General features: G+C 45.7%; 3 protein-coding genes and 1 long non-coding RNA gene across 9 annotated transcripts; 3 read left to right on the top strand and 1 right to left on the bottom strand.

Moving 5' to 3' along the window:
* The first annotated feature begins 19,975 nt into the window (after positions 1-19,975).
* ACSL6 (acyl-CoA synthetase long chain family member 6) lies at positions 19,976-58,806 on the top strand. Of its 2 annotated transcripts, none has more exons than XM_008495468.2 (21): positions 19,976-20,279; positions 31,416-31,636; positions 32,441-32,555; positions 33,800-33,864; positions 34,280-34,381; positions 34,526-34,625; positions 35,050-35,228; positions 35,713-35,745; positions 36,645-36,696; positions 40,692-40,765; positions 43,734-43,811; positions 46,115-46,249; positions 47,356-47,490; positions 49,468-49,563; positions 50,256-50,328; positions 51,358-51,446; positions 52,028-52,144; positions 52,394-52,537; positions 53,391-53,492; positions 54,083-54,154; positions 56,318-58,806. In XM_008495468.2, the coding sequence occupies exons 2-21, from the start codon at positions 31,442-31,444 to the stop codon at positions 56,456-56,458; spliced, it is 2,097 nt and encodes a 698-aa protein (XP_008493690.1). In that variant the 5' UTR covers positions 19,976-20,279; positions 31,416-31,441; the 3' UTR covers positions 56,459-58,806. The 2 variants fall into 2 exon arrangements, with proteins under 2 accessions (XP_008493690.1, XP_008493689.1); XM_008495467.2 differs by lacking the exon at positions 43,734-43,811 and adding an exon at positions 43,603-43,680 and having other exon boundaries at positions 20,096-20,279.
* Positions 58,807-61,816: 3,010 nt separating this feature from the next.
* On the top strand, positions 61,817-70,593 carry MEIKIN (meiotic kinetochore factor). Its single transcript, XM_030459418.1, has 12 exons — positions 61,817-61,979; positions 62,380-62,467; positions 62,682-62,760; positions 63,457-63,517; positions 64,118-64,252; positions 64,667-64,786; positions 64,951-64,990; positions 66,231-66,292; positions 67,028-67,122; positions 67,450-67,605; positions 69,143-69,266; positions 70,404-70,593. The coding sequence occupies exons 1-12, from the start codon at positions 61,817-61,819 to the stop codon at positions 70,448-70,450; spliced, it is 1,170 nt and encodes a 389-aa protein (XP_030315278.1). The 3' UTR covers positions 70,451-70,593.
* A 1,179-nt stretch (positions 70,594-71,772) lies between these two features.
* LOC115599079 lies at positions 71,773-74,276 on the bottom strand. The gene is made up of 4 exons (XR_003988133.1): positions 74,114-74,276; positions 73,090-73,151; positions 72,565-72,684; positions 71,773-71,831 (listed from the first exon to the last, which is right to left on the bottom strand). It is a non-coding gene; the product is annotated as an uncharacterized LOC115599079 (long non-coding RNA).
* Positions 74,277-74,458: 182 nt separating this feature from the next.
* Positions 74,459-139,205, top strand: FNIP1 (folliculin interacting protein 1). Of its 5 annotated transcripts, XM_030459355.1 has the most exons (19): positions 74,468-74,654; positions 102,299-102,425; positions 110,363-110,506; positions 114,670-114,770; positions 115,029-115,103; positions 115,621-115,712; positions 117,900-117,983; positions 119,008-119,079; positions 119,756-119,891; positions 120,437-120,638; positions 121,427-121,512; positions 127,459-127,605; positions 129,515-129,684; positions 130,992-131,528; positions 131,667-132,423; positions 132,790-132,958; positions 134,150-134,347; positions 134,767-134,882; positions 135,934-139,205. In XM_030459355.1, exons 1-19 carry the CDS (start codon positions 74,566-74,568, stop codon positions 136,010-136,012), a joined length of 3,381 nt encoding a protein of 1,126 aa, XP_030315215.1. In that variant the 5' UTR covers positions 74,468-74,565; the 3' UTR covers positions 136,013-139,205. The 5 variants fall into 5 exon arrangements, with proteins under 5 accessions (XP_030315212.1, XP_030315215.1, XP_030315214.1 ...); XM_030459352.1 differs by having other exon boundaries at positions 74,459-74,654; positions 130,992-132,423; XM_030459356.1 differs by lacking the exon at positions 74,468-74,654 and adding an exon at positions 94,571-95,008 and having other exon boundaries at positions 130,992-132,423.
* Positions 139,206-140,168: the final 963 nt, after the last annotated feature.

Here is a 140,168-nt window from a genome sequence, read left to right as displayed (position 1 = left end):
CTTCAAAGTGGAATCATCCTTTCAGGCACTTTTTTCCTATCTAATTTTGACTTTTTTTTTTCTCTTTTTTTCCTCTTTTTTTCTCTTTTCTCTTTTTTTTCTCCTTTTTTTTTTTTTTTTTTTTTTTTTCCAAGTAACATGGAAACCAAAATCCCAGGCAAGGTCAGAGTGGGGTCACAGTGACACCAACATGGTGAGGAACTTGGTGACCTGCACTATATAAATTCATAGGTATTTGACACAAAAGGTCAATTTGATGTTTTCAGTCTTACTAAGCAACATTTTTTGTCCTTTTGTTGGAAACTACTCGAGTGACACCTTCAAGATAAGCTCCCAGTCAGCATGGAAAATGTTGACTTGGTGATTAAACATCAGTGAGTCCTTTGGCAAAGGGAAAAAAGGGGCAGAGCAGGAGGCTTGGAGAGGGAAAAGCTTCATCTTCTGAAAGTGCCTCCTGTGGGAATGTCACATCCCATGGATCAAACCTGTGGGATTCAGCACCATGGGAAAAAAATCCCCTGAGGTGGTGTGGGAGCTGGTGATGCACCCCAGGACACCCCATGAGCACTGCCACCTCCCCAGCCCTCTCTGATTGGGGACATTTTTGTCCCCCAAATTAAACTTATTCTGTCTCTATCTTTTTCATGGCAGTCCCCAGCAAAATCAAAACTATGATCTCATGTAGTTATTCTTCTGGTTTCTGGTTCCAACTTGTTTTGCCCTGGGTTCAGTCAAGTCAAGGGCATTGAGTGATCACTTCCAGCTTTGTGCTCTGGTCAATACGTGCTCAATAATGTCCCTTTTGCTTCAACATCTTCCCCACTGGTTTCAGGTGACTAATGGAAAAGCTTCATGAATAATACTGGAGAAATCACCACAGTTCCACCACTCTTGTTTTGTAGGTGGCCCAAACCATGGGTGAAACCAAAAACAGAAGATGCTGGGAGATGGCCAAGCCCAACGTCACCCCTTGGGGACACTTCCCACCTGGAGGGAGGAGGTTGTGCTGCAGCTCTGGGCTGGCTTCAGGCAGGATTCCCTCCTGCAGAAGCTTTTCCACCATCAGCAGTGGCTGCAAGACCAAAAACGTTGAGGTTGAAGAGCCCAGGGTGAAGTTATGGAGCAAAGAGCCCCAAACCCCATTGCGGTTCCCCAGCAGCTGTAAGAAATCCTGCCTGGAGGTTTAATCACATCCTTGGGAAGTTTCTGACGTTTCCAGATCAGCTGAGAGGGACATCAGTGTTTAGAATTGCTCTGCTATTTTTAAACAAACCAAACATAATCATTTTTCTCTCACCCATTTCAAACAAGGGGAATTTTATTTTTTTTCCCCTCTGTGCCTCCGGGGTTGCTTTTCCCACCGAGCTCTGGAGATGCTGGGACCAGCAGGGCATGCAAGCAGACTGGCTGCAAACCAGCTCAGAGTCTGATCATTCAGCAGAGGGGGGAAAAAAGGTGAGATTTCACACAGCTGGGAGGATTTCAGTCTGCTCTTCCCCTCCTGGGTGCTGAGAAACAGCTTTCTAGATCTCCTCTAATGACCTACTGCATCCCAGCTCTTGGGAACAGAGATGTGGGGTGGGAGATGAGGGTTTTCTTTGGAAGCAACCCCAGTGTCACCTCCAGCAGAAGTGTCAGGCAGCACAGCATCCTTCTGGCTGGCAGCTCCAGCTGCTCCTGCTTCCCTCCTCGGGAAGGGAGAGGGAAATATTTCTGCTCAGGAGAAGTCCTTGAGGTCTCTTGGGTGCTTAGAGGATCATAGCATCACTGAGGTTGGAAAAGGCCTCCAAGGTCACCACATCCAACCCTAATCCAACTGCTATAACCCCTAACAGGGAGTTTGCAAAAGACTAAATGGAAAGTCAAAGCCTTCTCTGGGTTTCTCAGACCTTCTGGGTTTTACAGCTGTCTCACTGATCCTCAGCATCTCGACTCAACATTTGTCTTCCCCCACCCAACCAGCTGCTCAGCTTGGGAGTTTTTCTCCTGCTGGGCTGGGAAAGGCTGGGAAAGCATCCCTGTAATATTGAGAGCATCCCTGCAGACACATGGAGACAGAAATCCTGCCAGGAGCACCTGGGGAGGAAGAGCTAAACCCAGGTTTTACCTGCTCATGTTTTTCCTTTTGTCTCTTAGAAAGTTCAACGAAACCATTCACGGTTTTCCTGCTAACCTAATCCTCATTACTTCATTTCATTTCACTAACCAACTTCCTCCTTTTGGTCCCACAGCTATCATTTCCACTCCTCTCACATTAACCTGCAGCTGGATTGCTGCTTCCTCTTTTAGGAGAATTGTCACCAAAACCAGAGTCACTAAGGACCATCCCGTGGATTCATTCAAGAAACCACCGAAACCCAAGAAATAGGAGAATCTGTAAACATCATTTTGAGGTTTCTCACAACTCCACAGTCACCTCCAGGTCTCTTAGATGTCAATTTAAGCTGAGGATGGCCCTCGAGTTGAGGGTGTCCCTGCTCACTGCAGGGGGGTTGGACTAGATGAGCTTTAGAGGTCCCCTCCAACCCAAACTATTCTGTGATTCCAAGGTTTCAGCTCCCTGAGCTCAGTGACTGCTGAAGTTTTTACCATGGCTTGGGATATAGAACCAGAGCCAGCTCCTTTGTCCTAAAACTGTCCCTACCCTGTCACCCTGACACCTGGCAAGGTAGGAAAATCTCAGACAAATGTTATTTCCCTGGGGTTGGATTTAATGCTCCAGTGTCAGGAGCTGTGAAGTTGGGTAACATTTTTTTTAACATTTTTGTTTTAACTTTGACTTGCTCCCAGATTTATAATCTGTGATCTATAATTTATTTGGTTATGTTATCATATCCTTAAAATATTAAGATATTATTTATTATTTAATTTCTCATCTCTCATCTGTAGATTCCCTTTCCATTACACTCCACAGCAATTACCCTTATGGTTTAAGTGAAATTATCCTTTATTTTCCATCCTTTTTTCCAAGCTGCTGCCTGACCCTTTCATTGGATGCCCTCTGCTCTTCCTGTTTTAAGCACTAACAAATTACCATTTCCATTTCCCTTTTTCCTTGCCTCTCCCCATGGCAAATCTCGGGGTCTCCCTCTCTGCTCCCCCTTCCTGGTGTCCCCTGGGACTTTGTGGTGTCCTCTGGAGATGAAACCATCACACCCATGAACAGAGTTGAAGACACAACCACTACATATGGTTTTTTTTCTTTCTTTTTAGACCCAAATCACTTCCCAACAGTTGAGAATATCTCAGTGGCCTTTCCCACAGCCCTTCCCCCAGTGGATCTGATATTCCTGAGGAATGATCCTGGGCTGAGTAAGACTCCTGGGGAGCCCTTTGCTATTTTTAGCCACCTTCTGTTTCCCATTTGCATGTCTCTGCTTACCAACACTGAAACCTCTGAGCCTTTTGCTCTTGCCCAGCCCTTTTCATCACGGGGAGATCCAACCAGGAGGCTTCAGGGAGGACTTGGCATCCCTCCAGGCTTGGCCACCTTACCTCCACCTCCTTTTCCAGGGAGCAGGAAGCAATGCAGCTCTTTGGTGCTGGTAATTCTGGCTTCAAGCCCTGCTGGTGACACATGTTGTGGTGAGTAATTCCTCCAAAAGAAATGGTTCAGACAATTTTCCCTGGGACTGAGGTGATCCAGACCCCTCCAGGCTTTGATTTGATGGACATCCACGCTCAGCCCTGCATCCAAACGTTCAGGCTGGGATTCATTTCTACTGCATCCATTTTATTAGGCCATACAGTGTATTTTACTCCCTTGTGAGATGGATTCTTTGATTGGAAACACTGAGGAAAGGTTTAATGTCTCACAGCCACTTTTGCTGTCACCTTGGTGAACAGGGAACTTTTGACATGGCACAAATGGGCTCCACACTGATGCTCCTGCAATACTTCTGAAGTGCCTGCCACCTTCAGGCTCAGCCCTGCTGTTCACACCTCGTTTACCTTCCCTTCAGAGCAGGTTTTTCATTCCTAACCTTGCTATTATAAAAATTAGATGACCACGTATCCATTCTACCCCTCAATTAAACCCACATAAACAGCTGGAGATAAATGACACCAAAAGCTCTGGCTGACTGCTTTAAAGAGCTTGTTGCCTGGGACACAGATGGGTGTTTAAAAGATGCTCCACTCCAGGGCAAGCCAAGAGTCTAAAATCATGAATGAATGTGTGAGAGCAAGCACTGAGAAGTCTTAGAAAAAAGCATTCCAGGCTGTGAGCTCTTCCTGCAGCTTTTTGCTGCTGTTTTTCCTGGCCTTGGCCTCATCCCCAGGACCTTGTGTCTGTCTGCATGAGCTTCTGACAGCAGATGGCAGCTTCCTCAAAACCAGAGCCCCAGGAAGGATTCTTGCTCCAGGAGAAAGCAAAGCAGAAAGCTCCAGCTCTGCCCTGCCAGGCTGCACCTCTGGCCAAGCTCACCTGAATGCTCAACCTCACAACTCCCCCATCTCCTCACCTGGCTTGGGAAAGGGAGCATTTCCAGCTGGAAAATGATTGCTTGTTAAATAAGAGGCTCAAGGCTTGCTGGAAGCCCCAGTGTGGGGGGGTTGTGGTGTTTTACAGCCACCCCAGGAGGTTGAACTGATGCCCAGCCCAGGTCTGCAGCAGCTCCTTGCTCACCCCCCTCCTGGCATCCACCCCGAGAAGCAGGGACACTGAAGCCCTTCCACAGGTACTCTAAAGGCTTTGCTGGCTCCTCAGTCCAAAATCTGGGGCAAAATTATTTAAAGTGTTTGAGGTACCCTTGGAAAATTCACTTAGAGTTGAGGGATTCCCACCAGCCGAAGGTGATCAGACAGCAGTGCCCTAAGTGCTCAGGGATTGGCTTTGTGTTTTATTTACTTTACTAAGGAGCCAGAAGCTGAATCACAATCTCTCTATTTCTCCACTATCCAAGTCCAAAAAAGATAAGAGCTTTTTTTTTTTTTTTTCCTAATGAAAGTGCAAAGGCTGCAGCAATGTGTATTTGGATTTATATTCAGGGGTGATGCTTCACTCCCAGGCTGCTGGAGGTGCAGCATCATTTCCTACACCAAAATTAATCCTTACTGAGCACACTAAGTGTGGCTGGAATTGCTCCTGCTTCTCCAACCTTTCAGGTTCAAGCTGTATATCCCCTCATCCAGCAGAGTTCAAGCTAAATATCTCCTGTTTTCCTTACATGATGTCTGGTGTGGAGGGTTACCAGATGAAACAAGTTCTGTCCAACTCTGATATCTTGATTTTTTTTTTTCCCCCTAACAACCACAATACAATCCTTGTTTTCCCATGTCTTAGTGTCACGTAGGAGGAGAGGGAGTGGGATTTGTAATTTCTCATAAAGGTCTTGTTAAGGTTTTGTTTTGTTTTGCAGCTGGAGGCTGTGACCAGGGCAGGCTCGGAGCAGCAGTGGTGCCTGAGCCCTCCTTGTGCAACCCAGTTCAGGGAGTTCATGATGACAAATGGATGGGAACAGAAACCAAAGGAACCAAGTAAAGCCATTACACCATTTCTAATCCTGCTGGGATCCTCAAAATGAAGTATTTTGGTTTTGCAGGCTGGCACAGGCAATCAACTGATTTTTTTTTCCCTGTGAATAGTTAAGCAGAGGTTTTGTCTCCAGCCTTTTCCTTCTGGTCAAGGTTGGCAGCCAGGTCACTGATCCCAGCTGGCAGTCATGCACAGCTTACATTGGATGGGTTCAAGGAGACATATTAAAAATAATGGTAAATGGCTTCAAAATCCAAGAATTAGAGTTTGGGGTGTGGATAAACCCACATTTGTGGTTGCTGGTTGTGGTAGCTGGATTGGGGTCAGACTCCATGATCTTCAAGGTCTTTTCCAACCTGGATGGTTCTGATTTACCAAACTAAATGGCTTTCCTGTTAAAGTTTAACAGATAAAAGGCACTTAATTGGGGCTATTGAAGTGTCAGGTACCTGGAGTCAGACACTGGGACAGCTCTTGGACTGTCAGAGTCCTGGGGTCACCAAGAAGCTTTGATGGCCCTGAATGCCCTCACCTGTGTGCTCAGCCTCACCCACCCCCTTCCCATGGGCCCAGGAGCCTATTTAAGCTCAATCCCAGGAGTGATTCCTATTTTGTGGGGATGCTGTTCTCCATCTCAGGTACTTCCATGCCTGTGCTTGGCCATGGGACCTCCTGATTTGGATTCCAGTCTTGGGGATTGACTTTCTGGCCTTGGCCCTACCTCACCACCACAATTTCCCTTGGCTGATCTCCAGTTGTCACCCTGGGTCCTGTGTTTGGGTACCCCAGGACTTCACCCTGGCTGGGGGGGTCAGCCCTCTGGTTGTGCCTGGCTCCTGGCTGCCTGTACCCTGGGGACAGTCAGCTCGTGTTGTACCCTGACTGTCAGCCCATGCTTGCCAGGGAGGGAAGATAAACCCCAAGAGAAACAGAGCTTAGATAAGAGCTGCTAACAAAGCAAAATGCTCTGCAAGCTAATATGAATATTCCAAAAGCTGAGAATGCTTTAGGCAGTGGTCAGAGGAAGTGCTATTGACTCGAGGGAAGATTTATCTCTGACTTTAGAGAGTTAACCTTGTCCCTTCATCGAGCCAAAATGCCTTCCTCTAAATCTCCAAGGTCAGGGAGGAAGAGTTGGCACCAGGCTGTGTTTCTATAGCTTCAGCAACAATTTGTTCTGTTCTGGTGGCTACCAGCTGCAAAACAGATTTATTGTAACCTCAGCTCTATCATTTCATCCAGACACTTGGATGCCAAGCAGCTCTGATCCCTGGGCTGCCCCTCTGCTCCCCCCGGGATGATGGAAACCTTTGGGTTGGAAAAGACCTGCAAGAAGATGAAATCCAGCTGGTAACCCGAGGCTGCCAAGGCCACGTCTGCACTTCTGGAGGTGTTTTGCCCTCAGTCAGGATCCTACAGCCACCTGCATGAAGTGATCCTTGGGAATTTCAGTGTGGAGCTCAGGATCTCCAGAGGCAGAGGAAGGAAGGGGCTCACGGAGAGGCAGGAGATGGGGAAGGAACAAAGAAACCCAACTTGTAGGGTTGATCAAATTACACATCTAGAGATGTTCTGCCCTCAGTCAGGATCCCACAGCCACCTGCATGAGGTGTCCCTTAGGAATTCCAGCATGGAGCTCAGCATCTCCGGAGGCAGAGGAAGGAAGGGGCTCTCGAAGAGGCAGGCACAGGAGATGGGGAGGGAAAAAAACCAGCTTCTAGGGTTGATCAGACTACACATCTGGAGATGTTCTGCCCTCAGTCAGGATCCCACAGCCACCTGCATGAAGTGATCCTTGGGAATTCCAGCGTGGAGCTCAGCATCTCCGGAGGCAGAGGAAGGAAGAGGCTCACGGAGAGGCAGGAGATGGGGAAGGAACAACCCCAACTTCTAGGGTTGATCGGAGTTCCAGCCACCAGCAGCAAGCCACAGGGAGCACGGGAAGGGGTGGCTGATGAGGTGGGTAATTAACAGGGGCAATTAAACCCTTTAATTACCACCATCGGGGCCGCCGCTGTCCATGGTGCTGGAGGAGGCAGCGAGAGCTCCTTGGAAGCTCCCGGGATGGAAAACCTGGAACGTGGGATGTGACATGGGGACCAGCAGTGCTGGGGGTTAGGTGAGGTTAAAGACAGCTGAGGAGGTTTATAGGGAAAAGGAATGGTCGTTCAGCAAGCACTTCTTTTTTTTTTTTTTTCCCTTCTTTTGCGTGGAGGGTTTAAAAATAGTCCCCGGCATGCTGGGAAAGCATCTTAACCCTTTCCCCAGGTTTTGGGCATGGTGTGTGCTGTAAAGGTGCCTGCTGCAGCTTTAGAAAGTAGAAATTAAGAAACTGGATGAGATCACCAGCCAACCAATTTGCTCTCCCCCCTATTATGACATGCTGGAAGATGCTAAACCAATTACCTCAGCTGCAGGAAAAGCCACGATGAGAGAGTTCACATCCTTGTAGCCCCGGGACAACCCAAGCATGAGGTGGAAAGCCACAGGTTTTGCATATTTCTCTGTTATCAAATTAATGATTTTTACCCCGATGACTCAGCAAACCCTTCTTTTAGACATGGCAAATGGGATGATGGATAGGTGCCTGACCTCCAAAATTCCCTTTCAGAGAGAGGTCAAAAGGTGTGGGGCTTCTGTCTGCACCCAAGCAGCAGCACTGCTGGGGATGATGGGAACTGGTTGACCAGTTCACCTCAAAAAAACCAAAGAAAGGTCAAGGAGAAAGCTTGAGGCCTAAATGCAACCTTCAAATCAAGGTAAATTTAAAATAAATAGAGCACAGAAAGTGAGGAGCTTTGGAGAACACTGAAGGGGAGGGGGGGTTCTTCTCACAATTGATGAGCTGGGAAGGTTGTGGTTTGATATGAGATGAGCTGACTTGGCAATGGGTGGCAGAAAGCACCCAAGAAACACTGAGAGATGATGGAAGCAGTTGGAACATCTTTGTGCTCAACACACAAGAAAAGCTGAAGCAGCATCCTGGGTAGCTCTGATCTGAGCAGATTCTTGTAGATCCCCTCAATAAATGCTGAATTACAGGGAGGGGGAAATGATCATCTTCAAAACAATAAATCTGCAATGAAGTGATGAAGAGAGGCCAAGGTTATCACCAGAAGCAGGCAGAAGGGCAGTGAGAGCTCCTGCTGGAATGTGGGGGAGTGCTGAGTCACTCTGCATTAAGTGCTGCCATAGTAACTATTTACCAGCTGGTTGGGAATGAGGAGAGCCTGGAAAACCCAAAATAAAACCCAGATAAGTTTCAGCTTGAAATGTATCACGGATCTTCTTTAAAGGGCTTGACAGAACAGAACACTTTCTAAGGTGTTTTTTAATATGTATCTCTATATTAGTGTTCCTCAGGGCAAGGAGATTACATTTGACTCCTGAATAGTAAAAAAACCCATAAAATTATTCAAACCAGAAATAAGAAAGTGATGTTTCTCCTCTAAAAGGTTGATGTTATTGCACCTAATTGTGGAAACAAGCAGGAGCCACTTTGGATTTGTTCATTCATCCCTTTAGAGAGGGATAGAAGTTCAGTTTCTTGGCCATCAGCCTCTTCTGGTGACATCCTCTGCTCTGGCTCTTGGGAAGGCCACTGCTGGCCTCTGGTTGCAACTGAAATTTCTTGATGGTTTGAAGTAGATCCTTGCAGGAGGGAGAGCTCTGTGGTGGAGCAGCAATTTGGGGCATTTCTGTGACTCAACATTCCAGGTGGTTTCTTACTGTGGAAAATCTCAGCGTCATCAGAGCAGGTGTCTGTCACCCTGAAGACAAAAATCTCCATTACAGTCACCCCAGGTGTTGGACACTGAGTGAGGGAACTCAGTTCAGGGAGGACACTTGAACTGGGTGGTGTGGAGGTGAAAACAGCTCAGAAAAACCTCAGAAAACAGCTGAGCCTTTTGGTGACCACGTTGGGCCAAGGTTGCCTTGGGCTGTAGCAAGCAGCAAGCTCTCAAAGGTTTTAAAGTTTCAAGAACTAGAAAAAAAGAAAAAAATGTTCATGAGCCCTTCAGAGGGAGGCAGGAAACTTGTGGTGAAACACAGGAAGTTGCTTTTCTTTTGTTTAATCTGCAGAGAGGTTGGAGGAGCTGCTGCAGGAGATGATGAGGTCAGGAGAGCTCTTTGCAGACACTTTGTGGTTCCCCAAACCAAGGCAGTGGAGGCACAGGTGAAATTTCTTGTGTCCATGAGCTTCATCTGGGTTAGGTGGAAAAAAAAAAAGGTGTTTTGAGGACTCTTTGTGCACCTCTACATTCAAACCTGTTGGTTTGAATGTCTTTGGTAGGGAAGGCTGAAGGAGCAGGCTGGACAAAAGCCAAATAGGTTGTGCAGCACTTCAGCTCTAATCTGGTTTTCTCTTTAGGAAACTGGGTTGCAGCAGAGATGCTTTGGCCAAGTCCTGTTTTGTAGCTGGTTTATTTGACTTGAGGACATCAGGTGGAGCTGAAATACCCCGTTGCTGCAGGGTGTGGAGGTGTTGACTGGGAGAACTGGAGTCTGAGGATCCAGGCACAGTGTTTCACTTGCTGGAGGCCTTCATGAGGATTTTCTGCTTTGAGACCATGGCTCTTGGAAGCCCAATGAGCCTTGATTAAAATGGATGTGGCAATTTTCCAGTAGCTTTCAGAGGTGGCAATTTTCTAGCAGCTTTCAGGGGTGGGCAGTGGTGGCTCTGACACCAGTGGGATCAGTTTTAGGCAGCTCTCAGTCCTCTGTATAAAGGAAATATATATATATATGTATTTTTTAAAGTCCTTTTCACAGCCAATCATATGGAAACCACAGTTTGAAAAACTGTTTGCAGTGAAATGGAAATTCATCATTTACAGCAACTTCATTCTCTCTTTCAAGAAGATGAAGAGATTTTATCTGTAAAGCAAATGTGTGTCCTGGGCAGCTGTAACTGCACATGAACTGCTCCAGGCAGTGCTTACAACTTACTGGGACAGGCAGGGATTTTCTTGGGGTGCATTTTGGGCCATGTTCATGAAGAGTTAACCAGCTGCCCACCACAGCTTTGAGCTCTGCCTGCTTCCCAGCTCTGCCATGGCTGGGAAAGGCATCAAAAGCCTCAATAGGCTGAAAAAAAAGACATTTAGTGCCTCTTGCCACCCCTCTCCCTGTCCTGTTTGTCCCCCTGCAGTGGGATTGTGGAGAGATTTTAGATGGGAGCTCCCCCCTTTCAAAGTTTGGGGCTTTTCTTCTTTGTTTGGCTTTTTTTCCTCCTGCAAAGCTTTTTTTCTTGTCCCTGGAGATTCATTTTTTTTGCAACCAATTTTTTCTTTTTTTTTCTTTTCCCCGGGGAAAGGTGGAATTGAAAAAAAAAAAATCTGCTCTCCCTTTTCCTCCCCTCCCCGTGTATTTAGCATTACACACAGAGTTTATTTCCTTTTTTTAAAGTAGCCATGAGCTGTATTTTAAGATCTCCAAGCCTCTACAGCAATGTCCACCTGCCCTGCAGCTCTGCCCATCACCAAGCTCTTGGTCCTTCATCCTCAAGTCTGGGTTTTTAGGACCCTTCCAGCGCAGATCACCTTCCAGGGGCAATTCCATCGGCTAAGGGTGAAAGGAACAGTCATTCCGGAGGGAATTTTCACCCCTTCCCATCCCTGCCCTCTCTCTCCGCGGATGCTCTTGACCCTTCCGAGGGGGCAGGGATGCTCCAGCCCTCCGGAGAAGCCTCTCTCCCACCACCCAGCGGCCTCTCCCCTTTTAGAAGAGAGCTGAATGGGCTCGGCAGGATGGGGAGAGGAGGAGGGCTGCTTAAAATACCGCCCTACGGCGGGGGAGCGCGCCTGGGTGCGCAGGGAGCGCGCAAGGAGCGCGCCGCAGTGCGCGGCCGCACGGAGCGGGCCGCGCCGCAGGGATGCTCACCCCGCTCCTGGGATCGGCGGGCTCCGGCTGGCTGCTGCTGGGTAAGTGCTGCCCCTAAAAAACCCTCCTGGAATTAGGGATTGAAGCCCTTTTCCCTCCCCATCCCGCTCCGTGGTTCCGGGCGGGGTCTCGTTCTCCCATCCCCGCAGGATAATGCCGGCCCCGAATCTGTTCGAAACAACCTCCCAGCTCATCGTCCCCATCCTCCTCGGCTCTGGGGTAAGGGGTATTTGAAGGTTTTTGAAGGGAAAAGGCAGGCGGGAGCGAGCAGGGCTGGGAAGGGGCTGGTGTGGTGCAGGGATGCGCTGGGAAAGCGGGACAATGAGCTGGGAGCGCTGCCAGCCCCGCCGAGCCGGCGTTGCATAATTCCCCTCCCATCCTCCGGCCGGGGGGGTTTGGGCCACCCTTGACCCATCTGTCAGGGTGCTGGGTGGGTGCTGAGGCTGTGAAATGGGGCAGTGGATTTGTGGGGCTGTCCCAGCCGCCAGGGGCTTGGGGGGGAACACACGCTGGGTTCTATTGTTTTGTTGGGAAGGTGAGAATTGGGAGTGTGTCTGGGCTGGGAAATGATTCCGAGTGGGAAAGCAGAGGTGTTCTGAGGTGGGGAAGGGTTTGGCTTGGAAGGAGATGCTGCGTGGATTCAAAGTGGGTCCTTGTACTGGGTGTGAAGTGGCTTCTTTGAAGGAGAGGGAGCACACAAGGTCTGTGCTGCTCCCCCTTCCCTCTGAGCAGGACAGACTCCCAAGGGGAAGAAGTACAAAAGGGAAAATGATGTTAAATGCCAGCATCTTGGCATCACAAGGTAAATATTCTGGGAGGGGGGGAGCAGCAAGAATAGAAAAGCCATTTGTAATTATCTGCTTGGGTTGGAGTATGAAAAGGGCTGTTTTGCCCTGGAAAATAAGTAAATAAAATAAATAAATAAGGGAACCTAATGTTACTGGCCTGGATTTTACTTCTGAAAATATCCTGGTGACTCCCATGAAAAGGCAACGGGCTCAGAGCTGCTGAAATCAGCAGCTTGGATCAGCTGCTTCGGAGCTGTAGCAAAACTCATGCAGTGCAAATCAGGCTTGGAGGGAATGACAGGGGTGAAGCAGAGAGCAGGACCTGGTTGGCAGGCTGCAGGCAAGTGTTTGTCACAGCGTTTGGGGCCTCTGGGACTTCTCTGAGCTCTGCTACTGGATGTCCCAGGTGTGTTTATGACAGCAGGAAGGGGACATTCCCACTGGGAGCAGAACCTCTGTGCCAGCTCCTGCTCTGGGGCCTCCACCCCACAGCGTTGATCCCTGGGCCTCCCATCTGGGGGTGGTTGCTGCATCCAAAAAAAAGTCTCCCTTCTGCACCCAGTGTGTCCCCCGTGGGGTGCAGCTCTGCCTTGTGGCCTCCCTTAGTGCTGTGCTCATTTTGGTTTGGCATGGCCATGCCTTCAGCCACTTTCCTGGTGTCCCCCACCCCACCAGTGCTGCAAAGGAGCCCCCGTGGTGATGCTGATTTACTGACCAAAGGGTTCTTTGGCCTCTACAGCCCAGTGGAGCACTTCTGTTTATTTTAAATTTGTTTTCTGGCATCATCATAAAGGTTTTGACAAGTTGAGAGCAGGTCTGCAGTGCTCACCTCAGCGAAAGAATGGGAGAAGTTGGAAAGCCAGAGCTGAGTGTTGATTCCTGATGTGTGGATGTTCTGATGGATTCAGAGGGGGGGTATAAAACAAACCCAGCAGCCAGACTGCCCTGGGGACTTGTGCTGTGAGCTGGTTTGATTGAAAAAGCACAAGGTTACAGTCTACCTCTTGCTCCTCTCCCCTTCAGGAAAACCAGGGAATAAATGCCAGAGCCTCCTCTGCTCCTTTCTTTCCCTTCAGCTCGTGGGACTGAAACTCTGTCACCCATATGTGGAGGCAATTCTGCCACCCTGGTGTCTCCAGAGATCCCTTCCAACCCTGATAATTCTGCTTCTCTTCTCATCCCTTCCACCTCCAAGTCCTTCTCAGTGTGTTTGCAGAGGGAGCAGGAGGCTCATCCCAGGGTGGTGGCCACAAACTTCTCCATTCCTGCTCTCCACGAGTCCCTGAGGATGCCCTGAAATTCAGGTCTCTGGCTAAGATATTTTTTCCCTCCTGTGTCCTGGGGATGAAGCAGAACCCAAGGGTGCTGAGCCCAGCCCATGGGGTGCTGGCTGCTGCACGAGAGGCAAAGCCTGGGTGATTTGATGAGGGATATTTCATTGCTTTTTATTCTCCAACCCCCTCTTTCTGCTCCATTTGAACAGCTGCTAGATGCCATTGAAAAGGGAAGAATAAATGTCATGTGGATTTCCCTGTGTGCTTGCAGGGAAAGACAGGACAGGGTGGTTTTTCTCCTCTGCTCTGGACTAATCCAGACTCAGCTGATTTGTTTCTTGTCTCCATGCTACTACGGCTGCTAGGAATATATTCAAGTAATGAAAAGTGGAGGAGAAAAGCTTTGCAGACAGATGGTAAACTGAATTAACTGCATCCCATCCCTCCCAGAAACAGGAAAGCTGACTTGGGAGCAAGCCAGGGATTTACGTCTTGGTAGGTGCACAGGCAGCTCTTGCCCTCTTTCTTCTTGGTTTTGCTGGGTTATTTCTTCAGATGAACCAAACTACCCCTTTCACCACCCACTTCTTGATCAGAAAGGACAGCAAAAACATCTCTTAACAGAACTTTTATTTTTAAGTGCTCTGCGTGTGTCCTTTGGGCCTGGATCAATAAGAGAAATGAGTTTTTTCCATCATTGCTATTTCTGCCTCCTGGGCAGCCAAAGCCCTGCAGATCCCTGGCACCTGGGTCCCATCTGTCCCTGCAGGGTTGTGGTTGCCAGAACCTCTCAGGAGGGCAACTCCAGGGCCCTTCTGGAGAAGACATCCATGTCCAAACTCCTTCAGCCTCTTTCCTCCTCTCTCTCCAAACAGGAGAATTCCCAATGCTTCCCAACCCACGTTCCCTCTTACCCTGGCAGCCAAGCAAAGGTGGTGGAGTGGGATGTACTGGAGAGCAAGTGCCTTTTAAATATGGATAAATCTGCTTGAAACGTGGCTGTAAAACCCCTGAAACCCCAGGGGTAGCCCTCAGGCTCCTTCCTGCACTTTTCTGTGAGCCCCACCTGGCTCTCAGGGGGTTTTTCTTCCCAAACTCGATGATTCAGAGTCTTTGCAAATCCTTTTTTTTTTTTTTTTTTTGGAGACTCTGGGGAGCATTGATCCTGCACTCTGTGGTACAGGTGGATGTTTTGCTGGGCTGGGATTGATTGGCCATGGAGTGCATTGATGGCAAATCATTTACTGGGGCAAATCTTCCTCTTGCTGGAAACGTGGTCGTGGATTCTCCAGGGTGACCTGGAATGATGGGGAGGTGTGAGGCCAAGGCAGGGAGAGGACTCTGGAGGTTTTGTCTGATTCTGCTGCTTCCTTACGTTCTGTATGTGGATGAAATGATCAATATTTCCCCTTTGTGCAGGCTGAGTTCAGGGCAGGCTTGGGCAAGGTGGTAGAGCTGGGTTAGTAGAGGTAAATCAAGTTTGGGCTGGATGATCTTGCAGGGCTTTTCCAACCTGAACGTTTCTCCAAACTCAACAAAACCCAAGTATTGCACTTGCTGTCCCAGGAGCTCCCCCCAAAAGCCACAAAAGGTGGTTTTTTGGGGTGATGCCACCACCTGTAGAACAGGGAAAGATGATAAATCCAACCACCCCATCCCAGGTGTTTTCCTTTGTGCCACAGGAAGAAAGTATCAAAAAAATACCCCAAAAAAACCAAATTAAAGTATTGAATTTCTTTAAACATTTCTCCAAGCTCGACAAACCCCAAGTATTGCATTTGCTGTCCCAGGAGCTCCCCCCACAAGCCACAAAAGGTGTTTTTTTGGGGTGATACCACCACCTGTAGAACGGGGAAAGATGATAAATCCAACCACCCCATTCCAGGTGTTTTCCTTTGTGCCACAGGAAGAAAGTGTCAAAAAAAAAAAACCAAACCAAAAAACCCCCAAAACCCAAATCAAAGTATCATTCAGTGGAAATCACCACCTCATTAGGAAACCCCCCAATCAAGGGAGGAAAAATCTTGCCTTTCAGAGCTGTGTGTGGCAAGGCTGCAGCTCACATTTCCATTTGCTGAAGCCTGGGTGATGCTGCTGTGGTGTAGATGCAATCTCAGGAGCACCACGTGGCAGCTGGAACCAGCAGTTTCCACTCCACCACTATGAAATAAGGCTGCAAAACCAGTGCCAACTGGGCCAGCCCTGGGGAGGCCAAGGGGAACCAGAGGTACTTGGGTTTTCTTCTGTGGCTTTGCCTGCTGAGGTCAACTTAGCCCAGGGAGCAGCAAGGTTCAGTCTGATGGGTCAGATGCTGGGTGATGTAGAAAAAAAATTAATTAAAACCACCCAAAAAAAAGCCAGAGAAGGGTCTTTTAGCTGGTGTTGCCTCTGGTGGAGCTGGTTCCCCCTCTAAGCCCACTGTCCAGTGGCCAAACCTGGCACCATCTGGGATGTGCAGCCTGAAGGCTCCCGGGTTTTCCTAAACTGGGATTCAGTTTGGGTTTGGGTTATTTCTTTTCCAAGGGCAAGTGTGAGCTGGTCAGCACAGGAACCAGCCCTGAGATTGTGAAGCTGATTTAATTTAAATTTTTTCTGTTTTTTTTTTCCTTTGGAAAAGACTCTAGAAAAAGAGGAAACCATTCTGGTGTTGGCTTGGTTGGGATGTCCATGAGCTAAGCCAAACCTGTCCTGAGATGACAGAAGATGCTGCAGTTAAATCTTTCCTGGTGATAAGAGTATTTAGGCAGAATACGTGGGAAGAGCATCATTTAGAGCTTGTGTTGAGATTGTGGAGGGAAAAAAAAAATAAATATATTCAAGTCCTTCTTGAAACCTTCAGAGTATTTTACTCCACCTCTCCAGTCCAGCTCGAGTTTAGGTAAAACCATTCTCCAGAATTCCAGGTGACCTCCTTCAGTATAATTTTTTTTTTCCTCTTTTCCTTCTGGTTTTATTCTGCTTGAAAAGAGTTTTGTTGGGGGTTTTTTGGGGGTTTTTTCTTTTTCTTGTGCCGGCTCAGGCTCCTCTCCCCCCACCCCCGGCCCGACAATATCCCGGCAGCTGAGAGGCTGCTGAGGGTGGTGTGATGCTCTGACCTGCCAACAACAATCCAGGGCTGTGTTTCCTTTCGGAGGAGGGAAAAAAAAAAAAAAAAAAAAAAGACATTTGCATATCCTCTATTCACTTGATTTGGTTAAACGCATTTGAAAAGGGAAAAGCTTTGGGTCATTGAGACTGAAGAATGGGGCTGTCTGAGACCCTCCCCCTCCCTGCCTTAACTCTTTAAAACCTCCAGTGGCTTGGAGAGAAATGTCTTAAAACCTCCAGAAAGTGGGGATGGAAAGGTTGGGGTTGTTTGGGGTTTTTTTGGAGGGGAAAAAGGGGGTGGAGATGTGGAAAATCTGAAAGTAAGGAGGCAGCGGGAAGGGGCGAGGTGCCCCCGGACTGGTAACTCGGTCCTGGGAGATTTTGGGGGTGTTTGGAAAATTCTTTATGGGCTGAAACTCCTTGGTGAGGACTTGAAATTATTTGTGGAAAGTAAGAGAGCCAAAGCAAGAGACAGTAGTGCCGGGCAGGGGGTGAAATCGGGAAGAAAACCACAAACAACCCGATTGCTGCTGAAGTTAACAGGATGCAAATAATAATAAAAAGCAACCCAGACAAAGTAAAGCAGCAGCAAAGATCCTGCCACCTAAACTCGAGTGTTTAAAAACATTCAGACAGTGTAGCCACTTGCTGTGACTGTGGGAATAAAGGAAAGTCTCAGGGAAGTGTTTGACATCCAGGGTTTCAGGACACCTCCCATCACTGCCCTTCCATTGCCCATGATGCTAATCCTCCTTTTTTCCTCCTCATTTTCCAGCATCTGCCAGGCTCTCCCTGCCAGGCTGAGGGAACTGGGTGCTAATGTGGGTGGTGGGTGGGATGGGAGCCCCTTGGAGCCTTGGCTGCACCCTCCCTGCTTAGCTAGGAAAGGGAGCTGGGATTTTGGGATGCTGCCTGAAACTCCTCTGGGGGTGACAGCTGGGAAGAGATGAGCAAGCACTAAACTCATCCTGGTGGGTTTATTTTTGGTCCTTTGCTTTGGCATCCCTGTGGTGTAAGGAAATGGAGAGCTGGGGGGAGAGGAGCACTTGCCTGGTAGCCTCAGGTGAGTGGTTCTAATTACTGAATTAATCCTCTTTTTATACAGCAGTGATTCCTTCCTGCTCCTCTTTGGAAGTGGTCACAGATGAATGCTGTGGGATCAATACGAGCAGAATAGCTGACCAAAAGACACAGAAAGGAAAAAAAAAAAAAAAATATATATATATATATACACATATATCTCCTGTTAAAAAGGAATATAAGGGGCTAAAGTTCTTCCATCTCTTACAGGACTTTTTGATTATTTTAATCTGTGGCTCTTTTTTATTTCTCCTCGGGATGGATTGTTCCAGGGATAGGCCTTGAGGGAACACAGAGATCCAGATTTCTGGTCAGAAACTGAAGCTGTTGCCCTGCTTTTATGGGAATGTCCTGCAAGACCAAGCAGCACTTTTTCCTCATTTTCCCTCAGAATTCAGCAGCTCTGTGCAGGAACCTGCAGTTGTGTGGGGTGACAGGAGCCTGAGGAGCAGCTCAGAGCCTGGGGTGGTTTCCTGGTGGCTCAGCATCCTGCTGGCTAGAAGAACCATTCTGCTTCAAATCAATTTCATCTGTATTTCTCCTAAATTTGGAGAAATCCTAAAGAAATCCAATAGGTTCCTCCCTCTTTTGGCTCCCCCTCTTTGATCCTGTGTGTGACTGAGCATTCAAAGCTCTGTGACTTACTGATACAACTTATATATATATTTTTTTTTCTTCCTGGACAGGTGAGGTCTCAGCCAACCCCCATAAAAGTCCTTGAAGTCTTTCCATTGATTTTAGGGGTAGTTGGATCTCACTGGGCTTTACCCTAGCAGCACAAAGGGTGAAATCTTCTTTTCTTTGTACTTGGAGAGTTATCATCATCCTTAGCAACATGGGGCAGAAGTCACTTGGATCCTGGTTGGGAAAGGGCTTTGAGGAGTTTCCTCTTGCCTTGGCCAGATCCTGGATGCTCAGCACCTCCAGGCTCAGCCCCACCAGCCCTCAGAGCTCATACAGCAGCATCTTACCCAGACCTGAACTCACCTCTGGAGTTCAGTGCTGGAGGCTCCTTCTGGAGCAAAGCCCTGTTGCTGGTGAGCTGCTTGGCTTTCCTTGGATTCCTGGCCAGGAGAGGAGGTTGGTTTCTCCTAAACCCCCTCCTGATTGCTCTGCAAATCACCTCCCAGGAAATGGAGGGGCACTGGGGAAGCTTTTATTCTATGTATTACTTAGAATGCACTTATCACCATCTCCCCTTAAGGCAGGAAGCATAAATTCCATTTTCTCCCTTGGTTCTGTCTCATTTTTGAGACAGATTTGGTTGTTGCAGCAATAAAGTCCTTGTGCTGCAGGGATGTCAACAAAAGCAAAGCCAGAGGGAGGGAATAACTGCTCAGGGGAGGTGGAAAAGTCTGGAGCTGTCCTGGAAGAGGAGTTGAACTGAAGCCCCCCACTTCTACTGGGGGTTTAGTGCCTACTGGGGAGGTCAGGGGGTGCCAGAGCTCCCCTTACCAAGAGGAGGTGGGAAGCAAAACCCTTGGAAATAAATACCAGCAGAGGAACTGGGTTGTGATCCCAGCACATCAGGATTCCCATGGAGCATCCACCATCACCAGGGGGTCACAGGCTGAAAGGGTTTCCTGCCCACCAAGTGCCTGGCAAGCTGTGGCTCCTAAGGAACAAAAGGGGAAAGAATTGGGGGTGATGAATATCCCTGAGGTGGCATTCAGCCCCCCAGCGATGCTGATGGATGAACCCCTGCAGGCCATTTAGGCCAGGGGGCCCTGGAGAATGTTCTGGGTTAAGTCTGAGGGCAGAACCCCCTGAGCTGAGCCAGCTGGTGATGTTTGAGAAGCTCACCTGAAATCTCCTTGGACGCCTCCTTACTCACAGAACTCTTGGAGAACTCAGGAGAACTCTTGGAGAACTCACCCTGACTTCACAATATCCCAAGTATAATTCAGGATGGGTCAGTGAGGAGCCAGACCTCTCAAATCTTAAAAGTTAATAATTTTACCACCAGAAATGAATTGCAAAAGGTTTGGGGTTTTTTTCTGTTTGTTTGGGGGTTTTTGTGTGTGTTATTATGAGTGTGAACTGTGTTTGGCTCCAATGCCAGGTTTTATTCCTTTGCTCCTAATACACGTAAGAATGCAAGGGTGGTGTTGGCAATAGTTAATTCTCTTACAGGTTTATTGAGTCAGATAATTTACACTCTCTACCCCGGCTATAAAGTCTCTAATTGAGCAGCCTGGGACTGGCACTGCCGACTTGCTCAGCTTCATTTTCTGACGACTTTTCCCTAAGGAAAACAAAAAAAATAAAAAATTAAAGCCATGGTGTCGTTCGTCTGAAACCCATCGTTTGCAGGAAGGCCTTGCAGATTAAAATCCACAAGCCTGTCAGGAGCTTCAGGGATGTGCCAAACCCAGGGAATATTCCTTGCAGAAGGAGGAGGAGGAGGAGGAGGGAGGGAGGGAGGGATAAAGCTCCCCCCGGTGAGAGCTGGAGCCTCCAGAGCCTCAAGGGTTACACCGGGGCACTGCTGGTGCTGTGCTAATACAGCCTAAGCTGATATTAGCCAAGCTTAACTTCTTTCAGCAGTTTGCAGATGGGAAAAGGGGGTGGGACGCCCTGAAGTCAGCAGTTCTTCAACAAGTCCGGGAGCTGCAGCAGCTCCGGCTGCCGGAGCCCCCGCCAGGAGCTGATGCGGGCGAAGGGAGGGCGAAGAGGGGGTCCCCGAGGCTGGTAAGTCCATGGTTGTTTGGGGTTTTTTAATTTATTTATTATTGGGATGTTGGTAAGGAGCTCCTGGGAGGGGGATTTGGATGAGGGTATTCAGCCAACCCCCCGTTCTGCAGCGCTGGGGTTGTGGGATGCCGAGCACAACAAAGCCGCTAAAATTAAAAAAAAAGGAATAAAAGGAGGGGGGTGGAAGAGCCAGCCGTAGAGACAGACCCCCCCTAGGCGTGCAGAGGAACCCCCCCTAAGGGTCCTGGTGGTCCGGGCTGTGTTTTGGGGGGGCTGCGATGTTGGGGGGGGAAGGGCAAACCTCCAGGAGGAGTTTGTGGCTTTCGCTGTTTCCTGTTGTTTCAGATGTTTCCAACAGTTCTTGTGGTTTGGGGTTTTTTTTTTGGCGTTTTTTTTTTTGTTTTGTTTTTTTATGGTGGGATCTCCAGCCCAGCTCTGGCCGGAGATCCCAGGGTTGGAGGGGTCCGGTCCAGCTCCCAAACTTAGGGGACCCCCCCATCCCCAACACGGGCACCCCTGTGACAGCAGCTCCGGGGACAAGGGGACTTGGGGGGGCTGCAGGGGGTTTGGGGGTGCCCCAAGAAGACTCAGCTGGTTTGGGGTTCATTCCCCATGTCTCGGGGTGGGTTTTCCACGGCAGGAGCTGTGCAGAGGCTGGGAAACTCGTGTGAAACTCGTGTCACTGTTGTTGGCCCCCAGGAGCTTTCTGGGTTAAGGGGTTTTCGACTTCAAGGTCGGCTCCTGGTGATGGACGTCGCTGTCTGTGTCATCTCGGAATGCTTGGCCGCACGTGGCCTTTCCCAAAACTCTGGGGCCATGGAAGCTTTCCTGGCACTCGGTGTCCCGGGTGTTGTGGCTCCTTGGGGATTCCCAACACCTTCAAGCCCCATCCCCATGGGAAGAGCCCAAGAGCTCCTGGGGTGCAAACCCTGACGGGGATGTACCCCGGGTGTCAGGCACACAAGGGGGAATCCTCATTTTTAGGGGAATCTTTATTATTATATTACGAAATGCCCACTCTGGGCACCAAGAGGGAATTCTTGCTGTGTCGGGCATCCCTATCTCTGGTGTGCCCCATCCTTTGGTGTCTGGGTGGAGGGGATCAGGCTGGGTTGGGGAGGTTGCTGGGGGGGTTCCTGGGGTGTCTGGTGGAACCAGCAGAACCCACCCCTAGTTCTGTGCTGGGGGTGAGCATCCCCGGTCTGGTTTTACTGGCTTCACGTGGGAGAGAAGTTCTGTTCCTTTAAAAGCCCTGAGGGGGATGGTTGGGGGGGGGATGTTCTCTGCACAGAAAATACACGGAGATTATTTTGAGAAGCTCTGGCTGTTGGCGGGCACCCTGGTTGGGTGATGACCTGAGGCTGCTGGCCTGATGCCCAGGGCAGGTTCAGGCAGCGGGTAGGGCTGCCTGTCCCCTCTGACCTGCAAGCAGGAGGAAGGATTATGCTTCCCCTCGGCTCTTTTTGGCACTGCCGCTTTCTTAACCCTTCTTTCCTTGCTCCTTTTCCTGCGCTGCCAAGTTGCCAAATCGGCCCCGAGCGGTTTTTTTCAGTTTTTGCCTTCAGTTTGTTTTGGGATGATGCCCGGGGTTGGGGCGGGCTGTCAGGTTGTACCTGCAGAGGGGTTGGGTACAACCCTGCTCTCTCCAGGTGTTCTCACACCTTAGGGGGGTGAGAACCTCAGCTCCATCCCATCTGCATGCACAGGGGCCTTCAGAACAGCTCTGCAGCTTGCAGGGCACTTGACTGGTAATTAACATGGTCTAATTATAGACAGCTTGCTGGGAGTGGAGGGTACAAGTGTTTATTCTGCAAGTATTTATGCTTATTATATTTGTCTTATTTCTTTTTCTTTTCTTGTATTCATTGATTATTTTCTTGGATCTGGGAAAGAAAAAGCCCAGGTACCAGTGTAGGTTGGGAACTGAGCTGTTGGAGAGCAGAGAAAAGGGGAAGGGAAAGGGGGAAGGGGAAGGAAAAGGAGAAAGGGAAAAAGGAAATGGGAAGGAAGGGGGTGCTGGTAGATGGGAGGAAGACCCTGAGCCAACCCTGTGTCCTTGTGGCCAAGAAGGCCAATGGCATCTGGGGACAAAAAGGGACCCCCATGTTCTGGGTATCCCCAGAAACCTGGCCCTGCTGAGAGGTTTGCTCTTGGTAAAGGAAAGAGAGGGAATAAAAAAAGAAACTGGAACAATGAAATGTGGGGCTGGTGGGCTCTGCACCTCTGCATCCCCCAGCAACATCTCCAGGTTCCTGGGGTTCTCAGCTGCCTTCTGCAGACAATATTAAGGTTGGTTTAAATCCAGTTTGAAAGGAATGTCCAGCCTGGGCCTGACAACAAGCCATCCAGCTCTTTACAGAGCACCTTCCTTCACCTTTCTGCTCCACACAGGGCTCTCAGGGATGCAGCTGCCTTTTCCCTCTCCATTCAGGGCTCCTCTTTGTACTCTGCCCCAGATAACTTATTTTTATGCCATTATTTCAGCTGTTTGTTTGCTGCCTGTGGGGTGGCACTCAAGAACCATATAATATATAGGACAACCAACCATCAAAGTAATGCAAAAAAAAAAAAAAAAAATAAAAACCCCAACCCCCCAACAAAACCCTTTCTTCACCAGAACTGAGATTTAAGGGTTGCTTTGCAAAGAGCTTCCAGGGCTCAACCCCAGCCCTGGCAAGAGCAGCAATGTGGGGACAGAAGCCACAGAGAAGCTCTGTCCCAGCAAAGCTGCAGGCAAGAAGCCCAAAGAGCCAGAAAAAAAGACCCCAGCTCTGGATTTTGGGGTTTTCTTCTGGTTCTGGTGTAGCTGGGAGGAACTGCCTGAGCACAGGGATGTGACAGGGGCTGCAAAACCATCCCAGGTGGGTTTGGCCATCTGAGCTTCAGTCCCTGCAGCCACAGGCTTGAGGTTTTTGGCTTGGTGAAGGAAACCTTGGGAGTGTTTGGTCACATGCTGGTGCTGGGTAAGGTTTTGAGGACATTTCAGCAGTTAAAGGAGTTTTTTCATCACTGTTCTTTATGTACTTGATAGAGTCCAGAGATGGGAGAACTCTGAGCTGTTGAGCTTTTTGTTGTTCTTTTTTTTCTTCTTCTTCTTCTAGTAGGAAAATGAAAATACCTGCATGGGCTTCCTCCTGTCCAAGTGGCAGATTGGGACCAGGATCTGTCTCAGCTTCCCTGCACACAGGAGTCCCAGTGACTTCAGAGTCCTGCTGTGCTGAGCTGCTCAGGGCTGTGAGAAAAGGGATTTTTGGGTTGGTTGGCAGCTCTGAGCTGTGCCTCAGCCTCGAGGAGGGTGTGGGACCTCAGGGGGAGGTTTTCCTTGGGCATCAGCAGCTGAAGAGGTGGACTCAAGGCAGAGGGATGAGGATGAGCCAGCAGCAGGGCTCCCAACACAGGGCATTTTCCACCAGGGTGGTGGATTTTGCTCTCCGAAGCATTACAAGGGTAAAAAGTAAGGTCTTTGCACAGCCACTGAATTATTTATTGCATAATTTCTCTTGGCAAGGGCCTGGTATGCTGTAGATACTTTAGATACTTTAAATACATTTTGTTTATGTGCAATTACTGTGCCCTTGCTGTAAAATTGGACTTTCAGGACATTGAGCTCCTTGTTAGTGCTGTTGGTTTGGGTTGGTTTTTTTCTTGTTTTTTTTTTTTCCCCTTTTTAGTGGATGCCTGCAAAGATCTTGTGTCTTGCAAATGCATTTCCTTGCAAATGCCTGTCTGGGCAGTGAGGAGCAGGAGGCCAGTGCTGCTCCTCTGGGTTGCTTGGAGATTCCCATCCTTTGTCTGTGCCCACTGGGCTCTGCCACCAGCTCCAGCCCTGAAAACCACTGGTGGCACAAGTGTCAATCATCAGTTGCCCAAAGCAGGGGGAAATTTATGTATTTATATATATATATATATATACACACACATCCACTCACACACAAGCTTTGAGCACCCTGGGTTAGTGGGAGCTGCCCCTGCCCATGGGTGGTTTTCCAACCCAAACCATTCTGTGATTCTCCATGCAGTGCCATAAGCAGATATCTAATTTTAGGTGTATATAAAATGCTACCAAATCTGTGTATTGGAGATGATTTTTTTTCTGCACCAGGTATTTTTCTGCTTAAAAAAAAATATAATAACAGCATCCCATCACTGGGGGAGATTTATCCCACAGGCTGAACTGCTGGCTTCCGTTTGTCCCTGTCCTTTCCTCAGGGCACCCAGGGGTTGTGTGAAACCCCTGCCAGCTCCTTGCTGTGAACTTTATTCACCTTCTTCTCCTCCAGCAGATCAAAGAGGCTTGACCTGGATAGAAAGCCTTTTTCCATGGGGGATAACTGGGCCGTGGTGAGCGGGGAGGTGAGGTGTGTCTGGGAGGGGGACAGTCCCTGCTGGCTCTGCCAAGCCCCAAGTCTGCTTCCCAGACCCCAAAACCCCCAGTCTGGGGGGCTCTGAGCCCCTGGCTGGCATGACAGCACTTTAAGTAAGGGGTTTAAGGAGCTCTGAGACCTTGTGCTTTGGTAGTCTTGGTGGTGAGCATCCCGTTGGACAGATGGGATGGGTGTGATTCCCAAAGGAAGGGGAGAAGAAGATTTTTCATGGGCAAAACCAAAATAAAAAACTGATAAGCTGCTTTTTGTTGCACTGCTTGCCCAGTGTCAGCTTCCTTGCAGGTGCTGTGTGCCTTTTTCCCCTTGTGCCTTATCTGTGCAATTAGATTTCCCAGAGAAAATAGGAATTCTGCATCTGTCTCTTGCATTGTCTGAGTCCTCATCATTGAATCCCAGACTGGTTTGGGTTGGAAGGGACATTAAAGACCATCCAGTCCCAACCTCCTGCCATGGCCAGGGACATCTCCCACAAGACCAGGCTGCTTCAACCTGGCCTTGAACTTTTCCAGGGATGAATACTGGCATAATAATAAAAAAAAAAATGCAATTTGTTTTTTCCAAAATGGGTTCCTTTTTATTTTTTCCTCTCACTGGGTTATAATAAAACCATAGTCAATGAGGACTAACACCTTTGCTGTCCTTCTGAAAGGAAATAATATGATTTGAGTCTGCAGAGAATGGTGTAATCTAAGTGAAAAGCAGTGATTGTGGTGTTGCACGTGGGAGGTAATGATTTCACTCACAGTGAGGAAGATGCAGCACAGGCCAGGATTTGTTCTGGTCTGGTTTTGGTGGGCAGGGGGTATTTTTACTTATTTTTTTCCAATGAAAACCACAGTTTTGCTGAAAATACACTGTCCCAAAACTGAAAGCAGTGATACCTCATGCAAGTTCATGGCAGTGGGAGAGCCATTAAATGGGGAAATGAGCTATAGCCAAACCTGTTCTTTTATAGGAGCAAAAGCAAGTAAAGTTTAAGAAAGTTTTAAATAGTATTAGCTTTGGCTTGGCCAGTAATCCCCAAAATTGCTGGATCCCAAGTAGCTGCAGCTGATTAATCTCTGCAGAACACAGAAGTTCTCTGTATACTCAGAGAAGTGAGTGTGAGATGGGTCAGGGCTGCAGGGGACGTGGGTGAGGTAATGATGTATTTTGGGGCATGGTTGCAGGGAGATGTTTTTATACCTCAATCCCTCCTGGAGGCCAGGAAGCAGAGAGGAGTCCTGCAAAAGTGTGTGAGCCCAGGATCACTTGTCCTGGGCTTTGTTTTGGGGCTCTTCACTGGGTTTCTGTGCATTGATTCTTTCACAGTGTCTGATAATTTATTGCTTGTATTTTCCCTTTGTTTCTCACCCCCTTTGCTCCTTCTCAAGCAGCCTGTAGGACTTTCTGTCTCACTGCAACCCTTCTGTAAGGTTTTCAGGAGCAATCTGTAGTGATCAATAAGTATATAAAGCCTGGAAAAGTCATAATAATAATCGTAGCCTGCAAGCAATACCCCAAATCCCCCAGCTCTGCACACATGGTTACAGCAGCCTCTGGGCACGTGTTTTCCAGCAGCAGGTTAATCATGGCAATAGCTTTGATTTAAATTAACAAATGGGTTCCCAGGATGCAGCCCAAGTGATGCCAGCTGGTTTGCTGTGTCCCTGTGAATTCTTGTGCTGTCTTACCCTCTGGAAACAGAGACTTTCATGGAGTGGTGATTCACAAGGTGATCCAAACGTCTCAAAGTCATCAGAACCTTGTGTGCAGAGCACTGCCAGCCTGCTTGCCTTCTGCAGGGGGAAGATGGTCCAAACTTTACTGGGTCCTTCCTTGGGCAAAGCTGCTGGCACTGGCCCTGTTTTGGGAAAACAATTAGAAATCTCCAAGCCCTGGGATCTGTGATGCTGAACGTGAGAGAACAAGCAGCTCGGAAAGCTCACGCTGTTTCGCTTGTGCAAAACCCCTCTAAATCTCCCTGTCTGGATTGAGATGTTTTAGCTCCTGTAAATTCTGTTTCCTCAGGGAAATGAGTGAGCAGGCAGTGCTGTAGCCAAGGACACCAAGATATTCCTGCTGGCTGTGGCTCTGCAGGCTCCCAGCCATCCCTGTCAGCTGGCTGCAGTTCCTCCTTCATTGCAGCACAGAGTTAATTCTCTCAGACATACTGAAAAGCTGCTTGTTTGATTTGGGGTTAGTGCTACAAAGTCCAATGTAAATAGCTTTTTTTTTTTTTCTTTTTTTTTTTTTTCTTTTTTGTGCTGGCATATAGGGATGGTAATGAGACACTTCACCCAGTTTCCAACATAAAATAAATCACCTGCCTCTTCCCTGCCCCGCAGTGAATGTGTGGGGGAAGAAAAAAGCATCCAAAAAGTTGTTCTCCTTCCCCAGTGGGCGCTGATGTAATGGTAGGAAGGATGTGATTGCATGGCTGCACAGGACAGGGGACAATTTTAATTGCATTATGCACAGACCAGTAGATTAAGGCTGTTCCCACACTGGTTTGTGTCACTAAAACTCCATCGGCTGCCCGGGTGTTCCAGAAGCACTTCCAGCAAGGGGAAAAAAAAAAAAAAAAAAAGATCAAAACCTAATTGCACAATAAGGCTGTTTAGAACTAGGAAAAGAATTCTCTAAGAGTTGTCCCTGTGGGGATGGCTTATGGGGGGTTACAGCTCAGGGGTGGGACACTGCTTTGGTGATGGGAATGGGTGTCTGAAGGCAAGGGAGGAGCAGCACCCCTGGGGCAGGAGGGTGCTGGGGTGTCTGAACCCTCCCAAACACACCTGGGCCCTTTTCCTGGCCAGCTTCCCAAGGCAGGTGTGCTGCCTCCAGCAGATCAAGTAGGGGCTCATCAGGAATCCAGCTGGGATGCAAAAAAAATCAAGATTAACAGTTGCAGATGAGCTTTGCTGTGCCAAAAATCAAAAGCCATCAGGAAAGGGTGTGTAGTGGGGGGGGGAGGTCAGTGACTGAAGTTACAGGTCTTGGGATGAATAAGAGGATTCAAAGGTGCTGGGAACTTCTCTTGGCTGGGTGAGCTGACTCCAGAGGATGGGATCTGGTTCTTAATGTGTGTGTTTAGGCTTTGTTGAACTTGGATTATTAAGTGAAAGTGGGAAAAGAGAAGCAGAGGAGTTGGTGAAGTTTCTCCTCAGGGATCCAGGCACACTTTTCACTGCACTAAACTGGTTGCTGCTTCCTTCCAAGTGTGTTTTCTGATATTATTTGCCATAACTGACATCTCTATCATCACTGTGGCATCCCCTGAGGTGCCCTGAAGTGGATCACTATGAAAAAGTACTTAACATCCTTTTTTATTTAATGGCAAAGGATCTGAGAGGTTCCTGTGACTGTAGAGCCTGCAAGGATTTTTCAAGTTCCCTGTGGAAAGGGGCCAGCAGCTTTGCCTGGGCTGGGAAAAGTTAATTTCTCTCTTCCAGTCATACTTATTTAATCCAGCTGATGTGATTTATGAATAAAGGATTCAGGCAACTGTTCCAGGGTATAATCTGCTGCCTGACAAAAACTTCAGGTTGGTGAGAAATAATGTCCTGAGTAGGAGTTCAGCAGGATGTGGCACAAAGGAATTATAAATGTTCCAGGAGCATTTGATTGAGAGAAATGTTCTGAGTTTGGGAGCAGATGGGACGAGTGCAATTTAAGTAGCTTTATTTTATTTAAGTTTTATTTTCCTCTCTCTGCAGAGGCAGATGCTGCCAAGCACCCCAGTAATGGCAAAATGTTCCATGCAGACCCAGGGAGAAGCGTGCCCATCACCTTCCTCAAGCCTCCTAGCACTGATCAGTGATTCTGTATCAAAGCAGCAGATTTTGGGGGGCAGATTAGCTCTAGAGACAGCAAAAGAACACTTTTAATTTTTCCCAGCCCAGATACTGCCATAAATGCCACCTGGCACGTGTCAGGGGATTGCACAGTCAGTCAAGGTGTAATCACCCTGTCTTCATCAGCTGCTTTATAACAAGAACTTTTATTCCCTTGCTGCACAGGGTCTGACATCCAACACTTGTTCTTTTTTATTGCAACCCTGACTCTCACAACTCCACCAACTGCTTTGCTGTTCCCAGGAGCACCTTCCCACTCTTCCCCTTTCAGCTTGGCTGCACAAGTGGATACAAAACCCTGCTCAGAGGCTGATGGGGAGGCACCTGGAGAATCCCAGCCTGGTTTGGGTCTGAAGGGAACTTAAAGCTCAGCCAGACCCACTCTCCTGCCATGGGACAACCTCCCCCCAGCCCAGGTTGCTCCAAGCCCCATCCAACCTGTCTTGAAACAGGGATGGAGCAGCCACAGCTTCTCTGGGCAACCTGGGGCAGGGTCTTACCACCCTCATAGTGAAGAATTGATTTTCTTCCTTATATCTAACCTAAACCTCCCCTGTTTCAGCTTAAAACCATTCCCCTTGTCCCACCACTCCATCCCCAGCTTTCCTGGAGCCCTTTGAGATTTGTTGTCCAGATTCCAGTGTAACCAGCAGCCCTGGCACACTGGGTGGCTGCCTTGGGTTGGACAGGCTGTGTTTTTTGGAGCAGACAGTTTTAAGTGGGACTTTTGCACAAACAGCTAATTCATCAGGAGGTGAATAGCTCCTTCTCCAAGCTCTCCTGCTTTTTGTAGTTTCCTAGTAAAAGTGGGGTTAGCAAGCTGCTTTTTTTTTAATTGCTTAATGGGGAGAAGTCAGTGCCCTGTCTCAGTTTATCCTGACATCACTGTAGTTGTGCAGTCAATATTTTATCAGGCGTGGAGAATTCTCAGAAGATGCTCCAAGCCCAGGAGAAAATAACCATAACAAAAAGTGACCCTGGGGTTCTGGGTGTCCCCAGAAACCTGGCTGCTACCACTCCCTGCTGCCACCAACATGTTTTGGGCTCACAGGGGGTGAGGTTGTTTACTGTTTGGGTTTGGTTTTTTTTTTTGTGGAGTGGTGGGGGAAATTAAAAACCACCCCTGGAGCCTTGTGCCTCCTGTTCTCAAGGCAGCCCCTGGAGCTCCCTTGACACAAATACCAGGCAAAGAGGGCAGTCCTGACCTTCAGCCTCACCCAGACAGCGTTCCCAGGACAAAAAAAAAAAAAAATAAAATATCTGTTTAGTGTTGGTGTCAGTGGTGACAGCGTGTGGGACATCTTGGTCCCCCCCATGAGTAATTCCCTTGATGGATCCCAGGGAACTGGAGGGAAGCCAGAGAGCGGGAGGGAAGAGGCTGCCCGAGCTCCGGCAGCTGAAAGGCTTTTTCTTGAAGCTTTTGTCTGCTGGTAAAAGTCATAAATAGAGCTGTAGGGGTTTAACAGGAAACCTTGAACTGCTCGGATCCCCCTCCCAGCATCTGCTTGGCGGGGCTGGCAGCTACCAGAGGCTCCTCTGTGGTGGGGAGGCTGTGCTAGGCTGGCAGGGTAAACATGGGTTATTTAAAATGTTCCTTGTGTGCTCAGCACCCAAACACGAGTCCCCTGAGGACGGCCTCACCTGGCACCCAGCTTCCCCAGCTCCCACAGCTGTTGGTGTGTAAGAGGAGGAGGAGGAGAAAGGCCAGGCTGCTGGTTGGGTCCGGTGCCCATGGCCTGCCCACCCTCTGCTCTCCTTGTTGTGGTTCTGCCATAACAGGAAAGAAAATAGGGGGAAAAACAGCAAGGAGCCACCTCAGAGCACCCCAAGGCACCCATCGTGTCCTCTGGTGAGGGTGGGGACCCTGCGGTGGCCTCTGTGCCCAGCCTGATACCCCAGTGCTCCCTTATCCAACCCTGCAGCCCCCTCCAGTTCTTCCAGGAAATTTTTGAAGCCGTGAGATGCAACTTTCCTCGGCTTGAACCACCCATAATTTATACCCTGGTAAGGTCAGGCAGAAAGAGGGGGTTCAGAACACGGCTTTGGCCTCTTCCCCCTGAGCTGAGGGAGCTGCTGGCTGGAGCTGGAGTGTCCTCCATGGGCTGTGGCCACCATGCAGCCCCTGTCCTGTCCAGGGAAGGCAGAAGAAGCTCCCCAGGGTCCCATGGAAGCTGAATTCCAGGGCTTGTCCCAGCATCCTGCCTGCTACAGGGAGCTTTCAGCTGCACAAGATGTGTTTGTGTCTGCTCCTGCTCACTCTTGGCAGGGATCAGAGAGAGTCCCAGACTGGCTTGGGTCAAGAAAGGACCTTAAAAATCCAATCCCACCCCCTGCCCTGCCATGGGACAACCTCCCACCAGCCCAGGTTGCTCCGAGCCCCATCCAACCTGTCCTGGGACACTTCCAGTGAACTTAAAGCTCATCCAGACCCACTCCCCTGCCACGGGACACCTCACACCAGCTCAGGTTGCTCTGAGCCCCATCCAGCCTGTCCTGGAACAGGGATGGAGCAGCCACAGCTTCTCTGGGCAACCTGGGCCAGGGTCTCACCACCCTCATAGTGAAGAATTGAATTTCTTCCTTATATTTAACCTAAACCTCCCCCATTTCAGCTTAAAACCATTCCCCTTGTCCCACCGCTCCATCCTCAAAGTCCCTCCCCAGCTTTCCTGGAGCCCTTTGAGATTTGTTGTCCAGATTCCAGTGTAACCAGCAGCCCTGGCACACTGGGTTGGATGGGCTGTGTGTTTTGGAGCAGCCCGTTCCAGGCTCCCACCAGGATGCATCCTCCTCTTCCCTGTCTCTTCCCCAGCCATCAGGCGAAGGGAGTTGGCATCGGGCATCCCTTCTCCATGGCTGCCTGAGGCAAACCACAGCCCCAGGCTGCCCTGACCGTGTCCTTCTGCCTCTTGCAGAGTTTGCTGTTTCTTTGGTGGAGAAGATGCAGGCTCAGGAACTCCTGCGGAGCCTGCGGCTCCCCGAGCTGGATGACCTCAGCCAGTTTTTCCGGAACCTCCCGGCCACCGCGCTGGTGGGCATCGGTGCCTTCGCCGCCGTCATCGCCTACTGGTTCTCCAGCCGGCCCCGGGCTGTGAAGCCACCCTGTGACCTACAGATGCAGTCAGAGGAGGTGGAGGTGAGGCTTGGGGACATGCTGGGCTTTTCACCCCCCAGCAGGGGATGTCAGGAGGTGGGGTTCTTGGCTTTTGAGGGCTCCTCCACCTCGTCTGCCATGTAGCGCGCTGCACCGGGGATCACTTCGTTCCTTAATTCAACTTCTTCTGTAAACTAGAATAAAGCTCATAAATTAATTCTCTAAGATTTTCAGTAGCATGTTGGTCTGAGCTTTGCTTCGCCATCCACCACTGAGAATTCTCCCAGACCACTGAAAGGCAAAAGCTGTTATGATCAAATCAGCCTGTGCTTCGTGTATGCCCGTTACTGGGTTTGCTGCTGCAAACTTTGAGCTAATAAGAAAAAGTAGACCCAAATCCCTGCTTAGAGGCTGAGGAGTTGTTCATTGTCATGCCTGCAAAAGGTTTTAAAGTTTAATGATGCTGCTCTGTTTTAAAGAGCAGAAATATCCTGAAAATTGTTTCCACTTCTTAAGTTAATATCGGAAAGTGTGATGATGACTTTTGAAGTCTTTTATGATGTCCCCTCTAGAACATTATTGTCCTTAATTGCTGCTCAGATCTCTTTGGGAAGTATCAACCATCTCCTGTGGCCATGAGCCAGGCTGAGTGCTTCTCTCCGGGCAGGTGGTTCTCCCATGTTCTTGGGGCACAGAGATGGACGTCCCACTTCTGCTGCCCCGTTGGGGAGCAACACGGTGGTGGCTGCAGAGGCTTCTCCAACATTTTGGGAATGCATTGCTTCCTGGCCTGGGGTCTCCCCACCTCTCACCTTGTGTCACATCATGTCACCTTGTGTCATGCAGGGCCTGGCTGGGGCACGGAGGTCAGTGATTGGGGACAGCCCACAGCTGCTGACACACTACTATGATGACGCCAGGACCATGTATGAGGTCTTCAGGAGGGGATTCAGCATCTCTGGTGAGACATTTATCATGAGCTTTTTATTTGTAGCTGTGCATTATTTTGCCCTTAATGCCACTGAGTTTGACTCTGCACCTCTTGGTCCCACGAGATCTTTTTGCTGCCACCAGCAGCCAGCTCAGTGCCCTGAGTTGTGCAGCCTCAGCAAAGCTCATCATATGTTATCCACTTCCAGAACATTGATGAATCCATTAAGCAGGGCAAAGATCTGTGGAACCCAGCAGAGTTCCTCCTCCCCTGCAGACGTTGATGCTCGTTCCTCCTTGGTGCTGCTTTTTCACCCCCAACTTCCCATCTTACTTTTCTCTCCTCAGCAGGGCAGGGCCAGGAGCTCTGCCAAGAGCCCTCAGGGAAGCTGAGTGGGGTGTATCACTCCGTGGCCCTCACCCCACGATTGATGGTACCACCAAAGAGCTCTTGCTTGTCTTGAGACATCATTTCCCACTCCAAAATGCCACGATGACTCTTCCTTGCTTTGTCATAACTATTCCTGTCCCCACTGCTTCCAGCTTCTTGTTGGAACACACCAGTTTCACTGTCAGGTTATTTTTGGTGCCACCAAAGCAGAACTGCAACTATTCCACCCCATGGGACAGGGGTAAATAAATGATAAGTGCATGGAGGGATGGTTCTTGTGCAGGTAAGTAGAGTTAGCAAATGAACTGCACTGCTCCAATATTCCTCCTGTTGTATTGTCTCACCCTCCTCCTCTTCTGGAGGAGGCTGTGCCAAAAATAGTGTTTTTTCCTTTGAAGTGTTTAAATCAAAAGGCAGTGAGAGCTGTGGGAGTTGGTGTTTGGGATGAAAGCCCTCGACAGACACCGACGCTCACGCTGTGCCTGCAGAGAAGCGCCTTGAAATTAAAGTTCTTGGAGCAGCTCCAGGAATGAAGAATTTCTTCCTAATGTCTCACCTAAATCTCCCCTCTTCCAGTTTAAAGCCATTGCCTGTTGTCCTACCACTCCATGCCCTTGTCCAAAGTCCCTTCCCAGCTCTCCTGGAGCCCCTTCAGGCACTGGAAGGTGCTTGAAGGTCCCCCTGGAACCATCTCCAGGCTAAACAACCCCAACTCTCTCAGCCTGTACTCAAAGTCACAGCTTTGTGGCCCTGTTCAGTGCTGGGTTGCCAGTTGGATTTGATGATCTTAAAGGCCTTTCCAACCAACCCAACCCAACCCAACCCAACCCTGTGATTCCTGGCACTTCCCCTGTAACTCTGTCACCTCTGCTTGTGTCTTCCAGAAAACGGCCCCTGCCTGGGGTTCAGAAAGCCCAAGCAGCCCTACCAGTGGTTGTCCTACAAGGAGGTGAGCTGGATGTGACCCCCCCTCTCGGACTCCCCTCACCCTGCCTGGCACAAGAGGGGGTGTTAAGGTGCCTCAACATGCAGATTCTGGAGCAGGAGGTTGCCAATGTACCATGCCAGGGCTCTCTGTTCTCTGGCTGGGCACCTCCTGGTGATTATTGGTGTGTTGGCTTTCTGGGACCAGATCAAGCCCATCAGGCCACTCTTGGCAGTGGCACCAACATGTTTCAAGCCATGGGATGTTGCCAACCAGAGGTCACCTGTTAGTCAGCTCCCCTTGGCTTGTGATAACACAAGAAATTGGGCAATCATCTGAGCGCCTCCTTGCACAAGCCAAGTTTTCTCTTAGTTTGGGATTGCTTACCACTCTTTTAAATGTGTTGTTTTTTTGGGTTTTTTGATTCTCCACATTCCAGGTGGCTGAAAGAGCAGAAGCTCTGGGTTCAGGGCTGCTTCAGCAGGGCTGCAAGCCATCCACCAAGCAGTTCATTGGGGTCTTTGCACAAAACCGGCCAGAGGTGAGATTTTTAAGCTCAACCCGATGCTCTGTTAATAAATATTCCTGACTCGTGAGCTTGCTGCATGCTTGAAGCTTGTTCTCAAGCGTGTTAAATCAGCTCCCACAACCCCCTTCTCATCCATGCTTTGATGTCCTCCTGCAGTGGATCATTTCTGAGCTGGCTTGCTACACCTACTCCATGGTGGTTGTTCCTCTCTACGACACCTTGGGGCCTGGAGCCATCCGCTACATCGTCAACACAGGTGACACCAAAATCTTCTCAGAAACCAGGCTTATTGCTTAGAATGGGTCATTTTCTTCTCTTTTCCAGAAGATGGGTGCTTTTACTCATTGAGTGTTGTAGAGAGGTTTCTGGGGAGCCTGATCAGTGGTGGATGGGGCTGCTCCAGCTGTGGGAGTTATTCTACCCGCTCCTGTCTCGCTTCATGTTTTGCCTCCTTGATTTTATTTAAGCCCATGGGTTGAGCAATTTTAGGAATAGCTGTAGATGTCAGCTACATCTTCAGCATTGGTTTAGGTTGGCTAAAGTGGCAGTAAGCTTTTAAGAGCAACGTATGCTGGATTCTGGGGTTCCTGATGTTAGCTTGAACTATCAGAACTGATACCGTATTAGCAACGAGCCAGTCTTGCTAATTAAAATAACAACTCCTGCTGCTTTTCTTCCAGCTGACATTTCCACAGTCATTTGTGACAAACCTGAAAAAGCCAGAACGCTCCTGGACCACGTGGAGAGGAGAGAGATACCAGGTCTGAGCTCCATCATCCTGATGGACCCCTTTGAGAAGGAGCTGATGGAGAGAGGGAAGCGCTGCGGGGTTCACATCCAGACCATGCAGGAGGTGGAGGTGAGTTTGTTCCCTCCTCTCTTCTAAAGGAACCTTGTAGTTTTGGTAAAAAAGAGAGTAAAATATACAGGGACTTGTGCATTGAGTGTCTGGAGAGCACAAAAGAGCAGCTTGTGGCTGATGGTGTTGCTGCTCAGTGCAGTTGCCTCTTGAGTTATTCCCTGGTGATGGGAACCAACACTTCAAACTTTCCCTCCCAGCTGCTATTTAAGCCTGGGAGGGGGGTTGCTGTTTGAGACACTCTCCTCCTACATGGAAGCCTTGTAGGAGACAGCCTGGATCCAGCTCAGCCAACCCAAGCACTGCTTGAAACCCACGGATGGCATTCCAGTTGATGGAAGAAACTTGGGATAGAAAAGAAGACCTAAGTGTTAGCCCTGAATTTCTCTGCTTGCCTTCAGCAGATCATTAGCAAGTGGGTTGCAGCACAGGATTTAAAGTGGGAATAATCTTTTTTTGCTGTCTTTGCTTTCTTCTCTTCCAGGAGTGTGGCCGTGAGAGTCGCCACGTGCCTGTGGTGAGTTTTGCTTTTCCCATCTTCAGTTCCAGCTGACTTTCTTCTACTTGTTTCACTGACAAGGGAGGGAAGGTTTGCTGGGGGCAGTGGAGGAGCCCAGGGACTCCAGACCTTCCACTGGAGATGTGCAGTTTTTTCTTCCTGCACTAAGATAGTTCATCCTTGCTGAATATATGAATGGGATGGTAATTAAGTCCCATTAAGCCACATTAATTCCACTGCCTTACCCAGGTGGCAAGGGGGAGGGTTGTGTTTGCACCCTTGGCTTCCCAGGGGGGGTTGCTGTAGTTCAGGAACACTGCTTGGCAGTATTTCTCCGGGACAGTTTTTGGAAAAAGGCACTGATATTTTTCACTGGCTGCTCATACTCGTGCAAAACTTCCAAAAGGAGCTTCTGATTCTTCAGATTTATACATTAGTGACCCAAAATAGCACACACATGCAGCTTGACTGAGAATAGAGAGGCTGCTGGGAATGGGGGCAATCAACAGCCTGGGGAAGGTGTCCCCTCCTGTGGATAACCACACATTCCCAGAATTGATCTGAAAACCAGGAAATAATGTCAAGTTTCCCCATGCACCCACAGGTCTACATGGTGTCTTTAAAAACTCCTAACTGTCAGGCACAAAAATCCCACCAAAATCTCCTTGTGCTCAAGCATGTCCTTAGCAGAGCTGGAACTAAACAAGGGATGAACACAGCTTCCAGCCACTGGAAGCAGCCTGATAAACAGAGTTTTAGGATGGTCTTTTATATTTGCTCAGGGGAATGAAAGCTTTTTGTGGCAGAGCTGAAATACAATTGGTTTGATCTGGAAGTTTATACAGAGACAACAATCTGTCACTGACCCTTCTGCATCTGACTGATGGGGTTTTCTTGTTCTCTTTGTGTGTTTCTAGCCCCCTCGGCCAGAAGATCTCTCAATTGTCTGCTTCACCAGTGGCACTACAGGTAAAAGAAGAGGCATTTTAATCTTGAAATGCTACAATAGATTATCAAATCAATAATTCATACCACCTCAATACATGCAAGCATGCTGGTACAGCCACAAAATTTCTGTTTAATTTTTTATATTTAAGAATATTTATGTACTTACAGTTCTGTAGATCTGCAAATTTAAAATAATGGGGTGTTTGTTTTCCATTTGAATTCTCTGACCTGCACTTTGCCAGTACCATTTCTGCAGTTGTCTGGAAATCTGCCCACCTTTTTGCTGCCCACTTTGCAGTTATGAAGCATGTGGTTGCTTGATGGATATTTATCTCCTGCAGATGTAAAAAAAAGAAATGTAGATCAGTGCTTTCCATCCTCTGTATCCCAAGCCCCACATCCTCAGCCCCACCAGTGTCCTCAGCATGGCCATGTCTTCTGCAGTGTCCCAGCTTGCTTGGTGTTGCCCAGTTCCTTGGTTTGGGCAGATGTGCTGGGGAGGAGCATGCTCCAGGAACTGCTGGGGTGGCTCCTCCATGGTCCCCAGTGCTCTCAGGATTGTCTCAGTCCTATCCCAAGCACCTTCCATTTGGCCTCCACTGGTGTAAGGAGGCAGAAGATGTTGATTGACACCCAGAAAAGGAGCTGTGGGTGCTCCTCAGGCTGACCAAGAGGACACCTTCCTCTTCCACCTCCTGGAGAAGACTTGTGCTGCAGATCAGGTAGGCAACTGCTTTATCAGAATCTCTTGAAAGGCTTTGGTTGTTTTATCCTTGTTCTTAGTTGGGAGCTCTCTGCCCTGCTGAGCTCCCTCAGGCACATGGTGCAAGGAGCCTGTGGCTCTGCTCCATCTCAGCAGTGGGAATTCCTGAAGGGAAAAGGTGAAGCCCAGTGCAGGCCATGGAGGTCACAGCCTGGAGCACATTATTTTTTTTTTTCAAGTCACATTTGTGTTGATATTTTTTAATTTCCAAATAGAGGAATAGAGCTTTTTGTATTTTCTTTTTTTGTTTGTTTTTTTTTACCTGGAAATGCCACCACAGGCCAGTTTCTGATGTTATGCTTGTGCTTGTCTTAGGAGCATGCCTGAAGTCACAGAAATAGGAAAACCAGGGAGCTCTTTTGCTTTCTCCCACCCAAACCCAAGACTGCAAATTCTGCAGATCACCTGCAAGCTAAATTTGGGCCCATTTTCCACATTATGTTTTGTTACTAAAGGTTTTGCTTTTTGTACAACCCACCTCAGGATATTTTTTTTTAATGATCAGGTTTAGAATTCTCTTCCAGTGGAAATGTTTGCAAGGGCTTTTTCAGTCTTGAAGAGCTCTGAAGATTTTTGTAGTGTGTGAAACCAATCCTCACTATAGGGTTTGTAACCTGAAAACTGTAGGATTGGAAACTGTTTTAGCTGTTAAAGAAAAGCCACAACCCAGAAGCAAAGCAGACTTTAACATTTTCTTTTCTTTCCTAGGATCCAATGTCCAGATTCCTCCCCAGGCTGAAGGCAGAGACTTTCAGTGTTGTAGCAAGGAACCATCAGCACTCATAAAAGGGCCAAGGGCACACGGGTGTCCCCAAACTGTCAGGATGCAGTTTGTCATGCTGGCTACTCCAGAGAAGCAAATTGTCATTTCCCCAAGGATTTCCCCCCAGAATTGCTTCCCAGTGGTTCCTGGCAGCCTGACAGTGCACATCCCTGACTGCTGGAGGCTCTGGGGGATGAAGAGGGAAGAACCTACACCCCAAAATGCTGACAGATCACCCCCCCCAAGCTACTGCTGGAGCTGATACTTGGAAGATCCATTGGGCAACATGGAAAAGGGTTTTTTTGTTGTTGTTGCTTATGAGAAGTGTCAGAGCAGCTTGGCACCAAGATGAGGAGAAACCATTAATGGGTACCTGGGCTTGTCTAAGGCTCAGCCCAATCCCAAACACCCTTCATTTGGCCTCTACTGGTGAAGGGAGGCAGATGATGGGAGCTGTGGGAGCTCAGCCAGAGCTCCACAACCAGGATTGGACAGCACACTCACAAGATTTGGGTTTAGGAAGAGTTTCAGACTTCAGAGGAGATCTGGCATTGGTTGTTTGAGGAGGAAAGCAGTGGCACTGCCAACCTTTTGTCTCCCAGAGTGCTGATTCTGGGAAAGGGCTGGTAGCAACAGGCACCCCTTCTGCTGGGTTAGCTCTTGGAACAGAAGAACTAAAGAAGGTTTGATTTTACAGGAATCCCCTGTGGCTTCCCCACAGCAGCATGATTTCTTCTGGAAGGCTATCCTGGCTCTAATGTTGCTGCTCTGCTTTGGCACTGGTACCACCTCAGCCTCTCTGAGATGCTGGGGGGCAAAGGAGCTGAGCTGGTCCTGCTGCTGCCAGCTTGTTGGGGTGGTTGGAGCCAGAGGAATTTGCAGTAAGCCTGGCACTGGAGTTAAGTGAGTCTTGAGATCTCAAAGCACCTGAGAAATCATCCAAGAAAACATCTGAAGAGCTGTGTCAAGGTGGAGGAGGCAGATCTGCTGTTGGTATAGAGGGAGGATGCAGGTTTTTTATTTCCAAACCAGTAGGGAGCACCATGTCCTCTCCACTGGTTTGTCACCTGCTGACATGGAGGAACTTGTGCAGGAACTCCAGGGGCTGAGCATGCAGCTTGGACTGGAGACAACTGAAATCACAACAGCAAGATCTGGGGTGTTGGCATCTTTTTATGGAGTTCATGGAGTTCTCTGGAGGTCTGCATCCATGTCTGCACCCAGCTGTGAAAATAAGTGTCTCAAAACAAAACCTGCCTGGAGGACACGTTGGGACAGGAGCAGTTGAGGTTTTCAAAGATTCCAGCCCTAACTTTGGACACGTTGGGATAGGAGCAGTTGAGGTTTTCAAAGGTTCCAGTCCTAAATTCCAGCCCTAACTTAATCTCTGAGCTTTGGATGAGGACCAAGACAGCCTCCTGTGCACTGAGTTCACCTCCAAACGTTTGGGATGGAATTGCTCCAAGGCACCTGCAACACCAAACACGGATTTTGAGTAAAATCCAGTCCAGATGTTCTGCTTTGGTGCAATAAACGTGTGCAATAACTCCTGCTTTTTTTTTTTTTTGGCCTTTGATTTCAGTATTTGAGGGGCTGGGTAGGAAGCAATGTTGGTGAAACCTGCCTGGTGCAGGGCTTGGCACTGTGGCTCCTGGAGTGAGTTTCTGGCTGCTTTCTGATTTTTGTGAGGCTGTTGCATCTATCCTGAGCTGGAACAGCATCACAAAGCTCCTGGGGGGACATCCCTGTGGGTAAAGCTCCCCCAAACTGCTTCCAGACAGGGTGATGGGCTGTGCTGCAGTGGTGTGATGGAATTCCAGCAATCTCCTTAAAAACAGGCTGGGGAGAGAGGCTGGCTGTGTGTAATATTTATTTGAGCTGAGCTTCACCTTTTTTGGGGGATTAAACCCTTGGAGGGTGATGGAAAGGGTTTGTGACAGGAGGACAGGCAGAGTCCTGTGGGTTCTTTGGAGGGGATGAAATTTTGGGCTGGGCTGGGTCTGAAATCCCAAATTTTGGTGGATGGACAGATACAAGTCCAAAAATTGTATCACAGTCTGGAGGGGGCTTCTCAGCTTGGAAAAGAGGGTGAAAAGGCAAATAGCAATAGTGTGGGGTTGCCCAGGGCTGGGTGATATGGTGGTGTCACCAGGACACCTCTGCCCTGCTGCTGACTGTATTAATGACTTCCCTTCATTGCAATCTCATCAACTCTACTTGTAGCCTAATTTTTACCCTGTATTACCCATTTTCTGTGTTGCTCAGGTTATCCAGTGCACAGTATCTCTTTAATTAATTTTTGAGGATTGCAAGAAGTGGTGTTGGTGCATTTCTGTGCAGAAATCACTTCGAAAAGAAGTTTCAAATTAAAAAAGACATCTGAATATTTTAACTTTTTCCTGTTTGTTTTTCTCTTTTTTTTTTTTAAGAAGGCAGAAATATATTACCCACTTGCTCATCTTGTAAAATCTCTCTTCTCTTTCCCTCCAGGAAACCCCAAAGGTGCTATGCTGACTCATGGGAACGTGGTTGCTGATTTCTCAGGCTTTCTGAAAGTGACAGAGGTGAATACCCAGCTTTCAAAAATGTTGCCATGCACAGAGTGTGGGGGTTGAGCTGTGTCCTTGCACCAGTTGGAAATGTGCTCCTGCAGATAAGACATTTCTCTTACTCAGAGGGCCAAATCCCATGGAAATGGGAGCAAGTCTCAGCTCCCAGCACTTGAGGCCATTAAATCCCCTTCCCAGCATTGGCTCCCTAAGGCACAAGGTGCTTCTGAGGAGCAGTGGTGGCTCCTGGAAATCCATTCACTCCTTCCAAAGAATCAGGAGAGCAAACAAAAAGAGATCAGGGGCCTCTTCCAGGGATGCCCAACCCAGTGTCCTCAGAATATCTGACTGCTCTCTGCATGTAGTCTGTAAATTGGTGAATGCATACATTTGTCCAAAATCAATACAGTTAATTTCCTTGACATTACATAAAATAGAAGCTGAGATATGCTTTATTTTTTTTAAAAAGCAGAGCACTGGCCAGTTACCTGTGTAATGTGTTTTATTTTATGTGTGAACTTGTGTTTAGAAACCAACCTCAGAAGCGGAATTGCTTAAGGCGACATAGCCAGGATTTTATCCAGCTTCCACCTAACTGACACAAAGAATCTTTTTGTTTGGTAGCAAACAGAAAGCATAGAATGTTCTGTGATAGGATAAAGCAAGGGGATGCATTTTTGTTGCCTTACACCCCTTTGCTGCCCTGCTCGTTGGTGCTGAACGTGCTGCAAGTCTCGTTATCTTAATCCTGGAACTTTCTGAGACTTCCAGGCTGCTGTTGTAAAAGACCCTTGGATGGGTGATGTGAGGAAGCCTCCTGACCTCAGGTGCTCCAGCATGAGCAGGTTTGTGGTTCCAGTGGTTTGCAGTGTGAGATGCCAGGGCAGCAGCAGCCCTGATTTTCTGCCGGGTCTTGGGGACAGCGAGATGCTCCCTGGAAGCTGCTGCGTAGAGATGTCTGAGTCTCCGAGGGCAGGAATGTTTATTTTGGAAGAGAACCAGTTGAGAGGGAGCTGGGAGAACGTGGCATCTGCCAGGACTGGCCTGCAGAAAGAGATTTAGTGCTTGCTGCAGGCAATGGGACCTTTAGGTTAATCTTGAAGGTATCGGATTGAGACGTACGCCTGGTGCGAGGGGCTGTGAATTTAATGGCTTCAGTCAGCAGAGTATTTTTGGCAGGCTTGTGAATGCCTGCAGCTGATCCACAGGTCTAGGGCAATGAAAATTAGTGAAGTGCAAAGTAATTTAAAGTAGTGGCAGCGAGCAAGATAAAAATACCTAAAGCTAGGGAGTCCTGCTCACATCCTGGTGTGCTGGGTTTGCTTAGTTCAATGGTTTTTGTCAATGGAACTTTTTCTTTTCTTTTAAGTGAACCTAGAGCTTAATTGTAAGGTTGTTCTCAAACCCCAAGGAGCTGTTTTCATTTTTACTTTTAACTGGGCAGCTGTGCCAGGTGTGTGATACTCTTCCATGTCAGTACTTTGGTCCAACTGAAAACCAAATCACTTCTTGTCTGGGGACTCCGAGCAGGGCAAGCACAGAACTAGTGATGTTAGTTTGATATTGCTGTGCTTGCAGAAAATGAAGCCAATCTGAAATCCTATATAAATAGCTCTGCTGACCCCAATAGCTTAATTCAGGCTGACACCTAAATTAATATGAAATGGGATGTTGAAAACACCCCTGTGGTCAATCCTGTTTGACTTCACCAGGTGATGGTTGGGAGGGCAGACCCAAATCTGGCTTGGCTGGAGTTAACTCCAGCAAATACTCCCTGAGGAAGAAATTCCTGTGCTTCCATCCACCACCATGTCTCAGGTCACGGAATATCCATTCTGTCACAGCAGTGGAGATGCACAGTGGGTATAAACTGTGAGCTAATGGATTTTCCTGCCCGTTTGCCACTAACCACTGCCCTTGGTGCAAGGGATTGAGCAATCGAGCTTTCCGTTTTCCTAATCCATAATTTTATGGCAAGCCTTACCCTTTGAAATGCAGGCAGAAAGGCCACATTCCCTCTGGGAATGGGTCAGGAAAGGTTCTTGGGGCTTTTGTTTATCCCAGCCTGCGAGACAGAATGAAAACCTTGGCAAACCGAAGACTTGGGTCACTTTTATTTTTGGCATAATTCATCCAGCCTTCTTTTCCCCCGCTGCACCTGTCTGTGGGGCAGTGGGAAATGCCCTTGAAATCCCATTTTAATCACTTAAAACGATGACAGACACTAACAGGAGGAATTAATGTTTTGCAGCCGAAAGCAAAAGAAATCATTAATTTTCCCCAGCGTTATTCTGATTCCAATCAGCAATTAACCCAAGGAAAAAAATAAAATAAAAATCTCTAGCTTTCACTCTAGTAACACTCTGAGCAACGTGGAAAAATGCTGTGCCTGCAGAGCTCTGCTGGCTCCCAGGAGGTTTGCAGGTTTGCCCCAGGATCCTGGGGGTCTGAGAGCAAATCCCCGGGAGCTCTCGGCTCCTGGCGGTGGGAGAAGGATGCAAATGCAAACCTGGGCTTCTCTGTGGGGCTGAGCCTCCCTTCCCAGCGTGTGTGGCTACAATGTGCCTCCTGCCCTGGAGAGGACCTCCCTGGCCTGGAGAGGACCTCCCTGTTGTCCTCCTCTGTGTCCATCTCCGTGCTCTTTACTCCTCCTCCTCCTAACCCGGCTTCCTTGGCGCTGTGGCTTTAACGCTTTGACCTCGTCCGCCGCTCCCTTCCTCTCTCAAGAGTCTTTTTTTTTCCCCTTTTGCTCCTCTGGTGCCATTTTTTCTTCTTTTATTGTTTTATGACTTTCTTGTTGTCTTCCTGTCAGTGTTTCTTTCCTTTCTGTCTCCCATGCCCTTCACCTGCAGAAAGTGATCTTTCCGAGACAGGACGATGTGCTCATCTCCTTCCTGCCTCTGGCTCACATGTTTGAAAGAGTTATCCAGGTAAGAAACCTGAACTGATGAGGCCTCGTGGGGCTCCTTCTTTTTTCTTCCAGAGTCAGTGGTCTCCTACTTGTGAGGATGTACACATTTCCTATTTGCCTTTAGCACACATGTTTGAGAGAATGGTACAGGTAAGGTCTTGGTGTCAGTGGAAAACCGTCTCTGTTTTTTTTTCCACGCCCCGCCCCGAGATTTATATAAAAAAAATAAAATACTAAATAACCAGTGGTATCTTGTAGCACTAAAAATAAAAAAAAACCACAAAAAACCCAACCAAAAAAAAAGCTTGTACTCCAGAAGTGCCACGTGTGTAACACCAGGACATGGCTGCTGGTCTTGGTGACATGGCTGTGAGTCCAGGAGAGTTTCCCAAGCTCTTCAGCTGATGCTGGTGGCTCCAAGGTTGGAAACCAGCCCTTCCTTAACCAGCACAAGCTTCTACCTGCACAATTTTGGGGGCAAAGCACTCTAGGATCTCAGTTATCATGAGAGTAAAAATAACTTAGTGCCATTTTCTACATCAGCTCAAATCCTTTTTTTTTTTCCCCCTAAATAACCCAATTCTGCAAATAAAACTTGGGGATGCTGAAAATAAGAGGAGAGTGAGAATGGTGGTGTGACACCTGGGATGCTCCTGCCAGGGCAGCTTTTGGTGGCATTAACTGGAAGCCATTGTCCCCTGGAAATGACAACTAGAAGTGCTAACTCCTGCCAGCCCACAGAACTGTCTTTTCACAGCTCTTTTCTGAAAAGCCAGCTGATAATTTGGGCTGCAGTCAGTGTGTTAGGCAAGTCAGAGGAGCTGATTGCATCTGAGATGCCACAGTCTTAAAACTAGAACTAAAGATGTGAAGATTGACTCTGGATTCAGTTGCTGAAAATATATATTTTTTTTTTTTTTGAGTCAGACAAGCATCCAAATATAAGCCTCCCACTTCTCAGTAACATCTCTGCCAGGAATAATATATTCTGCCCTGTTAAATACACTTGCAAATTGGAAATAAAAGTCAGTGAAAGATTCAGAGAGTCCCAGCCCAGCTGATTTTCATGTGTAATTGTATTTTAAAAGGCAATTTGGGCAGTTTGCCACCTCCATTCAGGCAAACTGCTTTGCCAGCAAACAGTGTAATTATTAAGAAGTCATCTGATGAGGGGGGGGAAAAAGAAACACTTAAAAGACCCTGATCCCACAGGATGTTGCTGTATTGAAAGGGGTGAGCCTCCAAAAGATGTTCAGATTTCTCCTCCCTGCTGAAAAAGCTCATAAAATACAAGGATTTTTTCAGAATGGGTAAGAAGTCATTTTCAAAAGCAATCTAAAGAGCAAGCACTGTGTCAGCTGCCCTCATTTTAGCCACCATTATTAGCTCCTGGAACTTGAAACACATTCTTCAAAGCTAAAAATTTCTATTTCTATATTTGTAATTCCCCCAAACTCTAGTGGTTGTTAATAATTCCCAGTGAGCACACGGATTACATATTCCCATTTTTTTTTTAATGCATGGGCAGCATAAAGCACAGATTTGGCAGTGTGGTGTTTGTTAAACCCACATATCATAAATCCATATCAAATTCCTCTGCTTTCACACACTGCAGACAGTCTCTAAGGGGCTGGCAGAGCAGCAGGAGCACTTCAGGACTGCAGATTTTTGGAGTGGCAAAAAAAAAACCCCACAACTTGGGTATCTTTTAAGGGATTTTTTTATTGACTTTGTGGGTTCCTGGCTCCCAGAGCTGCTGCTTCTTGGGGCTGGTGGCAGGCAGCCTGCTCTGCCTGATCCCCCCCATCCAGCTCTGGTCCCACCTGATTCAATTCCAAGTCCAAAACCTTCTGGATCTGTGCTTTCTGAACAAGTCAAACACCTTTGATGGAGTGGGCTTCTGTTTCTGGGATACAGGATCAGGCACCGTCTTGCTAACGTAGTCTCTCTTCTTGTGTTTAAACAAAACTAAAGTATTAACATCTAAAAATCAGCTGCCTCTCAGTATGTTTTTTCTTAATATGTATTTCTTTTATTGACAATAGGTCCTCGTGCTGCTAGGGTAGGTCTGGGCTTCAGAGGAGAAGTTCAGATCCAGAATCTGACCACAACTTTGGACTTCTCCATCCCCGTCCGCAGGGAACGAAGGGAAATCCCTTCTAAAAGCTTTGATTCTTCCTTCTTCCAGAACCAAATTTGGTGGCTGCTGAATTGCCACCAATTGCTGAATGGCCTGTACTGAAAAAAAAAAACCAAACAAAAGTGCCCAGAACTCTCCATGGGTTCCCATTCAGTGCAAAATTGACCATTATGTTTCGAGACGCTTCTGAAGCCCCGGTTTTGCCTTGCTGAGAGGAGGATTTCGGGAAGGGCACTTTTGCAGCTGGGAGGGATGCTCTGCCGTGGGAATTCAAAGCAAGGAGGTTCCATGGGCTCTTTTTTCTCCTCCCCAGTCTGTTGTGTACTGCCACGGAGGGCGGATTGGCTTCTTCCAAGGAGATATTCGTCTCCTCTCTGACGACATGAAAGCCTTGCGCCCAACCATCTTCCCCGTCGTGCCACGGCTGCTCAACAGGATGTATGACAAGGTGAGTTCCATTTTTTTTCTCCTCATAGTCACGAGGTTTATGTATTATTATTATGTGAGGTTTCTAGTGCTTACCTGAAAGAATTCCTTCAGTTACAAGGGATTTCCTGAGCTGCTTGGACCATTTTTGCACATTCTTACCCCGTGTAACTCCTGCAGCTGCTCCAAGCTGTGCCTGCTGTTTGTGTTGGTTGACACAGTGCAGACAAAGCTCTTCCATTTTAATATGAAATCCCTCTGTATTAGCCTCCCCCTGCTCTCCCTGAGGTGACCAGGGACCTTTCCAAAAGTTTTTTTTCATCTCAGAAACACCTCTGGATGTACTAGCTCCAACTTCTTGTGTGTGTGTGCCCGTTGATCAGTCTTGGACCTTGAAGTTCTCTTTCTGGTGGCAATGAGAGCTGAAAATCAGGAACTGCAAAAAGACTGTGAGGATTTGAGCAGTGCAAATGTGAGGTTGGCTTTGTGATGTGGAAATCTCTAAACCTAAGAGATGGTCTCAAAAGGTATTTCAGACAGACATGTCTGGTCATCACGTTAAATCTGTTTGACCAGCTGGGAATATTTATTCCTCAGAAGACTTTATCCTCTAAAGGCTTAAGCCCAAGCAACTGATGTAATTTTTCCCCAAGGTCAAGACTATTGCATCAGGGGTTTTGGTGCCTCATTAGAGGGATGGGCACTGGAGGTTACATTTTGTTTATAGAGATGGAGCTTAGGCAAACGCAGCCCCTATCACCCCAGCACTGCTGCCTGCTCTGCTATTCACCTTGTTCACTCCTGGTTGCTCAGATTGCATGAACCCTAGCATGGAAATCATATGGAAATACCAGTCTAAATACAGTCAAAGCCTACATGACCATCCTTTTTTTTTTTTTCCTCCAAAAGAACAGCATGTTCAGTAGCAAATGGAGCAAAACAATTCACTCCTGGCTTTTTATCCCACTACCAAAAACCCAAGTGTAGTTTTATTTCACCCTGGTGCTGGGGTGGCTCTGCCCTCCCTGGCAAGGGCAGGCTTGTGTCAGTGTGATGGTGAGAGCAGCTGTTGATGTTTTCTCCCTCTCCTGTTCTCTCCCTTCCTGTCACCCCATGCTTGACCCCCAGATCTTCAGCCAGGCGGACACGTCCCTCAAGCGCTGGGTGCTGGAATTTGCTGCCAGGAGGAAGAAGGCAGAAGTTAGGAATGGGATCATCAGGAATGACAGCTTGTGGGATAAGCTTTTCTTTAATAAAATACAGGTAAGGAATTAAAGAAGTGAGTCTAAAGTCAGAGAACTCTATTTTTTCCTAGCAGTGGCCAATTTTCCTTCAAGTCAGCATAGGTGACTCTCCTGATGGTGAGCTGCTACTCACTAGTGAGTGGCAGCCTGGAAAATGGGATAGAAAAAGGAAGTATTTGCAGTTATGTGTGCCACATTTCTTTATACAGATATTTTTAAACCCCAACCTGCTGGGGACATGGGACTGTCACCATCCTACCACAAATGGTTTTTAATTTGGGCAGCATTCTTACTGAGGAATCCCCCTCCTGTGGGGGACAGTTATTGTTTAAAAAACATTTCACTTCTGTTAGGGATAGTTTTCTAGAAGGGGAAGGGGGAAACACAAAGCAGCTTTTGCTACATCCCTCCTTCAGCAGCACCCAGGAATCAGCTCTGCAGGATGCTGCCTGCTTTGCCTGGCTCTCAGGTACAAGCTGTGCCCCTGCAGAGGAGGGATGTGATGAGCAGGCACTTGCCCTCTGCCAGGTGGGGGGATTGTGGCCTCTGATTGCTGCTGTCACCTCCTTTGCTTATTTGGGTCCCTAAAAGTTCTGCCCCATGGAGAAGGGGTAGGGGAAAAGGGTTGAATCCATCCCGGAATGAAAGTCAGGAAGGAGGTCAGGAAAGGAGGAGGATGATCAAAAGAGACCTTGCTCCAAAGTTTTCTGAAAAATCTTTATATTGATACAATTGGATTCAATTGGATTTAGGGCTTTGGCATTTTCAAAACTGTTTTGGTTTTTTTTCCCCTAATGGGAGAAGAATAAGAGGTAGAGAAAAATGCACAAATAAATCCTGATTTAACCACAGGGGAAAGAGATCAGAATGCCCTGCTGTGGGCCATAAAAAACTAAAAAGAAGAAAAGATTAAAGTGGCTTGAAAGTTACTTTCCAGGTCCTGTACTGCTCCAGGGGGCTCTGATTACTTCATTTTTTTAATGGGATAACTTATCTGGAGACTTGCCACTTTATTTTTAACTAAAGAAACTGACTGTGCTTTTCATCTGTGGATTAATTGTCCTCAGTGTGCAAAGAGAGCAGGGTTCAGAGACACAAGAAAGCCAGGCTGCATATTGATTCTGGGGCTGGCAAGACTGGCAGACTCGATCAGAAGTTGTTTGCTTTTGTGCTGGGTTTTCTTTTTACTTTTAGAATAAGAAAAAGGAAATGAAGAGGGGGGGAAAACGTGGTAAAAAGCGACAGAGGAATTGGTGTGATGCCCTCCACAAATATTTGAAGGTCATCTGCCTTAAAAAGGGAACAGTGTGATTTTAGATGGCAAGCTCACTAAAAACAACGAGCTCCAAATAATCTGGAGGAGGAAAGAACCTGGTTTTAGCTTCCAGTTCCCAGATGTGCTTCCACGGGAGTTGAGATGAGCTCATCCTGCTGGGGACACGGGGCTCTCACCATCCTACCTCAGATGGCTTTTAATTTGGGCAGTATTCTTACTGAGGAATTCCCCTGCTGTGGGGAAGAGTTGTTGTTTAGAAAATTAGCTAAGGAAATATTCAGGACCAGTTTAGATTTCCATCTGTTCTGGAGAGGGTATTTTTTTCAAGGTACTGAGTGATGTTTTCATGGCACCGTACAGGACGTGTATGTGTACCTAGATACAGGACGTGTATGTGTTCCTCTAGATTGAGGAATTAGGAAGAAATTCTTTAATTTGAGGGTGCTGAGCCCCCTGGCTCAGGTTGCCCAAGGAATTTGTGGCTTCCCCATCCCTGGAAGTGTCTCAGGTCAGGTTGGACGGGGCTTGGAGCAACCTGGGCTGTGGGAGGTGTCCCTGCCTTTGGTCGGGTGGAACGAGATGATCTTCAAGGTTCTTCAACCCAAACCATTCCATGATTCTGTGATTCTGTGGATGCTGTGTAAAAGCAGTACCCTTGGATGCTGCTGGTTTTGCCATCATTAGTAACCTGTGATGCTTTTTTTGTTTGTTTTTCTCAAGGCAAGTCTTGGTGGCTGCGTTCGCATGATCGTAACCGGCGCTGCCCCGGCTTCTCCGACCGTCCTGGGCTTCCTCCGTGCTGCCCTGGGGTGCCAGGTGGGCTCATTTGGACCTCTTCATTTACTGGCAGCTCAGAAAAACCCTGCTGTTAAGAAAGGAGATGGGTCAGGATCTGAGAACTGCATTTCTGACAGCTTTGGCAGGCAGCTACCCCCCCCTGTAAAAACAAAGACTCATCCCACCTGCCTCTCAGCACTTAATTGAGTATGTGCAATTAAAGGAGCTTCATTAGGTGAGGTTTATTCTATGTAGAAGTAGAGGAGAGAGTCTGCAGGTGGCAATTTCACCCACTGAAGATGTCTGCTGTGTTGTTTGTCATTGATTAGGAAGCAAAAAGTCCTCATTCAAGAGCCTAAAATTAACACGGGGGGAAAAAAAAGAAATTAAAAAGTGTATTTTTAAAATATCCCCCAAAACACCTTCACTAATCAATTTATTTCCTAAAGTAAGATAGTTTTTGACTCAGAAGCCAAGCTCTGAACTTTGATTTTCTCATTATCTTCACCTCTGCAGAGCAATGATAGATTTATAGGGATGTAAATGAAATTATTCTGTGCACAAAGAGGCAGGGAAAGTGTCCCTGTGTTAGTGTGTGCCTGTGTGCTGCAGCTGGCAGGGTCAGCTCACAGGAGTGTGCAGTGCAAGGCAACCCTCAGAGTTGTATTCCATAAAACTGAAACTATTTATACTTAAAAATGTCATTTTAAAGTCATCTGTTTCTGTGTCAGATTTATGAAGGTTATGGCCAAACAGAGTGCACGGCTGGATGCACCTTTACAACCCCAGGGGACTGGACATCAGGTAAGTATTTTCTTCCAGGGTTTCCAAAAAGAAAAGAAATGCACAATTCTTTAGAAAATTCTGGCCTGGAACATTGCAGGGTGTTAGGCAACAGTCACCACCCTGCTCAGACATGATGTTTCTGAAAGCATCCCTGGATTTCCAGAAGAAATACACAGAGTGCAGGTGTTGGGCACGTTTGGCTGGGGAGGTTTGGAGTTGTCCCTTGAGCTGTTACCTGTGAAATTCTGATTGCTGCACTCCTGGCTCTGTGAGTCCTCCCTAGAGGTTGGAGCTGAATTGAGAAGAATGTGTTTTAGAATGAAAGTCTGGAGCAAGAGAAAGATGAATTCATTGATGTACTTGGTGAGCAAAGTGAGGCTTTGAATACAGATCCATTGCTACCCAATACTTTATTTATTTCTAGTACTTCATATACATTTTATGTGTGGCACCAAGCAAGATTCAGAGAATACATTCAAGTACTGTGGTTTAATTTCTTCTCAGGATGATTCATCAGTGTTTATAAAAACATTTGAAATGGTGTCATCCTCATTGAGAGCAGGACTAGCAGGAAATCTGGACATCAGATATTCCTGGGGCTGCTCAGTTAAACATTTATTTGCAACCCACATTTTCCATAGCTGGAGAAGAGGAGATGTTTTCTTCTCCCAGCACCACTGTGTGGTTTTCTTCAAACCCAAACCCAGCCCTTTACAGGTAGTGGTTTGTCCTGGGACTTGCTACCCACTGGGCAAAGCATCACTTTTATAATGAATTCAGCTTCAAAAAGAGTTCAGTCTCTTGCAGGTGAGGGAGATGGGGTCTGGTTTTCAACAGGCTTCAAAATTTATCTATATATAAATAGAAGGTTTGGGTGTTTAGGCTTAATAATGCAAATCCTTAAATGAGGAAATAATTCCTGCACACAGACACAGCTCCTGCAAGACCATCCAGTGTACCTACAACTCTGCAAGCAATTAAAACTATGATGTTGATTATTCTTTGCAGAATAGAGATGACAAGTGACTCAATGACTTTGATTTCCAGGTCATGTAGGAGCCCCTTTGCCCTGTAACTTAATCAGATTGAAGGATGTGGAAGAGCTGAATTATTTTGCTGCCAAAGGAGAAGGAGAGGTAGCAAATCACATTTTTATATCAGAATCTCGCTAGTTAATGCTTAGTTATTACTTGGTTAATTAACTTAAGTAATGAATTACTTAATTACTAAGTAGTTATAGGAACATTTTACCTTTGTAAGGTGCATGGGTGCAGATGTGTCACATCCTACACTCAGGAGAGGGAAATGGCAATTCAGCAGCAGAACAGGAAAGCAGTGATTGTGGCAGAACTTCCATCTAAGGCTGAACTAATTAGCTCAGCTAAGAAGAGCTGAATTGCTGTGATTTCTACATTCTTGTTAGTTCTATTTGTGTATAAATTAAACTCATTTCAATAACTTTGTTGTTTTCAGCTGCTAGCTGAATGCAAACTTCAAGCAAATGGTTTTGCAGTCCCTACCCCATATTTCCACTAGTTTGCAAAAAAACCAACAAAGCCATAGGTAGTTTTATAACACAAGATATTGGAGTTTCATGGAGCACAGCCATTAAGTCAGCCCTGAAAATATTTCAATGATTAGTGCATTACTATTTAGCTTGTTAGTATTTCCAGCAGAATAATAAGATGATTTATCAGCAACTCTGATTCTTTTGCAGATATGTGTGAAAGGACCAAATGTTTTTAAAGGTTATCTGAAAGATGAAGAGAAAACTGCTGAAGCACTGGACCAGGAGGGCTGGCTCCACACTGGAGACATTGGGAAATGGTTACCTGTGAGTACTGGGGAGATGTTTAGTTCTGACATAATTTGTATTATCCCATGGACATTTTCAAGTACTGAACTCAAACCTCCCAGCAGATCTCTCTTTACAAAGCATTAACTTGAAGTTTTGCAGAATTAAGGTGACAGGTCAGTGAAGCAGCTTCTGGCGATTTAGAGAGCTCTGTTAGAAGCCAGCTGCTTCCTGAGTCTCTGTGGTTAAAGGATTTCTCAGGAAATTCTCATTTCTTTCTCCTGACAGAACGGGACACTTAAAATTATTGATCGGAAAAAGCACATTTTTAAACTTGCTCAGGGAGAATACATTGCACCAGAGAAGATAGAAAATATCTACATCCGCAGTGACCCTGTTGCCCAGATCTATGTCCATGGAGACAGCCTGCAGGTAAAAACTTCAGAAAATATTTCTTTATTCTTTGTGAGACAGAGAGCTGGGCAGGAAGAAGGGGGAAGCACGGGAGGATCACACCACGTTACAGCCCTGATGGCCCCCTGGAGCTGAGCTGCCAGGGTGACCCTAAGCAGCTTGGAGGATGTTGTCACCAAAGATTAAGCCTTTAAGTTTGTCTCAGTGTCACCCTTGGTTCTCTAAAGCTCTGCTTTGCCTGCTGCAAGCTTGATGAAGGCAAAGCCACCACTGCTCCACCACCATGACCTACACAGTTTGACCAATCTTGGTATAATTTCAAGTATAATTCCATTGATGTCCAAGCAGAAGACAAACACAGCTAAAGCCATCATTGCTAAATGCAGTAACAGTTGCAGGGAATAACTTTTTAATGAGGTGGAGGGGGTTTTTTTTTTGTATTTTAAATTTTATTTTTAATTTTTCTCACAGAGAGCCATGGCTTTAAACTGGAAAAGGGAAAATTGAGGTTAAATATTAGGAAGAAATTCTTCACTTTGAGGGTGCTGAGCCCCTGGCCCAGGTTTCCCAGGGAAATTGTGGCTGCTCCATCCCTGGAAGTGTCTCAACCCAGGTTGGATGGGGCTTGGAGCAACCTGGGCTGGGGGGAGCTGGAACTGTGGGAGCTTTAAGGTCCTTTCACAGCCAAACCAGTCTGGGATTCTGTGCTGATTTTATCTGAGGAAAAGGCCCAGACACCAAAATACACTTCACTGGGGCATGATAGGAAATTCCTGACATAATTAAACAAGAAGCAGTAAACATGCAGCAAACTCAGCTGGTTTATGTATTCATTTAAATGCCTGCAACTCTTCTTCTCCTTCACCTCCAGGCCTTTCTGGTGGGAATTGTGGTGCCTGATTCTGAAGTTATGCCAGGCTGGGCAAAGAAAAGAGGGTTTGATGGAACATACTCAGAACTCTGTAAAAATAAGGTTTGTTTTTCTGTCTATTTGCTGTACAGACATTTTTTTCCCACTCTAACATGACCTAGTTAGAGTAGGTGGCCATTAATAATGATCTCAGTGACAAGAGTTATTTCCTCACTCAGAATTAAGCAGGGTTGACCTGGATACAGTGATGTGCTGAATGATGGGACAGAGCTCTGCAAATTCCGCCCCCTGGGTGGTCTGGCTTGGAGAAAACAAGAGGAGCTTGGGTTTATTTATGTGTCTTAAATGAGGATTCCAGCTTTATTTACACCTGCTCCCTAATACTGAGTAGCTGGGTTGTGAACTGCTGAATCATGCAGCTGGTGGCTGGGGGAAATGCCTGGCAAATGGGTGAAGGATTGAAGCATCTAAATCATACAGATTGAAGAAAAGAACCTCAGTGGTCATGCTGAGCAAAGAGTGAGCATCACTGCACTTCAGTTTAATGTTTGTTTAATTGGATGTTTGCTCATTATGTGCTCAGGAGGCACCTGAACTCTTCACACAGAAATGTGATATTTTTTTGAGGGGGGAACATTCCTGCCTGGAAAGCTGACTCTGATATAATGAGGGATTTCTGTGTTTTACCCCAGGAACTGAAGCAAGCAATAATGGCAGACATGGTCAGGCTGGGGAAGGAGAGTGGCCTTCATTCCTTTGAGCAGGTAAAATGAACCCATGAATAAATGCTTCACTCTGATCAGGCAGGAGATTTGCCCACTGGTACTGAGCAGGGACTTGGCAGCACTGGTGCTCTTGCTGAGTGTCCTCTTTGCAGCTGCAAGCAGTGTTTTCTGAGAGCTTTTTAGCTAAAGTTGTGTTTGTTCCTGTGCAAACATACAGGTGCTGGGATTCTGCCTTGAAATCTGAGTTAAATTTAATGAAAGTTTTGAGTGCAGAGGTAAAAATCCAATGCAGGGACATTCTGGATAATCTCCAGGCTGACAACTAGGGGTCAGAGATAAGTATCTGGAGGACTCTGATGCTTTTGCCACTGGAAGCACTGCCAAGAAACTGGGTCACTAATTACCATCCTTACAGCTGACCTGGGAAATGCTGCTGGTTTATTTACTCTCAGCCTGGGCACTGATTTTTTTTCTGGTGCATGTGTAAATATTTCCACACCAGAGCTACAGAAGGAGAGATCTGAAATCAGCCATGGGTTACACAGCATTAAAAAACCCAGTAAAAAAGAATCCACCATGATTTAAAATGTCAAATGTTTATTTCTGCTAATATAGCAAACACCTTATTCACTATATATAACTAGCAGGGAGCTTTTTGCTTTTGTTAAGGATGTTTCTGGGTGGCAATTCTAATCAATAATTCACCATATCTGAGTGCAGCAGAAGCACCATTAGACATAACCCTGTTAGTCTTAATTTTTCAGTTACATATGCAAATGAAACAACAGTAAAAAGAAATTAATTTTAAAATTAACATCAGTATAAAACATGGTTTTTAGTGCACACAAATGTCTGTGGTAGTCAGTCTGGTTTGCTCCTGCCATGGTTTTCACAGTGTGAAATATCCTCAACCTATTCTTCCAGCAATTTGCAATTAAAAAACTCGTTAAGGCAGTGAGGAAAGGAGAGCTGTCTGAAAATTAAGAATAAATGTTTCACACTGCAAGAGTAAGGAGGCTGAAAAATTCCATTTCTCTTGCAATATGGAAACTTAAAACCAAACTTAGAGCCAGAAAATGCAAATGTGGGACCACCCCCTGTGTATGGAGGAGCAACCCTGTAGCATCCCACTCCTTGTCTGCATCCTGAGCTGGGATCTCTGGTGTTGAAGTGACAGCTCTGGCTCCATCACCAGCAGCTTCCATGGGGCTGGCTCTGAAAGGCAGGGCAGCAAGCAGGGGGAGCATTAATTAATTAATAGCATGAACAGTGATTTTTGGGAAGGAGGACAAAAGGGGAGGAATTCACCATAATGCTAAGGGGGGGAAAATTGCATCACATATCCACAGGGAATTTAAAAATTGATTCTCAGTCTGTATTCCTGTAACTCCTTGTCTAACATCACTGCAGACCAGTCTGGTTGGGGGAAATCACAAGAGCAGCAGATGGCTGGGGAATTTTGTCTTAAATCTGTGGGTTCTGAGCAGTCACACAGCAGTTTTCTGCTTTCTCCCTCACCAGCACTCCCAGAACTGCACTGGAAGGAAAAGCTCCCTCCCATCTGTGCTGCCAGGCTCCCTGTGGTGCTCAGACAGCCCCCCCAACAAGGGCAGCCTTGGAAAATCCCCATTTGCCTAGGATGAATGATTTTATATCATTTTAATTACCTAGGAACACACCATCAATTCTGCTTTAATGACGACCAGCACATGGCCTCTCTCTGCAAGCCTCTCTCAGGGCCTGCAAAGCTTGGTGATAATTTGGGCAGACTCAATTAGTGGTGCTTATTTTCTTTTTGCAGTTTGGTTAAGGTGATTTTTCTTCTCCTGACTCCCTGCCCCTTTCCCTCCCTTCCCCAGTCTTTCCAAGGATGTGAAGCTCTGCAGTTCCAGCACCACATAGGGTGACATTAGGGTCCCTTGCCCTTGCTGTGTTTGGGCTTCATCCCAAAAAACAGGTTTCTGTGCTCATCCTCTCCTCTGAGAGGATTTCCCAGCTGGCAGGGAGCAGGGAATGAATCATTGAGGGATGGTGGAGGATTTAGTGGCACCTTGGAAAACTTGGACAGCAGAGGAAAATCCTGGGGATCTGGCAGAAGGGTTCCCTGGGCTGCAGGCACAGGCAGAGGTAACAGAGGTGTAGGAAGTTAGTGTGATGCCTGTAGGGTTTTTTTGCTATAAATATATCCCTTTTTTATTTCAGGTCAAGGCCATTTACATTCACTCTGATATGTTCTCAGTACAGAATGGTTTGTTGACGCCAACACTAAAGGCCAAGAGGCCAGAACTAAGAGATTACTTCAAAAAACAAATAGAAGAGCTCTATTCAAGCATCTCCATCTGAAGCCACGGGAAGAATGTTCTGAATAATGGACTTTGTAGCAATATTAGAATAATACTCAAAAGTACAGAGCCAGAATGACACAGCTGAAATGGATAAGCCTCTGAATCTTACATCTGAGCCTTGCATTGTTCTAGGATTTCACCACTAACCATAATTTTCCTTCTTTTTGTCCATCAGGTGTGATACAGTTTATTTTTTACTCTATGTACACAGTAGGGCACTACTCAGAAGTCTGCTAAATGGCCACAAAATAGACAGACCTGTCAGTCTATGACCAACTAAATTATGGGAACTGACCTTATTAATAATAACTACAAGCAGTTCTAATCAAAATAGGGAAAACTTCAGGTGTGTCTGTTGACATTTGATTGTATATAACCTGACACATTAGAAACTAAAGCTGTTGATAATTCAGTAATGTGGTCTACCTCAAACAATCAGTGATTGATGGTGGAAGGGTTTTCCCTGAGCTGACTCTCCCAGCTGGATATTGGTTTATATATTAAGTGATAGTTTTTATACTCTCCAGGACACAAATACCTTGATTGGATTTAATCATTAATGACCTAACTAAAAACCAGAATAGAAGCAGGAAGGAATCTCCTGCTATCCCTACTTAATAGTTGTATTATTATTATATGACACCTGAGGGATTAATAAGATTCCCCGGAGAGGTCGGGAAGCGATAGGATGGAATTCCCTCTCTTTCCTTTCCATCCCAACTCCCTTTACCCATGGCATGCTGATTTTACATGAGGGCTTTCTTCAGCCCAGTCCACTCCTGGACACCTGAACTCCTCCAAGTGAGGAGGCTGTAAAAGCATCTCTGGCTCTCTGGGAGTTCACCTTCAATCCACGCGCTCCCGGTCTCTAATTTATTCCTTGACATGCTGCTAATTCCCCCTAACCCAGCTGGACTAACTCCCTTTTGGGGACAGAGCTGAGGAAATGGAGCATGAGGTGCCCAAGCTGGGATTGTGGATGGCCAGGGCTTAGCAAAGCAAGTTGGGCTGGGAGAAAGGCCAGGCTGTGGAGGGAATCCTTCAGCTGGCTGCTTCCAAGGGGAAGAATTGCTGCTCCAGAAAGCCCGTGGGGATGGATGGGTGAAAGGCTGGGATAGGCAGTGCTGTTGCCAGGTGGCACTGGAGATGGTTGCAGAGAAGCCTGCTGAGAAAACACCTCTGCATCCAGACGTCTGGAATCTCCCTTCCCAGCATCATCACTTCCAGCAGCCTCTCGGGAATGGAAAAGCCAAGGAGTCTGGATGAAACCTGAGGCTTCACAACCAGCTGCAGCCATCAGAAAGGGGACAGATCCCACGTGGAACAGGAACAGGCTCTGGAGCTCTCTCCTGATACAAAGTATGGTAGAAAACAGTGAGAAAACTGTCACGTCGAGTCGCTGGAATACTGGGACTGTCACTGGCTTCCTTCTGCTAAACAGGGTCCTAAATATCTATCTGTATTTTAATAGCTGCTCTTTGTTGCACCAGTGTGTACTAGCATGGAGCTGTGCCTGCTAGATCTTTGCTAGGACAGTGAAAGCACACTTATTTTTCTCTCTTAAACTGGAATCTACTGTAGACTCTTGAAGGTAAAAGTTGAAATTTTTAAGCTAACTCATCTCCCCCCTCCGAAATCCCTCTGCATGTGTCACAACGGAATAAACAGCATTCATGAGTTAGCCTTCCCCAAAGACTGACTGATTGCAGTCATTTCAGGACAAAAGGATACAAAGGAAGCTCTATCAGTGAGCAGCACCACTCACATGAAGAACACAGCCATTGGATTGAGCAAACGGGGAAGGATTTGGCCGACTCCCTTCCCGCACCTCATCCGACTCCAGTGCCCGAAGCGAGGGAGCAATCCCTCTGCTGCCCTCCCATGGGACTGCACATTCCTTCTTCACCAACCTACACAGCAGCAGCATCCCTGGGGAGTCTGTGTCTGCAGGAATTACTGCAGGAAATCTGGCTCTTTAGGTCAAGCCACAAAGGGTTTTCATCCTGGGGGAGCCTCATTCTGTGTCAGCCAGAGGACAGTCACAGCAGGCTTCAGGAATCATCCTGCCTGGTTTAATGCAACAAGACTTTTAAAAGAAATGAAAAAAAATAACACAAGCCATTCTTCTTTCACGGATCTTTTTTCTGCCAGGTGAATTTGATTTAGTTTTCTCCTAAGATCACTTCAGTTTACCAGACTTTTAGACACCTGCACCTCTGTAACAGCATAAAAGATCCCAGCGTGAGTTTATTTATGGCTCGAGTGTTACCTGTGTAAAGCTAAATAATGCATCTTTTGGTATTTGATGCAAAGTGCCAGGTGCACTAGAGCCAGAGATATGAACACTAAAAAAGAAAAAAAAAAATACAGACTTGGCCATATGAAGATGATGGAAAACTTGGGAGAAATTGTGGTGTCAGAGCAGAAGGGTGAATGATTTCACAACCTGTGAAAAGCTGTAGAAATAAACTAAAAGCTCTCATTAATACTCCCTTCTGTAATCGGATTTTCCTCTGCAGGTCTCACTGCAAATGTAACAATTCTGCAAGAGATTAAAATTTTAAAAAGAACCTAAAAAGTGCCTAATGTGTGAGCTAGGCACAAACATCTTTCTCTTCAAATTCCAAGAGAATTCATTTGGCACTGAGCTTCCTTAGACTGAAATATTCCTTGTGATCATCAAGGGAAAAAAAAAACAAACCACAAACAACCCCAGGGCTGCCCAATAACCAGTTTTATTTTTCCTTGAGATATCTTCATTACAAAGTGAATTTCTGATGTTAATCACAAGAAGAGCTGTTGCATCAGTGGCAATGCAAGTTCCCCTTCTCTGCAAAGGGCTCTGCTCCCCGTGGCTTCAGGATGAGTGGTTTTTAACTGACTGCTGTCACCTGGGGAGCTTTCTGCTAGCAAGGAAAAATAAAAACAAACCACTGGAAGGCCACAGAAAGGTTGATGCTGCAGGCTGAGGGACACTCCTCTGGGACATTTTAAATCTGGGAGGTTCTTCCAGGGCCTGGTGCTACGTCTGCAAAATCACTGGAAGACCATCTCCTGTGCTCATCTGTAAAAAAAAAAACCAGAATAAAATTCCTTTATTTTCCAGGAATATTGCTTCGTTATGTATGTTGTATGTTCTTTGCTCAGTGTGTTGCAGTGTTCTGCCCCAGAAATGGTCCAAGACACACACAAGTGTGAGAGAAACCATAGCAGAGTCTTAACCCTGTGTCAGCAGGAAACTCACAGCTTTGTTCTGGCCTGAAGGGCACGTTTGCAGGTTGAAATGGTTGATCCACAGCAGGTGAGAAAGAGACAGTGAGTTCTTTACTGATAAAGTACTATTTTGCAAGCTGTCCTCATTGTTAATGAGTTTATATCATCAGCATCATTAAATCCAGTTTAATTTTTGCCATGAATACAAAATTCTTGCATAGACCAGAAAATAATCTGACTTAATCTTCAGGAATGGTACAAATTAACTCTAGATTTTTTTTTTCTTTCTTTCTTTTCCATGTGTTATAAGCACAAACTGGTGATCTATATGTAAATAAACTGCTACAAGATGAATGTAAAATGGGAAAGAATATACTATTTTTGCATGGTAATCAAATTACTTAAGGACCTCTTGATGCCTTACAGAAAACTTGGAAAAGCATTTTATTTAGAGGCAATTCTATCCAGGCACTTTTTTGTACCTTCAGCTCACTTGGGGTTTGTCTGTCTGTGAGGAAAAAGCAGAATCAGATCCTTGTTTCATCTGGGAAGTAAAATTCTGCAGTTACTTTGCACAGCTTGGTTTCTGCACCATCAATTCTGCTGGCAAATGGTGAAGCTGAGGCTTTTCGTTTTGGAGAAATCTGGATGCTTGGAGTCAGTTTTAGATCCCTGGAATTGTTCCGAAATAAAATGTTTTCTGAAGCATCTCGAGCCCCTTTATAGCCCTTCCTTTCAGCTTTCTGTTTTGTATTTTAGTGAAGTGCAAGCAGCAAAGAAATGAGGCGTTTTCCTAAGTGTTGCCTCTTCTGTTTTCAACTGAAAGGGAAGGGGTTAAAATGTAACATATACATTTGTGTAAAAAAGGAAAATAATTAACTGTAATTAAAGATTTTTTTTTTTTTGGTATATTAGCATGTATATCAAAAGTCATCGATGGAAACTTTTGTAAAAAGAATTAAAAACTCACGTTTCACAAAACTGCTCAGAAGATTTTTCTTGTGGACTGACACACAATAAAAGTTCTTTTCTAAAATCCATTGTCCCTCCAGCACTCTCTCTTCACAAGCAGGATGAAGTCGTTCAGAGTGGGTGCCTGCACTAAAAGTGTTGTAAAAAAAAATAAATTAAATTAAATAACAGCCAAAGGAATATTGAAACTTTTGAGGTTGATTTTAGCAATCTTCCATGGAAAAAATAGTTGCAGAGTTCTCTGAAGACCCAGCAGTCTTTCTGTAATGGTTTAATTTTTTTATTTCAAGCCAATAATAATAATAATATAACCAAATGCATAAGCTTGTTTAATATGAATTGACAATTGGGAATGCATAGTATTTTTCAGACCATTTGTCTAAAAACTGTAATAAAGTTTAAAAGCAATCAGTCTAATTCCAGTTTCTGTGTGCACTTGCATCTCTCTCCCTTCGCTTGGAAATCCGGAGGAATCGCCTCCATTTTTTCATGGTAAGGAAGCAAGGAGACTCCCTGGCTCTGGAAGGGAATGAGAGGTGAGCTCTGATCAATAACAGGATTTCACCCGGCACAATTTGGGTAATTTGGTGTTAAAAACGCTCATTTATTTGCCAAAACCAGCGGGAGGAAGGAACCCGCAGCACCCTGTACACCCCTGGGGGTGGTAAAAACACCTGGATTCACCCGTACACCCCTGAGAACCCTTCACAGGCGGTAAAAACACCCAGATTTGGGATCAGGAGGCGGGTTGTTGGTTGGTTGGGAGGGCAACACCCACCCTGATGCTCCGGGCATCCTCACCCCGGGGACCGCTCCTCACCCATCCCTCCCCATCCCACTCCTCTAGGGCCTCACCCGCCCTTTAAACATTCATTTACCCCCGTCAATCAATAGCCCAAACTCCTCAGCCCAGCCTCCTGAGATAAAAAACCTTTTTCTCATGGAAAAAGCCAAATTCCAGGCCGGGCAACACCCCCCCCCTCCTCTTTCCTCGCCCAGAGCGGCCCCGGGAGGCGCCGCGCATGCGGGCGGGAGGCGCTGACCCGGGGGCGGCGGTTGCGGGGGTTTAAGAGGAGGGGGGTTGGGGGGTTGGGTTGTTGTGCTTTACCTGAACCGAACCCCTCAGTCTGCCTCCTCCGGCGTTAGGAGGAGGAGGAGGGAGGTGCCCGAGATGGAGCGGAGCCGCGGGCAGCGGGTTTGGGGCGCTGGAGCCCCGCGGAAGAGGCACCGCGCGTCCCCGCTGCCCGAGGCGGCCGCTCCGGCCAGCAGAACCGGGGGGACCCAGACCTGCCGAAAGCGGCTGTTCGGGGGGCTCAGCCGCCCCCAGCCCGGCTGTAAGCGTTGGGGTTCTGGTACCGAACCGAACCGAATTGGGCCGGGAGAGAGCGCGGGGGGTGGAGGGTGTGCGGGTGTTGCTGTGCGGGTGTTGCCGGGAGGGGTGTGGAGCGGTTTGGGTGAAGTCAACCATCCAGGGGAAGGGTTTTTTATAACGATAAGGGTCTGGGAAATGTTGTGAGAGTTCTATGGCCATTGTGTCACCCCTGTCACCTAAAATACAAGCTTTGGGGGCAAAAGAAGTGGATTCAGGCTTTAGGGTGTTGGGGATAGTGGTGTGGGGAATTGGTAGGGGTGTGGGAGAGGGGGAAGAGCTGAAAGTGTGCCCTGTCGGACGTGGTGATGAGGATTCTAAGGATTAAACTAAAATCACTGAAACAAGTACTTGTTCTTCCCTAGGCCTGAAGGGCAAATCCCGAGGGAAAACCCTAAAGAAAATTACAGAAAATGTTGAAGTCGGGGGTGTGAGCCCTGAATCTGACCCAAGGTTTGTTAGAACTCACTCAAATACACCTTTACTAACACTAACTAAGTGATTGATATTTTTTTTTATCTCCATGGGTGTCTCGGAGATCCCCAGTCTGAATTCTCAGTAAACTGGTGTGTGTCAGACTACTTATTTATTGTAGTATTTCATAAAGAAATTTCTAGTTGTTGTGCTGCCTCTGTGTATTGAGTTTTGCTCTGTTCTTCAACTGCAGCAATCAAGTAAATGTTAAAGAAGCAACAATCTTGGAAAAAACTGAAGAGAAAACAGAAGAATGCTCTTTACTGCCCAAGGTGAGAATGCTGCCTGCTTGTAACCCATGGAGGGTAAATCAAATAAATGTTAAGTTCTTCTAATCAAGTAGAATTTCCCACATTGTGTGTGCACCCATACCTTTTTCAGGCTGTAGTTTGGTGACAGCTTTCTGTGTCTTTGTCTGGAACAAAAGTTGTTGAAGGTGTTGATGGTATGAGAAAACATCAATAGTGATTGTCCTTCATGAGGAAAGGGAGTAGCAGTTGTGTTCTGTGGGAGGGATCTCCCTAGAGTGTGATTCTGGAAAATTTCTCACTCCTAAAATAAAGTAAGTTTAAAATGAAAATTAAATATTATATTAAACATAATAAAAAATGAAAAGACAGAGGAAGTCATTATTCCACTGCTGTCTTATGGATAACCTCAGTAGAAGTCAGTCTGCTGTCACTCAGAGCCTCATCCAGCAAAGATTTTAGGATTGGGTGTTTATTATGAGTTTTAAAGCTAGAAGTCAGATTGTAGATTTTTTTTAATGAAGTGTGGAAAAAACCAAACCAAAAAAACCCACCCCAACCATGAAAACACTGCAAATTGCACTGTGAATATTGAGTTTAAGTGATAAAGTTCCAGCCAGTAAGTTTTTGAAAATCTACTAAAGTAAGAATATGTTTGATTGTATTTTTTTGTCTCAATCCAGTTTTCTCAAGTTGTTTGTGTTGATTGTTTGATTTTAGGATTCCCTGATAATCAACCCTGAAAGTAAAGAAAACTTGGAAAATGCTGAAATGACTTCAAGTGAGTATAATGGCCATACATTCTGTTGCTGGAAAGATGTTCGAGTCTCTCTAAAACTAAACATGAATTTAATTGTACAAATACATTGCTCTAAAAGGTTCTGGTGTGCTGTTCTTGCAATGGTTCTGACTCCATTATTAGGAAGTCAAGGTTTTGAGACCCCTGGCTGCATTTCTGTGAGTGGTTCCCAGGGGTGGGATGCAGGAGCAGGACCTGAGGCCTCCTGAGAAGCACAGCATCTTCCTTTCCTCATGGACAGAAAAAGTTGTGTCCATGAGTCCTTCAGTCTGCTCCAGCCTGCATTTTAAAAACCTTGTGTCAAAATCCTTGGTCCTTCTGCAGACAAACCTGCCTCAGCATGACCTTATCAAAGGCTGAATTTTTCAAATACTTCTGCTAGCAGAAGTATTGTGAATTTGTGTCAGTTTTTATAGTGTAAATTTGGCCTCGGGATGCCCCTTGGGTTTTGTGTGATTCTGTTATGAACTGGTGTAAGGTGCTGACTTGAAAATATTTAGCTCATCACAGGAGTGAAACTCAAATAAGGAAATCCTGATGGTTTGTACAAGGTAGTACTTCTTTGTTGTTCCTCTTTTTCAGGTACAGGGATGACTCTGCCCACAGGTGTTTCCACCTTTCTCCTGGAGTGTTTGGATGGAGATTCAACTGCAGATTATATCCTGGGTGACAGTGACAGTTGCTCCTCTCCTGAAACATTCAGAGTTGAGGATTCAGGTGAGACTCCCCTTTTCTTGTTTGTTTTGAGCTTCATTTGATGTAGAAAATGTGGGAGGAGGATCTGCAGTAGGAAGAGCAGTGGCTCCTCTTGGTGTGCCTCACCAGCTCAGATATTTTTCTGAGCCCACTTGTGCTTAGCTTGGGGTCTGTGTGTTTGCTCAATCAATTTGAAACCTTCCATCAATTTCAAGTATTTGCTGTGGGCACAAGATGTTTATTTGGCACCACCAACAAATCTTCTTTGAGTAAAATTCCTCCTAAACTTCTCTGTGGCTTTCTGAGCCAAGCCAGTGCTTTCACTTGGCTTTAAACTTCCTGCTTTGCAAATGTGATTGCTCTCAGCTTGGTCACCAATTTCATAACCTAATGAATTTCAGCACAGAATCCTGCATTTTTGTCTTTTATGTCCAGAATGCCCTGGTTTTTGCTCTGAGGACACCAGAAAATACAAGAACTCTACTCTCCTAGACTCCAGCAAAGCAGTGGCCATAGATAAGATATCACCCCTCTCAAATCTTTCAGCAATATTAGGTAATTCTTTTCTGTGATATTTAGGAATATATAAACAAATTCAGTGCAAGGAACCTCTGTAAAATATGTAATGATAATTTAATTTAAAGCATGCCTGCATAATAGGGAACATCTGCCTGTCTGCTTAGCTCTTTCTTCTAAAGTTTAATTGTTTTGTTTTTTAGAACCTGTTCGGGATGGTTTTCAAGACCAGCTCACTGGGAGGTAATTTGCTGCACTTAAGTGTTCAGTTATTTTCTCTTTGAAATGATATTTAAAAGAAAGGCCAGTGTGAGTAAGCCTCTGGGTTCTGCAAACAATTCTGGGGAGTTTCAGCTCCCTGTGTCCTCACTAACTTTGAAATTGGTGAATTAAGTCAGGTAAGAGTTTGCCTTCCAGACTTTTTGGTCTTCCAGCTGTTGATACATCAATATAAGAAAATTCAGTGAAGGATCTCATGGAAAGGGATAGAGGGCATTTAGTGACAGAATCCCTAAATAAATTGCTTTTATCCAGTTGCACTTCCTGACAGATTTCAGGAATAAGATGTGTGTGCCCAGGTGGTCTGGCCAGGATGGAGATTCCTGTGCAGTCTGGAGTATGAGGAGAACCTACAGTCAGGTCCCTTGGTGTTCTGTTCTGGTCCAGGACAAAACTAGGTTCTGGACACATCTTTTATGGTTAGTTTGGGGTTTTTGTTGTGTTTTTTGGTTTGTTTGTTTGTTTTTTAAAGTCACTTGCTATTACAGAGCACTCCTTTGCTTCATAATCTTGCTGACTTCAGCCTTTTTAAATCTTGAGCTAGGTTTTTGCCTGTTGTTTTATTTTTTAAGTTGGAGTACATGTTCACCAGCAAGTGGAGTGGTGTGTCTGATCTGCTGCAGCTTCCTTGCCACCCTCCTATTGTCAAGGTGCCAGGTCTTCTGTTGACAAGTCTGTGCTGTGGTTTTATCACAATGCAGTGTTTTTCTTGCATCTTCTGTACTTGGCCTTGCCACAGTGCCACCTTCAGGTCCTGACATAAAAATCTGAAGAACAGGAGGGGTTTTCTAGGAGCAGTAGCCTTCCTTTTAACCCTTCTGCTGCTGTTTGCAGGCTTAGATGCAGACCTTTCCATCCAGAACTCCTTCATGCCAGTCTTGCAGTGTTGCAGATCTCAATGCAGTTCAGGGGGAATTTTCTCATTAACTTAGTAATTTAGTTGAGTACATTAATAATTGTCTTCTGTGGGTCTTAAACTGCAAGTATCTTCAGATTAAGCTGTGTGACTTGATGATTAAACTGTGAAGTAGCTGTAAAGTGTGATAAAGTAATTCAGTAGTAGTATTTTTAGAAATCCTCTTTATCCTTTTTCAGTCTGTATTTTGCAATGATTTCCTTACACATTGCTTTGGTTTTGGATTCTTTTTTGAACATGAACATCCACTCAGAATAGCTGTTCATTCTTTTCTTCTTCTCCTCCTAGAAAGAGGCCAGCAGATTGCAAAGACAGATCCTCAGCATTAAGTGTTTCAGTTACTCTGGCAGGTAAAACATGACCTGAAGCAGTTGTACTGGTTGTGAGGCAACAGAATATTCTACTCAAATGATGGCAGAGTATCAGGACTGGGCTTCTGTTGGGTCACCAACCTTCTGACACAGGTTAATTGTGGCTAGAAGGGAAAATGTGAACTAAAAATTTTCCTTGTAAGTAATAGTTCTAATTAATGTGTTGGAAGAACAACAACAACAACAAAACCAAACACCAAACCCTCCATTTTTGTTCAGTCAGCTGTGCTGCTCAGTAAAAATGACTATTTCTCTAAACTTACCCAGGAACAGAACTGTTTATGTCTTGTCCCCTTACTTGGGACTCAGTTTGTATCAGCTTCCCAATGCTACTGGGAGTCCCTGTTGTAACTACAGTTCTGAGCTGTGACTGATGAAATCCTGGCTGTGGCCCAGGTACCACATAATTTTCCCCTGCTTAATTTGGCCTGTAATAGCAGCAGAAGTTGCCACTAGCAAAGGCTGCTGTGATTATACAATTCCTCTGCTCCCACATGATGTGTGTCTGGCAGTAAATAGGGAGGTGAGGAGAAGATTAATAAGCACCCTTGTTTCCTCCAGGAAAGGGAGAGGGAGATGAGGATTACATGGAAGGGAGGAAGGGTGTTTACATGGGTGGCTTTGACCAAAAAAATCATGCTGTCAGGCGTGGGTTGGAGAGGAGCTGTGGTCTTTTGTCTCAAAGCTAATTAATTTGTTGGAAATTTATCACAGGGAAAAAAGTCTGTAAAATTACAGCTGCAAGAGAGAGAAGTCCAGCCCTAAAAACTGGTATGAGCTGTTCTTCACCCTTAGGACCGGAGAGAAAGGTGAAAGATCCTTAATAAACCAGTCAGGTTGTAACACAGGTGACTTGCTCCTTTGTACAGGTGGAAAGCTCCACCTAGAAGTGTGGTGGTTCCCTTGCAGGGGGTACCTGTAGATAAGGGCAGAGTGAAGGTGTAGCTTGCCTCTACCTCTGGAGAGCAGCAGGAGTCCTGGGTGCCCCTTGTAAGCTCCTTGTTTTTCAGACTGACTCTGCCAAGGGTACCCAATGAGCTGGGCAGAGCTCAGGTGTGACAGTGGGACTGTTATTGATGCTTCCCATGTGTAGAGAGGCATTTAATAACCTAGAATGGAACTGTTTCACCCTTCAGCCTGACAATCAAGTTACTAAGGGAAAAGAAAAAAGATGTAATCCTTCAGAAGAAGATCCTTCTTCATTCCTTCAGTCTGATGGCCCAGGAAACACTTCAGCCAAACCAGCCAAGTTGACAGCAGAGGTGCTGCCATTCAGAAGGACAGATGCTGTGGTGAGTATTCCCCCTGGGCTAAATGTGGTTAAAATGAGAGTTTTGCAACCTGCCAGAAGATAGGAGTAAATATGAGAAGTGGTGGGATGTGTTTTATCCCCTAGTTGGAAAGGGGGACCTGAAATGTGCAGTGTAATAAACTGGTTCTTTAATTTTGGAAAGCATAAGACTGAAAAAGGGTGAGTGACAGGAATTCAGTTGTTAAACCCTAAGAACTATCAGTAATTGTAAATAGAATTATTGCCTATAGTATTGTGTGCTAGGGGAATACTGTAAGACTAACAAGAAACAGCAAAGAATTGGAAATGGACACTGAATTCTGCTTTTGTTCAGCCAACAAGTTCTGCCATGCTGATCATGGAGGAAAATAAAGCTGGAAGAAATTTGGGTTATGCTCAGCCTGCAGAGCTAGATGTGAGTGTCTGTCCTGATCCTTTTTAAAAACCAAACAAATTCTGGCACAGTTCACTTCTTGCTGTATTTATGCTGCAATACAAATTGCTTAACAAATCACATTTTAAATTCAATCAGGTGGACAGCTAGGAAACTGTAACAAAACCCCTAGGTATCTGGTTTGTAATTTTACAACATCTTCTGGTATAAAACCAGCACCTAATAACCTTGCTTGCATTACCACTTTGGTACAAACACACTTGATATTTAAAGGGCAGTCTGAATTCCTTGTCAGGAAAGGTAATGTCATAGTACCACTTCTCTCTGCAGGAACAGAGGTGACATCTCTGTCACCTTTCTTGCCACAGCACCCAACTGAATCAGCAAACTGAACAATTTTTTATAAAAAGCAAAACTTAAAATTGAAAACCTGCTTAATTTTGCACCAGGTTATTTGGAAAGTGCACTGGGCTTTCCTGGTGTTGTAGAACTCAAAATATTTATTGTTGCAGGCTTATTTTGAGTTTGTGGGTGCTGGGTTAATAAATAGAAAAGATCAGGATTGTTGGAGGCTGAAGACAGAAATTATTGGAGTCCTAAATTATAAATTTTGAACCAGAGAACACCTTTTGCATGAGCCAGCAAGTGTTGGCCAATTGGAATTGTTGTCTGTTGTTTATTTGGGCAGTTACTGCTGCATGTTTTGTGGTTTGATGGAGCTTGTCACCAGTGTGCAAAGCCTCACCTGGGGAAGACCTGTTCCTGAACACCACAGCTCCACATGGAAATTCAGAAGAAATTGTTCCTGCATCTCTGAACACAGAGAAAGAAATTACTTCTCAGAAGTTCAGAAATGATATTTTTCAGGTTCTAATTTTAAAAGTCTTTTTAATCAGGTTTTGGCATACTAGTAATGTAATGTATATTACATTAGTAATAGTAATGTAATATATAGATAAGCCTTACACTGTTACAAACAACTGAAGAAAGAAGTTTTCCATCACCCTTTTGGATAGCAGATTAAGTGTAGACAAGTAGCCTTAAATGTTTTCTACTGACATCCCTTGAAATCAGATTTGCTTGGTAGAAAGCTAGAAGAATATTCAGTGGAAATACTTGAGTGAAACTTCATTAATCTTTCCAGCCTCTGTACAGGAGAAGAGAGATCTGTTCCATTGTCAGGACCTCTCCAGGCAGGAGGACTTCCAGGCCTCGCCAAAATCCAGTGAAGAGAAGGAGTTTCCCCTTCCCTGCAGGAGTGCCTGAAGGTAAAGGAATGTGGGTAACTCTGGGAATACTGCACCTCTTCACACTGCTCCTGAACACAACTTGGAGCTTCACTGCTGCTATTGAGACTCCCTAGGAAAGTTTCCAGCTTGTTCAGTAAATTATTTTCCTGTGCCTTATTTCAGGGGGGAATAGGGCTGACTGCAGCTTCCAGCCATAGGGGTGATTTGTCTCTTGCTCAGCTCTTCAGCCTCTGGTTTTTTTTTTTTCCTCCTTGAAAGTAGTTCCAAGTAACAGGGTGTGTTTTTCTTTGAAGATTCAGTTTCTCTCTCAAGGTTTCTGTTCTTTTTGCCTGAGACCCTTAGCACAGGGGAAGCTGCTTGCTTCATTTCCTCGATTTTTGGCACCCAGAAATGAGAAATGTGTACAAAACTCTCACCACTTCCACAGAGGGAAATTCCCCTCCCTTTCCCATCTCTCTTGAAGTTCCTCAGGGTGCCACTGGATGGCATGTATCTTCCTGAGTTTAAAATAGTACTGTACAGGAAACGTCTGCAAGTTCTCTTGGCAATTTCTGCTGTACTAATGGAGCACAAAGTTAAACACAAAAGCTTTCAAAAATACTGGATATACACAGATTTTTCAGTGGAACTGCAGTCTCCTAGGTCTGGATATTTTATTTTATTACTGGTTGAGTCCATAGAGCACCTGGAATGCTGGGAAGTCCTTTTAAGTGTGTGTTGATAACAATCACCTGATGCTTCTGTACAGATCAAAGAACAAGGGTGATGAGGATGTGAAGTCCTGTGCCCAAGAGAGCTGTGGTGATAAAGAACATAGGTTCTACTTGGGAGGCAGGTGGATCTCAGAAATCAGCAAGTGGTCTTGTCAGAACAAAAGTTTGGGGTTGTTTCTGCTTTTCTAGAGGAGCCTAGTGGGGTTTTTTATACTGGATGTCTTCACCTCTGCTCAAGGAGTCTTTCTGATGATGCTCTTTTCTGTTTGGAGTGTACATACACTCAGCACTTGTGCTTACAAGCAATTCAGATTCCTAAAAAAAAAAAAATACAGCATAGAAATCTGAGCATCTGAACAGCTTGTCAGCTCAAAGAGCTTTCTCTTACACGTGAGAATGTGCCACTTTACTGATAGTATTTAACTTCCCATTTTTTCCCCAGATGTTATTACGAGAAGCAAAAGCTGCATCTGCTGTAAACACAAGTGAGAGTCAAGAGAAGGAATAAGTCTTGCTGCTGTGGCAGGGAGATGAGACAGAACCACTGTCCAGTCACTGATGGTTGTATTTTTTTGGCAGATACATTGTTTGAAAATTAGTAAAATATTTTTCATTAAGCTTGTGAATATTTACTCAAGTACTTCATATTAAATTATTTTGTACAAGCAACTGGATCTTACCTGCCATTGTTCTGTTGAGGCCTCATAAAGATGATTCTTCAGTTCATAGAGATGTTCAGAAAGTCTGACTCAAGAACAGCTGACCATATTGAGTTGATGGAATTATTTTCTGCTCTTGTTGTGCTGAGGTTTCTGGATTTACTTGGGTTAAGAAGTGCTAACACTGCTTAAAAAGGTGTCTGCACGTCCAGAAAATGGGTCTGTGAAGCATTCCTGTGCTCTCAGAAGTCAGTAGCATGCTGCCATTAAACTACCTGACCCCTTGGGTTTGTGAAACTGTGGAGGTTCTGCTGTATTTCACTCATTTTAGTGTCATCTGTCTCAGTCCCTGTTTCTCCTACTGGCTTCAGGCTTGTGCAGAGGAACTCTGTGCCTCACATGGATAGAAGGGTGGAAAAAAAAACCCTTTAATAGCAGAAGTGTCCCAAGAGCTGGATATTGGCATTCTGGATTTTCAGGTTACTGCTCACACTATGGGGCATGTATCTTAGATTCCCAGTGCTTCCAGTTTGGTTTGTGGTTATTAATCCTTAAGTGTTGTTTTTCAGCTTGACAAGAGCACAGTTCTTCTCCACTTGCATTCACTGTGGGATAAAGTGGTTTGTTCTAACTACAACACCCCTTACTCACACTTGTAAACATAAAGGAAATTTTGCAGGGGTTTAAAATGATAGTATGGCTTTCCAGACCTCTTCAAGTCTGAGTTTGTCAGTATTATCAGGCAGAATATTCATGCTCTGTATTTCCAAAAAAGAGCACATTCAGGAGATGTATAAATTCCACAACTTTAATTAGTTTGACTACTTTTGAAAATGCTGCTGAAAGTTGAGCCCCTGAACCTTCTCACATTGCTCTAGGGTAGAAGAAAGTGTAAATAAATGCTTGATTAGTCTAGCATATATCTATGTATAAACATACTGTATGGCTCCAGGTTAAAAAGAATGTCACCAAGTTATTTTTTCCTTTAAATTTCAGTAAAGTGATTTTTCCTGACAACTTCTTGGAGTCCTCTTGGCTGTGCTTCTAATTATCAATATCCTTGTTCTTGCAAATACAAGAATCTAGAGTCCCTAGGAGACAGAGGTGAGCTCCTTGATGTGGTTTTAAGCCAAAATTGAAAGTTCCTTACCTAGTAAGTTGTGATTATGATGGTTGTTCAGTCAGAAAGGTGTCTGGGTGTTCTAGGAGTCCTAGGAAAAAGCATGTGTTTTCCTCAAACCATTTTGCAATTTCTGTACAAGAAGCAGATCAATACTGACAAACTAACTGGAGAGCAGAAGAGGAGAAAATCTGGTGAGTAACTGTGGAGTTGGTTGTAGCAGCCTGAAAATTGCCAGGTGCTCTTTCTCTTGAGGTGATGAAGCTACATAGGAGGACAGAAATATGAACCACACTCTCTCTTGTCCTTCCCTTCAGTTAGGAAAGCCCTGCTTCCTATTTTCATCTTTTGTTTGACTCTTGGAGAAAGCATAATTAATTACCAGACCAGCTCTCTGCCCCAGGGAAGGAAATATTCCTCGTTTTGAGGCTGCAACAATCTCCTCTTGTTCTGCTTTTCTCAAAGGGAAGGCATTTTCCCCATGTTTTGGTTTTAAGCTGCAGAATGACCACATGAAATTACATTCAGAGTGGAAACTGCCTCTTCCTTATTAGTGGCTAAAGGTTATGGGTCACAGGCAGTTAATGGGTTGTAGAGGAAAGCTTATTTGTGCAGGGATTCAGAAGAAGAATCTGTTCAGTGTCACATCCCTGACATGATGAAGTCTTCATGGCTGGGACAGAACTGCTCACAGTTCCCATGGAAGAACCTCAGTAACACTTTAATCACTGGGGGGTTGTGCATTGCAGACTCCTGTTATTAAATGTCTTGTACATACATCTCCAGGAGGGTTTTCATTAACACTGCTGGGTTATTTTTCTTACCTGAAGTGTGCTTCTCACACACACTTAAAGAGCTTGGAGATGATGGAAAATGTTTGCTTCTTGCACTTGCTGTTGGAGTAGTAGACAGTACATGCAGGTGTTTCTGGTTTGGCTTAATCTCTAAACAGAAAAGAGCAGTTTGAGGTCCAAGGCAACTTGTACTGAATTGAGTTGAAATTACATTTTTTTGGATAGGTAAAATTGCCTACAGGGAGCTTTTTATAGGAAAATGGGGGATTAAACTTTTATTTATCCCTTTTTCTCTCGTTCTCCCTCCTCTGCTCCCTTGATTAAGGTATGTCAATCAAGCTGCTCTGAATCACTTTTTAATTTTGGAGTTTTGGAGCAAGTTAACACTTACTTTCAAAGGGACTCTGTCAGCTTGAATGCACTTGAGATTAGCTAAATCCACAGCACTGGAAATTGTGAAACTGCTGAGAACTGAGTTGTATATCCTGGCCAAAATGTTATTTCCTTGTGTTTGCTGTGGGCTTTATACATTTGAGACTCTATTTACATGCTCACCATGAAGTTAGGAGGTTTTCACATAAAGATCAGGCACCTCAGTCTGTGGCAGGCACGTGTACCTTGCAGACAGAACAAAGAGGAGAAGATGCATCAGAACATTCCTATTTTCTGTTAGGTTTATTTTCTAGGAGATGAAAAAGTTAAGTTCCTACAGATGGCCTATTGTGAGGAATCTCTATATGGATACGTTACACATGCACTGAATTACACCTTTAAAAAATAATCTGTTTGATTTAATCTTGCATCATACACTGTTTTAGTTTAATTCTATTTTCTAGGGAGAGCAGATGAGTCAGTTCTGTCAGTTCTTAGTTAAACTTTAGTGTTGTATCTGAACAGAGAGACAGACTGTTAACTGTAACCAGTGTTTCCATTTCATGGAAATATCTACTAATAAAGAGTTCTGCAAAAATGCACAGATTCTTTTGATTTTATAATATCTCTCACTTTTTTTCTCTTTTTTTTCTCTTTTTTTCTCTTTTTTTTCTCTTTTTTTTCTCTTTTTTTTCTCTTTTTTTCTCTTTTTTTTCTCTTTTTTTTCTCTTTTTTTTCTCTTTTTTTTTTTTTTTTTTTTTTTTTTTTTTTTATTTTTTTTTATTTTTATTTTTTTTAATTTTTTTTATTATTATATATTTGTTTTGGCCTCTTCTGCTAGAGGTCCCAAATAGTATTTTGCAGATGGATGTGTTTTGGGGTTTTTTTTTTTTTTTGCACTGCTGGCTTCCTTTGCATCCAGAAACACTTTCCCACCTCATAGATTTTAACCCTAAGGGTTCTAAATTGTAGTAGATTCCAGTATTGGTTCTATTGCTGCTGTGAGAGAATCCCTGCAGGAGCAGGGGAGGGAAAAAAAGGGGAAAGGAGTGAAAAAAAAAACCGTGAAGGGTGCAGCATGAAGCAACAAGAAGGGGGTTGAGGGGCAGGTTTTGGGTTTGAGGGGTAGATTTTGGGTTTGAGGGGCAGGTTTTGGGTTTGATGCCCAGATCTCGGGTTTAATACCCAGACCTTGGCCTCTTTTTACCTTTCTGTTGCTTCTGCCTTCACCTTCCCTCCGAGAAAGCAAACAAACCGGGGGGGCTTCATCACAGCCCCGGGGGGAAACGCCTCGCCCCTTCCCCTACCCGGGTCCCCTCAGAGAGCCGTGAGGAAGAGGCGGGTCCCCCCCTCACACCCCCGGGCTTGTGGGGGGCGATTGCCGAGACCCCGCGGCTGCTGCTCCCCTCAGCCTGCTCGGAGGCGGCCCCGGGTCCCTCCCGCCCCTCATCCCACGTCCCGCCCCGCATATCCCGCCCCTCATCCCGCATATCCCGCCCCTCGCTCCGCCCCGCTGGCAGCGGCGGGTGACTAATGTCTGTCATATGACTGTGACACCGAATGGAGTCGGGCGGGCAGAACTAACCGCGGCCAAGGGACGGGGCTGCGCGGAGCCCAACGCCTCAGCGGCGACGGCGGCAGCGTCGTCGTCGTCCCAAGATGCCGCCCACCCTCTTCCAGAAGCTCTTCAACAAAAAGCACGGGCTCATCTCTCCGGCCAGGGACGCCAGGGACGATTGTGTCTTCAGGTAAGCGCCACGGGGCCGCTCTCCTCCCCTCACCCAAACTTCGCCGCCGAGTTCCCTGCAACCCGCTCTGCCCCGGCCGAGAAGGCTGGGGGGGGGGTGCGCAGCCTCCTTCCTCCTCAGCCTCCTTCCTCCTCAGACGCCGGGGTCCCTCCCGAGCCCCGCGGTCTCTGAGGTGCCCCGGCCCGGGCCCCTCAAGGCGGGCGCTGGGCAAGAGTTCCCCCCCCCCCCCTACTCCCCGGGGCCGCCACGTTGGGGCCGCCGCGCTGCCTCCCCTCACGGCTGCTTCTCCCCAGGGCCGGGTCGTGGCTGCTTCCCCTCAGGGCGGGCCCCTCACAGCCCCTCCGCCGCCTTCTTGTCGGCTTCTCTGGGTGGCGATCGGCGGCGGCTCCTTCTCCCCCCTTCGGAGCGGCTGAGGGGCCCCGGGCCCCCTCTGTGGGGATGCTGAGGAGGAGGAGGTGGGGGGTGAGGGGGGGAAGGCTCCATTGCCGCTTGAGGCGGGCAAGGCGGCCGAGGATCTCCGAGGAGAAACGTGGAGAAAAAAAAAAAAAAGAGAAGAAAACGTGAAGTTTTGGTTGTCGCCCAGAGAGGTGTTGGGTTTTCTCGCGAAATTTGTCACGCTCGAAACCGCAGCAGAGCTGGATCCACCGAGGGGTGCCGAGCAGGAGGCGGGGGGAAGCACTTCTCGGCGGGGCTGTGGTGGTGGCTTTGGGTCGGGTCATGGTGCGGTTTCCCTCAGAGGTTCTGCGCCGGGGCCTAGGAGGCACCCGGGGCCTCCTCGGGTGTTGAGCTCGCTTGGGAACAGGTAGTTTGTTTGTGGTTGTAGTGATGGTGTTGGGAAGGGCTGTCTGTGGTCCCAGTCCCGGTGGTGTGGGGAGATGCCCTGCGAAATCATTTTGGAGCGAGGAGGTTGTGACTGGGATGCGGATCCAAAGCGCTTCATTCGCAGGAGTTGCGCGCTCCTTGAAACACTTGTAACCGTGTGGTGGTGGTGGTGAAGCTCTCCTCCCATCTGCTGCCTGTAAATTTATTGCCTACAAATGATCAGCCCTTTGGGTCGCTTGGTAAAGAGAGCTCTTTGACTGATGGGCTTGGTGTCATGTGGTGGGATGTTCCTGCAGTGAGGCAGCTGAGGTGGTTAATAGTTTATCTGCAGCAATTTAAGGATCACGGGGCTCACAGAGGATTGATGGGGTTGTTTGTGTCCTTAGAGAGCCGGGACAGACTCCTGGACACTACCTGAAATCCAAGGCTTTAAAGCACTCACCTTTTCAAAACACTGCTCACAGCTTCTCACATGCTTCTCTGCTGTTTTCTGCAACCTTTCTCATAAAGGTTTCCCTTCATGAGAAAGAAAACATCCTAATGATGTTTTGTGTCATCTTATTTTCTAAATCGCCTTGGTCCTGGGGTCAGCCCCCCCTGGGTGGGGAAGGGGCACTGGGGTCACACTCTGTGCTCTTCCTTCCCCTCCTCAGTTTTTTTTAGTGCTATTTCACTTTGTGATGGTGAACTGACAACGTTTGCAGAGTGTTTTTGGGGGACCCACGGGTATGAAATAGCAGGAGGAGGCTGATGGACCTTCTGAATAAGGCTCTGGGAGGTGGGAGACTCAGCCCTTGCTCTGGGGAGCAAAGTATTATGTTTTGAAGACTGATGCAGATGCCCTCTAGAAATGCTGCCTGGTGTCTGCTCTCATTTTGCACATGGGTTTAAGTCTTTAGTCCTCACTTTGTTTGGTCTTACCAGTTATTGGTAAAACTTCTGGATACTACACAAAAATACAGACCATTACTTATTACATCTGAGTCTTTAGAGACTGGAAACAAGAACAGTCTAAAAATCTCTTGAAAACAGCAGCTTCACCAGTTCTAGTGGGGCAAGGTTGTGTTTCTGGATTGATGTATTTATTAACTGGTTCTATTCTAAAAGCCAGAACACTTTCCAAATATTCTGAGTGCTCTTATTTCTGCCTATCTTCACCTTGAATGTTTGATCCTCTTTCTGAGGAGACTCAGTAGAACAGCCATAAGAAATAAATTCTCTTAGCATATTTTGTGAACAATATGTACTTGGAGAGAGAAGCCCAACTGCTCTAGCAGTGAGATCAGGATAGCAGAAGGTTCAAGGATGATTCTGATGCTCATTCTTTCTTTGACTATGAATATGTTGTGCATTTCTCTCAGGCTTACTATGAAAATTTACCAGGATGTGACATAAATTCTACTGAATCTGAACTTTCTCTTTTTCAAGAATAATATTAACGCTTTCCAGGGACGGTTTATTTTATTTAGTTGCTTCTTAGCTTGTTTTGGTTTTGTTGGTCTGTTTTTTTTTTCACCTGCCCAGAATCCTCCTGTGCTGTGGGTGTGTGAAATTTTAAGACCCAGGGTCTAGCCAAACTGGGTAACATCCTTTAGGTTTTACTGGCACTGGAGAGATAACAGTTCTAGTGATGTGACTAGCAAATTAACAACTGCAAAGTGCTTGCTGATGTGAGAGTTTGCCTCTTTAAAACCAATATAATACATAACCAGTTTATTTTACAGAAGAAGCTTTTGGGAAATCACAGTAGGTCCACTACATATTTAGTATTTTAGCTCTTAAGTAGTTGGCAGGCTTGGCCCTTAGACTGAAATCTCTCAGTGCAACTTGACAACATTCACGTGATGAGCAAGAATATTTAAAATTCTAGTGGTAAAATCTGTTTTCAAGAAGCACAGCTACACCTGCAAGTCTTCTGGGGAAGAGACAAACCCTTGATTTCCAAGGTGTAGAGTACCTGCTGCCTCCTGCAAATAATACTCACGTGAGTGGATTTTCCCTGGGGGTAACTTTCACTATAAATAGGAACTCCTGGGCATATTGTAGCATCTGGCACTGGTGGCTGCTGGTGACAGGAGAGCTTAGCCCAGGCTCTTAGAGTTATTAGGAATATGGGATTTCAGAGATGTTGTTTTCTATAATTTTAGAATGGAACTATTCCTGTTGTAAAAATACACAGAGCTGTTCACATGAGTCCTGTGCTGTACATGCCTGAAATGTTTATACACTTTTAAATAGCAGTTCAATAAACCCTTGTCCAGAATTTTCTGATCAATTTCCCCAATAAAATGGAAACAATCTTATAAAAACTTCCTTAAACTAAGCAGCAGCAGCAGCCACACATTGCCACTAAATTACTGGATGGCTGCTCAAAGTATTCCCCTGCACATTTACATTGCTGACTGCCCCAGGTACTGATTTTGAGCCACAATTTCTTTTCTGGTTTTCTGGGGGGCTGCTTCAGTGCTCTGGAGAAGAGGGAGCTGCTGAACCATTGGCAACTCAGCCAGCTTTTTGTTCTTCAAAATGGGCTCAGCAGAACGAGCCCAAAGCTCAGTAAATCACTGAGACTCTTCCAGCTTTCTGTCTTTGTTGTTAAGATCTGTGAGCAGTGTTGCCAAGGGTAAATACAGCTGTAAGGACTGCAGGGGAGTGTGTGGTGTGAAATAGGAACTGGGTTTGGAGCACTAACAACCTGTTGCAGTGGGAGGGGGGGTCCCTTAATACTGAATTCTGGGGCTGGTACATTTTGGGGTTGTGTGGAGGAGGGAAACTCAATGTTTCTTTCCATCTTCTCTGTGAAGTTCAAGCACTTCCCTTGTGTCTCTAGACATCCTTCCCACCAAAGCAGGGGAGAGAGAGGTTATTAATCAGGAGTTCTTTTTACATTGCAGCTCTAGAAGTTTCAGTGTCTCTGTTTCTTTTTGAATCTAGGGAGCTCTAAAGAACCATCTCACCCCGAGGGGCATTCCACCCATGTTTGCAGACGCTGCTTTGCTCTTGTTAAAGCACCTGTTGTAGAGGTACAGCTGGGTGGTAATTGTTCAAGCTTGAAAAGAACCCCTTCCAGTTTCGAGTCTCACAAACGGTGTGGAGTATCTTTGGGCACATTCTGCCTTCAGGGCTTTGCTTTGCTTATCTGGGTATTTCAGAGGACAAGCACAGTTTTCCAAGTGGGAAAGTACAAGAAGAAAATAACTCGAAATGTTCTTTTCTTTATTTATGGAGAAGGCCATTTTTGGTCAGCCTGGAAACCTTCTTTCTTGGGGGTCTTTCTGTAGGATCTGCTGCTCCTTTGAGTCGTTTGCCAGGTTCCTGGGATATGAAAGGCCTAAGGCTGGCTGCAAAGTAGCATTTCCTGAGATCTGTCTAGGCAAGTATCCCCCCCATCAGCCCAGACTATTTTCTGTTCTCCGTGGCACTGACTTTAAATGGTATCCTGAGATTTGTTTCCTTTCACATAATTTTTGGCAGCTGGATTCATCAAGGGAATTGCAATAAACCCAGAGCTGGAAATGGGTAACATGATACAAAGATGCTTTGTGAGCCAGCTCTTCTGCAGAGCTATTGTTCTTGCACAGTAAAAATGCTATATGCTTTTGTTTCCTAATAATTGCTTCTTCAACCAGCAGCTAATTTCTTGAAACGAACTGAGAGGGCTTTGGAGGCATCTCAGGCTGTGGAGCTTGGGACTTTTTACAGTGGAGGCTGGAGCAGGGTGAAGGAGAAACAGGAAATTTGCCTTCACATGGATTTTCCAGTCAAAGTTTTACCCACAGAACTTCTTGGAAAGCTTTCCCATTATTTCTGAAGGTGGCTACACCGGTGACCTAAGTGATGTGGTATTGTTGCAGGGTTGTGGTGTGTGTGTTCCTCCTGTCTCAGAGCAGAGGTGACCACCAAACACTGTGTTGCTTTCTGTGTTTAAGGTATTCACCAGCTGTTCAGAGCATTGTCTGGGGGCTGTAGGATCATCAGCTCTGAGGTTTGAGAGAGAGCTTGAACAACTCAACTGCAAAACACCATCACAGTTTTTCTTAACATTCCACAGCAAACAGGGTATCCCACTCCACTCAGGCAAAGGCTTTTTGGGTGACAGCAGCACAGCCTGGCTGAGCCCAGGGAAGAAAACCTCTTCCCAAGCCCTGTGAGGAGCAGAAGTGGTGAATTTGTGATCCTAACAGTGTTGCAGGAGGCTTCCTGAAGCTGTTCCTCAAGAGCACCCTCAGTGCCTCACGCTGGTCTGGCCCAAGTCTGCTGTTAATGAAATAATGTGGTTTGGGATTTGGTCACTTCTGGACTTCTGCAAGTCTTTCACCAAGAGTTGTAACACTCCTGGCATTTCACCACCTCAAAGCCTATCTTCAGAAAGAGCTTCATTTTGTAATAGCTCCAACTTCTCATCTTTTCCAGTTATCTGATGAATTTAAAAAGCTTTTGTCCCATCATTTTTTAAGACTGTTCAAATGAACATCTGAAATGTTCCCATTTTTTTTTTATTACCCTCATTTCTACTCTTTAATGTCCCTTAAATTTTGGGTTTTGTAAGAAAAAAAAATATTAATCTCTTCTGTAGCATCTCTGGATGAGGTTTGAGCTTTTTGGCTGTATTTGGTAGCTTGAGTGTAGCAAGTTTTAATAAATATTTCACTTTGATTTATGCACCATGTTCTCTATCTCTGTGATGACTTTGGCTTCTAGTTTGAAATACATTGCTGTTTTCTGAAGTACTTCTTTTTGCCAAATTCTGTTTTGCATTTCCTGCCATCTGAGCTTTTATGTACCTCCCAGTGCTTTAACTCAGCTTTCACCTTGGCAAGAGAGACATCCAAATTAATAGGTTCCAGTAAGCATCTCTGGAGCACAGAAAGACTTTTGAGAGTTTTGGCTGCAAGGGGCACTCTCCAAGCCCTCCTTGACACCTTCCCCAGGTGGGCATGTGTTGCTGCTGAAGGATCCAGCATGTCCTTGGAAGTGTAAATCTCTCTGGGTAGGGCAGCTCTGCAAGGTGAACCTTTGCAGTGCCTGAAGGAGCTGCAGATCAGAGGGTTGGTGGTCCAGCCACTGATTATTTACTTGCATCATCATCAGATCCAAAGGAATCAACTTGGGTCAGTACCCCTGTCGTGATAGGTACATGTGAACACAGTGAATGATTTGAAAACTGTTGTGGTGCCTACTTGGAAATTTTTCCTTTGACCTGGTAGGAATGCATCCTGCCCAGCTTCAGCTTCTTCCATAGTCTGTGGAACAGGGAGCACAAACAGTGGAGTGAAAGAGCCCTCTGCTCTTTTTTTTTTTTTTCTTTTTTTCCCTTTGCTCTTTCAGAAGGAGGTAAAGACACACATGTGAAGGGTATGACTTCTATACTAGCATCTCCTCTGGTGGTTGGGATCTTGCTGTGTCTTGAGAACTTGACAGCACAAGGCTGGGCTGCCCTTGGTGGACATCACGAGGTTGGTGCTCAGCATCCTCCCAGCCTGCAGCATCGCTTCCTCCCCCTGGGGTGGCACGGGGTGTCTAAGCATGGCCTGTGGTCTCTTGCCTCATTAAGCTGCCCTTGGAACACTCACTTTCTTGGTTCCCCTTCCAGCTTTTCAGCTCCTTCCTCTCAGCAGAAATCTTTTTGAGAAGAGGCTGGAGAGAGTGAATCACATGGTGGCTTCTTAGCAGTGGGATCACCGCCGGTAAGGCCTTCAGGCCACAGGACTAGTTTGGATCTTGCCAGCTAGTCAGGTGAATCCTTTGATTTCACTTTGAGTTTCTCTTGGATTTCCCATGGGATGTGCCAGACAAGTGAGAGTGGCAATTTTCCCTCTGGAAGGCAGGGATGTCTGTGTGCTGTCCTCTTGACCCAAATAAGCTGAGAGAGCCCCTGTTCCCCTGCTTGTTCTGCTGAGACAGGCCCATCGTCTCTGCTGTGGGACAAAGAGTATGCTGACTTCTTGCTGTGATTTCTCTGGGTCTGAAAATGTAGATGGAGGTATTTGCAAGAGCAAAAATGCTTCTTTATACTTGAGTTACACTGGGAAGTGTTGTAAGAGGGTGTTTCAGTTTTCCCCCTCCATCTCTAGCTGAGGTCATGGGGACGTGAAGATGTGCCAAGAGCGTGGGGTGCCCGTCGGTCCACTGCAAGGTCTATTCTGTTCTGAAATAGTTCTACCACATGTTCTGTAGTGACTGAAGGTGTGCTTACACATCTTGTGCTGTAAACCTTGCTCTCTTGGGTTGATGAGCTCCTCTGGCTGACTGATGCTTTGATTGTCTTTGTGTTTCCAAGGGGGTTTCTCCTTTGCTGCGTGTGCACTTCTGAGTTAGGGTATGCTCGTGGTGACAGCCTGGATGAATTCAGGCTCCTGTTCTGGAATGAACTGGTCTTAGTGTGACTTGGAGCTTGAAGGCTGTGTTGTAATTTTGGCTGAGCACTGGAGGTGACCACTTCAGCAGTGTGTTTTGTTTTACGAGTGGAAAGTAACGCACATGGTGGTTTTATGCTCAGAGGCTGCATTCCCTCCTGTTGCTACATCTGGAGCAGAATGTCTGCAGGATCACATGTTTCTGAGTAACCAGAGGAAAAATGCAGAGCTCAGTTGCACCAGCAAATCTCAGTGTGGTTGTTCTGAGCTTCCAGAACTGGCAGAGAGCAAAATGTGTCTCTGGGGACTTGGAAAGTTTTGCATTTGTGGTATTGATAGAGAACTTTAATCTACAAAATACCTGCTGGAGGGAAAACAAACAAACAAAAACCTATGCCCATTAAAAACAGGAAGTAGTTTTAGTCATCTGTAAATGACTTGCTAATGCCCCAGCTACTCCACCTTCCACTGAGTAGTGGCAGAATTCATGGATGGGAAATGTTCCTTTGAAAAACTCATTTGCACAAAATACACATGTGATTCTGCTGCACCTAAGGAATGTGGCCATAACAATTACATACAAAAGGGGCAGTCCTCTGCAGGATTCATCACTTATTTCTAAAAATTCTTGCCTGACTGTGTTCTGCTGGGTAGAAGTGTGCAGAGTTATTGTGCAGCCTTTGTATCAAAAAAGATTTATTTATTTTTACAGCAAGGCTGTTGCTTGGTGTTTTCAACCGAAGCTTTTAACTGAGGTAATTCTGCACCTTTGCCTAAGAAGTAGAATCTTTTTCTTCTCTGAAACCCATGGCTTCTGTTGATACTGTTATTCAGAATACAAAACACTACAGAGAAACTTGTTCAAACATGTGAATTGCAGCACGAAATACTCCACAGACTAAATACAGATTATTCACAGTGCGTGCAGCCAGGGGTACAGCACATTTGCACAGTTTTCTGTCTTTTCTGAAGAAGTAATTACGTAGCCCTTATCATGTGGTTAAACTTTTGGACTCAAGCAGATGGATTACTTAAGCTCTTTATTTTCAACACTTCCTGATGTGTTTGGGATAGTAATCTAGGTACCTTCCAACTGTTTTTATCTATTATTTACCTTAAAAACTGTGGCTTTGAAGGAAGCCCCCATGTTGTAGAGGTGAAGGACTCTTTGCAGCAGTGCCAGTGTCACTCAGGAGCAAGAAGCTCCCAACACCACTCTGATCATCTGCAGACCTGGGAGGCAGCCTTTGCTGGAAGCTGGGATCTTGGAGCATGGAGATGGTCCATCACACACCCCTGATACTGTTCTGTTCCTCCAGGATGTTTCCACAAGATCCTCAGCAGTGATTTTGGCCTCAAAATGAGTAAAAACCAATCATATTTTGTTTACTACAGGGCCTGCCCGTGCCCTGCATGGTGATGGTATTTGATACTCTTCCAGCTCTGCCTTTGCCTCGTTAGCAGTGTCTTCAAATGTCTCTGCCTTGCTCCAGCCAAAATGTCAGCAAAACATAAAGCTTCTAACAGCACCACAAACCCTCTACCCTTTCAGTTTGAGTGATATACAACTGGAAAGAAACAGGAGCCAAATTGCATTTCTCTGCCATCTGTTTTAGTTGATAAATGAAGAAACTTCGAGTCGAGTTCAGCCCTGACTTAAGGTTCTGGCATTGTGCCTGTTGAAGCCAGAGCAGTATCTTCCTCCCAGTTCCTGTGTCATTTTCCACGTGAAGGGAGAGAAAGTGCCTTGTTTGTTTAAACATTGCCCAGAGAAGCAGCTGCTTTGCCCTCCAGTCTTTTTTTTTTCTTTATTTGAACCTTAGTACCTATGGAAATGGTGGCTCATGCTGTGCAGTGCTGGGTCTCATGCTCTCCTCTTAATAGTTTCTAAACTTTTGGCTTGGCTTCAGTCATGTGTGGTGGGGAATGTGAGATGTCCAAGTGAGCTGAATTTCTGTAGCTTCAGTGAAAATCCTCCTCGTGATGTTGGGTGCCTCCTGCTGAAGCTCTGACTTGGCTACACCTCCTTGTGTTGCTCTTCCCAGTGGGCATATCAGAAGAGACATGGGGACAGCCAGAGGATGGGAATCTTGGGAAAAGCCAGGAGAGATGTGGCTTCATAGTTTGCTCAGGGTACAGCTAGAGTGTGACCACAAGAAAGGTCAGTCCTGGGCTACAGTGAATACCAGAAGATCAAAATCTCCATCTGCAGAATTATTCTGTTTCCCAGCTAGTACTAAAATACACATCGTCTGCTACATGCCCACGTTTCCCTTGCCTCCTGTTACCCTTCCACAGCTCTGTCTTAAGTAAAAAAAAAAAAAAAAAAGCTTCCAAAGGCAGCATCAGCAGTTTGTTTGCCTCATTTGGGGGTAATTATGAAAGAGGAGGGTAGGTCAGAAGGAAGCACGTGCGAGCAGTTAGTGGAGAAATGAACTCTCAAACAGGAATGGGATTGATTCTTGTCCAGTTTTTTGTGCCTCCCCCCCTCCAAAGGCCACTCAGAGAGTTGACTCGATAACTTGTTTACTCCTTTTGGTGGAACTTGATACCAGAAATTGGTAGAAAAATGGTGTTAGTTCAGGTGCTAATGAAAAATAGAGGCAGGTGATAAGCTGTGTGTGCAGGGAACAGAGGCTGCAAAACATGGGGTGAGCTTGTTCTCCTTCTCAGGAGCTTGTTCTGGTTGAATGACATTATCTGAACATCTGAGAAGCTGTTAAGGAAGATGTCTGCCAGAATTTGCTTGTTCCTGCAGGAAAAATAACAGTATTACCCACAAAGAGAGAGTTCAAAGCTTGAAATGTTACAGCAGAGAACTGCCTTGCAGTGCTGTGTTTCTATTTCGAGGCAGCCCAAACTCTGACATACAACTTAAGTAGTCAGACAGAAAAAAGGTGGTTAGGTTTTTGGGTTTTTTTTCAGTACTTAAACATATTCCAGCTGCTTTGACTTACTGGAAATTACTTTGTTAGTAGAAAAGGAAATTGTTCTACTGATAGTATGGAGGGTCAGAAGCTGTGAAAATGAGCATATTTCTTTCTTAACATGTATTCTCTAGTTTTGAGAGATGCTGATCATGAACTTATGAGCCCTTTTTTTCCAAAAGAGAACTAAAAAGTGTAGCATTAAAAAAATAAAGCAACTTAAAGTAATTTTTGTAAGACTGTAACAGAACTGTATCTTTGTACAAACATCAATGTTTATCAGACTTTCAGATAAGCAAAAATATCACTTTGGTGTAAGACTGATTTAATTTATTTGCTTTAAATTTTAGTGGTTTTTTTTTTTTGTAGTATCTTGTGTGGAGTTACCTTCAAGTACACGATTCTGGTTAGTCTGAAAGGATCAGTTTAAAATGTGTCATCAGATTTTGAATTGAAGAGTGCTCACGGAAGTGCTGGAGAGCTCATGTGTTGTGTGAGACTTCTGTTCATATTGGGATCAAAAAGTAAGATACTGGGTATTAAGCTTTCTGGTTGGTTGGTCTTTGGGTTTGGATTTTTGTGTTTGGTGGGGTTGTTTTTTTTCTTTTCATTTAAAGACTGGTCTTTCCTGTTAGTAGCCAACAACACTCAAGATGTTGTTTCTCCACAACACCACACAAGATGAGGTAAAGTTCACTAATGGCAATTGTTATCATCTGTATGGATCAAGAAAAGAGAGGAAAACCATGTACAGGGAACAGGGAGTATGCCAAGAGTTCATTTCTATAGAAAATCTGAAATAATCAGAGAAACTTAGGACTTTTTGCATCTTTGTAAAAGTGCAGAGCATCCTCAGCAGAATTCAGTGGGGTTTGAAGGCTTTCAGTGCTGCAGCCTTGAGCTTTGCTGAACAATATTTGTGCTGCAAGAAAAGAGATCTTATGAGCAAAACAGACCCTGCTCTCAGATCCTTGACTTGTATATCTGTGTATTTCTTTATACACATACATTTTTCTTTCCAAATATCCCCAGGTGCCTTCGTTTAGTGTCATGGCTTGGAGTGTGTGTGCTGCAGTATAAGGGGACAATGATTTATTTTTCCAAAACAGAATTAAAAAGTGCTGTTCCCCACTTAGTTTTGTCCTTTCTGCCTCTCTTTTCTGCAGTTTTCCCCTGGGTGCTGCACCATCCCCTCCTCCTCCTGCCACAAGCAGTAGGGTGCATCCTGTTTGGGGTTACTGCTGTGTCACTTCAAGTGACATGTGCCAGCATGAGAAGGGGAAAGGGAAATGAAGAAGCCAAGTGAGCTATTAGTTTGCCAACAGCTCCTTAAAAAAAAAAATAAATCCAACAAAACAACCCAGTCCCAAACGTCCTGGTGGCATTGACAGTGATTGCTGTCCAGCACATGAGCCTTTTTTTTCCTGTTGATGCAGCAGAATAAATAACTTCATGGGGTGCTGTTACTGGTTCCCAGCAGGATGCTGCAGCACTGGTCTGCTTGGAGGCTTCTTACAGACTGAATAAGGAGGAAGAAAGATGAGGCAAGCAAATGCTTTTGGAGGAGGAAGCAAAGCTGAGTCTGCCACTCAATCAGAATGAGAGGAAACAATAATTGGGTTTTTTTTTTGTTCATGTAAAGCTGTGGGACATAAACTCCAGAAGAAGCAGGAGGTGGTGCTGAGCTGATCAGCTGGTCAGAAACAACTTGGGCTGCTGCAAGCCCAGGAGGGACATTTTAGGAGACCCCTGGGAGGGTCTGCAACTACATTCTCAGCAGATCCCTTGCCACCACCAAAAAGGGTTTTATTGGACATAGTCTAAATACATCTATCTTGATGCAGAACAACCTCTCCCAGTGGAAAAATGTAGGTTTTATCAAGTGTGGCTGTTGATTCTGGGAGGCAGAGCTGGTTTGGGGTGTATGTTCCTGCTCAGTCCCGTGATAAGGGAGGTGTGTGTTGGGAGGGAGTTTCAGTGCTGATACCCAGGGAGGCCATGCTGAGGTGAACTTGCAATTTCTTTATCACAGACCAAGCTTTGAGCAGTAAGAAAAGCTATGGGGACACAGAGAGGCTGTTTGCAGCTGATGCTCAGAGTTTGCTTGTATCTGTCTCATGGAGTTCTGAGTACAACTGGACCAGTTCAGCTGTTTTGCAGTGGAAAACCCCTCTGGATGGGTAGCTGTGGTTGGAAAGCTTGTTTTGTTCAATCATCACAGAACAATGGCCAGCCCTCCACGGTATTTTTAATTCCTGCCATTCTTAAAAACCCAAGACTGGGAGCATGTAGTGAGACTTCCAGAATGGAAGGGGACATGACAAAATCTGAGAGTCCAGGGTTCAGGGTGGCAGTGAGCAGAGCACTCACTCTGTTGCAAACCCAGTGGAGTACTTTGGTAAGATGCTTTGGAGATTGAGCAACTCCTGTAAAATCAGAGGGACCACTGGCTGGCTGCTAAAAGCATGTTTTTTGGGTAGGCAGGACCTCACAGGTTTGGTGCATTTGTTTGTGTGGTGCCAAGGTGCTCCATTATTCTGGCAGGGTGTGTGTTTTTCCTGAATCAAGGTGTATGTCCCTGTGGCTTGCTCAAGCCTCTGGTTTTGATTTGTCCTCATGTCCTTAGGAGTTACATAAAAGTGAAGTCAAGCAATGTCTTTTAGTGTCTGCTCTATATAGATCTACCTGAAATAGTTTCAGGTCACCTTTGCATGCTTAATTTGGAAAACAAGTGAGCAGCATGACTCTTGCCTTGGAGAATTGAGCAGCCTGGGCTCCTCACAGTAGTCTTGGGGCTCTTGCAGTATCTCTGCAAATCAAGATCTCATCCCTGCCACAAAGTAAATAGGGGCCCGTTCAACTTGTAGAGCCAGTAAGGGAGGGATGTTCAGTCCATGGGTTGGAGCCAAGTTAGAAAAGTCTTCCCTCCTGAAAAGCAGTTGTAGGAGAGATCCAATCCACCTACATATTCATTTATGTTATTTGGCAGCTCTGTGAAAGTGTTCTTCCTAATTGCTGTTGGTTCAGTGCCTGGCAGTAGGCTTCCAGTGCAGTGAACAACCAGGTTGGGAGTGCTGAGGGTTAAGTAAGGGGACACAAAAGCTGTGCAGAAAGGTTGCAGAGTTGGGCCAGTCCTGTGAAGGTGGTGGAGGATGCTCAGCTGGCCAGGGACAGCCCCAGGGGTGTCAGTCAGCTGTTGGTTCATGGGCAGCACCTCTCATGAGCACTGCAGGGGTCTGGCTATGGACAGGCCATGCTGGGGTTTCATTCTGTGGGTATTAATTTGGTGCATTTGTTCCTGAAGTCCTCATCTGGCTTTAGTTTCCAGTTGTTCCTGGGTAACAGATGGAGTTTTGGTGAAATCTCAGGGGGTAATAAGACTGAGTCAGCACTCTGCTTAAGCCATGTGCTTTACTGTAAGTATCTAAGAAGTTGCATTGCTCCCAGTGAACCTGCTCATGTGCTTAGCATTAGGCATGTGTTTTAAATAAGTTGCTGATCCAGAGTCTAATTTATTTTATTGGTTTTTTTTTTTCCCTCTGGAGTAAAATCCATGCAAATGAGAAGGGGCAAACTGCAAGCACACAATGCTTCAAATGCTGCAAATCAAAAGTTCCAGGCAATATTCTTTGGGGGGGAAAAAAAGCTTTTGGTATTTAATGTGTTTTAGTGACACTCTGAGCTTAAACGTCACCTTTGTTGGAAAGTTTCTCATTGTCTGTTAATTTCTGTTAATTTTATCTGACTTTCTTGATGAATGACCTGGTAACATAGCAAGGCAGAGTTCAGCACAGTCCTCTGGACATCAGGCTTTAGACTGACAGCAGCATTTTGGGATTATCCCTACGTCAAACCCCGGGTGAACTGAGTACATAGAAATAATTGTCTGCCAGTTTTTCCTGTTTGAGATGCACACAGTTTGTGACATTGGTTTACCATGTGCTGAAATTCTGAAATTTGGATATTTTTAAAAAGCCAGTTGCTATGGCAACCAGACCCCATAACAGAAAAGCTTTTTGGTTATCAGGCAGCTGAGAAATTCAGTTGACAAGCAGGAATAAAGCCATAGCAAAATGGATTGCATTCTTTTTTTTTTCCCCCTTTTTTTTTCCTTTTTTTTTCCCTTTTTTCCACCTTTTTTTCCTTTTTCTTTTTTTTTCCTTTTTTTTTCCTTTTTTTCCCTTTTTTCCTCTTTTTTTTCTTTTTTCCCTTTTTTTCCTCCCCCTTTTTTTCCTTTTTTTTCCTCCCTTTTTTTTTTCCCCCTTCTTTTCCCCCCCTTTTTTTTCTTTTCTTTTTTCCTTTTCCTTTGTTTTTTCCAAAAGCAAACAAACAAACCTCAGGAGAAATCATGGTATCCCAAAGCAGCTTGGACCCGGATTCCCAGGTGGAAGGGCACACCCTGCTCCCAAGGCTTGCAGAGCTTGCCCTGCAAAACCTGGAGCTGGCCTCAGCTCTTCTGATGGAGAATCATCAGGGAGTTGCCAAGCATCCTGCTCCAAAACACTTCATGTGCTGGAGAGAGCCTTTCTTCTTTTTATTTTCTTGTTCATATGGAAAGGTTGAAGGGAGATTTGATAGCTTGGCTTATGGGCAGGGAAACATGAGTTTTGCTTCTCAGAACTGGATGTCCCTTTTGTGCTTTGCTAACACAGAAACTGGCAGAACAGGCATTGCTTTTTCTTTGACGTTAGGGCTTGCAGCCCTGTTTCCTTGTGTCTCATGACTGAGTGAATCAACACCTAATTAAACAGTCACATGAGGGACAGAGTAGAATGCTGCTCAGGCACTGATCACTGTGAATCTTTGGAGAATAACTACTTACATCTGTCTTCCTCCTTTGCCAAGGAACCCTGAACAGCTGCAGCTTTGCCTTTTTTTTTTTTTTCTTTTTTTTTTTTCCCCCTTCATATTTTCAGGGAAAAAAAAAAGATCATGTAAACCTTGTCTAAAGTCGTGGTGTCTACACTGATACAGGAGACCTGGGGTGGGGGGAAGAGAAGACAAAAATCTGGAGAAATTGGAATGATTTGAGTTTGTGCTGGGGGTGCCTTGGCTGAAAGCTTCGAGTCAGAGCCCTCGTGCATCTGCCACTCCTGGAAATTCGGATGAAAATGTGAACTACAGGACAAGGAAGAGCAGAAAGCTCTTCAGGGTGGTTTGGTGTTTTTAGTATTAGCTGTAATTCTTCCACTCACAGCAGGTTATGAAGGGTCTGTAACATTCCCTTTCCATCTCTGGGTGGCAAATCCTTGTGTGGAGATTTATGGGGCTCTCAGTTATCACTGGAGTCACCCATGCAGCCACCTTCATCACTTCCAGGGCCCTGGCCCCCAGCCAAGGAATGCTCAACCCCCCCCCCCACTGCCTGCTCCTGCTCTAGGACTTTCTCCACCGAGGCAATATTGTTTTTCTCCTAACAGCTCACAAAATGAGTGTTTCAGGCTGCTTTAATCCCCCTGAGCAGATGGCTCCCTCCCCCCTGGCACAGTGGTGGGCTCCCAGTTTGCCTGTGGGACACACTGGGCTGTATGCCTGGCTCTATAGCAGGCAGGGGCAGTGGGAGCTCCATGGTGAGATAATATTTCCAGGCTGAAGGTTTCCACCAGGGGTCATCCTGGCTTGCAGACTGCCAGGCCAGTGGGGGTTTGGGGCTGTGCTCAGCCCAGGAGAAAGCAGGATCTGACCCTCTCCTTCCAGGACCTTTGGCACAGCATCATCCACTCTGATGCACAGCTCACAGGGTAAAAAGCATGGCATAAACAAATGCAGCTGTTTACCTTCTGGTCTTTTAGCCTTTAAAAAGTTACCTATTTCTTGAAAGATCAATCTGATTACCCAAAAAAAAAAAAAAAAAAAGCAGCTTATTTTAGGTGTGTTTGCTCAGTATTGGCACAGCAATCACATGGCTTGTCAGGCATAGCTGGAGTACACGAGTAGTTTGGTTATGAACCTTGAAGCTTTGTTGTTTTTTTTAATGTCTCCTGAAGCAATGTATTGAGAATCTCAGTTGTCACTTGTGTAAAAAGAGAAGAACTGGCAGAGTCCCTTAACTGCTGAGGAGAGTGAGAATAAAAGTTGTAAAGACTCTTTAAGTTGAAGATAAAGACAGGGAATTCAGTGTTTGTCTATTACAAAATGAAAATGTCAGAGGTCCTCACCTGGCATATTCTCATTCCATCAGGAGTCACTGAAAGGTTTATTATTACTATTATTATTATTGGAACTGATAGCACCAGTGGAGCTACAGTTACCTCTCCAAGATGTCTTTCTTTTCATGGCAACACTTCTTGCAGTCAACCTTGACTCTGTGCTATCTCCTTTTCTATTTATATTCCTGCCCTCCAACCCAAAAAGCAGGAATTCACCATTAAGTTACCTCCACAATACACTTTGCAGTTGATAGATCTCAGCCTGGGAGCTTGTTTGGGTTCTGTCTAGCACTGTGAAGCAGAGAGGAGTTTCTTGTGTTAGGAATCCTTACACCAGTGGTAGCTCAGATGCTGTGACATAGATTTTTCAGAGTCAAGTGTAATTTGTTGTCTGCTGGAAACTCATGTGTCAGGCAAAAAACCAGATGCTGCATGTCACCAAGTGTCATTTGTCATTCACATTTTGCAGAAGGGATGGGAAAGAGAAGTTAGTTTTAGGTGTGGATATAAAGATTGAAGAATTTCTCTAGACATCTCCAGAATCACACAACATATAGGGAGAAAAAAACCCAAAGTACCTTCCCCCCTGAACCCTTCTACACCAGAGAATTCTGTGGGGCTTCAGAAAATGATTTATTTGCAGCATTTCTCTGCAGCAAAAGCAATTTATACTGCAACTTTTGTCTTGCCAACTTTTCATTAGACGTGCACAATGCTGAACTATTTGCACTTTATTTTTAATAGCTACAGCAAAAGATTATTCTGCTCTGCACACCCCAGAGTGCACAATAAAATAACTGTTTGGCAGGGGGAAAATGCCCTGTTGTCTTGCAGTACCAGTTGGTATTATGGGGGTTTGTTTGGTGCCTTATTTATAGGAGATGGCAATTGGAAATGGGATGCAAAACAAACAGTAATGTTCCAGGAGTTTAACCAGGCATCAGATTTTTCCTTTGATATTTTTATTTTAAGCATCTTTTATCATGACTTGAAAACCAACCACAGCGAAAGGACGGTCAAGCTGCAGAGGTCTCAGCATCCACGTTCTTAAAAGAAAGATAATGTTCCATGTCAGACTCTCCAGGAATGCTCCCAGGCAGATTCATATTTATGCTGATGCTCCTTTACACCCCTTGGAGAGACAGTTTATTCCAGTCATGAGACCTCTTGCTGCTGGTGATAATCCAGTGGATGGAAAGTTTATAAACTTTGCTTCTCTGTCCAGTGATTTTTTTTTTTTTTTTCGATTTGTTTTTCTTTTTTCCTCCATATAGAAAGCACTTTTTTCATTATATAAAAATCTGCTTTCCATTAAAGAAAGTGGGGGCTAGGTTTTGGATAAACCTGCAGAGTGCTCTCAGTGATCTTTCTCATCATTTTTGGCTCTTGCTGACCTTTGGCTGGGCTCATGTTTGCTATCTCTGGTGCGTGCAGGTATGTGTCTGTGTGCTCCAACACAGGGGCTCTGCTTTACTGCTCTCCACTTTTCCTCTCTAGGAGGGAGGAATTCAGTGGAATTATTTTTTTTTTTTCTTCCCAGGGATACAAAAATGCACAGAAATTCCATTTTCTTTAAAAGTTCATCTCAGTGGTAATGCTGCTAGGGCGAGTGTTTTGTAGAGAAATGGTATCCAAGTATTTTGAGTTAGATTTCAAATAAAATCCTAATTAGTTTTCTCTCTTTTTGTCTACTGTGGGTTCCAGCTCCCTCCTACCTTTGTGCATTACTAAGCAATAAACTTTTCTTGGCTTGCTTAGGGGCTCTTTGTTGTGTGTGTTTACAACACGTGTGAGGGAAGCCTTCTTCCAGGAGAAAGGAAAAAAAAATCCTCATTAAGGCAGTGGAGAATGAAAATTTATAATTCCATTAATTTTTTGCTCCACTGTGATTAGAGCTAACTAATGTGTTAGTTTTAAAATGTGTTATTTATACCCAAAAGGTACTTCCTCTCTTCCAGATCAATAAATAGGATATTCCCTGTGCCTGCACCTAGAGAAGAGGATGGTGCATGTTCAGTCTTCACATGCCTGAGTATTTTCTTTGATTTGGGAATGGTGACAGTGTGTTTGAAGCAACACTGAGTATCTGAAGTCAGTATTCCCTGATCTGGCTAAAGCATGACTTGCTCTTTGAGTCCTCTTCTATTTGAAGAGGAATTCCTTCCAGTAGTTTTCCTAGTCAGTTGTTGGATAGAGCCTGGGTCTGCTTTGCACTTGTCTTTAATACTCATCAGGTTACCCCGAGGTGAAATGGAAACCTTAGATGTTACTCCTGTAAATAAATGTTTACATAATACATTGGACTGAACTTCTCACCACTGCATGTCTGAGGAAAAAAAAAAAAGGTCACTTTTGACATCACTAACCTTTAGGGAGTGATGCCTTTGCCACACAGGTAAAAAGAGCACAGCACATTCCTTCCACTAGGTCAGGAAGGTGGGAGAGGTCAAATGTTACTGCTTGACAGCTCCCAAGGTTTGGCATTTTCAGCTTTAAAGGCAATTTTTGGGTTTAAGGGTCCTGTAAACAGCACAGAGCCCTGCTTTGCTCAGGTGAGTGATTCCATTGAGTTCCCTGGCACTCCTCACACAGGAAAAGCAAAGTCTGGAATGGAATCCAGGGTGGGGCCAGGACCTCAGCTCTTCATTTCTAGAGGAGAAATTTCCTATGACACATTCACAGTCACAAAAGATAAGAGGGTTTGGATTTGGAACAAAGTACGTATCTGTGGAGAGGAACAAGGGGATCCTGATGATAAATGGAATTTTGCTGCCTTGATAGCTGAAATAGTGTCAAAACCTGCAGGTTTTCAGTGAAAAATCCTGAAGTAGGAGCTATAATTCCACAGTCTCCTGCCTTCATGTATTGCTTGATCTTTGTCCAAACATAATATAAAATTAATAGTCTGAAAGATTAGCCCCACATATACTCTTGGCAGTGCTTGATGGCTTTTAATGTGCATTGCTTTTGGGATGCTCGGCTCCTTCTTCACTTCCCTGTCCATCTCTCTTGCTCTTCCCCCACAATTTAGAGAGAAAAGTTCTTTAAATATCAAGCTCTCTGCTTTTGTGAGGCACTGGGCAGCCTTCCTACCAGGCAAGGAACCACAGCATGGTGTTTACAGCCATCTCCTCACTCAGGATTTCTTCGTGGGCATCATTCCACGGACACATAGAGGTTTTTTTATTTTTTTTTTTTTTTTTTTTTAATTTTTCACCCCTCCTAAAAGCCCCCTATATATTGCCACCCAGTTGCAAGCTCCTGATGCTTCACTTGCAATATTAACAAGCCCTCCCAGGGCATACAGTGCCTTCTTTGTCCTTAGAGGAGCCGATGGGGAGGGGGAGCAGGACAGGGCTTGTTTCCCTCTGCCGGCAATCCCGGCAAAGGAAGACTCGGCAGCCATCCATCCATCCATCCATCCATCCCCAGCAGTCAAACCCAAATTTTGTTTGTTCCTTTTTTATTTTTAAGGCCTTTCTCCTCTCTCTGGATGGGTGGCAGTGGATGGCGGCCGCAGGTGGCCCTGCTGTGACAGCTGGGTCACATGGTGGCTGTCACCGCTGTCACCGCTCCCTCTCCTCCGACACAAGCATCCCGTGGCTTCCAGGAATGCAGAGGCTTGGGGGGGGGTAAGGGGGGGGTGCTGTGTGTGTGCAGGCTGGAAGGAGGCTGCTTTGCTTTGCCTTCCTCCCCCTGCCACCCCAACTTGTCCCCGAATCCCCCAGGGTGGGTCGGTGGTGCAGGACGCAGCCACAGTTGCCAAGGGACTTGGGTCATGGGACTCAACTCCGACCGCGTTTGCTTAGAAGAGGAGGAGGAGGAGGAGGAGGAGGAGGAAAGATGGGACTGAGATCTGGGCTCCGAAGGCTGCCAGAGCAGCACTGAGCTGCCTTCCCCATGAATTAGCTTCATCTCCACTGCAGCTCATCCGCTGGGAAAGAGACAAAGGAGCAGGGAAGACGGGCGGGAGTGACTGGAGCAGAAATCCACCCGGGCTGTGCAACAAGAATGGAGAGGCAGGATTTGGGTTATGAAACTCCAGGGCAGTGCAAACACAGCCCGGTGCAAAGGCTCTGCAGCCAGCTGCTTGCTTGAAGGTGGTTTTTGTGATCCTGTTGCTAGGATTAAGCCCTTTTTTTTTTTTTCTTTTTTTTTTTTCTTTCTTTTTTTTTGCATTGCATTGCAGCATGGAGAGTCTTTTGTTTGAGTTAAATTCAGACCTCTTGATATGTCACCTGACAGTCTTGTGGTTTTGGATGAATATGGCTCATTGCTATTATTAACCTGAGTTGGCAGCCGGGCACAACAGGAGTTTATAGGGATTTTGAAAAGTGGAACTGCTCGAGGGACAAAGATGCTTCCCAGGTACGGTCAGTGCGCAGTTCTCGAGATTATTTTGATTATTTGAAAGCTTAAGATTTGCACTGTGATGAAAGTATTTCTTTTCCAGAGATGTGAGGCTTTTAGAGATTGAATTTTTTCATGACTCTTCTTACAATTATGTGCTGAATGGCACAAATTTATTTTTTCTCCCCCTCTGAATTGGTTCTACCTGATGGGATTTTGCAAAGTGAAGTGCAGTTTACCTGAATAATGTCCAACTCTGTGTTTGTTGTTAGTGAATTGAACTGAAATCAGCTGTCTCTTGTTTCTCTGTGTTGTTTTTTTTTATTAAAGCAGGTATTTCAAAAGAGCAGGGAGCTTGTGTGTGTGTATGTGCATACGTTTGCATGTATATATCTGCTTAAATCAGCTAAAAGCTGAGCAGGTGCTTTCTGAAATTAGATATGTGAAGTAGTGCCAAAAATATTCCATGAAATTACTAATTGTAAATTCTGAAGCTGTGTAAATTGCAAAGTTCCTCAACATGCTACACACATCTTTAACAAAACCTTCCAACCTACTTATTTTCAATCTCGCATTCCAGATGATGATTAATGTGTTGACTAGACCATACCTAAGGTGTATATATTATGTCTTTTTGCTTGTGGAAAGGCATCTGGCCGGTGTATTGGACTTCAGAATATAAATTAGGTATCTTAATGAGAGACAAGTGACTTGGTAGAAGGGAAAAAAAATGAAAACAAACTAAAGTCAGCTTTATAATAAAGTGAAAGAATTGGACAGAGCCAAGGACCTTGGAAGCCAATTGAAGTTTACGTCCAGATTTATTATCCTGAGTGTGAAATATCTGGCTGGCTGAATATCTGCCTGGTGCACAATACGTGCTTAGTGGAAGCAGCAGAAGTTTCCTGGAGCTCAAGCAGTGCAGTTATTCAAGGTGAGGATTGCTAAGCTGGTAAATGAACAAGACAGATTTATAGATGTGGCGTGGAGCTGACCTCTGCGGTGCTGCAGAGCCTGGGGACGTGTCAACTCCCTCAAGAGATGGGCTGCCTTCAATTTTAGGTTTTTCTTTGGTATTTCCTTGTGGTGCTTGTCCCTGAGATGTTCTCTCAGTTCCTCCAGGCTGCCCAGGGTACAGGTCCTTTGACTTTGGTCCAGCTAAGGTCCTGGTGATGGAGGGCAGCGTTGTTGGTGGCCTCCTTCACCAGCCACCCTCACGGGCTCCCTCCATGGCCTTGGCCAAGCTGCAACAGTTCTGATTCTTTGCAGAATCAGCAGGCACTCAGCACCACAACAGTCACACAACCCTCAAGTGACCTCAGCTCTTGTGAAGACAATTATCTTGCAAAATTTTTGCTAAGTATAGACCCCGTGGTTTCGGTGCTTCGGGGATCTTCTTCCTTCTCACAGCCTCATGGTTGTGTTATGTCACCAGCATTTAAACTGAGAGTGGCAACTTTGCAAATAATCCGTGCAGTCTACATCATCCTTATCACAGGAATCCTGAAGAAGTTCTTTGGAGCTTCAGGTGGTGTTAAAAACTAATTTAACCTGCTCATATGGCTTGAAGAAAAGCTCTGCTAATGGCTGGTCTTCCAAGGCTGGAAGCATCATTAATGTGCCCTTTATGGCTGCTTTCATTGCTTCAGAATGAGTTGTGTTCTTTCAGAAGGCCTCCTACACAGCTGGCTTTGTACAGTAATGGTCAATTAATTGGCAAACTAATGAGTTGCACTAAGAAGGTATTAAAATAGAGAGAAAAACCTCCCCTTGTGTGTTGTATACTCAACTTCTGTTGTGTCTTCTCAAAGCCCCCCCCAGAAATAACCCAGTAACAGATAAGGGAAATATACTGGGTGTTTTGGGCAGGAGAAGGGAATCCCTTGTTGGAAAAAGCATCTCAGTCAGGGTGAGAGGTATATGGGATGATTATAGGACTAGGCAAGGACCATTTGGTTTCTACTTCTGATCACTCTTCCCTGCAGCAAAGCAGGACCCTGAGTGCTGCTGGGTTTATGAACACAGGTGGGTGTGCTTTGGTGGCAGTGCCCATCTCCATGGAACGTGGGGGGATAATTTCCATCTGAAACATCCCAGTGCACCAGGGGCTCATGTTTACCATACAGGTTCTTCAAGTGAGGGACAGTCATTCTGTCCAGTGCTCTTGGTGAAGTTGGCTGGGTCTGAGCACCACTGGAACAACTCTATGACAAGAGAACCATCTGCAGGAGCTGGAGATTGAGGATCCCTGTGCAGGAAAAGGGGAAGACATTTCCTTCCATGCAGAGCCCCACGAGGAGGCCATGGGGCAAGGTGGACCTGTTGTCTGCTCTGCCCTGGCTGTTCCTGTCAGCCTTGTGAAAAAGGTGCTAACATGAAAACCATGCAGAACAGATAAGCTGGCATCAACTATAAATATCATCTGCGTAGATGCATTTAAAAATAGTTGGAAGTGATTCATCACCAGGCAGTTTTTATAACTATGGGTAACATGATGTAGGAAAACAATAGTTTGGATGGTTGGTTCCACTCACTTTTTCTGTGATCAGGCACACTCTGGTTTTGAGAAACTTTGCTTTTTAGCAAACTTGTTTTATAATTCCTACCTGCTTAATGGTTCAGTCAGTTTGCTTCAGCTGCTTTTCTCTAAGGCTTCCAAAATACCTGTGTTAGTATTTCAAAAAGAATGGGATAATGGCTAAGCTGTGTTAGTATGGAATTGTCTTAAAAGGAAAGTCTTGGGCAGGAGGAAAAATGGCATTAAACTAAATCCTTAATGTGATGCAGAAACACTGTTCGTGTTGGAGTGGAGACAGGAATGGACTTGCTTTAGATTACAGGGGAGACTCCTGTATTTTAATTATTGCAGTGGTAACAAAGGGTTTCTGGGTCTGTAGTTTCATCTCTTGAAACTTGCAGAGAGTGGGATATTTCATTGAAATTTAAAGCCATTCAGTTGTCTCTTGGTTACAAATGGCTGTGGCAGTAATGAAGTCCAGGAATTAGACACATGAGAAAATCCATGCTCTGAGTGGATTTGGTGTTCTGGGTTGCCATGCAGCTCACAGAGGAGGTGTCAGGAAACATGTGTTGGGTCTGGAAACATAAACTACAAATAATACTCCTGGTGGATGAATTTAAGCAAGCAGGAAAGCAAAACTGGTCAAAGAAGAGCTGAACAATAGCAGAGATTGAGTGTGAACATGCATTAAAATATCATTTTTCAGGCCTTGGTTTCAGTATTATTAGTTACTAATAATTTCATCATTATTGGTGTGGAAGATTGCTTTTCTGTCCCAAATAATTCCTTTCCCAGTGTGCTTTCTACTTCCATAAGCATCTGTGCCTGAGGTTGGACCAGATGACCTCCAGAGGTCTCTGCCAACCTCAACCAGTCTGTGATTGTGAGAGATTTGATTTTATGGGGTTTGTTTCTGAAATAGCCCATCCAGAATCATAATGGTTTGGGTTGGAAGGGACCTTGAAGTTCATCCAGCCCCTCTGCCACGGGCAGGGACACCTCCCCCAGCCCAGGCTGCTCCAAGCCCCATCCAACCTGGGATGGAACAGGGATGGAGCAGCCATAGCTTCTCTGGGAATCCTGTTCCATGGTCTCACTACCCTGAAATTAAAGAATTTCTTTCTAATGCCCAACCTAAATCTCCTCTCTTTCATTTTGAAGCCATTCCCCCTTGTCCTACCACTCCATCCCTTTGTCCCAAGTCCCTCCCCACCTTTCCTGGAGCCCCTTTAGTGCTCTGAGGTCTCCCTGGAGCCATTTCCAGGCTGAACACCCCCAACTCTCTCAGCTGGCTCCAGGGCAGAGCTCCTCTCAGCCTTCTGAAGCATTTACACATCATTCACTTTCTCCCCCATTCTGTTATTTCTGAACATCTTATTCTAGAGAAGTTACTCTGTGTAGTGGAGGACTGCTCAGAAATCATTTGTTTCTCAGAAGTTCTTCTCTTGCTCCATGCATGAACTGGAGCGTGAGGAAGAATCAAGGAACAGCTCCACAGGTGACAAAAACTGTTGGGGTTTTCTTGGTGGTGCTTCTCAGGTTTGTTTCTTTCTTCTGAGTTTGCTTTCTTTAAACATAATCAGTTTCAAGGAATGATCAAGGAGGTCACAGGGGAAAAAAGTCCTTGTGAAGAGAACCCCGATGCCCTGAACGGTGGGAGATGGAGACTCAGCTTTCATTAGCATCATGAGAACATCTGATTGGATGTCTCCTGGTTTTCCTATGAGAATCTCAAGAAAACATCAGTTAAATGTCAAAGTTAGTTTCCATTTATAAACACAACTAATTTTGTTCAGAAGATCTGGGTCAGTTTTCATCCTCCTGAAGAGCAGCACTGGAGTGGTGCCCTGTTCTGTTTGGGGAATTTGTGCCTTTCTGGGGCTCATCTCTCCACACATCAAACATAATGGGGTGATAACAACAAAATAAAAGCTACTCCCTGTCCTGCTTCCTCCTTGTTGGGGGTGATGGGGTGAGCTTGGGGTGTGTGTGGGGTTCAGTCTGCCCCTGCTGTCTGTCTGTCTGTCCATGTGAACTTTCCCCCAGGTCTCCCAAAGTTTCTGCTGGTTTGGGAAGTGGCCCTGTTACTGCCAGGGAATGTTTTTGCCAGGCTGAAATGTGCTTAAGGACTCTATTATGTAACAGAGATAACGATTCTGTGGAATTATCACAAATTATGATGGGTAAGAGCTACTAAATGCTCGTCTAGAGCAAGTTGAAATGTCATGTGAAGAAGCTGAGAAGTAAACAAGCTCTTGTTACCTTGATCGAGTATGTTTGGGAATACAGCAAGAGTTTTATATTTAGCTTTCTCTCCTCTTAGTGTGTAATCTGCTCTTGGAGCTTTTTATAAGTAGACTTTCCTAAGATCTGGAACAGCTACTGCCCTTCTTTGCCAGTAATTTCAAAGTCAAATATCAAAAGTGGTAGGTAATGGAAGATGTGCTTTTGTCTGAGTGTCAAGGAAATCCAAACGTGTAGGGCAAGGGTGGAGCAAGTGATAGCACCTCTTTGGCAAGCAGCTCCCTGTTGTTGTCACATACTGCTTCTTTGTAAGGAACCACAGTGGCCTGGCTGGAAACAAAATGAGTTTCTAGGCTGCCATTGGTTTCACTTCAATAGAAGGAGATGGTTACTCCTGGAAGGCAGTTTTTCCAGTGGTCTCACTCATTTCCTCACCTCTGGCTTCACTTGGTCTCTTCCATATCCCCAGAGTGCCTTTGAGCTGATAACACTCCAAATACACCCCAAAAAATCAAGGGTTTGTGTTCTCTATTAAAGCCTTTGTATTCATTAGGAGACCCCCCCCCAGTAAATGGAAGCTCTGCTCTGAGTTTGGCACTGTGGTTGGTTTAGGTTGGGAATTGCTTGGTTTGCAATCTGCTCTTCGTGTGGATGTGTCCCTCTCTGGACCATGCTTGGCTTTGGGTGCTTGAACAGAGAGGCTGCGTGGCTCTTGGCCCTCAAATGTAGACACCCAGCTATTTCAGTTTCAAGTTGCTCAAGCTTTTTTCTTGCAATAAGTTGGTTTTGACATATGTCACACACCATCTGCTCTAAGGCTTCTGGTTTTTTCCCCCTTTTGCTCAATGGAGCAGATTAGGAAATGGATTTCCTCTCTCCAGAGACCAAGTGCGTGTCTTGGTTCTTAGTTTCACCTCCCTGGGTCAGCACCTGGGTCTGTGAATCTCCACTGGAGAGCCCTGAAAACTTCTGATGGGCAAACAGGGCTTTGGTGATCAAATTCTCTGCTGGGACCTCTTATAAAAAGTCTTTGGGTTACAAATTGTCTGTTACTGCTCACTTCACACGTGTGCAGAGAAGGAATCCTTTTGGTTGGTGGATTGCAGGACACAGGAGAGAAAAATTGACCATCATCTTGGAGCCTAACACTCCCTGTTCTCACTGAGGGGTGTCTTTTTGCTGAAATAAATGCCCAGCTTGTTCTTGTAAACTGGGAGCCTGTATCCTTCATTAATGGCTGGAAAGTTCCAGGATGCTGTTTCTCACTTCTTGGGCTTTCATGCTGATGCTGCTTGCCTACAAGGAGATAGAATTTCACTTATCTAGGAAAGGGCTCATAACTAGCTGAAAGGTGATTCCTCTTGGTTTCATGGATAGAGCAGGTGTCTTGCTGCTTGTCTTCCAAGAACTTCCAAGGGAAGGCAGAGTCTCCAAGAAGCTCCTTTCCTCAGTAATGGCTGCAAAACCACTTGGGGAAAAAGTGTGTGAGAAGGGGGCTGCTGTGTGTGTTCTGCTGACCTGTTCAGTTGCTGTGACCTTGGATCACAGCAGAATTTATTCTGAAATCTGAATGTGACAAGGACCTGAACATGCAGGCCCAAGCTACATGTGGCTCTCTGTTCCCCACAGCCAAGACATATATTTTAGTACAAATGTTGTAGTTTATAACACTGTAGTTAGTTCTGCACACATACACAGTGCTTGTGAAGCCTGAAGAAGGGTAGGAAAGGTACTTCCCATTTTTTTTTTCAGCTGTGGAGCTCAGTGCTTTGCCATGAAGCTGAAAGCACGTGGCTGCAGACACAGAAATTCAGCACTTCAGGGAGAAGCCAGGGTGAATATATACCTTGGTTCTTCTTGCTTTTGGGTTGTGAATGCTTTCAAGCTAGTGCTTGAAATGTCAGGGACTCTGTCTCTTTTTTTGTGTGTTTTTGTGTGTCTTTAAACACTAAAGCTGAGTTCTTACATGACTTTGATTTCCAAAAGCTGGAACTTGAAGGCAGCATGAACAGAGCACAAGAGTTAGTGATGCTGTGCACATGGTTGTGCATGTGGTGGATTGGTGCCCTTTATGCCATTCTTATTTGGCAAGTGCAGGGGAAAGAAAGAAACCAAAAGGCATTGTTCTGGCTACAGGATCAAAGGCTTGAGGAAATCGGGATTGCTTTTGCTCCACTTTATTTTAATCAAGTTGTATACACAGATAATGCAGAAAGAACAGGGTGATAAAGAGTGGTGGTAATTGACCCTTCTGCCCTTTTATTTCTCATTCAAGTTGGCCTTTGCCAGAGTTTGACCCGAGTCAGATCCGGCTGATTGTGTACCAGGACTGCGAGAGGAGAGGCCGGAATGTCTTGTTTGACTCCAGTGCTAAAAGAAAGATAGAGGATGTTTCAGTGTCGGTGAGTACCCTACTCATTTACTTGCTTATAGGCTGTGGTTTTGGGTTTTTTTCTTTTTTTTTCAAATGGCAAGATAGATAAATCACAAATGTTCTCTTTTATTCAGGTTATCATTTAAATGTTGGTTGTTTGCAGGGCTATATTTAAATGCCTGTTAAGTTGCAAATTATTCAGGCTTCAGTGGTTTCACTCTTGCCAGCTTTAAATACTGTGCTGATCTCTTTATTCCTGGGCTCCTTTACTTTCTGCTCTTTCAGGGAGCAGGAATCCTTCCTGGGGCTGCAGCCAGTGCTGGAGGGTGAGGCAGGGCACAAACTGGTGTTGATGGATTTGTTTTTATGCCGTGGTGGGGTCTGCAGTCTTAACAGGAAGGTCCTCCTAGTCCTGTGTCCTCTGGTGTCCCATTTGGTTAGCTTTTGCCAGTTGTTTTTATGCTTTACTGACAGGTTTTTTCACCCAAAGTTACTTGAAAACTTTTCCTCTCTTTCCTTTTGGCATGGTCTCCATGGCAATCTATTAATTGAAACTGTAATGGATGCAGTCAGATGAGGATACTTCCTTCGCAGGGCTCTGGCCAGAAAATTAATTTCTAGCCACAGTGCTATTGTAAGTGGTTGTGTGGGGTTGGACAACTTATTTTGCTGCTTTGAACTCCCTTTCCACCATCTCTACAAACCTTTGTAAACCATTTTAAGCTCTGCAAGCAGAAAGCACTGAGGGAACTGAAATTTATGATCCCAGTTGCTTTAACCCCCAGGACCTACTGAGTTCTGCAAGCAGGAGTACACAGGATAACATGTTACCCCCAAGCCCTGGTTTTCATGTTGGAGAACAGCCAGAAAATCCTTCACCTAGCTTTGTAAACTTTTCCAGCCTGTTGCTAAATGCTGCCAGCCTGGTGGGTCTCATCCTTGTCCCAAGTGCTTCCTATACCTGTGCATCCCAGCCTCTGGGAGCCTCTTTGTGTCCCACCAGGCACAGTTTCCAGGTTTCTCCATTGCTTTCTCTAGTGCCAGGAATCAGGATGCCAATTTTCCAGGTTTTTTTGAGAACTTGAGAAGGAAAGGGAGTTTTGCACATGTTGAACAAATCCATCTTTCTCTTTAGCGTGTTAGAACGGCTTTATAATTTATAATGTCATGTTCTTCTAGGTGTTCTTGGCAAGAAAACAGGTTTTTAAAGACAAGAGATCTTTAGAAGTGGTTTATTGGTATGAATTGCTGGCTGTGCTTATTACTATTAATTCATTAATCATAAAGTATTACTTCATTAATAAAAAAAAGGACGTTGTACAGTATAAATCCTCTTGCCATATTTCAATCGATTTCCTGAAAACCTAAAGCCTCTTTCAGATAGTTCTGTACTGGCACTTGCAAACTTCAGTGCTTTGGTTTATTTTAGAAAGATTGTTGACTGTAGCAGCTCAACAACACCCAAATAAGCTGCTGATAATGAAGCTAATACAGTTCCACATTAATCTCTCCTTTATTTTTCTTTGCTAAGGGGGAAATAGCTGCGTTTCCCAGCTCTGTGAGATGAGTATGTGAGCCTGGTGGAGGAAGACTGTTGCCAGGGTGCTTGAAAAGCCCAGTCCTCCTCTCCAATAACTTGAGCCACTTCTTTTTCTGTGATATTTGGAGACTTTGAAAGAGAATATATCGAAAGATTTGCCTGCTGTGATAGCTGCTTTCTGCAGCACTCAGATAATGTCAGGTCAGGCAAAGCTTTCCTCGTGGAACACAACCCTGCACTAGCAGAAACATTCTGCAGGTAAAAACGTGCAGAAGCCTCCTCTGCTCAGCTGGCTGGGAGCTTAGTACAGGCTTGCACAGCCAGCAGTACGTCCTGGCCATTTTCAAGGAATGGCATTGTTTATTTTTCTTGCTCTTTATCATGATTTTCATTAACCAAGACACACCCTGCCTGTACAAAGCCAGCTCTTGGCTCTAAGCACATTCCAAGACACTCTTGCCCTTTCTCAGCAAGATGTGTGTGGGCTGGGCACTCTCCCTTCTGAAAGGGGATCTGTTCAGCACCCCACAGAAGCCAGGGCTTTCTGTATCTCTCCCCCTCTCCTCTTTCCCAGTGTGATTTATACCTCTGGGTTTACAAATAACACCAGGGGGGAGATTTGCTCGGGTGCCAAGCAGTGGCCAGACCCTTCTGGTTGATGGCTCATCAGTCTAGTGCAGAGAACTGAGAGGGTTTCAGTTTGCTTGATGTTACTGTGCTCTTCAGTCCCCATTTTCTGTTGCTTATTGAGACGTGAAAGCAATTCTAATTTAAGAGTTGTATGCCTGCAGCAAGGTTAGATATACTCTGCTCTGCTTTATGTATCTAATCTTTACAGATGTCAAGAGTTTTGTGTGGGGAACCAAGGCTGAACGTGGCTCAGTTATTTGACTACTACAAGGGGAGGCATGGGTAGAAAAAATTTGAGAAGAATCAGAGCAAAATTTTCAGGCACATGTTTCAAGAAAGGAAACAGCAGGCTCTGACTGTTTGGTGGGTGAAAAACTGCAGAATTTCTGCTCTCATCCAGCTGGGCTCTAATTATCAAAGCATTACAGAGTTCATAGTATCTATAAGGCAAATATGACTGTAAAACAAGTAAGGATTTTCTGTTTTCACTGGGTATTAAATCAGCCTCTTCATGTCTTCAGCTGAATAGGAGTTAAGCGTTTTAGAAGGGTACAGCATGGAGACAGACAAGCTGAAAGCTTCCTAAAAATATTCTAATTGGGATGTTTTCCCTAGGTCTTGGTAGAGTTGAACCTGGTGTGTAAAGCTGATGAGCAGCCTGGGGTCTCAGAGGGCTGGTAGCCACTGCACCAGGAATGTTGGCCAAAGGCTGTGCCCAAGATCCTCCTTGGGCAACTGGAGGTACCTGGCATAGTGGGGAGGCAGAGAGATCCCTTTTTTGAGTCCTAGACCTTTTTTGGTGCTGAGCAGGAGAGGTTCATGCCTGGCTTTCCAGAGGGTGGGCTATTTCTGCTCCTGGAGGGGTTGAGCTACTGGCACTGCATTCACCCTCACCTTGCATGCAGGCCATGCTGTATCTCCTGGTGTTTTTGTCCCCAGAAATGTCAGTGTGCACAGGCCAGCTGGAAGTCTGAGAGGAGTGTTCCTTCCAGGGCCAGCACTGTTTGGGATGTGGATGCCAATAAAATGGTGCTGCAAGGGAGAAGTGGGGTGTAAACCAAGGAAGAAGCTGGGACGAGGAACCCTGTGTCAGGGCTTCCCTGGGAGCAGGCTGGATGAGTTCCAGGAGGATGAGTTCCAGGGATTTATCTGTCTTATGTAATTGCTCCAGTTCCTTTTTGTCTTGTCCACTTAGGATACAAGACAGTGGTCACCAGTCAGGATTTGACTGGAGAGAGGTGCTGATGGGCATGAAGGAAGCTGCCAGGTTTCCTGAGTTTAAAGATCAGGATGGAAGAAGGTGTGGAGACCAGGGAGGAAGAAAAGAGGTGTCAGGGACCATGAGGAGGAGGAGGAAGGAAAGGAAACAAGAGCCAAGCCATGAACTGTGCTGAGCAGGGATCTCAAGTCTTTGGTTTGTCTGGGAAGAGGGAAAGACAGAGGGGGGAATGAAGAGGGAAATCAGAGGAGGGCAGAGGCTTGATCCCAGGCCCCAGAGGCAGAAGAGGTTTTTCAGAAACAAGGTTTTTTGAAGAAAGGAAAGTGAAATTGTGGCCCATGGTGGAGAATGTGAAATCTGGAGGTTTCAATAGTGAACGTGGATTTGGGGAACAAAGAGTTCCCTTTCCCCCTGTAACCTGGTTGTCTTTGGGATCATTTAACTGAAAGGTCATAGGATACTTGATCTCTCTTACTGTGGCAATTTCTTTCCCTCCAAATATCATATTTATCTACTTTACTTTATAAAGCAGAAAAATAGCATGCTGTTTTAAACAAGCCAGGATTAGCCACATGTTCTAATATACTTCAGCACAGGATAAATGTTGAACAGCAAATTGCTTTGAGGGATTAGTAATTGGATAGTGAGCCTTTTGCTTTTAGGTGAGTTGTGTGGAGTCTCTGGTCTCTGCCTGGCTCTCAGACAGGGTTCCAGTGGGCTGGGCTGAGCAGACAGATAAAGCCTTAAGCACAGAGATTGAGTCCCATCTCCTCATGTCTGCTGCTTCTCTTCAGAGTGGAAGGTTTTTCATTTCTTTCCCTGGCCTCTGGGTAATAGAGGGGCTTGACAGCTCTGGAAAGAAAGGGAGAAAGTAGCACTTGGCAGCTGCATTTTAAGAAAGGTACCTGGATTTTTACAGCAGCACTCAAAGGGAGGGAGTGAATGCCTGTTGAGGTGTCTTGTGGGGATGCAGAGATGTAATTACACATTCAGAGTAATGCTTATCAATAAAGCTAAAGAGTTAATTTCTCTATTTTTGGAATAAAATTTCAGCTTTACAGAAAAACCTGTTCTAGGAATGAGGCAGAGGGCTCTAGAAGAGTGACAACTTTCCTTGGAAGTATTGATTTCTCTGTCACTACCACTGCAGTGATATTTGAGCACCTGCTGCTGCAGAGAGGTAGCAAAGCCTGAAGCAGATGATGACATTTCTCTTCCCATCTGTCACTCACAGCCCTAACACACAAGCAGACAGTCTGGATTTAGTTCAACACACCAGGCTCCTTTCAACTTCCTTATTATCCCCAAAACTTGCCCAGCAGAGATTTCTCCCCCTGTGCACAGCACTGGGAATGTTCTTTCCACTTCCTAAGGAGCAGACCTTGCAGCAAAGAGTTAAAGCTTTTTGCTGATAGAGGTGGAGAAAAGAGATTCCAGGAGCAGAACTGTAGAAAAAACCTGATTTTGTACCCTGTTGTGCTACAAAGACACTTTACTCCAAGGTAACTTCAGTACTGCCTGATAGGTCTCCAAGACTTTCAGCAAATGATGACCTCTGATGTAAGAACTGTGGCTGCCAGAAGGCTTTGGGGGTGGGTGGTATCTGCAAAGAGTTGGCAGAGAAAGAACAGAGTGTGACCACAGCAGGGAGAGAGAGCAGGCAGGAGCAGCAGCTGCCCACAGCATCCTTCCAGCAGATGTTCAGGGGACATTTCAGGAGGACTCCAGCAGTACTTTTGATTCTCTGTCTGCTCAGCTCCAGCCATCTCCAGCTGGAAAGAAAATCCACAACTTTGAAACCTTCCCGTGTGCAGTTCTTAGGTAATTAGATTACCTCTTTATTTTTGGAAACCTGGCTTGAATTACCTGTGGAATATTGTATTGGAATGCCAATAATCCCATTCCTTTGGTACATAATAGCCTGAGATTTGTTATATCTAAAGTTTCATTGACATTTGGAATCAGAAAGTGCAGAGAGGGGCATTTTGGGTACCTGATCTCATTGTCCAGCAGGTTATTCTTAAGCACACACCATATCTGTAAAAGACCAAATGCCCAAATTAGTCAATGATCTGCCTTTTAGGAGGGATTTACTGGTCACAAGGTTCTGAAAAGTGGTATCTGAAAGATCTCCTTTACAGACAGGAGTCTTGGTTCACTAAATTCCACTGCAAAAAACAAAAAACAAAACCACAAGACAAAAAACCAAACAGCCATTCTCCTGGCTTGCTTTTTAAATTAGGCAACTATCACTTGAAGAGCCCAGACTTCCCAGTGGATCTGGGGAAAGCTGCTGTGCAGAACAATGCAGTGATGATGAGAAAAAAAAATAATTAAAAGCAAATAATTTGCAAACTTTGCCTGCTATTTTTAATACACAGAGTTTTTAGTCACCTCCCTTTGCTGGCTTTACAGTCTCAAGGAAGCTCAGTTGTAATTGTAAGTTTTTAGAAGGAACTTTCAACATCTGATGGAAAATGCAAGCTGAGCTGTGGTTTGCCTGAAAAAAGCTTCTGTAACCCTGTGGATTTTATGTGGTTTTTATCACATGATGCTTGCCTAGCCCAGGACATTGTTGTTTGTGTCAGAGATAAAATGCAATTCTGGTTCACGAGTTCCTACTGAAGTCATATGATGATCATTCACATGGCCTGACCATTGTGTACTGTGCTCCAGCCACAGAGCCTGCCCAGGAGCAAAGCTCCATCTTGTATGAATCCCAAATCCTCACCACAGTGATCCTGCACCACGGGAGCAGCAGGGAAGGCTGCTTGAGAACCCCTGACATGTTCTTTTGCTTCGCAAAACCTTGCCCCCAGTCAGAGCCAAATAAAAGTCACCTGTCCCTAACCACGGGTGGGATTTAGCCCAAAAACCACCCAAAACAAACATACAACCCACAAAAACCAAAAGGAACCTGCACAGCCTGGGACAGAGGCGTGGCATTCCCATCCTGACCCTCATCAAAATCCCTCTGCAGTAATTTTTAATTGGAAGAGGGGAGATTTAGGTTAGATACCAGGAAAAAATTCTTCACCATGAGGGTAGTAAGATACTGGAATAGGGAGGTTGTTGGTGTCCTGTCCCTGGCAGTGTTCAAGGCCAGGTTGGATGAGGCTTTGTACAGCCTGGTCTGGTGGGAGGTGACCCTGCCCATGGCATGGGGGGGGTTGGATCTTGATGATCTTTAAGCCCTCTGCCAACCCCAAAACCATTCTATGAATAAGTTGGCTTTTTGTACAATTGTTGCTGATTATTGAGCAGAGTCATGAAGTTACCACCCTCTTGCCTTGGGTATTCCACACTATTCTTCATGCCTTTGCCCTTATTTTTCAGAGCTGTTAGAGATGGAGGCACATTTCTGGTGTTGAATGAAGGAGGAGTGTCTGATGTGGACCAGAACTTCTGCATTCCCCTCTGGCCCTTGAACCTTGCTGCCAGCAGGGCTCACTTCCACCTTGCTCTTACTGGTTTGGTGATTGTATAGGAACTGCTCATTGAGAAAGTCTTAAGACAGAGGCAGTAGGCAATTTCTAGGACTATTTCTGTCTCCTTGTGCTGCCCACCAGCAATGTAAATAATGCCAACCTGACAGGGGGGTGTTGAAGTGTAAGGAGTATCTGAGAAACACGTGGAGATCTTTCAGGGAAGAGAGTCACCCAACACAAGTGTCACTGGTGTTCACTCCCGTGGGTGTTGGTTCTGCCTGAGGGGCTGAGTCTCACAGGGATGATGGCAAAAGCTTTGACACAGTCAATGAAACAGAAGTGGAGCATCTCCTGTTGTGCCAGGGACTGATGACAGTGCAGTAGGATCCTGGTGGTTTGGCTCTGCTCGAACCCTCCTCACTTACTTTTTTTCTGTGCTGTCTCTGTCAGAAGTCACCATTGGACCATGAAACTCCTGGCTTCTCTGTAACACTGTGTCCTTTTTCAACCTCAAAAGTCCCCTGTACTGAAAAGGAGAGGAACATCTCACCTCTGTGCCACTCTTTGACAGGACTAAGGGACTTACAGCTAGGGAGGGATCGATAGATGCAGCGTCTTGTCTCTCCTCTGATCCTTGTGACATGAATCTCTCTTGAGTTCTGTGTTGGTTTACTTGGTTATTCCTGATCAGTGTGTTCTCCTATACACCATGACCTGCTCCTCATCATGACCTGGCCAGCACTACCACTGTGTCCATGGCACTGCTGGGTCACCTCTGCCCCACTGGGCACAGGGAGCAAGATGGGGACAGCTGGAGCCTATTGTTGCCATTCTTCCTTTAAACACTTTGGTGCCATCCTTTCTTCTAATCCTGGCTCTAAAAAAGTCACCTGTGAAGCTTCAGAGGTGGGTGGCTACTGAGGAGGATGGAGTTGGAGTGACCTGTTAGCTCCTGGCTAATTGGAAGGAAACCAGCTCAGTTTTCTCCATACAGCCAGGCTGCAAGAGACACTAATAAATACTCTGGTAAACTATTTTCCTGGGGCATAAGCCTTTCAGTTGTTAAATATCTTGCCTAAACAGGTAAGTGCAGTGCTGCTAAACAGGTCGTGGGCCTCAGTGTGTCACACATGTTGTCTGTATTTCAGAAACTCTGCAGCGATGCTCAGGTGAGAGTTTTTGGGAAATGTTGCCAGCTGAAGCCTGGAGGAGACAGCTCTTCTTCCTTGGATAGTTCAATCAATTCATCCTCCTCGTTCTCTGATCCAAAAGAACAATGTCCAAAATACCAGGTGAGTTGCTTTTCCTTTTTTTTTTTCTTTTTCTTTTTTTTTCTTGCATAACCCAAATACTAACAGCAAGTCAGGTACTGAATATTTTAAAATGCTAGAAATTAGAGGCTGGAGGTGGAGTTTTCAGTCAAAATCAGACATTGGTTCTGACTCAGTAATGTTTAATTCTGTAGCTTTGGGTTTGAACAAGTCTAAAACCAACCAGCTGGTTCTCTTAGGACGTGTCTTGGATGGCAGTGATTTTTCCAGGGCATTATTTCTGTCTTATGACCTGGGTGATAACACTGGTTTGGTACGATCAGACTTGGCACAAGTGTCTTATCTTGGTGTAGATTAGCTGGTTTACTTTGCTTTATTGCTAAATGTCAGGGAAATAATGAGGGAAAGGTGGGTATCTACAGGGATAGTCTGTGTACCAGCTTTATAACAAGGGATTTGGTGCACTTGAGTTGCATTTTACATAAGAGATTTTGGCCATGAGAGTAGCTGGAGTCATCTGACACGGATATATTTCTGTCATCTCTCCTTCCATGGATCACAAGTGTTTTATATTAAGCCACCCTAAAATAGAACTAAGCCCTTCCACTCTTTGTAATGAAGTAATTGTGTGTTTGAGGGAAGCTGCTCTCTCCACAAGCTCTTGTGCAGTACAGTACTACTAATGTCTTAACCTGCTGTAGATAGACATGAAGAACCTTTCCGTGCTGACTTTCCCACTCTCATGTTAGCTCCTGCTATATTTGGTGAGCTGCTTATTCTCCTTTTCTCATCAAGCTCTTTTCCACAGCATTACTAAGGTGCCTGGAGATCTGTTTGCCATCCCTCCCTTCCTGGAAGGGCATTTAGCTCTGTTGTGGAAGGAAGATATGTTTCTGTCAGCAGCCTCCTTCGTGCACAAAATATGCTCCTTCTTCAGTTGTGTGACCAAGAAAAATGATGCTCCCCACTATCCAGAATTTGTCTCTCCTACTGGGCAGGCTGTGTGCAAACATTGGCCAACATTATTAAATGAAATGAATTTTAGTGGTTGGCATGACAGTGTATTTTAAAATAAAGCTGTGGAAAGTTTTCCCTTTTAAGTCCCATCTTCCTCATGTCCATCACTTGGTCAGAATATTATCAGGTGGAAGTGAAGTGGTGTGACCAGCTCAGACAGTGTGCAGGACACTTTCAGCTTAAGCTGGGCTTCCACAGAGTATCTGTTATAAATTTTCTGCTGCCTTCCCCATACTTCTTCCAGGCTTCCCCAGCAAATGAGCAGAGAGCCATAAATATGAGAGTTTTTTACTGCACACTAAATTTCTGCAGTGTGGATGCAGAAGGGTTTGTCCAGACATCAGTCAGCCTGGCAGTTCCTATCTTCTAACTGCTGCTAGTCTGGCAGCCTCAGAATTTACTTAATGTATTTGGAGTATTTAGAAGTTCTTTTGTTTGTTTTGTTCTATTTTATTTTATTTGGAATTCCATTGTACAGCTTTTAAAAACATACTGTAGGACTTCTGAAGTTAGATCTCTGTGTTTCCTTATTTAACTATATACGAGCAACTGTAATTGCAAGTTGAAATGCAGGTTTTTGTTCCAAGCTTCTGTATTTTTAATTATGCCCTATCCAGATCCCTCACAAATGTGATTAGAATCCATCAAGATGAAGATGAATGTGGTTCTAAGCTTGCCCAGAGTCTCTTGTACATTCTGACATTAGTGTTCCCTCTGTACCTGCTCCTCAGTGTAGTCAGGACTGAAAATCTTTCTGATTTGTTGATCCCATTTCACATTTATGCCTGGACTGCATTTTTAATTTATAGATGTCTGTAGTTATTGATAGGATGACATGCACAATGAGTGGAATATTAAATGCTGTAAATACATCCAGAAATGCAATATCCAAATCATGCAAATTTTACTACTCCTAATATGCTGATAGCAAACACTTGTGGGAATTTAATGATCAGTTTTTATGTGAGCTTGTAAAGATGACCTAGGGAGTTGGTTTGTGTCCAGGCCAGAGATTGTGCCCTTTTTGCCAAATGCTCCTTGGCTATTTTTTAAGATTTTAATATTTAACCCCTTTCCTCAGCTGATTGCACTCTACTTTGGTCTTGAGTGACCTTTATTGTGCAACGTTAAAGGCTCAAAAAGTTGAGCTGTAGCACTGTTTCCATATTAAATGCATTAAATCTGTGCATCTTTTGTTACGTGTGGTAAAATTATTGTTATTAAGTGTGGATGAAATGCCAGACATGGAGCAGGCCATGGGGCCATCTTATCATGCTCTTTGCCTTCAGCATGGCTTGTTTCTGCCTTTCAGAGGAAAGGGAAACCCCTATAGTTAAATTTGAAAGCAGCTGATTTTCACCTGGTTTTTTTAATGCTTGACAAAGGAAATCAATCCTTCAAGATCAAGTATTTTGCCTCAGCATTAGAATTAGACTTTCACAACAGCAGAAAGTCAAAACCCAAACCAGCCATCAAAGGCTCGACGTTTATGCAGAACGAGTCCTTCAGCTGGAGATCTGCAACAGATTTAAAAATAACAATCATAACATTTGGCTGTAGTAATTTGCAGTGTTCTCACTTCAGGATTTCATGGTGCTGGCAGACCTATCATTTCCCAGAGCCATTAACATCAATGCTTGGGGTTTTCTTGGAGCTGCTGGGCCATAGTGACTGATTTCAAAGTTGTTTTTCCAGTAGTGCCTACAGTGCACCTAGGCAGGGGATGCCCTGGGAGGTGAAGATGGAAACTTCCCCGAGGCCCAGGGGATGACCAGATTTTGCCCTGTCATATGAACATGAGCAAACCTTGCAATCCTATCCTCATTTTTATAGCTGTGGTTGCTACTTTTAGTCACCCCCCATCCTTCTTGCAGCGAGAGCAGATTTTAGAGGTTAATAACATGTCTGTTAAAGTACCCTCGTCTTAATTGAGAGTGCTTGAGAAGAGCTAAAAATTGGAAAGTGTTTTAAGTGTGTTGCCTTTTGGCTGATGAGTATTTCCTTGTTCCTGCCCTTGTGCTGCTGGCTAGCGTGAGTACCAACGTCAAGAGGGGGCATTTTTATCCCCCTCCTTACTCCTGGTAGGAACCCATGGTGTGGACACCCTGTCCTTGGTCGTGCTCTGAGCTCACTTGTCTGACCCTGGGCAAAATATTTAGATAGATTCCAAGCCTGGCATCTGGGTGAGGATCCTGGTTGTTTAGAGCTTGGATAAGGGGTATGGAGATAGAGCACTCAGCGTTTTCCAAACACGAGGTTATTTCTGTGACTGGTTCTAGGAACCTTTTGGAAGGGTTACTCCAAAGAAGTGTTGCTGTCACGCACCTCAAAGCAAACGCGTTGCTCTCTTGCACAGAGTACCTCACCTAGGAACTGCCTGGGCTTTGACTGATCACAGTATTTTAAATTATTCAAGGCAAGGCACAAGTGGAGAGCCAGCACCAACACTCTGCTAGCCTAGAGATGAAACAGCCCTGGATAAAGGGACAGTAATCTCAGTCACTGAATGTATACAAATAAGATGACTGTCAGCCCAGCAGTCGTCTCCAGTTGATTGCCCTGAGTAACTTTTTAATTTTAGGTTTTTCTTTGCAGTATTTGATCTAGCCTGTGATGCACCGTGGTGACGTTCCTCCTTTGTATTTAGCCAGTGTGCCTCCCAGCAAGTTCTCACCAGCCCACAAGCAGGGAATTGCACAACCTCAGCCTAGCATCATGATGCTGCAGCAGCTCTTTGCTGGTACCATCACAGAAGCACCGAGAAAGGATGCACCAAATATAAAATACCATCCATGAGAAGTTATGCAGCAGTCTTGGTCAAGGAAGCACTGGTCAAACTCCACAGTCTGTAGAAGATCTCCAGTGACCTTGTGATTCTTCTTGTCAGGCAGACACAAGGTTTAGGCTTAAGGGTTCTTTACTCAGTCTTAAAACTTCATATTCCCCTGACTCAGCACAGTTTGGATCTGCTCCTCCCCATCCCCTGGGATAACTTTCTGTGTTGGCATCATTATTGAACTGTAAAGCTTAGCATGGTCAACAGTGCTATACATCAAGATATTTTGCATGCTTATCTATATTTAAAAGAGCATTTTCCTTAGTTGTATGTTGTTTTGATAGAAGTATAGCTGTAAAATGCTAAACACAGATGTGATATTATTTTGCAGGGTTCTCGGTGCTCCTCAGATGCTAACATGCTTGGAGAGATGATGTTTGGCTCTGTGGCCATGAGCTACAAGGGTTCTACACTGAAAATTCACCAGATCCGGTGAGATTCATTTTTTCACTGCTGATCTTTTCAGAATCCTCACTCCCTAGTGCTTGTGTGTAACAAATGGGATGTCACAAGTGCAAAAGAAAAGGAATTTCTGGGTTTGCTTTAAAATAATTCCAGTGTCACTTTTGACGCACAAGGTTGTTACGTCATGTTTGGGTCTGGAAAATCTGAGAGGGCTGAGGAATGAAAACAAAACCTGTCTTGGCACAGCCAGTGTTCCTGACTGACATCTTCCTTTTTGTCCTCCAGCTCACCTCCCCAGCTCATGCTCAGCAAGGTTTTCACAGCTCGCACTGGAAGCAGCATCTATGGGAGCCTGAATACGTGAGTCCATTACAGATGGCATCCATTGCACGTGGGCAGATCAATGTCACAACACCCAAGATTTTTTCTAGACCCTCCAGATTCTTTCTCTAGAAAAATAACTTATTGTTCCCTGGTCTGTTACATTCTGGCACTGGTGTCCTCACCTTTCCCTGGTGGTTGTCTTCACCTCAGTTTGCTTTAAACCCAGTAACGAACCATTCCTTTAATGCTGATGTGGTGAAGCTTAATGTCATAAGGTAAAAAAGACCTGCAACCACTAGAGAAGAAGGGATTAGGACAGAACCCTGCAGTCAGGGAATTCAGTCCAAGATAAAGAAAAAAGTGTTACAAAACCACATGGCTTCAGAGAGTTCAGTTTAGTTTTCTGTGTCTTAACTGATCCACCTGAGAGCTTAGGCTATGGAAGGTTTTCCTTGCAGAACCCTGCCTTACAACTTGTCCCTTCCTCTGGGGCTCTAATTAAGTAACCCTGTGTTCCACTGAAAAGCAATTCACTGTTTTATCTTTGTTATAGGTTGCAGGACAGTCTTGAGTTCATTAATCAAGACAGCAATACATTAAAGCCCGACCACAGTACAATTATGAATGGACTTCTTGGGAATATAGGTAAATACCAACAGATTTTATTTCCTTGTATCTCCAACTGAGTAGTCATGGATTTTAAAATATGAGAGTCTTCCAAATAGAACCAAATTGAAAATAAATGTAAAAAAAAAAACAGCTAAAGGCATAGCAGAAAATTAGTGTTGATGGGGTTTGGAGGAGACTAAATTGGACAGGTTGAGGAATTAGCAGTGGCTCAGTATATGAGGCTGTGTATCCCTGTATAAAATACTTAACAGAAACTTCAGTTTAAATACAGACAATGTTGAAAAATAACATCCTGTGGAACTTCCAGCAGCACATCTCCTCTCAGGCAGGATTGATTCAGCCTGACTTCTGCTGTCATTAATCATTTTTGCCCTGCTCTCTACCCTGGGCACCTGAGCACACGTGGCCGCGCGTTTCCTCTTAGTCCAGGTTACCCTTGGGTGGCTGCACTGGAGTTTCTGATCAGATGAGACAGAATATCTTTTTGTTCTCTCCTCTTTCTCTCTCTCTGTCTGTCCCTGCAAGCTAAGCAGTCTTGGAGAAACAATCTGGCACCTTTGGTTCTCGGGCTGTGTGGAAGTGCTGTGGGTACAGCCTCCATGAACATTAGATTGCAGAAAGAGGGGAAGGTTTTTGGCTTTTCCCTGTGAGAATGGTAAAACTGATAGTAAAGATGTTGTATTTAGGGCTTGGTTATCCTGCGTAGCAGCCTGATGAGCTCTTCAGCACATCCTCCCCTTCCTTTGGTTTAGATTGTTGATTTTCCAAGCAAATGTCTGGTGCAGTAAGTGCTGGGGCTGTTCAGCCTGGAGAAGAGGAGGTTGAGGGGGAGACTTTATTGCTCTCTACAACTATTTGGAAGGAGGTTGTAGTTAGGCTGGTGTTGGCCTCTTCTCCCCAGTGACTGTGATAGGACAAGAGGTAATGGGTTTAAGTTGTGCCAGGGGAGGTTCAGATTAGTTGTTAGGAAAAACTGGGAAAAAAGTAGTGAAGCATTGGAGTATTCAAGCAATGGGCAGATGTAGTGCTTCGGGAGATGACTGAGTGGTTAAGGTGGTGTAGGACTGATGGTTGGACTTGATGATCCTGAAGGTCCTTTCCAGCCGTGATGATTCTATGATTCCATGCCTCCAAGAAGAGGATGCTGAGACTTTCTTTGCAGTGGAGCTGCACAAGTTTCCAGTGGGTTCACCCATGTTTGTTTACAGTTCCCGTTGCAGCAGCGCCGAGGGCACCCTGGGTGACAGAGGTGAAGAAGTTAATCTGTAACTGCAGCCTTTCCACCAACTGTGTTCAAACAGCAAAGGCTCCTGGCCTGTGAGAGGAGGAGGAGGGTCTATGTGTTTTGGTTGGGAACTATTTACAAGCTGCTTTTTTTAGATATGCTGGTTTAAAAAAAGAAAAGCAGCACTGGGCATGGCCTTTTCTTTCATGACTGAAGACCTAAGAGGATGGAAGGGAGCTTTGTTGAGGTCCAACCTTTTTTTTTCTTTTCTTTTCATAAGCAGAAAGCTTTGAGAGCAGTAGCTTCAAATTTAGGAGAGGGACTGGCAATGAACTATTTAAAAATACCTCTGAGTTTTTCCTGGCATTCCTCCCCTGGTGTATCCACAGTCTAGTATCACTTTTAAAACCGAGACCGCTACCATTTATTTTCTATATGATCATTTCACTAAACTGATGTACTGACTATTCTCAGAACAACTACTTCAACTTACAGTTTTCTGTTGGTTCTACTAAGCCAAATTTCTGCCTCCCTTCTCCCTCTTTCTCCCCATCCTCTCCAGCAGCAGTGTTGCTCAGCCACCCCACCAGCATGGATGTTAAAACAAACATTGTCCTTCACTATGAATCTCCTGTTTGTCAGCACATCAGGCTTTGAGCCTGCATAAATTAATCATTTTTCAAGTTAAAAAAAAATAAAAAATAACTGAAATAAAAGCCAGTGGAGAGAAACCCTGTCCTTGTATGGGAGATGGTGTCAAGCTGGGTCTATTATTTTAATTTGATAATTGCTACACAGTCCAACTCTGAGCTCTGTCCTTGAATCGACGTTCTTGTGAAGCGTGAGGGTTGTTCTGCACACGCTCGTCTGCATTTTTGTTGGCTTATATCTTCTCCCTGCCCTGGCCCCCACCCCTCCAGACTGTTCTGCTTTACTAACCTCATTCTTTCATGTGTATTTTACGTTTTGCCATGTAGGTCTTTCACAGCTTTGCAGCCCTAGGCGGGCATTCTCAGAGCAAGGTCCGCTCCGCCTGATCCGGAGCGCCTCTTTCTTTGCAGGTTTGCAGTGTGCTGTGTGCTGTGCTGTGTGCCTAGTCTAGCTGGTGGGACAAAACAGTGTGGATTTGTAGTTTAGCCCTGGAAATAAGATGATTACTATTTTTAATTATTATTATTATTATTATTATTATTATTAATTATTCTTTTTTTAAAGTACAAAACGGAGAGCAACTTCTGCTCTCTTACCTTTTTGGATCCACGCTTTAAATCCCCAGAGGAGAGCAGGCACTTTAATATTCCTCTTTGGGGTTAGTTGGTTGTTTTGTTCTGGAAATGTGTATTAAATGGTGGATTTCATATTTCTGAAAGTAATATTTCTCAATAGTTGTTAAGCCATGTTGATCTGGACTTGGTTCAACCAAACAATAAAAACTAAAGCTGACCTAAATTCATTTAAAATGGATATTTCTTGCTTTTAGTGTCTGGGTCTTATTTCCATGGCTGAGTAGGCTGGGTTTTTTTCACACACATATTTGTAAAATAGATCACATTTCAAGACTATTGAGCCTGAAACACTTTTGATCTTGTGTATGTGCTGAGTGTGAATCTGGACAGCTTACGACTTAGCTGAACAACCAATGCACTGCTCACAAATTAAAAGTATTTCTTTTCTTTAAGACACCATTGTAAAATCCTTTCAAAATTATATATATAATACCTGAGAAAGCTGGTATGTGAATGAAGCAGTCTTTATATTGTTTATTGGTGGGGTTTTTGTCTATACACTGTGGACTACCAAAATATTTTTGGCACATTAAAATTTTATTGAAAAATATCCATGTAAAGAATGAAATTGTCCTAGTTTTGGTTTCTACTAAAAGGAGCTTCAGAAGAATATGTACCAGCTTTTCAGATAAGTGTTCTGGCTTGTTCAGCTAAGCAGCCTTTCTTGGTGATGGCCTTGTGCTGCAGCGCTGTTGATCTGAATTAATGAGCATGTTTTTGCTTCATTAATTACATGGAGATCTGCAAACAAGAAAGGAACTGTATATTCCCCTGCTAATTGGTATTCCTTCTTTTGCAGTTCATAGCAACCCTATGGATATGCCTGGGAGGGAGCAGAACGAGGACAGAGACAGCGGTATAGCAAGATCTGGTAATGGCAGTTCCCTCTGTTAACCCTGTAGACTCAGAAGCTGTCCAGTAATATTTGTCACTGAGATGCCTGGACACCATTAAATAGTTTTTCCTGTGGTGGCTGTTACATGTAAGCATCACTGCAGAGCTGTCTGTATGCCTAAAAACATTGTAGGCATCAAGGGTGTTGTATTAGGAAGCTCACAGAGGCAAGCACGCCGCCAATAAGCAATCCAGATGAAATAATTGGAATGGAGTTGCAGCTTTTCTAAACAGTATTCCCTGTGATCTCCTTCTCCAGTTGAGGAGGAATTTGCCTCCATGGCACTCTCCTCCTTCCTTTAAATTCTGGGTATTGGGCACTTTAGGATTGGACAGGCTGTTAGAGGATGGGATGAACGTTTCCACAAAGACTTTATTTCCCGATCCTCAGGGCTGGTGAGCAAGGTGCAGCCTGTGCATTGCCTCTTATGTAAGGCTGCAGGACTGTCCCACCCTTGTAGTGCTGGTATATCTTGTCCATGTTATTACAAACTGGTTGCTTTTAGATAAGAAACATAGATAAAAAAGAAGGCACTCAATAAGCAGCACCGATTTATCTCCAGGGGCTTCGTTTAGTTGCAGGTATTATTTTCCAAATGCCTTTTTTGTGCTCGAGAGATTTTTTTTTTAATTTGTTCCTCTTCTTCTTGCAGCATCTCTTAGCAGCCTGCTCATCACTCCCTTTCCATCTCCTGGCTCTTCATTTAACAAAAGCTGTGCTAGCAGTTACCAGCGGCGTTGGCGGCGCAGCCAGACTACCAGCTTGGAGAACGGGGTCTTCCCTCGCTGGTGAGTTGGGAATGAAATTCTGGTTGCTGCCCACAAATTTCCCACCACTGTCAGCTTGTTTCTCCTCTTGCATATGTACATCTGCTCATCCTGTTGCTTTCTGTTGGGGTATTTACAGAGGTGTAAGTCAGGCTGCATGTCAATGCCTGTTCTGTTTTAGTAGCTGTGTTCCTCGTGGCATACGTTGGTTTTGCACACTCTAGCAGAATGCAAACCTGGAGGCTGTATTTTGGGGGATAAGAAACCCCCTAAATCCTCCTCAAAATACAAATTCTGGGCAGAGATAGGAGAGAACTACAATATCACATTCTGAGCCCACAATGATTTTGGATCTGGTTGCTGCTTTTGTGACTGTGGGATCAGTTAATGGTTGCTTGAGAAAAATATTGCCAAGTGGATGTTATCAGAGGTGATGATTGGACAACACACACAAACAAAAGGTGTTTATTGAAGTTAAATGTTCAAGAATTTAATTAGATGGGAAACCATGGTGCAGTTTTAAGCAGAGAATGACATTAACTTTTTATTTTCTTTCATGCTTCAAGGTCTATGGATGAAAGCTTTAACTTGTCAGATGACAGCTCTGGTCCTAGCCCAGGAATTGTTAGAAAGAAGAAGATAGCAATTGGAGTTATTTTTTCACTCTCAAGAGATGAAGATGAAAACAACAAATTTAATGAGTTCTTCTTCTCACACTTTCCTCTTTTTGAGAGTCACATGAACAAACTGAAGAGTGCAATAGAACAGGTAAACACTGTCTCTTTTGATTCCTGCACTTGTATTGCTGCATGTTCCCTCTGCCCTGTCAATTCCTGAGTCTTGTTATTAGTTACCAAAGTGGAAGCAACTTGTTGTTGGGTACTGGAATTGCACCAGAGCAGAGCTTTGCTCCACAACAGCTTTGCTGATGTTTCTTATTGCTAGCAAAAGTACAACACAGGGTGAAGACAGAGCACACAGCCTTAGCCACAGGGATTGTGGAGAGCTGGAACTAGGCTGTCTGAGCTCCCAGCAAGTCCAGGATCAGCAAAAAGGTGCTTTTAAGGCCACCTCTCCTTCCCTGCTTTAGGTGTGTCTGGGTCCAGTGGATCACAGGGTTAGAACCTATCTCGAGCCTACTCCAGGCTGTAGATCAATATGGAGCTTTTATCTTTATCCTTTCTTTAACCCCCTGATTCTGATGTGAAGGAAACTTTCAAAGACTGAAGTTTCAAATGTGTGGTTAGATTTGCTTCAAATCACTCTTCTAGGAAACACTTAGTGGTTACTTTGCCACTGCAATGGAAACTTTGACCCCTTTTTATGCCTGGAATGATGAAAAGCACAGAAGCAGCAGAGGCTGCAAGCACATGTGCCTCACCTATCTTACCTCAGATAGGAAAGTTGGCACTTGTACCATCGTTTTATCACTTAGAAAAAGAGTAAGTCTTTGCGTGACTAGTTGCACGAAAGATAAAGCCAAACACATGACTGTGTTTTCCATTTTCTGGGCTTCTGCAGCTCTGTTACTTATCTGTTTAATGATTGTTTTCAAGGCTATGAAAATGAGTCGTCGATCAGCTGATGCCAGTCAGCGGAGTTTGGCTTATAACAGAATCCTTGATGCCCTTAATGAATTCAGGTGAGCAGTTTGTCTCCTGGCTTTTATCTCTTGTTTCTTCAAAAGCATTCAAATTCCTTTGAGAAGGATCCTAGTGCAGTATAAGTAACTTAAAATATGTAAAATCTGCTGCAAGATGTAAGTGCATAAAGGTGTTGGTGACACCGAGGCTTTGCAGTCTGTTTGGTTTTAGATTTGTTTGTTTTTTGAGATCTTTTTGCCAAATCTGTCCATCCATCAGGGCTCGGTGTGAGCAGGACATGGATGGTCAAAGTTCCATAAGGGGCTCGGTGTGAACAGGACATGGATGGTCAAAGTTTTCTGTGCTTAAGGTAGTAGCAGAGCTCCCAGCAACCTCTGAAATTACCTCTCGTGGCCTCTTGAGAGGGGGGAACAAATTGCAAAGCTACTCTAGGGAAGTCCTCTTCTAGTCTGTGTTTTCCTGATGTGTGGTCAAAGCAAGGCTCTAAATTCTGCTCTACAGGAGTTTCAGATAACCAGCTCCTAAGAAGGACTATGTTTTACACACAGTGAAATGCAGCAGTGTAATCTCTTGCTATCAGTACCTGCAGAGCGTCTCTATTCAACAGTTAATACACAAAGCAAAGCAGATAAGCACAGGCCTGGCATTTAACTGGATTCTCTTTCCATAGTTTAAGTCATGGGGAGGGAATTCAGCTGAAATCCATCTGTTTCAAGTGATTCATCTCCTCTCGGAGGGGAGTGGCAGGGTGCTTCCTTTTACAGCCACTCTAGAGCTGCTTTTTAAAGACATTAGAAAAGACAGTGCTCTGATGTTGGGGGAAAAAAAAAAAAAAAAAGCCAAACCCTGACATCAGAACAGTGAAGGATCCTGAGGGTTTGCTCAGTTTTCTACAATTCCATTTACAACCTGAATCCCATGGAGTTGGTGGTGGTACATGATGGAGCCACAGTGTGGTTTTAATTCTTTTTTTTTTAATAGAACCTCACCTCTGGGTGGTTGCAAGGGTACATTGGAGGCAGGGAACAGAGAGAGCACGTGGGTGAGAGGAGGATGGGGGTAAACAGAGCCAAGAGAGGGAGCAGAGGGAGCTCATTTCTGCTGGGAGCCTGGACAAGTTCAGCAACTCCGAGAAGCCCCAAGGCTCCTCTGCTCTCCCCCTCTGCCCTGCCTTTCCTCCCCTTCTCATGCTGAGCCATTTCTCTATATTCCTGCCCAATGATAACACCACCTCCCCAGCTCTTTTCCCCCCAAATTTCCCCCTCAGGATAGATTCAGCAGACTTTGCCCCTTCTCCTTTGTCCTTCCCAGTTAAACAGTTCCAGAGCGGTGGGGAGGGGCACGTATCCCGAGTCAAACACTGGAAAAATAACCCTGGGAGCCCAAGCCAAATCCCCCTTCCTGGATTTTTTCCACCTTGGAAGGAAGCTCGGTGGTGCTGAGCTAGGATGGGACGAGGAGAGCTGCTCGTGTTGGGCTGAGGAGGAAACAAAGGTCCCAGTGGACACGGGAGGTTTGGCAGTGGCCGGAGCCGCCGTCATCCACATGACACGGCCCTTGCGTAACCAGCACTGGAAGCTTGTGTCTAACTACCAGTTTTCTGCAGAGGTTTCCATGGTGATATAAATATTACTCTTTAATAGTCTAACGAGGTAAATTAAATCCAATTTAATTTCCTATAAATTAATTTCCGGGGGAAAAGGGGACAGACTTTGGCAATTCTGGTCGGGGTTTTTGTTGTTCGTTGCGTTCAGTTGGTTTGGTTTGATTTTCAACTTTTTGGGTTTTTTTTTTTTGCCTCTAGAGGCAAGCAGTGCCCCCAGCCAGCTGGTCCTGCAGGCAGCCCAGGTCCTAGTGCCTCTGTGATATCTCAGGTGGCAAGGGGTGCTGCCAGCATGCAGAGCATTTCTGTACCATGCAAGAGCCGCTTGCTTTTCAAAGCAACGCAGTCCGTGTCTGGTAAGGGGTGGTGGGGGAGGAAATGAGCATTTAAATACTGCAGGCTGGTGCAAAGATGCTTTGGCAGAGGTTCAGCCAACCCATTTAGGCCACTATTATCTCTTTAGGCGTCTGCTTTCCCACTGAATCACGGGGAAGGTCAGGAGCTCGCGTCCTTTGGTGAACCTGAGTCTTGTGTTGATTCCTGCCCTCTTAGCAAATTGTGCTGGAGGGAAGAAGGGTGCTGACTTCCAGTGGGTTGGTGTTTTTCTAAAGCATGATCCGTGCTGGTTTAACTCATTGCCAGTCTTTTTTATTTTGTTTTGGGGGTTTTTTTTTTTTTATTATTATTTTTGAAGATGTTTGAGTTTGTTTCTTTTTTTTTTAAACTCTGACTTCCGGAGCTTCTCAAAGTGTAGCTGATGTGCACTCCTCTGCTGACATGAATCACCTCCACATCCCCAGGGCCTGGGGAGAACTGGCTGAATAAAGGAAGGGAAAGGGGAGGGTGATGGTTGTTCCTGTAGCCCCCCTGCCACCCAAAGCCCCCCCATGCAGGAGGATGCTATGGCTGCAGGGCAGCCTGTGAGCAGGGTTATTGTCGCTCAGCCAGGCATTACCTGCTGCTTCTGAGGGCTGAAAAAGAAGACAGCAAAACTCTGCCTCTACTTCTTGTCATTCTTCATCTTGGGAAAACCAAAGCTGCCTGAAAGGCTGGGGCTGCTTCTGCAAAGTGATGCTGTTGATAAATTCACCATAAATTCACGGTGTGGGGCTCCAGGCCAAACCTTGCCTCCTTATTCACTTACAGCAGTTTTTTAATTTTCTAAAGCACTGCTGGATTTAGCTATTACCACTTGACTTAAAAGCTTAAAAACTCTCTTGGATGTCAGCTGGGGCAGACACATGACTTACGAAATAAGCTACTGTTACTTACATAAGATTTCAGCTCCCCTGGTCCCTGAGGCCAGAGCAAGCACATTGATAATATAGAACACCGCAGCACCTGACTAATACCTGTGTGGCAAATTCACAACCTGGCAAGAGAACACTGAGCACAAAGCCTAGGGAAACACCTCTCTCTGCTTTCTGGCAGCCAGATTTGATCCTGTTTTGTATGCCAGCAGTTTTTAAGCAGCTTGTGCTGCTCTGAACCAAGGTGTGCATTTTGCTCAGCACAGGCACGGGAGGGATCCGGGCTCTCTGCACAGGGGAGTGCGTGCAGCAGTTCTTGCCTTCATTTTCTTTTTTCCTTTTTATGGAAAAAATAAAAATCATCTTTTGAAGAAAGGATAGGACGCGAATGCTTATGAATTAAGTTTTCTAGGCCAACTGATTTTTTTTTTTTCTTTTCTTCTTTTTTTTTGGAAGAATTCCTTAAGCTTTGCCACCCTACTGCAACTCTGCCCCTGGCAGCACAGCCAAGGTGTTTGCTGGGAGCCTCTGCTGCACCCAGGTGCTGAGGTGCTTGCAAGCTTCAGGGCTGGAGTTCAGCCTCTCCCAGAATCATTTCCAAATATAAAACATTTAAAATGTGCTGGAAGCCTTGCAAGAGCAGTTCTCTCAATAACTCAACTTCCTTCACTATACCCTGTCTGGTGGGGGGGACAGTGGCAAGGTGGAGGGGAAGGGGCTGCAGCCTTCCAAGAGGGGTCAAATTGATTTTTTAATAGTTGTTATTTTTCTCAGATCCCCCTTTAACTTCCCTGTGGCACTCTAGTGGTTCTTTCTTGATTGTAATTTTTATTTTATTTTATTCTGCCTCTCTCCTAAGGGGCAGGAGAGCCTTGCCTGGCGTGCATGCAGAGCTGGGAAAGCAGTTAATTCTTGCCCTTGGTGGCTGTGCCATCGCTGCCTGCTCTGGCATGGAGGGTTCCCTGCACTGCAGTCACATGCCTGCTGGCTGCTGGCCAGGGCAATCTGATCTCTCTCTGAGGAAACACTATCAGTTGCAGATGCAGCCAGGGTTACCAGAATAGTAAATAACGAATCACAAGACTGGGTCTATCTTTTCAACGAAAACAAATATTTTAATATGTTGGGTTTATGGGGGTTTTTTTGTTGTTGTTGTTTTTTTTCTTTTTTCTTTTTTTTTTTTTTTTTGTGCAAAACAGCCAAGCTGCAAGAGGCTGGGCTTAGGTTAGTTTGCATAGGAAGGAGAAATAAGCTGCATTTTATATAAAGCTGTTTGGTTTCTCTTCAGTTTCTAAGGTCAGCTGTGTCAGGCGGTGGGTGGGGTGACGTTCAGGACGTGTTTTGAGCTTTGAAACTCATCGGGTTTGAAGTCCCTGGGCTTGGGGTTTCTCCCTTTCTTTGGGCCTCTTCAACATCCACTCAAGTTTATGGGCAGTGAGCAGAAAGCTTTCCCTTAATCCCATCTCCAATCCCAACTCCCTGCTGCTGAGGCACAAAATCCGGGTGCCCCGAGAGCCCTGTGCTGCCAGAGACCCCACAGTCCCCCCCAAGGTGCTGGGGTCCACGTGTGTCCCACTCACATCTAACCTGGCAGGACTCTTGTGCCCAGGTCCATCCCCAGGCTGTGTTTCCAGCCCCAGAAAGGGCCAGCAGCTGAGGGTCATGTGGAGCAGCTCCAAGGTTGCCCTCAGCTGCCCTCAAGCAGCGAGCCCAGGGTGCCAGGGGTCTGGTGAGCACAAAGGGGACTTGACCTTCCCCCTCTCCAGCCCAGGGACTGTTTTCTGGCTTTCCCCTCGTGCCTGCAGCAGTGGAGTGTCTGCAAATCCAAGCTTGGAGGAAGACAGGGTTGATTTGGACTATTGGGAACGTGCAGGATGGATTTTGTGTTCAGTGAGAAACCAATAGAAAAAAAAATTAAGCTGAAAATGCTATTGCTCCTCTCACACCTTTTTTATTCCTGATCAGCCCTGGTGACTTCAGCACGGTGAACAGATCCCTTTAGGGGGTCTTCTCACCATACAGCTGCTTTCTCCAAGTAACCAGGGAATAATTCCTTCCTTCCTCCCCTTGTATCAGCACCCTGTGTGCTGCTCTGGGGCTGGTGCTGCCCAGGGAGTTTCACTTTTAACACTAACCCATGGAAGATTTGGCAGCTGCTTCTGGAGTGTGTTTGCCTGCCTGATGTGCACAGCCTTTGCTTTACTTCTGGGAAGTGTCTGTAAATTTTTAGCCCAACAGATCCAGAGAACTTTGTAAAGCAGGGCTGGTACCAGGGAGGATGGGATCATGTAAATTTTTGTCTTGTGGAGGGGAAAAAAGAAAAAGTCTTCTGGAAAAAGAAGTGTATTAGGGGTGAGAAACCTGAACTGATCAGTCATTTCTCCTATTCTTTTGGGGTTTATTTCTGGTTTTACTTTTTTACTGTTTTTTACTGCTATGAAAATAGTGGTTCCCATAGTGTCAAACATCAGCATGGGACTTAAAGCTATAACTGAGTTTAGATTTTTAAGAGGAGTTAACAGTAATCCAAGGGGGGTTTAACCTGGTGTTTTACTGCAAAGCCAAACTTATAATCATACTTTTACTGTCCTCTGAACAGTCAAAAAGGATGTGGGCAGGTGCAACAGTCCTTGAAACTATGGGGTGACTCTTGTATGTTGTATTTTAAGCTAAAGAAATTATCTGGTCCCCTGCTCTACAAATCCACACTTGGGTGGGTTTGGCCTGGAGATACACCAGTTTGGGTTTTTTTAAAGCAAGGAGGAAGTTAAGTTATTTTTATAAGTCAGACACTGCCCTAGTGGTAGATGAAGCAGAGCCATGGAGCATTTCTGTTTGAATGAAACAGGGAAATAAACAACTACCCAAAATCATTCATTAGGAACAGGGTAGCTCTTGACCCTCGTCTTTCACTATATTTGGGATCAGTTTAGGTGGGTGGAAGGGTGAATTCCTGCTATTCAGTGAGCAACACAGTTTGGATAATGGTGGCTGAGAGAAATGTTGATTCTGATCTAGAAATGACAGCAGGAACTCCAGGCTGCAGTCAGTTCTTTGAGTTGGGATCTCTGCCTTTCATTTTTTTGTTTATACTCTTCTGGAATATATATTTTTTTGGTCTTGTTTTCCAGAACAACCATTTGCAACCTCTACACAATGCCACGGATTGGGGAGCCTGTCTGGCTCACTATGATGTCGGGGACACCAGAAAAGAACCAGCTTTGCCATCGCTTCATGAAGGAGTTCACTTTCTTGATGGAAAACGCTTCAAAAAACCAGTATGGTGGATTTGAATTCTTTTCTAACTTGCATATGTGTTTATGCCTTTGTATTCCAGTTTTTTAATCTGTTCCTTTATGAAATCTGGGTAATCAGAGCATCAGGAGACAGTCTGTAAATCCCTCATTTCTAAAAGAAAAAAAGAAGCATCTCACGAGATGCCTCCTTCCCTGCCATCCCCTCAGTCTTGGTAGAGGCTGAAGGTTTGAAACACGTCCATAGGAAGCGCGTGATGGGTGTGGATGTCTGGAAGGGGGTGAACATGCCTTGTGAAATGCATTAATCTGCCTTTCAAAATCAGTTATCATATGATGAGCAAGGTTAGACAGTCGGCAAGAGCAGCGTCTGTAATCCCGTCTGACCGCAGATTGCTCTTAAAACCTGAGGATGCCAATAAAGAACCCACGTGCTGCTTTAGTCCTCACCTCTCTGCCCTCAGGAGGGAGCTGTGAGGGGTTGTTAAAAAATGAGAATGCTCTTGATAAACTCAAGGGAATCTGATAAATTTACTCTTTTGTCAAGGCTTCAGCCTCTTTCCCCGGGGCAGTCAGAGGGGAAATTTCTAAGGCTCCGTTGAAGTCCTAAAACGAGCACAAACATGTGAAGTTTGAGTGGGAATGGCACTGAAAGACCAGCTGTTAGCTCCAGGGCAGCTGCTCTCTGCAGGCTGGGGAAGGGGCTGCTGCTCACCAAATGCCACCTTTGCCACCAACTTTGTCACCTCTGCAGGTGGCAGGGTGGCACTTAGTGGTCAGCGTGGTTCACCTTCTCCTGCCTCGGTGCAGTAGGAGGTTGTGAGGGGATCAAATGTGTTTTCTGTCTTCAGTGGAAGCTTTTTCCTGGAATTTGAGCCCCTTTGATCCCTGCCATTCTGAGCCCTGATGATGTTTAAGTGCTCATTTGTCTGGGTTCCTTTCCTTGCTTTATTTTTAAACACAGTAAGATTCACCCTCATGGCAGCAAGAGGAAAACCAAGCCCCGTATCCTTTGCTCTCCAGTCTTCCATCCTTTAGCTGTCTCCAGGCAGGAGGTGGGGCTCAGTTTCAATCATAAGCTTCTCTTGATGCTGGTGAAGTATTCCAAGAAGATTATTTGGAGGCTGGGTGGTGGTTGAGGGCTTTCCTCCCCAGGCAGCTGAGCACCGGGGCAGCCACCAGCACCATCTGTCGGCATGCAGGAGGCTCCTGGGCTGTGCTCTGCAGGCTCCCCTAGAGCAAAGGGGAGTGGGAAGGAGAATCTTCCCTCCACCAGGCAGAAGCTGTGCTCCAGCATGGCAATAAATCAGAGAGTTGATGCTTTTCAGGAAGTTTTTTTCACCTTTCTAAATTAGCTAGTGAAAACTGTTTTGCCAGTGGAAGGGCACTGCCTTTCTGGCTGAGCTACAGCACTTTGAGGGTTTGGTTTTGGAAGAGGAGCAGCCATAGGTGTTTAATTGGATAACAGTTGTATGAAGGAACATGGCACTTGGCTCTTTTACAGGTTTGGCCTTCCTTCTCAATAACCAGAGATCTTAAGGGTTTGGAGTCTCCTTCTTGGAGTGCAGAGGCCCCACAGTGCCACTGTTTCCTTAGAGCGAACAAAGTAAAGTTTGATTGGAGATGTTTTACAACAGAAACCTTGCAAAATAGGAGGTCCCATAATAATTGCCAAGTAGAGGAACTGAGATGCCACAGGTTGAAAGTATTTCATATTTTTATGTTAAATGTGTGTTCCAAAAGACAGCTTTGCAGGGATGGGAGGGAGACTACAGCTCTCCTCTTCAAAGAACCAAGACCAAAGGGTTGATCTCTGCTGACTTTGCTAGGTTGTTCCTGTGATCCTTGAGCCATACAGACTGTAAAACATTCTGAGTGTGTACCTGGAAAAAAACCCCAATAACAGACCCAATGTTGAACATTTTGCTTCCAGGTTTTTACCAGCTTTACTGACTGCAGTCCTGACTAACCACTTGGCCTGGGTCCCTACGGTCATGCCAAACGGGCAGCCCCCTATAAGAATCTTCCTGGAAAAGCATTCTTCCCAGAGTGTGGACATGCTGGCCAAAACTCATCCCTACAACCCCCTTTGGGCACAGCTTGGTATGTGGCAGACTTTTCTAAACCATCCAGCAGCTACAGATCACCAGGGATGCATGCAGTGGCTTTTATGGATGCTTGTTACTTGTGATGTTTTTTACTCAAAATGAGATAAAAACTTAGAGGTGGTCACTGTATTTTTTTATATGTGCTTTAATTTTTTAAGGCAATATCAATTATAAAATAGCAGCCAAAAAATAAAGCCCCCCTTTGTCATCTGTGGCAGGTCTTTTGGAGTCACCTGCCCTGGTGATGATGGAGGATTCCAGTCCTCCTCTGGTCCTCCCTTACTTCCTCCTAAGTTCTTATTATTTGGGTTGCTGCTATCAGTATGCCTAGTTCTGGGAAAAGCAAATAAATCAAGGAAATCCGTAACTCTGATAAGAAAGGTGCATGCTCTCCATAGGACAGGCAAAGGAGTGACACAGTGCAGGAAATGATGCCTGGGCAACCCCCTGGGTGAGGTCTGAGAGTTCAGCTGATTGAGTAGCACCTTGTGCTGTTTACTGATTGCTGAGTAAAGAGGAGATGAGCTTCCTACTTGCTGATCAGATTGTCCTGCTTTGTACACAAGCTCCTCAGGTTTGGTGGGGAAAGGAAAAGGAGGGTTGTCCTGTTGTGGTATAGCCAGGGATTGCCAAGGGCTTGGTGAGAAGAGTTGATTTCAGAGGTCATGACACTCCAGGGATCCCCTGGGGTTAGGTTGGCTTCCGAGGCCTCTTGGATCCCTTGTCCCCCCATCCCTGTGTTCATGACCAACCCATGCACCTTCCCAGGTGAATCTGGAGTGCAGTCAAAACAACCCATCCAGCCTACAGTAGAGGTCAGGGGGAGGCAAGAGAAGAAGCTTGGCTTCAGCTGTGCACCCACCACTGTCCCTTTTCACCCTTGATCTTGGCGCAGGTTTGTTTCTCCCTGCAGCTTTCTCTTGACAGGTGAAAGTTCAGCCCAGTGTCCAGACTGCCCAGGGGAATTGAGAGCAGATGCCTTCTCTGTCCCATGACTATATAAGGAACCAAGGAGACAAGACTGCAAAGCTAGGGACTGAAGTTAGGTGATGTGAATACTCTCCAATATGTCAGATCAGATGTCTCCCTGACCAGCGTGTCACCTTACATCCGATACCAAGAGCATCCTTGGGATTCTCTGTATTGAAAATGAAACACTAGCATAGCTGTCCTCACCCATCAGCTGTAGTGTTTTTCTGTTGTAGACCTGGCCTTTGAAAACTGACCCACACCAGTTACCTATTAGCAGAAGAATTAACTTTCAAGGTGCAAACCAATGGTCTGTTTCCTCTCCTCTTCTAGGTGACCTGTATGGGGCTATTGGATCACCTGTGAGACTAGCAAAAACAGTTGTGGTTGGCAAAAGGCATGACCTGGTGCAGAGGTTGCTTTATTTCCTCACTTACTTCATCAGATGCTCTGAACTTCAGGAGACACATCTTCTAGAAAACGGGGAAGATGAGGCCATTGTCATGCCTGGGACTGTTATAACGACCACGCTGGAGAAAGGAGAAGTGGAAGAATCTGAGTATGTGCTTGTCACAATGCACAAGAACAGGGGCAGCTTGCTACCAACGGAGTCTGAAGAAACAAGAAATCCCAACTGCAGGTGTAAATATTGCAAATGTCCTGTTTCCCTTGCCCAGAACATAGAAGGGGTTTCACAGCAGGAGAGAGAAGACACGCAGAGCACTCCGAAGGTCGAGCTGGAATCTTCTTCAGATGAGAACAGAACCATCGTTCCTGATGACTGCCAGGAAGATGGTGCTGATGTTAACCCACCGAGACCCTGCCTGGTGGACACAAAACTGGAGAGTGTGGTGTGTGCAGGGGCAGCTTCACCAGAAAAACACCTGGCGGTGGAATCTGCTTTGGAGGCACCGGCCAAGGCGTGGAGGAGCGAGGACTCCCTGGAACCAGGCAACCAGGCAGGGGGGGGTGTGACAAGGTCACCCGGGCTTGCTGTGGAAAAGAAGCCACCAGATAAGCTCTTCTGTGAGGAGTTTCCTTGCAGTGCTGCTGAAGCTCAGACTAAGGTGACTTTCCTCATCGGAGATTCCATGTCACCTGACTCAGACATCGAGCTGCGGAGTCAGGCAGTAGCAGAACAAATTGCCAGGCACCAGAGCCCGCCAGCCACGGAGGAAGGAGTGTCTGCTGAGCAGAACTGTGAAGCCAAACAAACTGTCGAGGACCAAAATAGAGACTGTGGGACAGCTGAACCCTTTCCTCAAGTTGCCAGCGAGCATCAGAGCTGGAATCCAAACCCTTACAACGCCGAGAGCATGAGTCTGTTTGATGAGTATTTTACTGATGACAGTTCAATTGAAACCCGGACTATTGATGATATTCCAGGGCAAGCAGCTCCAGACCTCCTTGCTCACAGCAGTAGTTCAGAGTTTTCTCAAAAGCTGTGCACAAAGACCAGCAACCCACCTAGTGAGTTTTGTAAATTTATGGACTCTCTGCGACAGGAGACCTACAAGAACTGCTTTAATGAGCAGGACCAAAGAGAGAAAATCTCTATTCGTGTCCCCCATGGGGACAGAGAAAACATAGAGAAAAAAGTTGCCCCGGGCATTGATTGGGACATTCCAAGAAATGAGAGTTCAGATAGTGCCCTGGGTGACAGTGAAAGTGAGGACACAGGTCATGACCTTACTAGACCAAGTGGTAACTATTATGGAGGAGAGCAAGAGGACTGGGCAGAAGAATATGAGATTCCTTTTCCTGGGTAAGTGCTGTTCAGCAGTAATAGAGCCTAAAAAAGACACAGCCTCTTCTCATGTCACATGTTTGGAGGAATGCAGCCTAACTTGGCATCAGTGCTTGGAAAAGTGTCTCTTGAGCTCACTGGTTGTAAAAGAATCGAGAGACATCAGTGGTCTGGAAAAAAATATTAATTGTGTGTTGTGATCTTGGCTTGTAGCCTTTTCTTCCACAATGGTCTGACTGTAAAAGCTGACTTGAAACTTGTTCTTTTTTACAAAGTGCTTGAATGGAAGTTAGGAGAGAGATGAGAAATGGGAGAAGGCAGCCTCTCTGCAAGCTGCATGTGGTGTCTGCTGTTGTACCTCTCATTGCTGTGTCTTTCTTGCAGGTCAAAATTAGTTGAAGTGAACTCTGTCCAACCCAGTATTGCCAATTTTGGAAGATCCTTACTAGGTGGCTACTGTTCATCTTACGTCCCTGACTTTGTTTTGCAAGGAATAGGAAGTGATGAGAAGCTGAGGCACTGTTTGGTGGCAGATTTGTCTCATGCTGTGCAGGTAATTAAGCTATATTTGCTGAATGTATTTGTCACAGTAGGGAAAGGCAAATGTTTCTGAATGTACAAACATGCTGGAAGGGGAAATATTTACTGTCACAGTCTCCAGTCCCAGGTGACCAATTTTTTTTTTTTCTCCTCCCTCTGTTGATGTGTCTGAAAAACGTGGTTATTTCACTGCAGATCTGGAGCACAAAAACTCTGAAGGCAGCTGAGAGGCTCCTGCCCTTAGGAAGATGGATCTCAGTGCTAAGCTGTAGAGAAATCACCATCTGCAGCCATGGCATCTGCTAATGGGTGCCTGATGTTGGAGCAGCCCCAAGGCTGAGGTTGCTGGGCACCTCTGCTCTCAGCAGTGGCTGCTGCAGGGGCTGTTTGAAGCCATTTGTGAAGTGTGACTGAGCTTCAGGCAGCAGTGTGAGGTCCCTGCTGCTGGGAGATGGTTGTGTCTGAAATGGGATCTCACAGTGGCCAAGTGTCCCCCAGCAGAATTAAACTTCAGCTGCAGGAGTCAAAGATAGGAGAGGAGACAAAAGGATGGAGCAAGATTTTATATGCCTGCAAGTGAAATAACAGCTGCCTCCTAGCCCTGCCTGAAGTCTCTGTGGGAATTTATGGAAAGAGATGGTTCCTGTGTTGTCCATCCCAAAAAAATGTGTTGTGGAATCACAGTGGGGTTCCCTTCCTAACACCGTGGCTTTTGGGAGGTGAAACGCTGCTTGGAAGGGAGGAAAGGAGGAGCTGAGTGCAGGCTCCACTCCTGACTCCTGGGTTCCTGACTCCCTCTGCTGGCCCTCCCACCAAAGGCAACCCAGTGACAACTGGGAATGAAACCGGGCTGAGGGGTTTTTGTACTCTCAGTTTGAGGTGTTTAAAGTCTGCTGCTGGTATGTCAGAAGTCTTTATCTCAGATATCAAAAGATTTAATTGTCAGCAAGTGACACACTTTCAGGCCTGGAAAAAAATGTGAAAAAGCAACTCTCCTCCTAAGCCTGCCTTGCTTAGGCTAAAGCTCTGGTTTTTAATAGGTGGAAAGGTCTCCCTAGCACATCTTACTGCATTTTAAAGGAAGCTAATTGTAGATTTAGATGTCTGGGACACTCTCCCTGCTACCCAGGATGGGGAACTCTTGTGAAAAGGCTGCTGTCATTTGTGATCCTCAGGGCTCATGGTGTTCATTTTCTGTTCCTAGCATCCTGTTCTGGATGAACCCATTGCAGAAGCTGTCTGCATTATTGCAGACACAGACAAGTGGACAGTGCAAGTGGCCAGTAGCCAGAGGAGAATGATTGACAACAAGCTGGGAAAAGAAGTGTTGGTCTCCAGCCTCGTCTCCAACCTGCTTCATTCCACTCTTCAGCTTTACAAGCATAATTTATCTCCAAATTTTGTAAGTACAAATGGCAGTGAATCCCAGAACTGCCACAGCTGGAAAGGACCTCTAACTAACATCACTGCCTCCAGCTGGAATGGAGGAGGTGATGTTTTTTTAAAGCATCCCTTCACTCTGTAGGTTAAAGAGGCCATCAGGTTTATTTATCTGCAGCCACAGTTTCAGCAGCCAGTGCATCCCTGATGTAGCTGTTTGATCTGTCTGGTCTGTCATCAAGGCAGCTGTCTCATTAATTCTGATTTAACACACAATCAAAGGCTGCTGCTCAAAAGCTGAGTCTTGCCAGTGAGTACCTCAATTATTCACCTAGACACTGGCACAGAAGAGGCAAGAGACACAGAGGGGCTGTGCTGCTTTGCTCTGAGGTTTGGATGTGGTGCTGCCTTCTCCCTGACACAACTTTCTTTGCTTTTCAGTGTGTTATGCACCTGGAGGATCGGCTGCAGGAGCTGTACTTCAAAAGCAAGATGCTGTCTGAGTATCTCAAGGGCCAGATGAGAGTTCATGTCAAGGAGCTGGGCGTGGTGCTGGGGTATGAGCACAAACCTCATGGGATGATGGAATGTCAGCTTGGAAAGGGACCTCAGGGGTCATCTGGTCCAAGCTTTTTAATGTTATTGCTCCTGTCAGATGTCTCAGCATCCCACTGAGACTTTAAGACTTTTCCAAAGTGGGCAAATCCATCACTTCCCCTGGGAAATCATTCCAGCCTCCCTCTCATGGTGCTGCCCTGGGCTTCCCAGTGCCAAACCCTCCACCTGGGTTTGTTCCAAGCACAGCAAAATGAATTCCTAAAGGGGACTGGGACTGAAGTGTGGCAGAAGCCACCATGGCTGTGGGCTTCTCCTTAAGCCATTGCTTGATCCCAAGGATCCCTCAGCCTTTCTCCTTTCCCTCTGAGCAGGAAGATGAGCTCAGCACTCCAGAGCTTATCATCCTCCTTCCTTAAAATGGGAAACGTGGTGGGGGCACCTGATTCCTCCAGGTTGACTTTCCCTCCATGGCAGAAAACACCCCCTGTGTCATGTAAGGCACCTAAAGCTCTCTGTGGGTGTGGGGCACAGGCAGAGAAGCCGTTTCAGGGGTGTTTATAGGAAGGCTCTGAATACCCTGGGGAGTACAGGGTGAGCAGGAGGCACATGGCGCAGGTTTGGAGCTGGAGGAGCAGCTGCAGTGGGGTGAGCAGGGCCAGGGCTCCCTTTGGACCTGTTCAGCCTCATCCTTGGCTCCCCAGCTCTGTCCCCCAGCCCTTTCACCCTGAACTTGGAGGGATCTGCTGATTTTCCTCCCTCCATCTCCTATCCCACCAGGTTGGTGGCTCTGAAAGAAACAAAAACCAACCCAAGCAGGCAGGTAGGAGCTGAGGATGAGAGGAGCTGAGCAGGGAGGTGGTGGGATGGTGGGAATCAGCTGGAGGAGAGGAGCTCAGTTGGCTTCAGCTGTACTTGAAGAATGTCCTGGAGCTCCAGGGTAGACCCAGCTGTGTCCCAAGCACTTGGGCTTGAGCAGGAGGGTTCCTAAATTGTGTTCAGCCCAGCCAGGGGTCAGCTTGGATTAAATGTGACTTTTCTGCTTCCTTTCAGGATTGAATCCAGTGACCTCCCTTTACTGGCAGCTGTAGCAAGCACTCACTCTCCCTACGTTGCACAGATCCTGCTTTAAAATGACAGAGCCCACAGGCATGGATTTTATATATTTTTTTTTCCCTGCTCTGGAAACAAAGTGGAAGACAACTTGTTCTGGCTCTGTTCTCTCTGAAGCAATTAAAACAAACTGCTGGTCGAGCTGCAGCACCTCTGTAAATGACTGCACGTTATGCAAACTGTTGGAGACTTTTCCTCTCCCACTTGGTCGTTTATAAAAAGAGGATAAAGGAAACAAAACAACAACAACAAAAAGAGTAAGCCCAAGTTTTCAACCACAGGCAAGTGAAGATTTGAAGAAAAGCTGAAGATTGGGGATTTTTAGCAGTCTCTGCCATGGTGGCTAACTGTAATTTTTGGGGGGGAATGTGAGGAGGAACTGTTTGGAGAAAGAGATGATGCTCTTGCCAGTTATGAACTTCACAAGAGAAGCAGCAGCAGCAGCAGCTCTGCTGTCCCCTCAGCCTGGCTGCTCCTGGGGAGGATCTTGCTCAGATCTCTGATCCAGGATGAGTTGTAAACAGCTTCTACTGTTTGATCTCCTGGTCAAATTCTGGATGGTTTCCCAGAGGAAGAACAAGGCTTGGAGGGGGGGGGTTGGTTTGTAAAAAGCTTCTTCATGGCACTCAGCTCCAGAATTTATTTATGATTTTTCTCCTGGGGAGAGGGACTGGGGGGGGGGAGTAGCAGGGGACAGGGAGGAGGAAGAGAAGGGAGGAAGAGGCCAACAGGCAATAGTGATGGAGATGCTTCTCTTTCTTGGGCAGATGCTGTAACCAGTATTAAGTGTTTGTAATGTTTTAATGTTGCTTTATACTAAGTGATGCTCTTCTGCCACAACCTAATCAAAAGGATAAAAGAAAAAAAAAAAATCTACAGAGAATGTTGGCTGAAATTTCCCCAGGGGGTCCCTGGGATGACATGGATCTTACCTCTTAACTTTTTTACAGTGTAATGTTCTTGCAACACCAATATTCTTTTTACAGCAGTCAGTCAGCTATGGAAATAATGAACTAGAAATAATTGTACCAAAGCATTGGGGAAAAAAAAAAATAGACTATTGTTACCCTTAATTGCTCAGGTAATTAATTGATAGGGATTTTTTAAAAGCATTCTACAAAGAACTGAACATTGATTACACCACAGTGTAGTAGGAGCAGAATTATTTTTTGACAAACACACCCCTGATGCAAATGCCTCTAACCCCTTTTCTACTCACTTGTGTAATTTACCAGCAGGAAATGTTTATTTTACTCTCAGTGTTTCTCCTCTAGGCAGCCATCACTGTTTTGTCCTTGTATATACAACAGTTGTACCAGAAGCTGATGGACCCAATCTGGTGTAAGTAATGTAAATAGACAGTGGTAGGTGGATGATGTTTTCTAAGGCTCTACTACCTCAGTTTAACTGGACACTTCATCAGAGGCTTTTCTTTGCGTGTTTGTCCTAGCAGCCAGTTGGTGTTGTTGATTTTTAGGTTCTGTTTTCATGGGTTAGGATGTTCAGGAAGGTGGAAATTCAGAGATTGTTGCAGAAGTGGGAGGCAAGTGCTCACTGGGTCTCCATAAACACTTCTATAAATACCTTGCTCTGTAATCATCTTTTCAATAGCCTAGCACGCCTGCTATTGTTGTTTTGCAGAGTTCTTTTAAATACAAAAATCTATTTCAACCATTTTATAAACTCCCAAGACAATAGGAGGGATCCCTGTCCCACTGCTGCCAGGGACAAAACTCTCCTCCCTTCCTTCTCCAGGGCCAGGGTTTCACCCAGAGGGGTTTTGTCAGGAGCAATTTCCAGTCTGTAACTTCAGGCTCTGGTCCACAGCAAACCCACAGCCCCTTGCCAGGCAGGGCTGGGTCTGCCTCAGCAAGGAAACCACAGGTGGAGGTGGGAAGTGTCACTTGGGACCCTTTTTGTCAACAAAACCTAAAGCTGAGTGCTGCGGGGAGGCAGCTCCTGTGTGAGCACCTCAGGCTGTCCCTGCCCTGTTCCTCAGGTGTCCCCTCTTCACCCCACAGCTCTGTTCCAGCTGGGTTTTGGAACCAGCACAAAGCAGAGAGGGCCCAGTTGTGTGCAAAGACATTTTTAATGAATTATGGGCTCGAGCTCAGCCTGTGAGCCTTTAACTCTTTGCCATGGAAGGTTCTCCAGGCAGGAATTCCAACTCTGAGCATCGTGCAGAGGTTTGCAGCTGGGGAAGCTGCCAGGGGTCCTGGGGAGACACTCCTGCCCTTGCCTCCAGGGAGATTCCCCCCTGGTTTCACCCCTAAGATGTGCCTGAATAACCAGGGAGCACCACCCCATAATCCTGGCACTTCCCAGGAGTGTTCTTGGGGACAACTCCACCTTCTCCTGCCTGGAGGCAGCTGGGTGAAGGGTGGGAATGGCTGTGAAATGGATTGGACTTTGCCCAGCTTGGAATTCACTTGGGAAGGAGAAGCAGGAGCTCAGCTGGTGGCATCCAGCTCTGCTGCCCTCTGCACAGCCCCCCCAGGAACATCCCCACAGCCCCAGGTGACACAGCCACAGAGGTGGCTGCTTTGTCCCCCTCTTGGTGGCTCTGGGAGTGGTGGCACCTCCTGAGCAGTTCCTGGTCAGGACAGAACCAAAACCCCTCCTGTGATGGGAAGTGAGGCTCGAAGTGAGCATCAGGGTACTTGAACAAGGTGGTACGTCTGGGTTTCTGCTAAAAAGTGCAAAAAGGGATCTTTCACAGGAAAAGAGCATCCAGGTTTTTATTAAAAACTGCATCACAATTTGGTTTATGTGAAGAAAAAACTAACGTTTGATTTCTTTTTTTTTTGTTGTTGTTGCCACTATTACCCATCTCCATTAACATGTCTTAATCTTCTGGCTGAAAACAAAGTGTTCTAGGCACACAAATGAGCAAATTTGGGGTTTTTTTTGTTTGGTTTTTTTGTTGTTGCAATTGGCAAACTCTGGGCTGCTAAGAACAAAAGAAGTATTTAAAAGGAAGGGTTTTACACCTTGCATATGTTTTCCCTCTTAGTTGTTATAGATGTTTTATGACAATTTTTTGCTTTCTCTAAATTATTTAGATGGTGGTACTTGTAAAATGCTGGGTAAAATGTACATACTTGTTATCTCTTCTGGTTTTGTATATATTTCCCAAGATGTGCACTTGTATTATAATAACCATTCCCAATTTTAGGGGAAATTTGTGCAATAAATACAGTTATGTCAATTTACTTCTGGTACCTTTTCTGTCCTTTTTTTGGGGAGTGAGAAACTGGGACCATCTCAAGCTTGGCATCTCTCCCTGTCACACCCCTTGGGACAAGCTCCATCATACCCAGAGGTGCTGAAGCCATTTCATGGGGGGTGTTTCTGAAGGAATTAATAATTCCAAGTAGGAATTTGGGTCTGAACTTCCTGTCCTGTTCAGAAAAAAAGCAATAAGAAGGTGACCTGACCACCCCCCTGATGGTTGCCTCTGCCTGAGGAGGGGAAGTGTGGTCAGGAATCCTGGTGCTTGTCCTGATCCTTGTTCCCATTCCCACCTGTACCTCCAGGGCACTTTCTCACATGAATTCCTCTCCCATCTGTGGGAATTCTGTGCCCATCTGCCCAGGTGCAATCCCTCTCCTGTCTCTCTGAGCTGCTGCACGGGAGTAAAAGTTTATTGAGAGGCAAAGGGTATTGAGAGGGTACTGGGTGAAGGTCAGAGAGGTCCTTGTAAGGTTTTATTAAATTTCAATTACGGTGGAGTCTTCCCAAGAAAGGTGAAGTAGGAAGCACAGAGCAGGATAAAAGAACCTGGGAAGATGGAGCAGTGTCCATATGGTGACTCCTGGAGCATCCAGATCAACACGAGGCTTTGAAGAGAGGGGAAAAAGAACCAGAAAATGTTGGGAGACCTTTGCCTGTTTCTGAGCAGCTTTCTGATGGGTTTCTCTCCTGGTAGAAACCTTCCCCACTCCAGGTGTGGGACTGGGATGGGGACAACCTGGGCCACATCCTGCAGAAGCCTCCCCAGATCCCTGTGCAGCACAGCCTGGAGCTTTCTGGGATTTCCACTTGGACCTGCCAGGTCCTGGCTGGTAATAAGATACCTGTGACCCAACTCTTTTGGTTTGGGTTTGGTTTTGATAATCCCTAGGAAGAATGAAAGGTGTCCCAGCAGCCTCCTGGGTGCTTCAACTGGTCCTGGA

Source organism: Calypte anna, chromosome 13 (genome assembly GCF_003957555.1).
Source record: "Calypte anna isolate BGI_N300 chromosome 13, bCalAnn1_v1.p, whole genome shotgun sequence".
NCBI lineage: Eukaryota > Metazoa > Chordata > Aves > Apodiformes > Trochilidae > Calypte > Calypte anna.
The sequence above is the reverse complement of the archived record's forward strand: the minus strand, read 5'-3'. Positions and strand labels throughout refer to the sequence as shown.

Bases quoted from the DNA above. Each gene is read 5' to 3' on its own strand.
- ACSL6 (XM_008495468.2), top strand. From the start codon at position 31,442: ATGCAGGCTCAGGAACTCCTGCGGAGCCTGCGGCTCCCCGAGCTGGAT. The intron at 35,746-36,644 runs GTGAGTTTTGCT...GTGTGTTTCTAG, and splicing joins AGAGTCGCCACGTGCCTGTG to CCCCCTCGGCCAGAAGATCT. The intron at 52,538-53,390 runs GTAAAAACTTCA...CTTCACCTCCAG, and splicing joins TCCATGGAGACAGCCTGCAG to GCCTTTCTGGTGGGAATTGT.
- MEIKIN (XM_030459418.1), top strand. From the start codon at position 61,817: ATGGAGCGGAGCCGCGGGCAGCGGGTTTGGGGCGCTGGAGCCCCGCGG. The intron at 62,468-62,681 runs GTTTGTTAGAAC...CTTCAACTGCAG, and splicing joins AGCCCTGAATCTGACCCAAG to CAATCAAGTAAATGTTAAAG. The intron at 64,991-66,230 runs GTAATTTGCTGC...TTCTCCTCCTAG, and splicing joins CAAGACCAGCTCACTGGGAG to AAAGAGGCCAGCAGATTGCA.
- FNIP1 (XM_030459352.1), top strand. From the start codon at position 74,566: ATGCCGCCCACCCTCTTCCAGAAGCTCTTCAACAAAAAGCACGGGCTC. The intron at 74,655-102,298 runs GTAAGCGCCACG...TTCTCATTCAAG, and splicing joins AGGGACGATTGTGTCTTCAG to TTGGCCTTTGCCAGAGTTTG. The intron at 117,984-119,007 runs GTTTGCAGTGTG...CTTCTTTTGCAG, and splicing joins GAGCGCCTCTTTCTTTGCAG to TTCATAGCAACCCTATGGAT.